This window comes from Stylophora pistillata, chromosome 13, assembly GCF_964205215.1.
Source record: "Stylophora pistillata chromosome 13, jaStyPist1.2, whole genome shotgun sequence".
In the NCBI taxonomy this organism is placed as follows: Eukaryota; Metazoa; Cnidaria; class Anthozoa; order Scleractinia; family Pocilloporidae; genus Stylophora; species Stylophora pistillata.
In genome coordinates, this window is record NC_142531.1 from 6,152,890 (window position 1) to 6,293,597 (window position 140,708).

The following is a 140,708-nucleotide window of genomic DNA, read 5'->3' on the forward strand; positions in this document are numbered from 1 at the left end:
TTTGCTTTGACAAGCTTAGTTCTTACATGCTCATCAAATTTTCCGTCACTCTGTAAAGTTACTCCTAGTAAAACGAAGCTATTACATTGGGGAATATTATTAATTGGAGAGTAGAGTACATTATGATTTTTCTTTCTAACAACCAGCTCTTTACATTTGCAAGGGTTGCAGACCATTCTATTGTCTTTACACCATGTTAAGAACTGTCCTACTAAGTCGGCAGACGGGTCACTATTCCTAGTGATAGGCGAAAGAATAGTGGAATCATCGGCATATTTAAAAAGCACAGGGCAACCATTAAAAAAAATCTCCAAATCGTTCAAAAATATATTAAAAAGATACGGTCCGCTTACACTACCTTGTGTGGTTCCTCTGTTGACAGATTTCCACCGTCCTAAAAAATTATAGCTAACAACACGTTGTTGTCATGCATAGAGGAAACTATGATACCAATTGATAATGTACAGATTTAGAGGTAGCTGTTTCAGTTTGGCAGACAAAATAGCATGGTTCACAAAATCGCAAGCCTTACTGAAGTCCATGGTAAAAATTCGCACTGCGGTACAGTCACTACTATCCAAATACTTGTATGTTTGGAGCTGGATAGCGAGCAAGGCATTTGTGCAACTACCTGCCTGTCTATATGCAAATTGGGTGTGGCTCAGGTTGTTCTCAATGACTGACTGTGCTTGTGTGCGATACACGACCTTCTCAAACAACCGGGCAATAACGGGAGTAACATTAATACCACGGTAGTCTGAGTCCTCTATAGGCATGTTCACTTTGGGGAGAGGATTAACATTTGCCCTTTTCCAGGAGTCTGGCCACGTATGAGTAGACAGCGACAGATTCCAAACGTGAGTGAGGATTGGTGTGAGTAGCTCAGCACAGTCTTTCCAGATCCAGTACGGGAGGTCGTCTGGTCCCGCTGCCGTTTTCTTTACATGAACTAAGGTATTCCAAACACACCGCTCAGATATTTTCGGGGGCTTTACACTGTCCGGGATATCCATATCAATAGGTCTAACGTAAATGTCATCATAGCACAGGTTGGCGAAGTAGTCGTTCAGACGAACTAGAGAGTTCTTGTCCAAATTTATCAACGATGACCTACGACGCCGCGATAGGGCGTCCTCGCCCTTCCACCACTCACCGCTACCAATGGCAGCCAGTTTTCTTATGTTCTCGGTTATCAGCTCAGAAATGCGCTTATTAAATAAAGATAGATGTTCCTTGTTGTTTAAAGATATATGGGACTTAGTCCTCAGCATACACTTGACTAATGGGGACATCCAAACTTGGTCACGCGATGACATGTGTACAGATTTTTGCGGCATAAACTTATTCATCACTGCACGAATTTTTACCTCAAGCACCTCGACCGCCTTGTTTATGTCCACTCATTGAGGACGTCACTCCAGTCCAGCGTAGTGAGTGCCATATAAAATGACTGTTTCCGATGTTCCCTACAGTCCCGCACAAGAACTTTGCGGCGCACAGGTTTAAGTTTTAATCCCGCCGGTAACACAAATTAATTAGCCTGTGTACTGCTGTGCCCATCCAGTCAAATAATCATCAGGGATGGGATATTCCCAAACGTAAACAATGATAGCACCATACAAATGTCCTTTTCCCAACTTATTACTGGGGAGGGGAGCACTGTTATGACTACACTAGTTGTAGTCAATAAGAAATTCTTACTAATTTCGGCAATATACTTATATTTTGCCACCTTGAAAGAAAATGGCTACAAGTCAAATGGGAATGTTTCATAACAATGTTCTGTAGGGATATGATGTAATATTACTGATGGGGATCATAATTATCCTTACAGTGGCAGTGCATGTGATGTGTATGTAAAGCAAAGCAAAGCTAAGCTAATCTTAAAAAAAATGAATGGAAGAAGAGTAGTTGATTGTTTGCATAAATTAATGCATAGTGGAATATACTTTAGGTAAACATACATGTGCCTGTAAAAGTTTCAAATGACTGAGTTATAAAAATATAATAATAATAATAAAGTGGGTTTCATTGAAAATGCTTCCGTGTAAAACAATTAGAGCTGTTTGGGAAATTAAAGTAGCTGTTGTTGCAACAGAATAACGCTTGTTTAGTGATGTTTACAAAAGAAGTGGAAATCGAAGAAATTGTGAATTGTTTGCTGCGCTAAGGCTCGACAAAGATTATTACATAGGCGATTGATTGAGGGCGCGGAAAATATGCAATATTTGAGACCGTCCAACATGATCGATTCATTTATAATTTATCTTGAATTAAGCCTTTATTGACAGCAGTTGATAGTAGATCTCTATTACATGTCTTTAGTACGTTTGGTTGTGCCTGTTCACGAGATAACTTGTTGATAAAACTGCAAGTATATGAAATGAACAAATGTTTTCATGTTTTGATTACGGACACCCGTTCTTAAAGGCACAGAAAATCAGAAGGGTGGAATGGCGAAAAATCAGTCTTTAAAGGTAAAATTCTCATTCAAGCGAATAATTACCAAAGTGAAAAGGCACCGCACGTCGGCGCAAAGTGAGTGTATGAATATTTTCAAAACACAATAATTACCTGTATCGCTTCATGCTAATAACACTTAAAAATCCAACCAGTCTTCAGACTCGCTGGTAAAGTATCTTACAGAACTAATCTCCTGCTTTGTCTGGATAACTATCGCTGTTTTTGACAATTCTGAAGGCGAGGGCGACTGAAGAACCAAGATCGCGCTTCGTAACTGGACGGCTAGCCCAAGTCAGCAAACAGCACACAACTCCAAACAAAATGACTTCCCTATACCGCTAGTTGTTAAGACGTGGTTTTAGTATTAAAAGCTAATTCAAAGGATCAAATATAACAAAAAAAAGTATCATGCATATTTTCCGACTTAAAACCACGCAAAAGGCCGATGTCTTCATATGTAACATATGGAACATATGGAAGCGCTTGGCAGCCTAAAGTTGATGACCACTGACCAGTTACTGTGGCGTCACGAAAACGTATTTCCGCGGTGTCACGTAACAGAGTGGGCCATTGATTTGCGAGAGTGGCACTGGAGGGAGAGAAGACTATCTCACAGGCTCTTAATGACAGTTGTGAGCTGGTGAGCACTAAGATCTTCCTAGGGAACAAAAACACCACTCCTGAAAAAAGGGCAGATATCAGAGGAAGAGGTTGTGCACCTCTCGCCCAACATGTTTTTGCTATTTTTGCCGCGCAATTTCGCGTGTAGCGTGACACGTTTGCATCGTCAGACGGAAAACACTGGAAACTAGGTGAAGTAGCACAACATGGCGGCGCCAAATTTGAGATTTTATGTGACTGCCTATTTCGATACCAAAGAGTGTGGTACAACGAAATCCTAAACTCCAACTGGCTTTCGGTATCTATTGCCTCTTGTTTGATGGTGTTTGGATGGGAAAAAATGACCTAATTGTGGCTGGAAAACCTAAAAATAGAGAACACGTGCGACATTAAGATCAACTGCAAGACGTAAATAGGAAACAAAATTGATACAATATGTTGTATTGCGAATGAGTGAAGCACTGCCGGAAGATTTTTGCAGAAAAAAATTGGTGTAGTAATTGAGGGGGTGAGTATATGAGCTTGTGAACCTCTCTTAGCCGTATTTGGTTGTTAAAAAGCCTATTAAGTTCAACAAAATAGGAAGGTGACTTTGATATTTCATTGTTTCCTTATTACGATTAAATGAAATCAACGATTTGTTCACTTGTGGATGAAATGCAAGTAAAGAAACTATCTTCACAGGTGGACTGCAGTTAGAGAAATAATAATAATATATAGTATTAAAAATTATATAATAATATTGATAATGTTAATATGGATGATAATTTTATTAAACTTTAAAAATATGTACATAATTTACAGAAAAAATTCGAAACAAGAATTAAGCACTGTAGAACAATAAGAATCATATAAATCATAAAAAATACACTTACTATATTCCAAATACACTCCTTGTGGCTCATTTGAGGTCTGAAACTCTTGCAAGTAGTCTGGTATTTTAAATTAAATAATGGCAAAAGAAAATTATCTGTCTTTGGTATTAAGAGAAACAATTTAAAAAGAAATAATGATAGTGATAGTGACAGTAATAATAGTAATAATAATATTGAGACTTTGATCGTTGAGGGTACGGACTGATCTACTTGTGGCCTACAAATTAAAACAAATTGGATATAAACAGAGTAAATAAACATGAATGTGGTGTTTAAAAGCCTCAGCTGGCAGGAGGTAAACTAGAACAGCATGGCCAAGTACCTAATAGAGGTTTTGCACAGCAGCCATGTTGGATGGCAGGAACAATGAAAATATTTTGCATAAGAAAGAAATTTTTTTTCCTGTGGGTAAAATAATCTATTGTTCCTGCCATCCAACATGGCTGCTGTGCAAAACCTCTATTGTGTGTGAAATAAACTTGAGTCAGCATCATGTTTTCGTGCCGCTTTGTGGCACTCTTAATACAATACAATTCATTTGAGAGGTAGAAACGCAGGTAGGTGAGAACTTTTTTCAATTCAACTGCCAGTAGATTTCAAAATTGTCACATAACTTGCACCTCCCTATTACCTGCAGTGGCATGTGTTTAAGGCAAAATCAACAGATTATCCACAGGTTAATGGCAGAAATTACGGTAGTTGAACTTGGGGCAATGGAGAAAAATTTCAGGGCTTAGCAGGGTGGAAGGCTTTAACCGAGGAAAACCAGATTATAAGATCAGCACCCATACCACCTGGCCACACTGCCCTTCTCAAATTATAGAGAAAGAGAAAAAATTAAATTGCAGCTCACTTGCAATGCTCATTTCTGTTCTTGGATCATCCATTATATAAGACATGATTTAAAGTAAGCAAATTGAATGCCTCATAAATTAGTAAACAATGTTATACTTATCTCGTCTCGACATTATTGATTTTACATGTAAGTGAAATAAGAATTGTTCACATAACTTCTTGCCTGGCACCCCTAATGAAATCTGCCCTGATGTTTCTCATTAAGAAATTGTAAAAAATTCTTATTTACAATAAATAGACTGTGCTAAGAATATTGGGCAACAACAGCATGTCAAAAAACTTATTTCAAACTAAGAGTCAGCTGGGGATTTTCTTAATATGTTATTATCATATGTTGGGAGCTTGTGGCCTATATACCTCACACTCTAATTGGCTAAGAGCTGGGATGTTACTAATAACTTGATAACCAAGAGTAAGGTGTTTATGGGAAAATCTCAGACCTTGGCCATGCCATAATGACCTAGCTATCACTATTTTTTTTTTATACAGTGAGGCCACAGTTTGATATAATTTTTCCCCTTGAAATAGAACAACCAAGGTTGTTAAGTTGTTTATTATATGACTCGCGATCATTTCTGAAGAAACACAATCTTGATTAAAGCGGAGGTCATTGCTTTACAGTACATCCAGCAGTTACTTATTAATTCACCTATTCAAGCTCTCAGTCTGCACTGCACATTGAGTAATTGAATTTTTTAAGTGTTAAAAGTCAAAAAAATTTTGTATATTCTTGATATGATGTGTAGGACATGTAAAATATGCATATCTGTTGGCCTCCAGAATTTTTTTCTGCATTTGTTGACCTTCAGTAACCAGCTTAGTCTATTTGTGATGTTCCCTGCCAAAGTGTCTCAATGATGAATTTGATATTGATCATAGTAGCAATTTTATTTTCATCTTGCTTTCAGCTTCCTGTATCAGCAATAACATGCTACAAGGTGGGAACTGTTCTGTTGGTGGCCTGTGGAAAAGACGTAGTATGGTGGGTGGTCTGTGGACAAGCCTAATGGTTCTTGACCCATAGAAAATTTCCTGTACATGTTCTATGGACAAGCTCTGGTGTGTGACCTGTGAACAACCCATAGATGTGGCCTGTGATCAAACCTTTACAATTTACTTGTGAACAGGCCTGGGTATTTCTTAAGCCAGGCAAGTGGGCTTGGGGACAAGGCTTCAGAAATAGCCTGTGGACAAGCCTTGCTACATGTCTATGGCCTTTATAAGAGCCTTGGTACACATGTGGCCTTTAGACAAGCCCAGTGGTATTTGGACTCACAGTGGGCAACTCTGGCATAGACTCTGGCACATGGCCTCTGGACAAGCATTGGTTTATTTTCTGTATCTGTGCACAAGCCCTAGTTTATGGCCTATTGACAGGCCTTGGTACATGGTTTTTGGACTAGCCCTGATAGTTGGCCTGTGGACAGGGTGTGGAAGGTGGTCATTGGATAAGCCTTGGTAGGTGGTCTGTGGACAAGCCCTGGTTTGTGACTTGTGGACAAGCCTCCATATGTGGCCTGTGGACAAGGAGTGGTAGGGGGCCTGTGGACAAGCTTTGGTAGATGACTTGTGGAAAACTTGGGTACGTACCTTTGGACAAGTGTTGGCTCATCACCTGATACATGGTCTGTGGACAAGCCTTTGTTATGACCAAACTGCAACAGGTAAAATTTTAAAATGTTTCTGTGAGGTACCCCTTAAGCTTTCAGATTAGACGTAACTTACAGAAGGAAAGGCAATAAGAGCTTCAAAGGAATTGTTGTGGCTTATCACACTTCTCCTTACGCCAGCTGAACTACAAACTTAAGAGCCCCTAATTGTCAGAGTTTATTGTGGTTCTCTTGGTATGAAGCAACTAGGAGCATTATTACTCTTCTTGGATGGAATGTTGGTCATCCAAAGTGATCCCCAGCAATTTGTAAAGTTTCTTTCAGCTGACAATTTGCTGGCACACATTTATTTAATAAATAAACAGGGCTTAATTGTTCTTTGTTCAGTTGTAAAGAACACAGGAAAGAAGTAGAGGGTGCTAGAAGAGTAGGCAGAAAAAGGTTAACTTTGTAGTCTTATGTTTCTACCTATTTCTTGAGTTCTCTGATGCTTTACATCCTGACAGCGCAGTTGAGGCTGCATTATTTGTTTTTTGGTAAAGAATCCATTATTTCTCAATGGATTTAACTAGTATTCTCAAAACAACCTTTATTCCCAAACAAGTTAAGGTGGCATAAGGGTGCATTAAGCACGCTGAAATATGCCACTCACAATCCTTGTTGGAATGGTTCAAATAATTTGATTGTCTTACAAGATAACAGCTGTTGATCACAATTTGGACATAATGTGTTCAGTTGCAAGTGTTTTTTTGAGTGAAGAACAATTGCTTCAACATTCAATTTTTGATTTAATTTGTAAATAAGGAACTAAAAGTCTCTTGTGGGTTGAAATCTGGTCAAGGTACGGCTTATGAAAATCTGCACCTCTCCAGCAGACAATGGAACTAAGAGCTCCAAGCTTGGGAATGACAACACAAGGATACCAAAGTGCTGAGCAGAATCTAAAAGGGGCAACTTTTATTTGTCTGACCATTTTTTTTAAAATAAGATTGTCTGAACTAGTGACAAGCTTGGAGAAACTAAACTTCTTCTACCGCTTCTCTTCTAAATACTTAATAAGAGAATATCAGAACAAGCTTTCAGCTGATCACCTATCAGGTGAGAAGTATGATTGTTGAGGTTGACTTTCATGGTGTGGATAGATTTGCAATCTAGTGAATTAAAGAAACTTAAACCTCCATGTAAGTGTTCTTTGAACATTTTTGCCAAATGAAGTTTTTATCATGAATACCAAGAGCTCAGTTGGTGAATACAGATGCTATTTTACTGTGTATAGTGTAAGTTCTGCCTATGTGGTTAATATTGGGTTCAAAGCAGTTCTCTGAGTCTTGGAGACACCTATCATAGGTTATATTTTTTTTTACGTCCTCATAATAAGTAAAATTTAGAAATTCAGCTCGCTGGAGCATTTTTGGAGCATATTTGAAAACTTTTTTAGAAACTGAGCCATTATCCACAATTACAGTGACACACGTTTACACTTTTTTTTTATTGACACTTTTGATACTTTGACACTTTATAATGACGCACTACCCACAAATAGCAGAGCTAGTCTTGGTGGGCAGTGTGTGGACGCTAAAACATCTTATTAAATAAAATTCGGCTCAACAAACGATTCAATAAATATGCAAGAAACAGAAATTAAATATTAAATCAGTAAAGCAGAAATGACAGTATGAGATAAAAATACAGAAACAGAAACACATGACAATAAATAGAAGAATACATAAGTTATACAGGTCTCTATATCTTTGGTATGGATAGACAGTAAGTTAGATCTGTTTCCAGTAGTTGAATTTAGGAAGGTTGACAAAGGTAAATAATTTTACAGCCATTTAATGCATTATAGTAGGGACATAACATGTCTTCCAAGCAATCTCTTTAAGCTGGTATGGCTTAACCCTTTACCTCTCAAGTTCTGATTGTTAATTCTCCCCTCTAGTTGCTACATGAAGGGGGCTTTGGGATTTTCAGTTTTGTGGTTTTGATTGTTTTTTGGATCGGTTTTTGGGTTTTTGGGCCAAAAAGGTTCAGTTTTTCGGTTTTGATGTTCAGAGCGGTTTACGGATTTTACGTATTTTTGCATTTGGTTTTTGGTTTTCACGAAGACTCTAATGCGGTTTTCGGTTTTTCCTTTTTGACCCCTTCAAAGGTGAAAATGTAGTGGTTTTGTCAGGTTTGCATGCAGTTTTCAGTTTTGCTGCCTTTTTTCATTGGTTTGGAGGTTTTGGAGGTTTTTTTCTTCGGTTTTGTGGTTTCTCAGAGGCCCCAATGCCCCCCTCCTACACATTTCCTTGTAAATTAGAAACAAGAATTTGGTGTTAGATCAGGATAACAACTTCTATCTGATGAAATAATTTGGATATATCAACAAAGTTGAAATGGTAAATTAGCCACCGTAATGATTACAAAAGCTGACGTTCAAGCGTTAGCCCTTCGTCGGAGCGAAACGTCAGCTGTTGTAATCGTTACGGTGGCTAATTTACCATTTCAACTTTGTTGATATATCCAAATTATTTCGTTACTCCCACCGACGCAGCCCCAAACAGTTTCTTTCGAAACTATCAGCCTTTATTCTATCTGATGAGTTTGAATATTCTAGTTACCTGATTGCTGGATAGTCATGGATATTATAGATAGAAGTCACATGTTAATCACTTTTGGGAGTTAAAGCTTTGCACTTGTCAGTTTGGGTTAATTCTGTAGATAATAGTTATTCTTAATATCAATTTGATGGGTACTTGTTTACCAGTCTTTGACAGTATAGTGGGGTATTTGGAAATCTGGCCAACAATAATTGCCCAATTTATTCACAAATTTCTTTGGAATTAAAACCCAGTCCATGATCTGATTTAGAATTGGTATCTAATGACCAGTCAGGTCCCATACATACATAGAAAAGCATAGTGCAAGCTGATGTGTGTCGGGTTGAACAGGTTGATGTGAGCACTCACACAGCTTTGTTGCTTAAACTTGAAGGGAAACAGAAATGAGAAAAAAAGCCTTGTTTATCAATTGGATGAATTGCAAGGTTCTTGTTCTGACTTAAAAAAAAGATAAAGGAAAAGTTTTTATTGTAGGACCTTTTTTGTGGTTGTACCAATTGTGTCCATCTATCTGGTCCTTTTTTCAGGTTAAACAAAGCTTTCAAACTTTTCAACTCTTAGTGATCATAGAAATAATGTCATGAATATTGCGATACTTTTCTCAAAGGATGCAATTTCGGAGAATTAATTAACTTCGTTACTCTTTGTTTTAAATTGTTACTTACTGACAATTGCACTTTTAGTCAATCATCAAGTTCTTATGAGAAAGATTCCTTTGAGTTACCAAGAGGTTCACATCAGCAAGGGTACATGTTTTTTGGGAGTGGACTGTTCTAGAGAACTGACTTGGATAAGTATCTCATCCAGGAAGAGTGGTTATAATTTTGATTGCTTCTTGCCAAGGAAACTGGGATAGGCTTTATAGGAGTGGGCCTTTTAGGCTTGCAAAGATTAAAACATACATGAAAACAGAAACTGCTTTAATTTGTAATTCAAATTAATTAATTTTAATTTTTTTTATAACTTTCTATAACAGATCTATCATCCAAAAGCATCAGATGTTGACAGCGCAAGCCTTCTATTGGAGTTGAAGAGTACCGAGATCAGCAATACAAGCTCATCTTGGTAGAGGAATGTAACAATGGCATACAAAGACAAGAGTTCAAGATGATTTATCTTTTACAGCTTTGGTATTTTTAATTAGCTTATTTAATTGGCCCAGCCTGGGAGGCCTTTGATTGTGAGGTGCAGCTGGCCTGGGGTTTTCCTCCTAGGGGCAAGTGGATGTACAGGGAAGTTTTTCACCCAGCTGTTGTTCCACAACCTCTATTCATTAATTGTTAACAACTCTATAGCTTTTTTTCTTTTAATAGTTATGTGTGTGTGCCACAATTGTTCAAACAAGTGTTTCCTGGACCTTTGGGTCTTTGATTTTTGGTCTAAGGTTTCCTGGGTCTTGAGTTTTTTGGGTAGTCAGGTTTTTTTGGGAGTTTTGTGGATTTTTTAGGTCCCAGGTTTTGGTAGGTCTTAGACTTTTTTTTGGGTCTTTTATTTTTGTCCAGATGGTTCATCTTAGATTTTAGGGGATATTAGGTGTAAGATTTGTATGTTTTTTTGGATCCTAGGGTTTTAATTCTTAGTTTTTTGGGTCTTAGGTCTTTTTGAGTTATTGACATTTCCAGGCTTAGGTGTTTTTGGGTCTTCAGTGTCTGGGTCATAGGATCTTTGAGTTTTCACAGCAAGGTTTTTGGGGTCAAAGGGTTTTTGAGCTAATTTTTTTGTTTGGGTGTTGTGTTCTTGGTGTCCTTGATTTTCTGGGCCAAAGGGTTTATTAGGTCTAAAGTTTTCAAGGGGGTAGGTTATTTGAGGTGCTAGGTTTCCAGTCTCAGAGTTGTGGAGTCTGAAGTTTTTTGGGTTGTGAGCATTAGATGTTTTGGTTCTGAAGTTTTTTGGGTCCTAAGGTTTTCTGTGTCTGAACCTTAGGTAAACTCATGGGTGGCAATTGTAGGGGTCTTAAGGGGCAGAGATCCTAGGTTTTCCACCTTTTTAGGCTGCGTCTTAAGCCAAAATTCTTGCTGTTGGTGGTGTCTTTATTATCCTTATTTGAATTTTTCTCTTGCCTACATGATCCAGTTCCAGTTTGTACAAATAATTATCATAGAAACTATTAAGATTGGGACACAAGATTCCTTTGAGCAGCTTTAACCTAGATTTAGCTGGAGTTAATTCCTCTAGATAGCTTTGATTAATTTGTTAATTTATCATAAAATTCAAATTTACAAAGTGTCAGACTTAGGGGGATTACAAAGGCTGATAGGGGGATTATGTCTTATTGAACATCATTTACTTGGCATGCCAAATTCATTTTCAAAATGATAGGTATTGAACACCTACTCTAATCAGGGTAAAGCCAGTGCAGATAAGATTGATAGCTGAGCTGGCTATTTTCATAGTTAGGTAAGGGGGTGCTAAATTTTTAATGCAAGGATTGTCCCTACAAGAAAGAAAAGAAAAGAAATTTAAAACCATGGTACTTTCACATCTGGAATCTTTAGGGAGACTAAGGAGCAGCATATGGCAATGAAATTTCTGGTTAAGTGTGGGGTATTAACTGATTTAAGACACAATTGGATAAAGGTGACCACTGACCAATCATAGCTCTCAGGAAAAAGGGAGCATGCGGTAACTGCTTTTTTTCTTGGTTTATTTTTACATGGTCAGGTTTAAAGATAGACTGATATAGTGTAAGCTTCATGTAACTGTATGACTGTACAAAGGAAAACTTGTAAAACAATTAGATGTTCAGAATATCTTAAGTACCAGTAGTTATTTTTCCATCATCATGCCACCAGGGTGTTAAATTTTTCAGACCTTAGGTTCCAGGGTTTTGTGCTTTTAATTCTTAAGGCTCTCAGGTTCTTATGGGTTTTCAGGGCTTAAGTATTCCAGGTATGGGGCCTCCAGGTAGCAGATAGCCTGTTCTTGGGTATAATCATTGGTTAAGGATTTGCAGGTCTTCTGTCTTTTTTTTGTTTTTAATGAACATCTGAAGGTTTTTTAGGTCTCATTTCTCTGGGGCATAGGATTTGCTGGTCTTTGGTTTCGGGGTTTTAGGTTTTCTGGATCTTGGGTTTCCTAATCTTAGATTTCTAGGTCTCTGGTTAATATTTTCTGTTTTGGGGGCTTTAGAATCTCAAGTTCTGCATGTCAGGTTGTAGGATCTTAGGCTGATAGTTTCGAAAGAAACTGTTTGGGGTTGCGTCGGTGGGAGTAAGGAAATAATTTGGATATATCAACAAGGTTGAAATGGTAAATTGGCCACCGTAACGATTACAAAAGCTGTCGTTTCGAGCATTAGCCCTTCGTCAGAGCGAATAGAGGAATTGTGGGTTGTGTGTGCTTTTAAAGGCAGAAAATGGAGCTACGTTATTGGTGGCTCCATTTTCTGCCTTTAAAAGCACACACAACCCACAATTCCTCTATTCGCTCCGACGAAGGGCTAACGCTCGAAACGTCAGCTTTTGTAATCGTTACGGTGGCCAATTTACCATTTCAACTTTGTAGGATCTTAGATTTTGGATCAAGGCTTCTGGATCTTAGATGTTCGGATATTGCTGTTATATATTCAGTGTCAAGGTTAGCTTTTGGGGTATAAGGTTCTATATCTTCAGTTTCTGGGTCTCAGATCTCAAGGAATCTTGTCACTCTAATGGCTTCATAAGTCAGTCTAAGGTCTTCCAGGTGTTAGGGTTTGGGGTGTAAAGTTGTGGATCAAAGGTTTCTGGGATTCATATTTCCAGGTTTTAGGTTTATTTTAGGTTTCCAGGTTTCAGAGTCTCCAGATTTTCACAATTTTATAAGTTTCAAATTCTTAAATTTTAGGTTGGCATGATGTTGGTTGTAGTACATAAGTAAGCTCATAAGCACAAACCACTCTTAGCAATCAGTATAAATAATTTAGTTTGATTATTGGGAGCTTGTCATCTGGTCTTTTAGGCTGCTTTCATGCTGCTGAAATATTAAGAAGTTAGTTGTTACAGAGTATGGAAATCTGAATTTAAGGTGATGGCTACATTGAAGGCAAATTGCTTTATTTCCAAAAGTATGATTCCAATGGTAAGCAATACCAGGGCTAATTTGCAACATTACGCACATTCTTTATAATGTTCTCTATAATTTCCTAAGATGCTGACATGGAGAATTTGTCTAACAAGCAACAGCTTGTTTAGTTGGTGATCATTTCCTTTAATCTTGTGACCTTAATGTGGTTCAGGATGTAATATTTTTTAAGGAGAAGTTAAAAGCCAGTCACTCTTAGGGATCTCATAAGGTACCTTACTGCAAAAGGTAAAAATCACAAGCTATATTTTAATTTCAGTATTGGTATTGTTTTGCACAGCCACTTGGTTTTGCAAAAGTGTCTGATAGGTTTCTTAAGGTTTTTTTTCTTTTTCTTTTTTTGCCAGCTTGTGGTTTATGTAGGCTCATTAGTCTTAGGAAATCCTTTGACTTACCAGCGAGGTTAAGGCATAGTGCCATGAACTTGCATCACCTATAAATATTGTTAATACCATTATTTATTAGTTTCTAGTTTATCTACAGTGCTAATGAGCTTGCATATCTATTTAAGTTGTTAGAATTTTATTTAATTGCAGATTGCTGGTGGCACACACACAAAGACCAAAGATAAAAAAAAAAGTCAAAATCTAGCCAATCACATCCTTGCGGGGTTGTGGAAGCTCTGCCTGCTCTGAAAAGGTGTGTTTCTTGATGTCCTAAAGTATTCCAACTGAGAAATCCTGGAATGCTCTGTCTGATCCTTAAATTCATGCTGAGAAGAGTTGAACACTTGGATGAGTTGGCTACTTGCTCTCAAGTTGGGAGGACAGCATGGAGGAAGGTGAGAGTTTGCTCTTTATGTCTTTAGGGTTTCACTCAATTTGTCACAGAACCACGCCACCAACTGAGCGAATTTCGGCTTTAGATGGTGCTTTTTTGTAGTCAATGTACCTAAAAATGCTCCACAGCCAAGGATCATTAAAACAGGGGTGCTAAATTGTAGGGCTCAAGGAAGGTCCATCTTAGTGACAGCAAGGTTTGGTGACAATTTCACTGAGTTTTGTTGGTCTGGGTTAGACTGGATTCTCATGATGACTTCAAATTGAGCTAATAGTTACTTGAGTCTCTCTGATGGGTTGATTCTGTATCTGGTCTCTCTCTTCCTTAATTTTTGATTAAACATAACTTGAATGTAGACAAATATTAACCATAGGGCTAGTCAAAGACATAAAAATTATTACCTGGTTTTCATGACAAAATAATTTTAGGATCAGCATATTTCTTCACATACAAATAATCAAAACATGATAAAAGTAGCTAACTTTAGGATTTTTCTTATCTTTAAGTAAACTATTAAAAGCTTTCCTTACCACCTTTTTCTTTTCCTTTTTTTTGATTTGACAATTGTTGCAGTTTTTCTATTTGAAAACACATTACTATAAAAACTATAATTCTAGGATAACCATAATTTTTTTCATAAAAAAATATATATAAAAAAATTTTTTTTAACGCAAGGGTTTGTCATGAATTGGTTAATTTAATTCACCTTAGACAGAAGTAGCATTTTCATTAGGAAAATAGTACTTGTATAGTTAAGGATTATAAATAAATATATATGTAGGTTATTATTGAATCTCATATTAATTTAATCATACAATAGGTTAGTTATGAACATGCAAAATTTATATAGTCCTTGATAAAAGTAGCTTTCACTGAAAAAAATTGAATTTTTAATTTAGGATTTTTCTCTTTTTCCTATCAGTACATAAGTATTTTGGTTATTATTATATTTCATCATAATTTGATTATAAAAATTAATTTTAAATAGCTGTCACATAGGTGTTGTTAGGGCATGTCAAGCAATTGTCCAATTATGAATAACTTTGTGACTGGACCAGGCTAAAAACATTAACATATCAATAAGCCATTCTTTACCTGAAATTGAAAACATTTAAGCAAATTAAGTTAAAGGAGTTGTAAATCACACAGATTTACAAGGGGTAATTAAAAAAGGGGTAATTAAGAAACTTAAGAAATTAAGAGTTGTAAATCACACAGATTTACAAGGGGTAATTACAAAAGGGGTAATTAAGAAACGAATACTTTTTGAATGCTCGCTTTTTGTCGTTAAATTTTTATTTCGTAAGCTTAGAACTTAGTTCAAGATTCGTTCGGCTTTGTTTGTTGATTGGCTGTTTCAGATCAGACGTCCTCTGGTGAATTATTCTTTTGTTTTCTAATTCAATTATTCCTTTGCATGCATGAATATATTAAAATTTAGAATGAACAATTCCTTGAAGACTTCTTGTGATTTGAAAAAGTCAGTAAACAAAGCAAGCTGAATGTAAGTATTTAAATAAAACCTTTCGCATAATTTTTTTCACTCTTAAAATCAGTTAAAACTTTTCCCTCAGCTCATACAAATGAAAAAAGCATTAATTTAAATAAGAGAGAGTCCTGATATTGGTATCTTCTATGATGAGAGACCTTTGTGACTTGTGCTCTTTGTTGTCTTTGTGATGTGTGTGGTTAACTCGGACTGGTGAACTTGGCATCTTTCCTCACTTTCACTGGCAATGAACTGAAATTGGGCACTGCAGGCTAGCACCTCGGTTTTTTTTTGTCCAGGTTGGGAACATTTTTAAATCAAATAGGTTTTTACCAAATTTATAACTGGATGGTGAACATGATTTTTTTTAATGGCGCTTAGCAAATCAATTTAGCTTTTTGGTACGTTGACTTGCAGTTCAGCACCTTCATTAAAATTCCATTTGGCTTTTTTTTTCCCTTGTGAATATTCAAAATTGATTGGCTGTGGTACTGTGACAAATCAGGACTGAGACCCTGGAGGCAAGGAAGCAAAGTCTCAATTTCCTGTACCCTGTCCCCCCTACTTGAGAACAAATGGCTATCTCTACCAAGTGCACAACTGTCTCCAGCGTGAAGTAAGGGATCAGACAAAACAGACCCAGAATTTAAAGTTGGAATAATAAATGAAGACTGAAGAAACAACAATGAGAAAGAGAAGCAGAGTGGATGCAACCAGAGAGCAGGGAAAAGATTGGCTAGATTCTTTTTTTTTTTATTCCAAAATGATTTAGACAGATACATTATTATTTCCTCAATAAAATACTTTTGACTAACTTTGAAGGCTAACTGTTTGAGTAAACAAAGTAAACACCTTAAGATTAATTTGAATATATCAACAAAGTTGAAATGGTAAATTGGCCACTGTTACGGTTATAAAAGCTGACATTTCGAGTGTTAGCCCTTCATCAGAGCAAATAGAGGAATTGTGGGTTGTGTGTGCTTTTAAAGGCAGAACAAGGAGCTACATGATTGGTGGGAACATGGTTTTTCTCGTTGCCATGTTCCCACCAATCACGTAGCTCCATGTTCTGCCTTTAAAAGCACACACAACCCACAATTCCTCTATTCGCTCCGACAAAGGGCTAACGCTCAAAATGTCAGCTTTTATAACTGTAACAGTGGCCAATTTACCGTTTCAACATTGTTGATATATTCAAATTATTTTGTTACCCCCACCGACACAGCGCCAAACAGTTTCATTAGAAACTATCAGCCTTCATTCACTTATACCTTAAGATTAAGCCAAGTTCAGTTTAAGTCTCAACAAAACTTGTGGTACATGACATAAGATGCTGTGAGTAGAAACTTTTCAGCCAATACTTTTACGAAGTTGAACATTTGTAGTTACACGATCAGGCAAGTTTTGAGACAATCTCTGAAACCAGTTTTAAATCGTACCACTAAGTGTTATTAAGACCTCAAGAATTACTTACTGTGAACATAACTTCAGTCCTCTCTTTAAAACACTTTCCCTTAGTGCCTTATTGTCTGTAACTGTAGGGCACTTCAATTGCCAAAATATTATCGCAAAAATTTTTGGCATAATCAATCTTAAAAGACTTAAACTTGTTAAGGACTGAAGGACTCATATTACATGATCTTAAAAGCTTCTACAGTTCCTCAGTGAAAACAGGAGAGTCAAAATATATATTTGTGTGAATCTGGAGTTTTAGTCCATCCACCACAAATGAATTCAAAGCAAATTTTGATCAAAATTAACAGAAAAATGAAATATTTTTAAATTTGTTTATTTCACAAAGAAGCATTATAACAGTGGAAAATAAAATTGTTATCATAGTGCTGCAAAGTCTGGTTTCTTGTTGGTTTACATGCTTTGTATCAAAGTTTGTATTTCTAAGTGAAATTGTCCATTTTTGGTTGTGTCCAACTGTGGCCAATATATTTCAGTTCTTGGGGTCTTTTCCTTTCCTTTAGTTTTGAAAGAGGGAATGAAAGACAAAAAAACATTGAAAATGAAACAATTCTTACATGTAAACTGATTCAGGTGACATGTGACATTGTTTTGGTAATTCCTGGTACAATCAGTTGTGCAGTGGAAAGCTTGTTATTTTTTTGTTAACAAAGGACCCACTACTTAATTTCATCCCTCCAAATTCCAAAAATATCAAAATTTATATATTACAATTTAGCTCACTGAGGAAAATGCAGAAAGATTTTAAGAAAACAGCCATGACGTTTCAAAGCAAATGAAATACAGTCAAACCATCCATGAGTGATAAGCAATGAAATACTATTCTGTATCTTAAAGTAGAGTAAGTGATCTGGTTTCAATTTTGCCGAATGAGAAAACATTTTGGAAATTAAAAAATTAGCTATGGAAAATTTATATCCTTTATGTGGCATAACTAAGAAACGAAGATATAATTTGTAGTTTTGAGCTATGAAGAAATGAAGGAGAAACTCTTGCATCACGTCGTCTAAATACGAATATCAGCCTTCATTATCCAACTAAACTCCCTAAGTACAAATATCACGCGGTATTTGTACTCTAGAAAACCAATTAGACAGGTTATCTCACATCATGCAAGCGAAGAATTGGATTAAAGTTACGAAAAAAAATAATGGTGGACAATTTGAATCATATTTCAGATGACGAAGAGTTGGAATAGCTGGCAAATGTAGATCCAAGTTTATTAGATGAATCAAACGAAGAAAAACAGCTAGACGAACTAGAAATTTCTTCATTTATTGAAGAAAATAGAAACAGCAACATGACAAGTGCCAATTCTGTTCTGCTTCGCATACTTCTGTTGCGCACTCTCTGTTAATAAATATCCATCAAATTCACACGTACTGAAATAACAATTTGGTGTGTTGGATAATAAATAACTTATAAGACATTTTGTTGTATAATATCACCGAGTATTTTTACTTGCTATTTGTATTTGACTCACCCTATGGGCCCGTCAAAATACGGCACAACTCATAAAAATACTCAGTGATACTACATATCAAAACATCTAAGATATATGTATTAAATCAACCCTTGTAGTCATTATTCCTCATAGCAGTGATCAGTTAGTCTCATCCACCTATACGAACTACATGAATCTTTGTTGTTGTAATCGAAGGCATTGCTCAGAAAAAATCTCCATTGGCAATGAGGTATTTTCAGTTAACAACAGCTAGCTCTCATCAAGAAACTCGCCATTTGGACAAAAAGATTTGTTCTTGCAGTTCTTTTTCCAGTTTAGTTGACTTAAATGTTTCTCAGGTTCAAGTCTAAGCCACACATTAATGTTTTAGGATTTGCAAATGGCCAATTGTGTGCACTACAAATATCAAATATAATGCCCTAATTCCTTTAGTTTCTGTAAGATTGTCACCAAGAAGGTTTGACTGTATCAAACAACCTAGACATGCAATTTTTCATTGAACCATGCATAGATTCTACTGATTTTAAAGATGGCTCTAAAAATGTGGGACCAAAAAAAAAAATCAGTACCCAGCCTTCCTATTATATTGTTCTTATTCAGGCTTATTCTCCCACCTTTTGGACACTGAATAAACTCAGGGGGGAAAAAACAGACTCAAGAGAGGGAGAAAAGGGGTTTGTTGGGAAAAGGATGTACTGGATAGAGTTACTAATACCCCATTCACACCAAAGCTTTGAACAGCTGTTTTGTTAAACATGGTTTGAAATTGTTGGCTTCATAGAAACTGCTTACATCATCCAATGTTTGTCAACTTCAAATTTAGCACCATGGAAAAATGTAAATAAAAAATGTTAAAAAAACAAAAGTTACGGTGAATTCTTGAGACCCATGGAAAATTCAGTTCTTTTTTTCTGATTTTCATTTGTTTAAACCCTGTTTAATTGAACATGTATGGTTGGTGTGAATGGGCTGTTACATTATTTTTGTATCTTTTTCTGTGTTCTGAATGGTTACTTCTTGTCTAAGATGGCTACTTTTATTAGTAACTTCTTTTTTCTTTTTTCAAAGTAAATTACACAATGTTGATCTTCACAAGTTCTCTAACCATTAGAATTTAACATGAATAGGAATTATTTTGAATTTGTAATTATCTCTTTGCTTTCCTTTACAATAGTGATGAAAAAATTGAACTATGTTCATAGTGTTGAGAAAAAATAAACAAAACATTTCGCTGAAGAATTCAAACATTCCTCAAGAGAGGATTTGGCCCCTCATCTGTATGTCAGTCAAAGTTTAAACTCATGTTTAGCTTCACAGCTTAGAAAGTAGAGCATCACTCTAGTATTACAAGGGTCTTGGGTTTTAAATTCTCTTAAATTGTGTCTGTTAAATCTTGATTGGTTTCCTCCCCCAATTCCACAAATTTAAGATTTAACACTGAAGACCTCTCCGCTACTTTAAGTCAACTGAGGGTATTTTTAACCACAATCCTATTGTACAATGTTATGCGTAGATTACTTAAGATTTTCTTTATGCAAAAAATGACAAAGCCAACTGATAGACAGTATCTTGAGAAGTCAGATAATTTTCGTTTTGACAGTGCATTGAAAATTTTATGTGGAAAAGTGAATCACTACTGACTGGCTGATGGAAAACCAATCTCAAAAAACAACTTAAGGGGTACAGAGATGACGAACTCCATAACTAAATCCTTGGAATGCGATAGGAATGGGGTGGAGAGGAGGTAGAGAAGGCAGGACAGGGGAAGAGGGAAGGGTCCCAGTAAATGATTTTTGCTCTAAGGTAGGGGAGGAAGGGGAATGAAGAAGACTTAATTGAATCTTGCACATAAAGAAAAATGCAAAGCATTTATGATAGATTGCATGTCTGAGTTGAATCCAGAACTAAACTTGGCTTATACAAGAACTTAGTTTACCTGTTTAACCCAGAGGTTGAATTGTAAAGTAAAAGAAACATGACATTACGGCCACAATCTGATCCCTGGAGCTCTATGGTCTGCTTCCTGCTGCCTGATCTACCTCATCCATCCCTCCATCTTTCAGCATTTATCCTGTGACATGAAATGTCCCTCCATTACTTATATTTGTTGAGGTTCAAAAGTGGTGCTTATGTTAACAACTACAACATCATTACAAAACATTGAGAGAGGGAGAGTAAAATCATTAAATCAAATCTGCCTTTCTGACATATTGTTTATGAGAATTATGTGTAATGTCAATTTCAGCACAGTTTAACTGTAGAGTCCTGCTAACCCCATTTAAATCAGGCTTTTGAAACTGTTGCTTTCAGCCAGACCATCATTCATTCTGTCTTCATGTCATTTGATCATTATGTTTGCATGGTAGTCAGTAATTTCAACAGTCGGACAGTCTACCAGTCCTGTTAGATGTTCTAGTAAAACCTAACAGGCTCAGTTAGGGGTGGAGATTAGGGGAGATCATATGTTGTTTTGGTTTAAGATCTTTTACCTGCATGGTAGTTGATTGTCTTCCCAAAATTGTTGATCACACAACAAAACCAAGCTGATTTCTTAAATTTAACAATGACCCAGTAGAAAAAAAATAGCAGTTCCAAGTTTTAATATACATGAGTACAAATCTTACCTGTTCAAATGCAAATAAATATTTCTGTTTCAGGTCAGTATTGACCCACCGTCTGTAATTAATGTTTTCCAACTCGAGACTTCAACCAAAATAAATTAATTTTAGAAATACTCAGCCCAAAGTGCAAACATTGAGAACAAACTTTAAAGAAAACGCATAACTAGGTCCATTGATAAGTCTTTCAAACTTCTCTGGCCGCAAAGCCACCTATATGACTGTCAAACTAAACACTTGCATAGAGTGACGAGTAGTGTTAACTGCACTACAAAACCGTTCTTGATAGTAATAATGGAAAAGGCCATACAATGAAGAATGACTGAGATACTCTTCTTACTTTCCATAAGCAGAAAATGTTAATTCATTAGCTCAAATAGCAACATCAAAAGCATAAAACTTAATTCATATACACCAAAGATAACTCTACTCATTGACGCAAAGAAACATTAACTCTTTAAGTAGGAGTGATACTTTCAATGACTGCCCGAATTTCTCAAAGTTTAAAACATTTTTCTTAAATATATCCAGGGAATATTTTTAGGTTGAAAATAATCTACCAGTTACAGTTGAAGCTCGCGTAATTTTAGCTATGTGTTACAAAAATCACAAGAGCGTCGTTTACATCATGTCAGAGCGATGTCCATTTCGAGAATAACTCTCATAACAGAAGCTAAACTCTTTTAAGAGAAACAAAGAGAATTAAGTTAAATACCTCTCAATAAGAAGAAGTACAAAAACTATTTAAAGCGTTAAAGAACGAGTAACAAACCTCCAGGAAAAGCAAACTTGCGCCCAACATAATGTCTTCGTCCGTTTTAAACAACGTCTACTTTGTGCCCACCGAAGTACACACTCGCAAAGGGTCATGGGACAGGTTAAAAAAACAAAGACAGAAATAGACGAAAACTCTGCTATCACATTCAAATAAAGTCGTGTTTTAATGCATGTATGGTAAACCTAAATTTTAAAAAGTTAGAAAAGTATACACTTGCCAATAGTGAAAAAGAAACAAAATAAAGATTAAAAAAAGAGGTCAAACAAAACAAAGAAGCGGCAACTTCCCCGTGAACAGAGTCAACGCCTGCATGGGACCGTTAGCGCGGTGGAATGTTTAACCCACTGCGCTGCGGGGAACTTGCCAAGAGTGAGGAATCAAATTTAAGAGTATCTGTAACAAGTAGAGAACGTGCCACTAGGAACAAGTGCAAAACTGTTCAAAACTGAATGGTTTTTTTTTCTCTAAAATGACGTAACTATATATACGCAAACTTTGCTGTTTCACTTAAAATTGTCTAAATTCAGCAGCGTTCTAATGCATGACCTCAATTTGAGACTCTGGTAAAAGTATTAACTCACCCATAAGTGAAAAAAAAAATACCCTGACTAATGTATAAAAATTTAAAACAAAAAGTGCATGTAAAGACATTCCAGAGTATTTAGAAGCTGACTATCAAACGGGAAAGGAACAAATCATCAGAAAAAAGGTTAAAAAAAAGGAATCAGACAATGTTAATTAAATCAAACTGATGTTAATCTAAAATTGAAGAATGCGGGCAAAGAGTAAACTTGTCACTAGGTAATAAAAATAGTTAACCGATGCATCAAAATAAAGAGACCAGTACACATGGAAATTCCATTGTATGTAAAAGGTGGGTTTAAGATGGGAAGCGCAACAAGGCATCCAGAAAAATAATTAAAAAAGAAATCAAACAAAATAGCGGCAAGTTCCGTGAACAGGATCAGCGCCTGCATGGGGAACTTGCCTTGAGTGAAGAGCAAATTTTAAGTTTATATGTAGCAAGTGGTGTACATACTGCAAGAATCAATGACTATCAACCGCACAAATTCTGATAAAAAAGGTGTTGTGAGTAAAATGACATTTAAAGAAAAACTCTGCTATTAGCTAGTTTTAATATGATTACATACAGTAATGTTCAGATGTATGGCCTCAATTTCAGAGCGCGGAAAAGTGTTAACTTACCCATAAATTCCATAAAAAAAAACCCTGGCTTAAGTAAAAAACAGAAAGAAAAGTATACAAAGACATTCCATACTATGCAAAAGCTGGGTTCAAAATGGGAAACGGAACGAATCATCCTTAATAAAAATTGAAAAGAAAATTAAACAAAATAGCGGCAAGTTCCCCGAGAACGGGATCAGTGCCTGCCTGGGACCGCTGTGGCGGTAGGATGTACAACCCACTGCGCTGCAGGGAACTTTTAAGTTTATATGCAAATTTTAAGTTTATATGCAACAAGTGGTGTACGTACTGCAAGGAACAAGTGCACAAATATTCTGGAAAAATGAGTGTTTTATAGGCAAGGGTTTCTTAAAACTTTTGACGATAGAAATGAACGGTAAAACACGACGTTTCGATCGTGCTTCGGTCATTGTCAAGTGAATGGAATGAAATACAGTAAATATATGTATATATACACGTAAGAAATATGAAAAATTTTTTGCAGGTGTAAACAAACAATAAAACTACAAAGAAAGTGCTAGTAAAAAGCTAATTAAAAACCTTTGCACGAATTGAATCAGACTGTACATTGAGAGCAGGTCTTAGCTTGTGAATAAAAAACATCCCATAGACGAGACAGTCAAATTTGTTCGTGCACTTTATTAAGGTGCTAAAGTTCTTTGTGAGATCCTTTGGAGTCAAAGAATGTTTGTCGCGAAAATGTTTGAAGGGAAAGAATTTTTGGGAAAAGAAAGAAAAGATTAAAAGAGAAGTCCAAGATCAAAACGGCAATTTCCCCCGAACAGGATCTCCATCCTGACTGGGACCGAAAGTTGGAAAAAGTAAACTCGCCAAAAAGTGGAAGGAAACCTTCTCTAATGTAGTGAAGTAAACCCACGGTTCACTATGACATTCCAGACTTTTTTTATAGACTGGGTATAAAATGGGAAAAGAACTGATATATCATCAAAACTAACTAAATAGATAAATAATAATGAAAGGAAATGAAAAAAAAAATAGCAGTTAATTTCCCTGGATAAAGGGTAAACTTGTCAAAAAGGTGGAAAGAAAAACGCTGGCTAAAGTCCGAACTTGAAAAATGAAGCTACAACAAAAATTGTACTTCTTTATTTAATCATGCCCACATTTTATCATATCCGTGTTTAATCGTGTTTTGATGCATGTCCTCAGTTTTTGGGTGTGGGAAAAGTGAAAATTGTTACTTCCTTCCCCAATAAACTTGTCGCTGTTGAGGGTGGGGGGGGGGGGGGGTTTGCAGAAAAGTGAGGTACACAAAAACTTTCCGCGGTTGCACTTGTCTCTTTGGGAACGAATTTTGTCTTAACATGTCTTAGTAGAAGGTGACATACAATATATTGAATGAAACATTATAATTACGACACTGTATTAGCTCTAATTTTCGTTCGCATTACCAGGGGGTAGAGTGAGTTTTCCAGACCAATCAGAGTCTGTGAAGGAAAACCAATGCAATCATGAAATACCCTCGATACTCAGTGGAAAATTGTACAATTTCTTAGTTTTATTACCCTTCGCAGACGTACCATTTTAAACAATTGGCTTAAGGAATCAAAAAGCCCGGCTCGCAGTAAAACACGAAACTACGGTGGCCCACAACTGTCACGGCGAAAAGAAATTGCTCATGGTGAAAAGAAATTGCTCACGGCAAAAAGAAATTTACCCTGGTCCCAGAAGTTCTCTTCTCTCTAAAACAATTAGGATAAATCGCTTCTCCCTAAAAAAAATCGGCGCCAAGCGCCGACAACAAGCTGCGAAGCAGCGAGCAGTCGAGAGAACCTCTGGTAGAGACCGTTGAGAACCTCACTTTGGTGCATTCAGCTGATGATCGTCGCGATCTGATTGGCTATCATTTTTCGATACCTGTGATTGGCCAGTGAAAAAATATGTAGGGGAGGGTGTAGTATTCCGATATCGTACCGAGGGACAGGACAGTCACTGCGATTTAAATTTGACAGGCAACATTTTAGTTGTAATTTTTCGATTAAAAACTCAACTCAACTTAGAGAGAAGAGAACCTCTGGGACCAGGGTAAAACCAGTTACAAGAGTGTCGACAATATAACAGAAATCATTGAGTTTACTTCGAATGTTCTCACCACTGTTCGTGCACGACTACGTTTTCGATCCCTCGAATCGCAGAAATAATCAACATCCAAAGCTGAAAAAGGATCTTCTATATCATTGTTATTTTGCACACAAAGTTTTTTTTTGCTCTTTGGAGCTGCGGGAAAGATACACGCTTTTTTCCTTGCATTCTTTATGTCATGATTATCAACCGGGTAGTCTTTGGCGCACCTCTTCTCGCGCTGTATGTCAATGCTTTCCCATACAGATTCCTTATAGTCTAGTCGAAGTCTTTCAAGTTCTTGGAGTTGTTCTAGGAGTTTGTAATATTTCAAAACAGTTCTATAGCATTTCTGACATAACACCTGAGATAAATCCTTCGTGTCTTGAACGTCTGAAGCAACCACAGTCCGAAAGATGTCGAGAAATTCTTTATTCTTGTCGGAGAAAATGTTATACTGTGAACGGCCAGTGATCTTAATAATTTCTCTACAGACTCTGCAAAAATCGTTTGGTCGATTGCTGAAGCGCTTGACAGTGGAAATGTAAAGGTCAAAGTTAATTTCTTTGTCGATACACGGTGGAGAACTGTCGCACGTGTAGCAGTATTTTGACAGATAGTAATTTCAAAGCATTGGCGCTCCCATCCCTCCAGAGTAGTTTCATATCTAACGACACATTCACGAAACCCCCCAGACCCTAAGTTTTTTTTGTTTGATACTGACGTTTCCTATTGGCTGTTGAAAAGTGATAGATTTGATCAGCTGTCAAAACAGCTGAATGCACCAAAGTGAGGTTCTCAACGGTCTCCACCAGAGGTTCTCTCGACTGCTCGCTGCTTTGCAGCTTGTTGTCGACGCTTGGCGCCGAATTTTTCAGGGAGAAGAGATTTATCCTATTTTTTTTTTTAGAGAGAAGAGAACCTCTGGGACCAGGGTAAAAGAAATTGCTCCCGGCAAAAAGAAATTGCTCACGGCAAAAAGAAAAATACTCGCGGCAAAAAGAAATTACTCACGGCAAAAAGAAATTGCTCACGGCCAAAAGAAATTACTCACGGTGAAAAAGAAAATTAAAAAACGCCTGGGTGAGGATTAGTTCGAGTTGGCTCGGATTGCATCATGGGTTAAGGTGCAGCACGCCATCTTGGAGCACGATGTTTTGCAGCACCTGCGAGCAGTGTTTACGGAATGAAGACAAGTTTTGCTCTCAATGCGGCAAAGGTATGGGATTTGAACTTACTTAACCACTTGTTACTGAAAATCTGGTGTTGGCTTAAGTTTAGAAAGCCCGGCCTCATTTACATAGGAATGGACAGTGCATAAGCAAACATCCGTCTTTAAAGACCATCGTGTAAAAGTCTGTCTTTACAATTAGTAAGTTCAAATCCCATACCTTTGCGGCATTGAGAGCAAAAGTTGTCTTCATTCCGTAAACACTGCCCACAGGTGCTGCAAAACATCGTGCTCCAAGATGGCGCGCTGCACCTCAACCCATGATGCAATCCGAGCCAACTCGAACCAATCCCCACCCAGGCGTTTTTTAGTTTTCTTTTTCGCCGCATAGTTAATAGAGGGGACTGCGATGACAACTACAGCTACATAACAAACTAGGTTAAAAATTCGAGCCGACATTTTCCAAGAAATTTGTCTTATTTCGCTCTACTTTTTACTCCACCATCCAGTCTTGACTTACCGGACGTGCCTACTCTTCTACTTTATGTATAGCGTCTCTTTCAGAAAAAAGTTTGTTTCTAAGGAGAGAAAACTTGGAAAAAAAGAAAACATGTGCCAAAAGAAAAATAATTGAGATTACGGTTTAAGGAAGTGTTTCCCTCGTTTATCTTTTCTATGGCACCTGCCTCGACCTGTTCGTTTTTATCTTGTCTCTCCTTTTCGTCTCTTTTCAATTCAATTCGATCGTTTTGCTTCTCCCGCGTCACTCCCCTGGTTTGCTTTGCTCTCTCTGTCTCTCTCTGTCGCTCGCTATTTTCTGTTTTCTTTGGTGCTTTTTTCTATGTTTTTCTATGTTCACCTTTCCTGAATCATCAAACAGTAGGTTTATGGATTCTTGAACTGCTCTGTTGTGTTCAGCCACTATTGGCAACTTTTAATATAAGAAACAAAGAAAATCAAAGCTTAGCAAACGGAGCGCTAATCAGTTAAAATGAGCATAAAGTAGGAAAACCACAGCTAAAGGAACTGGAGTAAGTGGAAATTAGATAAATCTTATTGAACTCGTCAATCATATGTTGACTGTGGAATTAAAAAAAAGAACATGCCAATTATGGTCTACATTCTATACCCTTATATCAATGTGTAAATACTCCACACAGCTCCTTGTTCATTTTCTATGGTACCAACAAGGAGAGTTTGTTCGTTAGTCAAGAGAATCTTTAATTTGCGATCATTTTCCTTTTTCCCATACATCCACTTAATTTCAGCAAGATGTTAGTTAAAGCTAGTGCTTATGGGATCGTGCATTTAAGTCTAAAGTACAATCACACATAATAAAATGATAAGTTTACAATAATTTACAGTTAAGACTAAGTGCTAAAAATCCTCAAAGTATATAAAATCGTTATTACTGAAGTTGACAGTTGAGGCAGATGTTGCTTTGAAATGGAAATCTCTTAGTACTTGTACTTTACTCAGTCTGGAGTCTAAAGACCAACGTTCAGCGTGAGTTTTGTCCGGATGCCTGGATGTAATTGCATTCCAGAGAATGGCGCCCCTGTAACTGACAGACTGTTCTACTGAATAACTTTCATGTTCTCATGACCTTAATGTTTGAGTCAGCGGTCGTATTGTAAGGAGAAATTAGATCCCAGTCTCCTTTAGGGGTCAGCGAAAGGATTTAGCTACCGTCAGGCGGCTGCAAACGATTCTGTCCTATGTTGCAGTTTAGATGTCCATCATTGTCCATTACGGTAACACGAAATACATTTTAAAATTTGTCTTTGATCATAGGAGTTTGCACTTTGTTGACAAGCGGCACCAAAAGACTTAATCCGGGCGCTAAATATCACGTGACCCAAAAGAGAGAGGGAGAGAGAGAGAGAGAGAGAAAAAAAAAAACAACCAGAGCAGGTATCGTTTCCAATTCTCCGCGGCTATGTAACTAGGAAATGTAAGTCCTATCCAAGTAAATAAACATTTCATCTCGCCACAAAAGCATGATCGCCTTAATTCGAATTGGCATCATTTTCTTCATCTTTGTTTCGTGCGTCCATCTACGAGACCTCTGTTCTTCGTACTTTACATTTTCACACTGGCTGCAAAAACAGTCGATTAAAGATGCAAGAAAAACTGATGAATTCACCTCAGCGACTGTGATAGCGTGTGCATTAAGGTGTAACACGAAAAGCCACTGCGATATTGTGACCTTCAACAGAGACTCTAAGCGATGTTCTCTTTATCAAAACAAGGGAAAAGACTGCACTGATATCCATGCCAGCGACGTAGATGCAAATCTAAGAATTGTGACCCTGAGAAAGGTGAGAAATTATAGCTGACAGATACCTTTTTCATGCGGCAATAAGCTTTGTAAGTTGTGAAAATACTCGAGGAAGTTCTTAACAGATTATTATAAATCCTAAGTGCTGGTGAATGTCCCTTTGTAAAGTATATTTTCGACTGAATCTAACTGACATCTAGTTTCGATGTTTGTAATCTGAATGTGGTTAGCAAATCAATAAAAAAGAGAAGCGTTTTCCTCGTGGAAGATTCAGATTTCTTCTTTGCCTCATATTTGTAACAAGACAAGTCACATCTGTCTTCATTTCACGACCGAGCTCAAACTCTAAAATATTTCTCACTCGGTTCATTTGCGCGATTTTTTCGATATTACTAATCCCAACAGTGTATAGGATGGTTGCCTTAAATCAACATAGTTATGGCCCAGTTTATCATTTAGATCTCTACAGCATAGTGAGAGAGCATCAAAGTGCTTAATTTCACGGTCTGGGAGTTTATTTCCTTAAAGGGGACGTGCTCGTGAAAGAATAGGTGTCATCTTTCTTTCCCTCAAAGATTGGCTCTGACAGGCAAATGCACCTTTAACAGCGATGATTTAGGGTCAACTTCTCATTTCTTTAGTATTTTAAACATCTTTTTAGCACTGACATGTGTATAAGGCAAGCTGCTTCATCTTAACCTCAGCAAGCCGTCATTTATTAATAATTAAATAGTTTCAGAACAGAAGTTCATTTCGTAGTTAAAGCTTTGCACGCTCACTATAAAAACTACAATCTCTTTTTTTTTCCTTTTCTGCTGCGTTGTGAACGTATTTCACAAAGAAAACAAAGAAAATTCATGCTAATTTTCTTTAATCAACCATACTCGTTGAAATGACCATGAAGATGTTTGAATAAAGAACAATTTGCCTTCTTGTGTTTGCACAGCCCAACGAAGCTGTCACTTCAAAACACTCAGACCCGCTATCGTATGACGAAAACTACTCAAGGGCAGGCAAAACCTAAACAATACATACTAAAAATTGAAATCTTTCATGTATTCGTCAAATTTGTCAACTGACTGTGTCCAAATAGTATAAAAGTCTGATTCATTGAGCAAGAGATTTGTTGTAACTTACCGCGAGAGTGTATCAGTCATTTTGAAATCGATCTTCTACTGGCCTCGAAAATTTGGCATTCATAAAGTTATCAAATGATTGCAATGGCAAAAAAATCATATCACACGCATACTGGTTGGATTCTTATATAAGTGAAAGATTTCCATTTTAACTCCACTCAAGAACTTCAATTCTTTAAGCAAGCAGCTTGTAAGTTTCAATGAAGACGTCTCTTTGATCGTGAGAACAGGTCATAAATTTCAAATTCATTTGCCAAATCTTATTTCAAAACAAACATCAGCCTGAGTAGATATTTCTAAGATTTATCTTTCGATCTTTTTTTAAACTGGACTCAGCTAGTCTGCTGCTGTTGTTGGACAATGAGTTCCCGGTAGTTTAAAATTTTTTTCTAATTCCTGTAAACTTTTCTTGTTGTAAGCCTTCCATGTTACACTTCCTTCCTTCCCTAAAAGCTAGCATGGCAGTTTTTGCGCGAAGACACTTCACAAGACAAGTTCTGGCAACTTTTCCGGACGTTAAAAAGCATACATGAACAAAATGACACAAAAACATGTCAAAATACATGCCAAACCACTTAAAACACATGAAATAAAAAAATTCTTTTTCATCTCCCAACAGGTTTCAATTCTTTCCGTGAGCGAAAATCTAAAGGGAAGCTGTGCTTCTGGTATTAATAACGATGATGATAACGATTTTCATTCAAATTCTGGCTCACGTGGTTTCGCCTTTTCATCAACAACAGACGATCAAACAATGGGGGCTTCATGTGCTGATATCCTACGACAAAATAGGTGGGTGTATTCGTAGTTTTGAATTCTGAAAACCGTGGTAAACGTATTTTATGACTAGTTTTGTTTTATCTGAGTCCAAAGTTAGCTTTCTTGCCTCACTATCATGAGCGATGTTAACTATAAAGGTTTCCCAGATCGTCTATGAATATAAAAATACTAGTTTGCCATTTTTACGCTCATCTAAGTTGCTCCGTCTTAAAAATTTTTGGGCACTTATTATCAACCTGTCCTACTTTCGGCTTTGAGGATCATTTTCCTAATGATGAATGTTCAGCGTCGCTCTTCATTTACTAGAACAAAAGTTTGAACATGTTTGGTTTTTGAAATAAAAGGGAGAAACAACGAAAATTAGTCGAAAGTGCATTGAATTATTTTTCAAAAAATCGAACACCTTTTCATGAAATGAGATATGTTTTGTAAATATTATTGCACGAATCCGTCTAGTATCATCTTTTTAATTTTGAATGGTTCTACAGGGCGTAAAAGTTGTCTAATTTGTCAAAAAATCATACAAAAAATATCTAAAAAGAAATGACAAAAAATTGTCGAATAACAAAAGCATCACCATCAAATACAGATTTGTGGAATCAAAAGAAAAGAACATCGTATGCAAAAGACTATGTAAGAGTCGCTTATAATTGCGTTGTCGTCGGTGGTAAAATTCATTACTAAACTAAGCAATAAACCACACTTCTATTGGTGAGAGCCTTCTTTAAAATTCAATTATTTTCACCAAAGCTCAAGCCCAAGTGGTTTTTACAACATAACAACGAATGAAAATACGTGGAGAACATATTGCAGCATGAGGAGACTTCCCGGATGTGGCGATGGAGCCTGGACACTTGTTATGCGAATCAATGGATCAAAGGTTTATCATTAATTTAATGGTTGGCTAAACATTGACAGACTAACCGACTGGATCAGTTATTTTAAGTTGAGTTTTGAAAAAACGAAAAAAAACCAAAACCCAAACCAAAACCAAAACCAAAGTAATCACAAGAACCAATCGTTAGCCTCAGTTTTGAATCTGATTGGTTGAGGTGGCACGAATTTTCTGGACCAATCACAGAGCGAAGCTAAGAAAAACCAGAGCAATCATGACATTTTTTCGACACCAAATTGGAAACTGCTCTAATTGACCGACTTATTCACAAAAGGTGATCAGTTAGGTTCTTATAAATATAGCCCCTGTCAGCCATTTAATTGTTGAGAACAAAACTGACATAAAGAACCCTACACAGGCTTGTACAAGGACCTCTTTCTAAAGAGAAAAACAGTAAGTCTATTTGAATAAGACTTCTAATAGAAAACTTCTCACCTTCTAGAACACCTTTGCGCATGATTCCCCCCGGTGGGCCAGTAAATCCTCTTACCAAACAGTAGACAGAGTGGTAGAAGCCAAACTCCCTGGTTACTGGCTTAGTTCGTTCAACAAAATCTGCGTCATCATGAAATTTTCATCCAACGTTAAGGTCGCCACACTCTTAAACCACAACGCCAGCTCACTTCATGCAGCTTTAAACGCGGGAAAGAAAAAGAGATGGAGGGGAGAACTGTCCAACATAACGCAGCCTTTCTGGTTCTCACCCAGCATAAATACCAACTGTTTGGAACAGGGATTCAGCCTATTTTCTCTCCTTCCAATAACAGGAGTTAAAACACGTGTTGGAATACAGTCCCAGACAAGCATCTGTCCCCTGCCATATTTGGTGCGAGGTTTTGGTTTTGGATATCAGCACCCTAATCAGCTAAATAAGGAGATTAGTTGTGGGGATATTATTAGCGAGCCATTCGGTACAAATACGTATCCTGCTTTCTGTAGTATCTACGTTCAGTAGTGATGTGAGGTAAATAGCTCTTTGATGTTGTAAAAGCAAAATCGTTGAAAAATCAAAACTAATTGTAGCGAAGGTTAAATATTACAAGGAGCCGATGAGAACTCAAAGTAAAATGAATGCTACCAGTCCTTATCTGATTAGTTTAAATGGTGGCATGAGCTTCAAGATCTATTCAAAAGCGGAGAAAGTTAAAACCCAAGCGAACCGTATTACGCTAAATTGATAATTGATTTACTAACGGCGGAAGTCGCAATGAAGTCAGCTCCATTTCCTCTCCCAACTATCCTAACCAATTTAAAGATGTCATAAACGCCTGCATGAGCTTCATGCTGGCTCTTTTAATTGCTATCGCGTCTAACGGGTTTATCACGTCATCCATGTTTAAAGACAGCGAGACACAAGTGAAAACCATGCAAGTAGATCTAGGTTTATATAGCCGCTTTGATTACTTTAGAACAATGATAAACCAAATTAAGGATTTGTCAGAAACCACAGACATGAAAATAAACCAAAGAGGCATTTCTTTCTTGAGATCAAATGACGGGATAGGTCACAGGGAGCCCAGACAAGCGACGAGTCTGGTTATTTATTCGAAATATAAAGGAATGTATGGGAGAATATGGAAGAGTCTTATCATTTTATCGTTATCGTAAACTTATATCATGAAATGTCTGAGTTAAAGCTCAAAATAAATGTAAACCTACCTCACTTGCTGTGTATTGTCGTTTCTGTGGCTCTAAATGGCGAATTTGAGCGATTTGGTGGGTTTTGCGTCCACTGTTACTATACGTTATAAGTAACAGTAGATAATAAGACTCTTCAATATTCTCCCATACATTCCTTTATATTTCGAATAAACAACCAGACTCGTCGCCTGGGCTCCCTGTGGATAGGTGAACAAAGCTTTGACGTTGGGAAGAATTAGTCGATTGTTCGAGTTGGTTCTCAGTGCTATCTAAATCAGAGAAATAGGGAAAATTTTGAAACTCGACTTATCAATAACATCCCAATCTGTGATATCAAAGACTTTCTTCTATCAATTCCTCTTCGTGAACTAAAAAACAAGAGACGCACGAGCAATTTGCGACACTTGCAAGTCATACGATAAGTATTGAGATAAGCCACAACGTTCTCGTAGCCAATCAAACGTATGCGTGATTGTGAGGCAAGCTTCTCGTTCAATTAAGCATTTGCACATGTTGAAGAAAAAAGAAAGTAATGGTCATGATCTCTCGTTTTGCCATCATTCTGTTCAGTTTCGCCTGCTGTTGCCATCTAAAGGAGCAGTTCTCTTCATATTTCACCTTTTCGCATGGAGAAAAACTACGTAAATATTCTCATAACATTGTTGAGCTCCACGCTGATAGTGAGCTAGCTTGTGCCTTACGATGCAGCCGCGTGGAAAAATGCGACGAAGCGATATTTCACAAAGCCTCCAAGAAATGTTCTTGGTATCAAAACGATCCATCTTCCGAAGTTCCCCACCTAGGTGAAAACATTGAAGTGAAGAAAACAAGAGCTCTAACTATAACAAAGGTGAGATGTGACTTTCACCCTAGATTTGACATTTAAAGCAATTAAGAAAATCTGGAGTTTTAGGAATTTTTTTTTCAAAGACTTCCACGCTACGAAACTCTTCTACTTGAAGAGCAGACCCATACTGAAATAAAGAATAATGCCAGCTGGCAGCCCTAACTACCTCGCAAATGAATGAAATATTTCAAGTGATTTTTTTTTTGGCCTGGAACAAAAGAAAATGACCCGAAAAGACAATCTCGATTTGCTGTCCAAAGCTTCAGTTGATTTAAGATTGTTACAGATACTGCAACTAATTTGTATTCCTCACAGCAAATTTAAATAACAAAGATTATGTTTCACCTTAACACCTCTTTGGATAAATTGAGCTGTGAGAACATTTATGAACAACTTCACATAAATAAAGACAGGTGAAGACTAACAAAGAAACAAATACATTTTGTAACAAATTGAACTTCGATGCTGAAAATGCTCCAATTTAGCAATAAAATAACAAATCAATCGAGGCAGCGATTCATAACGAATATCACAAAATACAAAATTACTTAAGAAAGATCTCTGTAAATTCATATTGACAGTATACACTTCTAGTTTGTTGAGGTGTAGTTGTCTTTGACGATTATATTTGGTTTAAACGATGACAACAATGATAACAGAACAAAGTAAATTAATTTCAAAGAGAAATGTCTCCTCAAATTAAAGTAAATAGTAACTCTATTATTTAAAAATAATTTTAAATTTATATCTAAGTGTCAACAGTATTAAAACAGTGAGGTGACAGAACACCTTCAGTTCACACAAAGTAAAACAAAAACAAAAAGCTTTTGATTGTTATCAATACTTCAGTAAAGTAAGAAGCAGTCCGTTGTATTCTTCGTAAACTGTCAGGCTATATTAAAATATAAATGTAATTTGAAAACTGTTCAAATGTTATCTTTATATTGAGGTTGAAAATTCATTCTACAGCAAACTTTGCGAACGATAATAAAAAACACCCAGATCGATCTTACGAGGCCTTTTAACTAGCTGTTTTTCTCAACAGGAAGTTGCTTTCAAAGCTGCACCTACGTACTTCATTTCTAATTCATAGCATGCGTCCTTTACAGCGTTTTTTAAATTCTTCTTTTCACAGGGTTTTAAAGCATGTTATATAACTTTCATGTTTTAAGAGTGGTATACAGGGTCCTGTCCTATAAGAATGTTGCAGAGTTGTCGTAGGCAAGAAATATTATTCCTTTGAAATCAGACAATTTATCCCAAATGTAAAATAAGTTTTGGAATAAAGTAACCATTAATTAAAGAAATTTCGCGACTTCAGTGAAATCACTGACGAATTTTAGAAATTTGAAAACTTGTTACCACGCGAATTTTTGAAAAATCTAGCATATTCTATTGTTTTTCCAATTTAGCCTCTGTTAATGATTTTGTAAATTTCAATAAGATTCGTTATCTTAGAATATTTGAGTAATTCCGCCCAAAAATAATAGCAAGGTATGTAATTTTCATAATTTCGTTCAATGTTAGAGTTAACGAGCCTCATCAGATCGCCAAGATCGAAAAGAGAATGTCTGTCATTTATTTTGTGCATATAGGTGTTCATTTCAGCAAAAAAAAGGAGAAAGTATGGCTGTGAGAACAAAGGCAACAAGAATACAGGTAAGAAGGAAAAAAAGAAGGGCACCAAGATGACCCCGACAAGGACAAGGAGTTGTGGTAGAGGAAAAGAAGGAAAGGAAATATGCTAAGTTGTAATCAGTAATAAGTTTTATGAATTTTTGGTTCACCCTCGTCTCCTGAGTCTCAATGCGATTGGTGATCTCATAAGAAATAACGCCCAAAATGTTTTAGGAGTTCAATGTCCAGAAATAATCCAAGCCAAATGTCACTGCAAAATATAACAGGGACAATCACTTCCATGATCAACGGCCTATTTAAGGCTAACTCCGAAAATTCCTTCTTCGCACAGTGCTTGTTTTGAACTTTAAAGGTCCATAAACTGCATTGATTAGATAAGCCAAAAAATATACATCGCTCTGAAAAGACGATTTCCGTTCCGTCTACACGCTCTACTCTTATTGTGACATTTTAAATGCGACGATTTTGGAACGGCAGTACCATTATATATACCGAAACACAATCTTACACTACCCAAGAGGGTATAGAAAAGACTAAAAGTAACCCTCAGGTATACACTACCCAAGAGGGTATAGAAAAGATTAAAAGTAACCCTCAGGTATACACTACCCAAGAGGGTATAGAAAAGATTTAAAGTAACCATCAGGTATACTCTACCCAAGAAGGTAGAGAAAAGTTTAAAAGTAAACCTCAGGTATACACTACCCAAAATGGTATAAAAAAGATTAAAAGAAACCCTCAGGTATACACTACCCAGGAGGGTATAGATGAAATTAAAAATAACCCTCAGGTACAGGTATACAATACCCAAACCTTGAGGACCATTCAATACTTTTTCAATAACACTGCTGTTGGTGCAATACTCATTTAAAGAAGGAGGCGGAGACGAAGCTGCAAAAGGAGGGTAGCAAGACACAATTAACTTATACGACCATTATTCTTTCCAAATTCCCAAATCTTGGTATCAAGCTCGGCTACACTTGAATAAATTTTGGCAATTCCTCGTAATCATTCGCCGGTCGGACTGTTGGCATTTCCCGCCAAATCTGTCTGGTATTTTACAGTCAAAAGAGACTTGATTTACCGCATCAACAACAGGAATAAAAATGCAGTTGAGTACTCACAAATACATCTGCTGGAAATCCTCGCCGTTTAAGTAGTGCGACTCAGAGACCAAATGAAGATGCAACGTAGTTGCCTGGCGTTGAATGAACAGCCTTGTTGGCGGGCTTGAGACCGCTGGCGTGACACTACGTATTTGACTGATCGAGGAATCGACGAAACGCTTCGTTATTTGAAGAAGCATTCGGCCCGATTCCACATCAATTTTTCGTTGGCACACACTAGAGCTTCTTTGGGTCGAGATTGGATCCTGTAACTCTTGAAAATTCAGCCCATCGATCGAAAACCACGGCCTCCATGATGAGATCGCTCTAAGTGATTCCGATCCAAGATTCATTGTGAATTGTTAATTAATAGGTAAACCTTTAACCCACATGCCCTGAGCTCACCCTGCACTACCCCACGCTCCGTACGGATATATTAACTATCAACCCAAGAAAGGCAACAGGCCCTGACTGCGTCTTTCCCAGAGATCTCAAGCTGTGTGGTGAATCCATCATTTGAGGCCTCCAACCTTCATTTAAACTTTGCCTTGAGCATTCCAGGGTGCCCTCCCTGTGGAAGACATCACGAATGCACACTGCTTTTAAGAAAGGCGATTCTATAGATAGAAGTAGCTACAGGCCACTTCAAATGTTAAGCATTCCCAGTAAAATCTTGGAGGCCACCGTATGCCGAAACATCGACAACTTTATCAATGAAAATGGCCTTACCAATGAAAATCAATGGGGATTCATAAAAGGACGATCGACGGAAGGGCAGCTGACATACTTAACAGAGAAATGGAAAATAGCCCTAGATAATGGAGACGTAGTGGGTGTTGTATTTATCGACTTTAAAAAAGCATTTGACTGTCTCACACGCGGTACTCGATTTAAAGCTCCAAGCCCTGGGCTTCAGTGGCTCTGCACTGGAGTGGATAAGAGACTATCTTAAAGACCGGAAACAGTTCGCTGTTGTTAATGGATGTAAATCACAACTTAATGCTGTGAAGTGTGGCATCCCACAGGGATCTGTGCTGGCCCCAAGACTTTTCTCATTTTATGTAAATGACTTGCCTGATCAGATTAGGGAAGGGGAAATAGATATGTATGCGGACGACACAACATTATTTTACATAGGCCCCTCAGTCGATGTAGTGTGTGATGCACCAAACCGTACAGTGGGGGATGTATATAACTGGTGCAGAAATAATAAGTTAACTATTCATAGTGGGAAATCGGAGGTCATGGTACTCAATATAAACCGATTTTGTGGCCCCCTGAAACCAGTTATACTTGGAGACAAGATCCTAAATAATGTTAATTCAAGTGTCTGCATGGGGGTAGTAATTGACTCTAAATTATCATGGCAACCCCAGATCACCGCTGTCTGTAAGAGCTTTAGTTGAAAAGTTAAACATCTAAAGCGATTGAGGGTCCTTCCTAAGAAGGTACTGGAGGCCATTTACTTTAGAAGCATTGTCCCTGATGTTACTTAGGGAATGCTAGTTTGGGGAACTTGTTCCCCCCCTAGCTATATGACATTGAACTGATCCACTTAAGAGCAGCTAAGATCATACACGGTCTTGCAGAAGTTAACCTGGAAACCTTGAAACGCATTCACTGGCAACCCTTAACTAATTTTTACAAACTAAAGTTGATCTCATTCATGTACTCAGCTTATCACGGTTTAGTACCTAAACCAATGCGTAATTTATTCCAAAAAACTGATCAGCGACCCTATAATCTAAGAAGAAGGGATGGATTTAAGGTACCAAAGTACAATTACTCCATAGGAAGAACAACCTTATCCTATAGAGGGCCTTCCGTGTGGAATACCCTGCCTGAATCATTTAAACTTTCTGTTAGCTACGCAAGTTTTAAGAAAAACATAAAAAAGATAAGACACTACTAGATAAATTAAGTTTCGCGAAGGAATCATGCCTGATTACAAACAAGGATGATGACTTTTATTATTTTTGAACAATTTATTCAATTTATTTAATTCAATTTATCTATTTATCCTTTCAGTTAATAGATTACAATGGACATAGTAATTTTTCCATACTCTTAATTTCTTATATACCTCACACCTGTATTTATCCCAGTTAATGCAATTAGACCTTAATGTTTTAGATAGGCAGGTCCACATCAGCCATTGGCTGACTTTTACCAACCTGCATTAACAAATAAACTATCTAAGTATGTAAGTATGTATGTATGTATGTATGTATGTATGTATTTATGTATGTATGTATTTATGTATGTATGTATTTATGTATGTATGTATTTATGTATGTATGTATTTATGTATGTATGTATGTATGTATTTATGTATGTATGTATGTATGTATGTATGTGTGTATGTATGTATGTCTGTATGTATGTATTTATGTATGTATGTATGTATGTATGTATGTATGTATGTATGTATGTATAAAATAACAATCACAATAGACGGAAGGTTCCTCGCCGAGCTGTCCGTAACGCACAAGTACAACACCTGATGTCATGCATTATACGAAACAACTGATCTGTGGATTCTAGACGCTAACGCGCGCGTTGTTCTTAAATACAACAGACATGGATAACTGAAACTTTCTATTCTCAGTAACTCCTTATTTATTATGAGGCAAGGTTACAAAATGTCAAGAAATGTATTTTTGAAAATGCAGCAATGTTTTGCCATGAATTTTAAATCCCAGCTGAGGAAGCTACACGCAGTTGTATCTTTTTTTCGGCATTCTTCATCGCCTCAAATCTTTTTAATGTAATATTCATATAATTCAAGGGCTCGTTTAATTTGTCGTGAGCTGTTGGTTTATCTTCATGGCATGCCCAGTTTTGATTAATTCACCGCATAGACACCTACCGACTGCAAGTGTTAATTGGTTCTCTACGTTGATGACAGAAATGATAGCGCCTCTTTAGAATACATGCTGCGAATTTTTTCCGGGTCCAAAGCTCGTCATCAAACTCACTGTTGAAACATTGCCGGGAAACAAATAAAAACGTCGCACGAAAGGATGATTTATCGAAATAAAATAGAAAAAGTACCATATATACCTAATGAAAAGTTGAAATAAACCCAGCCATTCTAATTGTTGAATTTCTTAAAGTCTTCAGTCTGCCAACCGAAATATCATCAATTTAAGCTTTAGATCGGTTCTCTGTCATTTTAAACCTCAGCGTCTGTAAAACGGTTAAGCGTTTAAAGGGCGGTAAAAACATTTGCATGACAACCAATATATCCATAATCTTACTCTTTTTGCCTGTTATTCCTCTCTATTCATTTTCTTACTTTAAATTTTCGTTCCTGGAGGATCCGCGTGAAGGCTCACACGGCGCTGAAGATTTCCGCGTTGATTCTGAGCTGGCTTGTGCCTTACGATGTGACAGAGATAACTGCTGTGATGAAGCGATATTTGACAGGGCCTCCAAAAAATGCTCATTATATCACAAGAGGGACAAATATACCGGAGATTCTGACGTGGGCTAAAAAAAGGAAAAGTCAAGAATTTGGAAAATGATAAAAGTAAGAAACTTCATAAAAATACAACTTCTCCACTTTCTCCATTTCTCCCGAAATGGGGAAATGCAGTGTTGGTAAATTTTGATTCAAGTTGGTACAGAAATAATCATTAGACACTTACATTACTTAAAAAAAAAAACTGTATTTGTCACTTTTGTTAAGGTGAGTTCCATGTAGTTTTAGTTTAGGAAAACGTTAATTTGCTCAGACGACTGTTTATATCAAAATGATTAGATGGCGGGTATAATTGACGGCGCACAATGAATTTTGCAATAAAAAAAAAATTATTTAATTTAATCAAGAAACCCTCGGAGAGATAAACATAACAGAAACGGAAATTAGAAGTTGTGTAATTTAAAGATAACGAATCTACTGTGCAAAATGGTGTTAGCAGATAGGGTAAAAAAAAAAAAAAATTGGAGTTCTATGGTCAGGCTTCATGATGCCATAAAATTATCATTTGTTAACTGCCGTACGCATTGGTAATGAAGTTTGCTGAAACGAAGAAATGGGGAAATAAAGCAAGGGAGAAATGAAAATTAGAAATGAAATCTTGGTAAATTTTATTCGAGTTGATACAGCAATAACCATCAGATACTTCCTTTACTGAAAAAAAAATTCTATCTGTCACGTCTGTTGAGGAGAATTTCATTTAGTTTTGGTAAAAGACGTTAATTTGTTCAGACAACTGTTGATATCAATTAGATGAGATGGCGCGTATGATTGCAAAATGAAACAAACACGTTGATCACGTTTGCAATAAAAAAATTGATTCAATTTAAACAAGAAACCTTTGGAGAGATAATGTTTTGCACGACGTTGAAAAATGCTTAATTTTAGATACTTGTGGCTAAGACAGCACACGCGCGTCTGTTTTCCTTTTTTCAAATATAATCCTTTAACCACATTAGCGCTGGGCCAATGAGACGAGAGCGAGCCTTTTAGCTACGTGTCGGGGGAAATAAATCAAATATTCATTTTTCGGACAATCTCTCAGCCAAGGACATTATCAGCCGACCTACCAGCAAGCCAGAACGGGGTTTATTTATTTTATAACCCTCCCATTAATTTTCACATCGCAATTAAACTGCGTGTAAACACAGTAAAAAAGCCATTGGTGATGATCTGATGGCGAATGCGCGTGATTGACGCAAGCAAGCAAAAAAAAACCAGTTTGGTTTCCTTCTATGTAATTAGGCGAACGGAAAAGTTGAAACTCTTGTGTTGACTATGTTTCTTTTTCACGGAAAAAATCGGAGGACAAATATCGACGCGGATGGGGGTTATTGCGTGATAATTGTCATGTGATTTTGCACCACGTGACGTAAAGTAACCAATAAAATCGCGCCAAAATTAATGGGTGGGTTATAACCTCTGATATCCGGCCAGTTATAAGTTGGGGATACTCGGTCACGAGATGCGTTTTGACCAATCTCGCACGAGAAAACATATTTGTTGGATTATAAATTGCTTTATGTGCCTTTCTGGTTTGTTTTTATAATAATATTAAAGAAATTACATGTTAAGGAAAAGTCGCGAAAAATTTACCTAGAATATTATGGAAAACCTTCCGTTAAGCTCATCTTTTATTGTGAATAGCTTTCGGCTGCAGATATTAGCGTCACTAGATACAGATCACAGTTTCTATGGTTTGGATGTTTGTTATCTGACATTCACGGATGACAGTAATATCAACGCTGTTTTTCATTTGTTAATTTTACTGGATATAGATTCTGCAGATAGCTGGAAAGGATTGTGGTCTTGAACTGTTGATGATCTCACCACAACTCATTTGAGATTCCTTCTGAGAGCCAATACCGACACCGCGCACCAAATATGGTATGCGGCATGGCGGGAACGGCTTGGACACTATTCCAACACGTGATCTGATCTCCCATGAATTTGGCCCTTTAATGTTCAGGCCTTTTTCCAAACAGTTTATGTTAATACCGAAAGGAACTGTGATCTTGGGTGATTCCACCGGCAAAGCCATCCTTATCCCCTTGTGCAGAGCGGAGTAAAGTGACTGAGCAGAGTAATTTAGCAGAATAGTTGTGTAGTTTGTTGAAGCGTTTGCTGTAAAATTCATGGTGACGCATATTCTGGTGAAATTTCTGAGCCAATATCCAGGAAGTTTGAATTCACCGCACTCCTCTACTGATCCAAAAGAAGCTCGGCTTGTCCAGTGGCTTGAATCATAACGCAAGATGCTCTAAAAGGTGAGACAGATCCTGTTACTTACAACTTAAGCGAAGATCTTAACCCTTTTTGCCACAATTTTTTTCCAGATTTAAACTCTCAAAAGCACAAACGAAGTGGAAAATATTGAATCACTGCCGTGGGATCTTATCTAACGTTACGGATATCTTAATCGTCTTGTTCCCTGAAGAGTGGAACTCGTTATTTCATCATACACAGTTAATATTATTGACGCATAGATTTCATGCTATCAAAAACTACTATATCTAGTCACTAGTCACAGTTTAGAAACAATTAATATGAGCCACGCTTCGATTAGACGCCCTTCTGGAATAAGCAAAATAAAGTTTTTACTGCATAAAGGGTAATGGTACCGAAACATATCCTAACCCTAAACCATGAAATAAACAATTAAAATGTCACATAGCAAGGATTGAAAATCTCAATTTGCAGAGTCAAGCCAGCTGGAAGTTTCAAGCCTGATTGAGGCTTCGAATTGTAGGTTCCAGATGGCGGGTTCAGCGCTGATACTTCTCTTGTCGTGCAGATCACTCATTTCTTTTAAACTGATATAAATAATTACCTTTGAGCTTTTCACTTTCATTATCAGTTCCCATACTTCCGGACCGCATCCGGATATTCCTCTCATTCTACACTTTGTCATCCACGTGAAGTTGCCAATGCTTATGTTGTAGGAGCCGGTTGGGCTTGAACTGCATATAAACACAGGAAACTATGGAGATATTTCATTCTACGAAACGTTTGAAATTTAAGGCGCACCTTTAAAACATGTAGCAAGGTTCTTCATTAGCAAATACTGAGATACCCACAGTAGTTGTTATAATTTTTTTTCAATTTTTGGCATACCTATTTCTTTGTAGAATGTCATGACAAGACGTCCCCGCGGTGTGGTTTTGATCTTTCATACAACAAAGGGAAGGGTATGTTAGTAATACGTTTTGACAGAAAATCAATCAAATTAAGATACTGAAGTGTAGCTTACGTCAAGAAGACTGTTAAAAAGACTAAAAAGACTTTGATGACGCGGCCAATGTCACATTTTTTCAAGTTTAAAGGATGATATTCGACAGTCGAAACAACGTAAGTCATCGTACGTTGTTCATCAGTACTTGCAGGTGTCTTCTGGACATAAGTTAAATATTTTATTATTACTTTTAACTGAAAGGCCAGAGGGCAGTGCTTAAGCCAGCTAAGACTGAGCTAAAAAAGCAAGGAACTTGTCGATTATAATTTCCATATCTTCATGATTTGAGCATATTATCTATATGTTTTGCAAAGTCCTCATCGTTCTGTTAACAGTCTCACTTCGGGGAGTGGAGATGAAACGAGATGTGTTACTAAAGCGATAACAGACACCGCCCATAACGGCATTCTGTTTCATTGTTTTGTAGCCCCATGAAGCCTTCCTTACCCTCCTCAGCGTTTGTGTTTCCACTATCCTCATTGACAGCTGAATTATAGGATGAGTTCAGCTTTTTATTCGTCAAATCGATCACCTACAGGTGCACAGAGACGGGTTTTAATTAATTTAACGTTTGGGGGTGACCCGTCATCTTTAGGTAAGACAACTTCTAATTCCCGTCATAGTTAATAGTAATGCTTATCTGTTTCGCACCGCGGGTTAGCGTGCTACTGTAGTAGAAGATACACCAAGAAAAATAGCGTCCACGGGATCTACCAGTTGTTTTGAACTAGTTTTAATGAGTAATTCCACAAAGCTAGCTAGTCAACTAAAAGCAAACAAATACACGTGAGTCGACTAAGCACTATTCTTTCAAAAATCACAATTCTTTAGGAAAAGATACTCGATTGAAAACTTCCTCTATATATTTTAGATAAATTTACAATTCTGTAAGGCGCAATCCCGTTTAAGACAGGCTATTTTCTATTTGTAGGGACACGATCACACTGCTTATCTTTTCGTCATCAGTATTCGTCTGAATAAACTTAAAATGTTTTCCTTTATTTCTGCTGTATGTAATTCATCAGACGTGCCAATTATCCAAAACCTTTTCATGCAATACTATGGGCTTGGTGTTTATTTATATTTCAGTCGAGGTAAAAAAATGAAAACTAAATTTCATAAAAAAACAGATGACTTATCTGGGATCACGTATTTGAGGTTAGGACAAGTAGGCAACTATTACAACTCGATCATTATATTAGAAAAATAGTATTTTAACGTTATTTCTCACTTTCTCGTTTCCCAAAATCTTGGTTTTTCGTCTTTTTCGTCTTCTCCAGTTTCCCTGAAACAATTTTCCTATGATACATCGAGCACCTCTTTAGAGCCCGGTGAAATGGATAAACACGGGTCGTCAACTTTACAAGCCTTTATGCTTTGAGCTTACCTTTTCCAGAGCTATCTTTCCGGTATCACAAGAGTCATCTGTACTAGGACGTTGCAGGGTTCTTTTGGCTTTCAGTAACGAACATTTTTTTGAATCTTTGTCAAACAGTGCAGCTTGACAGTAGATATTCGCGTTGCAGGTCGTGGCGCAACTTAATTCATCGTGAACAGTTTTCGTGAGGAAGAAATCCTCTTCTGTATACGGATCACACTGCGAGGAAATTTTAAAATAGGAAGATCGAAACATGTACATTTGAACAGAGCAAAGGATTGCTATAAAAATGATAGGGACTCGGATTGATAACGAAACCGCTGTCATTTTTTGAACCTCCAGGAGGAGAGACATCAAATGGATCGCCCCTTTTTTTACAGCTGGGCCTAAAAGTTTTCTCTTTGAGGTCAGCGATTTAATGGAACACCTATAAGGAGTAAGTACTCTTAAGAGCTTTCGGCGGGACGTCATTTGTAAGTGACATTCTCCAATTTCCCCATTTTAATGACTTGAAGCTTAAAAGGCCTTAAGTAAAGATTGTGGAAACTAGCAAGTGCAATCACGCATCGATACCAAAAGGCTTTGTTACTCCTAATGTAATATCGAACCGGAACAACGGGATCCGGATGAAAACAAATACATTCCAACCCATGCGCTAAGAAGTCTTTATTTGGTCTACCCAAAGAAAATTAGGTGCCACGGAAATAATTCTTATAATTCTTATAGTTTTTCTCTTTTTACAAGTATAGATGGCTGTCTGTTGAAGGAAACAATTCCACTGTTATTTGTCATTTCTGATGTGCCCAAAATGGCAAGCTTTCGTAACTTTTTTTTTTCAAAAAATCCCATCGTCGAACCAATCTTCATTTGAAAATTGATTGCTGCACTTATTGCTTATCTTGATGGAGTTCTATTTGCTTTTTATTACATTTTTTAATTGAGTGAGGGTTATTTGCAACGGTAAATTACTTGTAACCAATTGCAATTAAGGTTGTTGACAAGTGCCGTTATGTAACTTAAATTACAACACCGTGACTCGAGGATATGGTAAAAGCAATCATTTTTCATTCAATTATATATTCAGTATAAGGGTCTCTAGTAACTCACAAACATCAGCTTTTTAGTCAGAGCACTCCAACCTAAACTTCACTAGACTCAACAGGAGTTAATATTTTAGAAATTTACCGAACGCTTTTTTAACTTCAAACCTTCTTTTGTTACCTTTAGTGAGTGTAGATTTTACAAAGACCTGGATTGGGTTGTGTCAAATTTGGCGAATTGATGATTACGCCACCACAGCTGATTTCTTTTGATAGGTTTGAGTCACTACCAACTCCGCGCACCAAATATGGGAAAGTGGGACACTTAGGAGGCGACTGGGTTTGTACTGCAATACGAGACCTCATCACCAATGGGAATGACCCAGGCATATTGAGGCCTTTCACCAAGAGCCCTTGTTGATACTGGTTGGAGTCTTGATTGTGGATAAATCCATTGGCCGTGTCTTGTTGAATTCTTCAGTCATGACGGAGTAGAGTGACTGAGCAGCGTGGCTTACCACTACAGTTTTGCTGCCAGTTGAGGCATGTATCTTGACACATATCTTAGTTAAGTTTCTGAACCAATATCCAGGAAGTTTGTATTCACTTGTCGCCAGTGATTGTTAAAAGCTTGGCTGATCCAGTTGTGTGAATCGTAAGTAAAATTTATCTGAGGTGAGACGATTCATTTCCTCACAATTTCAGGCACATGTCTTCGACAAACTTTTACTGCCCTACAAACCTTTTTTACTACTCTTGTTTGCGTGGTAATGGGTGAATTTAAGAAATAGCGACTGGGTATTGAATATGGAGACATGCTCTTTTTTTGACGCCTCGATTTAATCGGCTCAAAGACACAAAGGGTGACTTTTTCCTTTTTCTTGAATAGCAAGAATTATTGGTGTATGTCCATCGTGAACAGTTTTGTTGCATTAGACAAGCAGGGAAACTTGACTGTAGAACCTCGGATTAATGAGTCATCTGAGGGTTTAAATGTCAAGTCCAAATAACTAACAAAGAGACATTTTTGAAAAGCCGCGTTTTAATTGTGTCCCTGTTTTACCAAACGGGAGCGATTGATCCAAAAAAGCAAGTAGAACCCGTGTTTGAAGTAAATGAGATCTCGGCAAGTTCAAATCGTAAATCTGTAGGAAAAATTAAGAAAAACAACAACAACAACAAAACAACAGATAAACAACTGAAAAACAAAAACGAAGCGAGTAAGAATGGTACACTTAAAAATAATGCATGGACATGTTGATTAATTAACGAACAACGGATGACGTCGTTTCTTGTCACTACAGTTCAAATGTAACTGGTTACTACCATATAAGAGCTGGAAACGTCACGTGGAAGACTCGCTGTAGAATGAATGGCATTCCCGGATGTGGAAACGGAGTCTGGGCACTAGTAATGAGAATCAATGGCTCCAGGGTATGTTATCATCAATCTTTGTCTACGTATGAGATCACAGTCCTTGGCAGCATTGTTGCGTCAGTGCCGACGTTGGATTTAAACAGAATCGGCAGTAAAGTGATGGTGAATTTAATTTAATGCAGAAATTCAGTCAGATATTTTATTTTTAACTGTTTTATTTCTCAGAAAAATTTTCTTTATGATTCGAACCACTGGACCAGCCAAGCTTCTGCTGAAAAGGGAACAGAGGTCAAGAATCCTGGGTACTGGCTCAGTAATTTTACCAAGATATGCATTACCATGGAGTTTACGGCTCGTTCTTATTCCAAGAATGCAGCGATACTAATGAACTACAAAGAACAGTCACTTTACACCGCCCTTGATAAGGGACTAAAGATGACATGGCATGTAGGGCATAACGCCACCACAAACACCCCACATGGTATCAATAAAAACTGTCTGATCCACGGCTTCAACATGATTGGGCCACACCCATGGAACATAAAGGCACGGATTGGAGTAGAGTCACAGCCAGTGCACTGGTGCCATTTACCTTATTTGGTACGTGGTGTTGGTATTAGTTTCAGTTTCAGGAGTAAATCACAAATAAGTTGTGGCGATGTCATTATTAGAGGCCAATCAAAGACAGATACTCGTCCAGCATTCTGTAGAATATACATTCAGTAGCGATTGAGAGAGAAGGTCCACTACATTTTATGAAGCATGAGGAGCTTTACGCATGAAAAAAAATTTATGCGAATGAACTGGCTGCACACTCAATGTGCAGCCAGCTCATTTGCATAAGTAATTCAAACCAAGGTTTGACACCCCTCAGTAGCATGTGTTCGCTGAACACTCCAGGACATTTGATAATCGCCACAAAAATGTAATTAAAGCTCTCCTCGACTAAAATGAAAAAAACTGCAGCTTCCGATAATTACATTTTAAATAATTTTCTAGACACAACACTAATTTAGTTACACATTGTCCAGATAAGATAGTCAAGGGAAATTTCGTAAGAAACCTTTACGGACCTAATTCGAAATAGCCCGAAGAGCGGTTCACTAAGCTTATTCTCTCTGTAGAAAAAACGTCCTAAGCGAAACAAACAGTAATTTGTTAACACGATGTCCAGAAATAATCCAAGCCAAATGTCACTGCAAAATATAACAGGGACAATCACTTCCATGATCAACGGCCTATTTAAGGCTAACTCCGAAAATTCCTTCTTCGCACAGTGCTTATTTTGAACTTTAAAGGTCCATAAACTGCATTGATTAGATAAGCCAAAAAATACACATCGCTTTGAACGGACGATTTCCGTTCCGTCTACACGCTCTACTCTTATTGTGACCTTTTAAATGCGACGATTTTGGAACGGCAGTACCATTATATATACCAAAACACAATCTTATATTTCGTAAAAAAATACATCTACGGATTTGCGCTCACAAACCACGCGATAAAGCGTCCAGGAACCAGGCAGAAAAATATGCAAAGCGAGAAATATTTCATGCGTGACATAACTATTTTGAAATGGGATTATGTCACGCATAAATACGTTCATATTCCGACTATTTTCCTTCGACATTGATAACCTGTACCTCAACCCATTTATGATCCCTAATCAATGCACCATGTCGTTTGGCTTTTTCTCCGTCTACTATGGAAGAAAAAGTAACTCAGCGGTGTACACTACCCAAGAGGGTACAGAAAAGATTAAAAGTAACCCTCAGGTATACACTACCCAAGAGGGTAGAGAAGAGATTAAAAGTCACCCTCAGGTATACACTACCCTAGAGGGTATAGAAAAGATTAAAAGTAACCCTCAGGTATACACTACCCAAGATGGTATAGAAGAGATTAAAAGTAACCCTCAGGTATACACTACCCAAGAGGGTATAAAAAAGATTAAAAGTAACCCTCAGGTATACACCGTATACACTACCCAAGAGGGTAAAGAAAAGATTAAAAGTAACCCTCAGGTATACACTACCCAAGAAGGTAGAGAAAAGATTAAAAGTAACCCTCAGGTATACACTACCCAAGATGGTATAAAAGAGATTAAAAGTAACTCTCAGGTATACACTACCCAAGAGGGTATAGAAAAGATTAAAAGTAACCCTCAGGTATACACTACCTAGGAGGGTATAGATGAAATTAAAAATAACCCTCAGGTACATGTATACAATACCCAAACCTTGAGGACCATTCAATACTTTTTCAATAACACTGCTGTTGGTGCAATACTCACTTAAAGAAGGAGGCGGAGACAAAGCTGCAAAAGGAGGGTAGCAAGACACAATTAACTTATACAACCCTTATTCTTTCCAAATTCCCAAATCTTGGTATCAAGCTCGGCTATACGTGAATGAATTTTTGCAATTCCTCGTAATCATTCGCCGGTCGGACTGTTGGCATTTCCTGCCAAATCTGTCTGGTATTTTACAGTCAAAAGAGACTTGATTTACCGCATCAAGAACAGGAATAATAATGCAGTTGAGTACTCACAAATACATCTGCTGGAAATCCTCGCCATTTAAGTAATGCGACTCAGAGACCAAATGAAGATGCAACATCGTAGCCTGGCGTTGAACGAACAGCCTTGTTGGCGGGCTTGAGACCGCTGGCGTGACAATCGACGAAACGTTTCGTTATTTGAAGAAGCATACGGCCCGATTCCACATCAATTTTGCGTTGGTACACACTAGAGCTTCTTTGGGTCGAGATTGGATCCTGTAACTCTTGAAAATTCAGCCCATCGATCGAAAACCACGGCCTCCATGATGAGATCGCTCTAAGTGATTCCGATCCAAGATTCATTGTCAATGCCCTGAACTCACCCTGCACTACCCCACGCTCCGTACGGATATATTAACTATCAACCCAAGAAAGGCAACAGGCCCTGACTGCGTCTTTCCCAGAGATCTCAGGTTGTGTGGTGAATCCATCATTAGAGGCCTCCAACCTTTATTTAAACTTTGCCTTGAGCATTCCAGGGTGCCCTCCCTGTGGAAGACATCACGAATGCACAATGTTTTAAGAAGGGCGATTCTACAGATAGAAGTAACTACAGGCGACTTCAATTGCTAAGCATTCCCAGTAAAATCTTGGAGGCCACCGTATGCCGAAACATCGACAACTTTATCAATGAAAATGGCCTTACCAATGAAAACTTAACAGAGAAATGGAAAATAGCCCTAGATAATGGAGACGTAGTGGGTGTTGTATTCATCGACTTTAAAGAGGCATTTGACTGTCTCACACGCGGTACTCGATTTAAAGCTCCAAGCCCTGGGCTTCAGTGGCTCTGCACTGGAGTGGATAAGAGACTATCTTAAAGACCGGAAACAGTTCGCTGTTGTTAATGGATGTAAATCACAACTTAATGCTGTGAAATGTGGCATCCCACAGGGATCTCTGCTGGGCCCAAGACTTTTCTCCTTTTATGCAAATGACTTGCCTGATCAGATTAGGGAAGGGGAAATAGATATGTATGCAGACGACACAACATTATTTTACATAGGCCCCTCAGTCGATGTAGTGTGTGCTGCACTAAACCGTACAGTGGGGGATGTATATAACTGGTGCAGAAATAATAAGTTAACTATTCATAGTGGGAAATCGGAGGTCATGGCACTCAATAGAAACAGCTTTTGTGGCCCCCCCTGAAACCAGTTATACTCGGAGACAAGATCCTAAATAATGTTAATTCAAGTGTCTGCTTGGGGGTAGTAATTGACTCTAAATTATCATGGCAGCCCCAGATCACCCCTGTCTGTAAGAGCTTTAGTCGAAGAGTCAAACATCTAAAGCAATTGAGGGTCCTTCCTAAGAAGGTACTGGAGGCCATTTACTTTAGAAGCATTGTCCCTGGTGTTACTTATGGTATGCTAGTCTGGGGAACTTGTCCCCCCCCCCCCCCCCTAGCTATATGACATTGAACTGATTCACTTAAGAGCAGCTAAGATCATACACGGTCTTGCAGAAGTTAACCTGGAAACCTTGAAACGCATTCACTGGCAGCCCTTAACTAATTTTTACAAACTAAAGTTAATCTCATTCATGTACTCAGCTTATCACGGTTTAGTACTTAAACCAATACGTGATTTATTCCACAAAACTGAGCAGCGACCCTATAATCTAAGAAGAAGGGATGGATTTAAGATACCAAAGTACAATTACTCCATAGGAAGAACAACCTTATCCTATAGAGGGCCTTCCGTGTGGAATACCCTGCCTGAATCATTTAAACTTTCTGTTAGCTACGCAAGTTTTAAGAAAAACATAAAAAAGATAAGACACTACTAGATAAATTAAGTTTCGCGAAGGAATCATGCCTGATTACAAACAAGGATGATGACTTTTATTATTTTTGAACAATTTATTCAATTTATTTAATTCAATTTATCTATTTATCCTTTCAGTTAATAGATTACAATGGACATAGTAATTTTTCCATACTCTTAATTTCTTATATACCTCACACCTGTATTTATCCCAGTTAATGCAATTAGACCTTAATGTTTTAGATAGGCAGGTCCACATCAGCCATTGGCTGACTTTTACCAACCTGCATTAACAAATAAACTATGTAAGTATGTATGTATGTATGTATGTATGTATGTATGTATGTATGATGTATGTATGTATGTATGTATGTATGTATAAAATAACAATCACAATAGACGGAAGGTTCCTTGCCGAGCTGTCCGTAACGCACAAGTACAACACCTGACGTCATGCATTATACATGCGAACGAAACAACTGATCTGTGGATTCTAGACGCTAACGCGCGCGTTGTTCTTAATTACAAGACATGGATAACTGAAACTTTCTATTCTCAGTAACTCCTTATTTGTTATGAGGAAAGGTTACAAAATGTCAAGAAATGTATTTTTGAAAATGCAGCAATGTTTTGCCACGAATTTTAAATCCCAGCTGAGGAAGCTACACGCAGTTATATCTTTTTTTCGGCATTCTTCATCGCCTCAAATCTTTTTAATATACTATTCATATAATTCAAGGGCTCGTTTAATTTGTCGTGAGCTGTTGGTTTATCTTCATGGCATGCCCAGTTTTGATTAATTCACCGCATAGACACCTACCGACTGCAAGTGTTAATTGGTTCTCTACGTTGATGAAAGAAATGATAGCGCCTCTTTAGAATACATGCTGCGAATTTTTCCCGGGCCCAAAGCTCGTCATGAAACTCACTGTTGAAGCATTGCTGTGAAACAAATAAAAACGTCGCACAAAAGGATGATTTATCGAAATAAAATAGAAAAAGTAGCATATATACCTAATGAAAAGTTGAAATAAACCCAGCCATTCTAATTGTTAAATTTCTTGAAGTCTTCAGTCTGCCAACCGAAATATCATCAATTCAAGCTTTAGATCGGTTGTCTGTCATTTTAAAACAATGGCTACGGAGGAATATGATAAAAGGAAAATTTTCATAAGAGAATAAAGTCACCACCTTACAATTAAATTACAGGCAGTGTGCTAATGAAGAATCTCTACACAGATGTGGGTCCTCGAGTAGAGAACTCTGATGACTTTACAATTTACCTATATGTTATCTTATCTTCGTTCACCCGGCCTATTATCGACGCTGTTTACAGTGAACACATAACAAGAAATTTTTAATCAAGTTGACGAAAAAACATTTGAAGATTTTTGGCTTAAAATAATGCTTTCATTGGAAGAAGGCGACAACAAATTCACGGTAAAAAATCCAACTATAACAATTTTCCAGGCGTTCGATAGCTGTTAATCGTAGTAATGGGACAAAAGACAACCTTTGAGTCATACAGCCAATCAGATTTAGGCGTCAAATCGAGGCCACCCACAAGTTTAATTTCCTCCCGCTTTTGCTCACATTTCTCCATTACCACGCAAACCTCAGGGTCTGTAAAACTGTTGAGCGTTTAAAGGGCGGTAAAAACATGTGCATGACAACCAGTATACCCATAATCTTACTCTTTTTGCCTGTTGTTCCTCTCCATTCATCTTCTTACTTTAAACTTTCGTTCCCGGAAGATCCGCGTGAAGGCTCAGACGGCGCTCAAGATTTCCGCGCTGATTCTGAGCTGGCTTGTGCCTTACGATGTGACAGAGATAACTGCTGTGATGAAGCGATATTTGACAGGGCCTCGAAGAAATGCTCATTGCATTACAAGAGGGACAAATATACTGGAGATTCTGACGTGGGCAAAAAAAAGGAAAAGTCAAGAATTTGGAAGATGATAAAAGTAAGAAATTTCATAAAAATACAACTTCTCCATTTTCTTGTTTCTCCCGAAATGGGGAAATACAGTCTTGGTAAATTTTGATTCAAGTTGGTACAGTAATAATCACCAGACACTTAAATTACTTAAAAAAATTGTATTTGTCACGTTTGTCAAGGTGAGTTTAATGTACTTTTAGTTTAGGAAAACGTTAATTTGCTCAGACGGCTGTTGATATCAAAATGATGAGATGACGGGTGTAATCAACGGCACACAAAGTGAAACAAACACATCGATGGATATTGCAATAAAAAAAATTAATTCAATTTAAACAAGAAACCTTTGAAGAGATAAACATTACAGAAACGGAAATTAGAATTTGTGTAACTTAAAGATGACGAATTTATTGTGAAAAACGGTGAGCAGATAGGGTAAAACAAAAATTGAGTGTTACGATCAGGCTTCATGATTTGTTAACTGCCATACGCATTGGTAATGAAGTCTGTTGAAACGAAGAAATGGGGAAATAAAGCAAGGGAGAAATGAAAATTAGAAATGGAATCTTAGTAAATTTTTACTGGAGTTGATACAGCAATAACCATCACACTTACATTACTGGAAAAAATTGTATCTGTCGCGTCTGTTGAGGTGTAGTTTTAGTTAAAGAAAACGTTAATTTTTTCAGACGATTCTTGATATCAATGAGATGAGTTGGCACGTATAATCAACTGCGCGCAAAATGAAACAAACACAATGATGAATTTTTCAATAAAAAAATTAATTCAATTTAAACAAGAAACCTTTGGAGAGATAAGCATTGCTGAAACGGAAATTAAAAGTTGTCTCATTTAAAGACGACAAATCACCCCCCCCAACATTAAATTAATAAAAACCCGTCTCTGTGCACCTGTAGGTGATCGATTTGACGAATAAAAAGCTAAACTCATCCTGTAGTTCAGCTGTTAACGAGGATAATGGAAACACAAATGCTGTTGAAGGTAAGGGGGGCTAAATGGGGCTACAAAGCAATGAAATAGAATGCCGTTATGAGCGGTGTTTGTTATCGCTTGAGTAACACACCTCGTTTCATCTCCACTCTTAGGGGCGTAGCCAGGATTTTTCAAAGGGGGGGGGGGGGTCACAGAGGCTACTCACCATTTACACCGCTGCTCTCCCGCGTGTATCAGCGGGCTCAGTCGTATTATCGCGGCATCAAGGCCCATATCAATGGCTTTTACGGCTAAGATATTGTCATGGCGTTTTCGCCATCTGAATATTGTAGGTTGTTTGCTCTAAAGAAGACCTACCAAGGGGGGGTCACGGGCACCCCAGGACCCCCCTGGCTACGCCTTTGACTCTCTGAAGTGAGACTATTAACAGGAAGATGAGGACTTTGCAAAACCTAGAGATAATATGCTCAAATTACGAGGATATGGAAATTATAATCGACAAGTTCCTTGCTTTTTAGCTCAGTCTTAGCTGGCTTAAGCACTACCCTCTCCTTTCATTAAAAAGTAATCACGATAATAAAATATTTAAATTATGTCCTGAAGACTCCTGCAAGTACAGATGAACAACGTACGATGACTTACGATGTTTCGACTGTCGAATATCGTCCTTTAAACTTGAAGAGTGACATTGGCTACGCAGTAGAAATATCGTCATCAAAGTCTTTTTAGTCTTTGTAGCAGTCTTCTTGACATAAGCTACACTTCAGTTTCTTCATTTGATTGATTTCCTGTCAAAACGTATTACTAACATACCTTTCCCTTTGTTGTATGAAAGATCAAAACCACACCACGGGGACGTCTTGTCATGACATTCTACAAAGAAATAGGTATGCCAAAAATTGAAAAAAAATTCATAACAACTACTGTGGGTATCTCAGTGTTTGCTAATGAAGAACATTGCTACATGTTTTAAGGGTGCGCCTTAGATTTCAAACGTTTCGTAGAATGAAATATCTCCATAGTTTCCTGTGTTTATATGCAGTTCAAGCCCAACCGGCCCCTACAACATAAGCATTGGCAACTTCACGTGGATGACAAAGTGCAGAATGAAAGGAATATCCAGATGCGGGCTGGGAGTATTGGAACTGATAATGAAAGTGAAAAGCTCAAAGGTAATTATTTACATCAGTTTAAAAGAAATGAGTGATCTGCACGACAAGAGAAGTATCAGCGCTGAACCCGCTATCAGGAATATACAATTCGAAGCCTCGATCAGGGTTGAAACTGCCAGCTGGCTTGACTCTGCAAATTGAGATTTTTAATCCTTGCTGTGTGTCATTTTAATTGTTTATTTCATAGTTTAGGGTTAGGGTATGTTTCGGTACCATTAGCCTTTATGCAGTAAAAACCATACTTTGCCTATTCCAGAAGGGCGTCTAATCAAAGCGTGGTTCATATTTAATTGTTTCCGAACTGTGACTAGTGACTAGATTTAATAGTTTTTTGTGCCATGAAATCTATGCGTGAACAATAATATTAACTGTGTATGATGAAATAACGAGTTCCACTCCTCCGGGAACAAGACGATTAAGATATCCATACACAACGAATATATGAAATTCATATATTTGAACTGCGGTTATAGAAACGTATTTGTGCACGATCCTCGCAGTAAAGAGCTCAATTGGTAGAGCGCTGCACTAGTATCGCAGAGGTCACTGGTTCGAATCCCGTACAGGCCTGAATTTTTTCAGGTCTGATTTTCACTATTGCTTAAATAGTGCTCTTTACTGCGAGGATCGTGCACCATAACGTTAGATAAGATCCCACGGCTGTGATTCAATGTTTTCCATTTCGTTTGTGCCTTTGAGAGTTTAAATCTAGAAAAAAATTGTGGCAAAAGGAGTCAAGATTTTTGCTAAGATTGTAAGTAACAGGATCTGTCTCACCTTTAAGAGCATCTTGCGTTATGATTCAAGCCACTGGACCAGCCGAGCTTCTTATGGATCAGCAGAGGAGGGCGGTGAATTCAAACTTCCTGGATATTGGCTCAGAAATTTCACCAGAGTATGCGTAACCATGAATTTTACAGCAAACGCTTCAACGAACTACACAACTATTCTGCTGAATTACTCTGCTCAGTCACTTTACTCCGCTCTGCACGAGGGGAAAAGGATGGCTTTGCCGGTGGAATCACCCAAGATCACAGTTTCATTCCGTATTGACATAGGCTGTTTGGAAAAAGGCCTGAACATTCAAGGGTCAAATCCATGGGAGATCAAATCACGTGTTGGAATAGTGTCCTACATAACCCGGCAACGGCGCTCCCCAAATTTGGTGCGCGGTGTTGGGATTGGCTCTCAGCAAAAACCTGAAATGAGTTGTGGTGAGATCATCACATGTTCAGCATCAACACATATCCAATACTTTCCAGCTATCTGCAGAATCTATATCCAGTAACAATAACCAATGAAAACAGCGTTGATATTACTTTCATCCGTGAATGTTATATATGAAACACCCAAACCTTAGAAACTGCGATCTGTATCTAGTAAAGCTAACACCTGCAGCCGAAAGCTATTCACAATAAAAGATGAGCTTAACTCAAGGTTTTCCTTAATATTCTAGGTAAATTTTTCGCAACTCTTCCCTAACAAGTAATTTCTTTAATATTATTTAAAAAACAAACCAGAAAGGTACATATAACAAATTATAATCTAACAATTATTTTTGCTCGTACGAAGTTGGTCAAAACGCATCTCGTGACCGAGTATCCCCGACTTAAAACTGGGGGATATCGGAGGATATACCCCAAGCGATATTTCCTAATTTTGAAACCTTATGCCCAACATGGAAACCCTGTGCTCAAAATCATCTTGAGTCAAGATGATAAATGTTATGTGGTTGAAGAAGAAGGAACATGTTTTTTTGTTCATAAATCCCACGCCGTAAACGGTAAGCTGTTCGTAAACATTTTTCCCGCGCCTTTGAAGGATAATATGCACTATAGCCTCCATTTGGTACGAAAATATACTCGAACATTCGTCCTTGGACATTATCTGTTCCTCGCAACTTATAATTTTCCTCGAGCTTCGCTCTCGGAAAGCTGTTCGCATCTCGGAACAGATAATCTCCACGGACAAATATCCGAGAATATTTTCAAGCCAAATAGAGGCTATATACGTGATTTCTTTACCGATTTGTTCACTTCATAGCCCTTAATCAAACAGTTGTATTCTGTGCACTGTGGGGCGATGGTTTGGGTGCAGATACTGATACTGCCTCACGAGAAAGAAGAGGCAGTGCGAGCACAGTGTGCATGCAAATCTCTTTTCCAATTTATCCTTTACAAATATATTCTCTTATTTAACGCGGCGGCTTTTATCAAGTTTTCCCGCTTGCGTAGTGACGACACAGTTTACATTCAACAAGGGACCAATAATCCTTTCAGTTCACGAAAAAGGTAAAAGGCACCCTTTGAGTCTTTGGGCTAATCACATAAAGGCTTGAAATTGAGAAAGTCTATAACTTTAATAGGTGTCGCTTAAACTCGCCCATTACCGCGTACACGAGAGCGTCTGTGAATCGGGAAAAAGGTGTGCAAAGTGGTAAATGGTGTAGAACATGTACAAAACGATCAGTATTACCATTATTCTGCTCAGTTGTACCTGGCGTTGCCATCCACAAGAGCGTTCATCTTCCTATTTCACATTTTCGTCTCTGAAAGAACTAAAAGAATGCTCTCATGGGATCGGAAAGTTTCCAGCTGAATCTGAGCTAGCTTGCGCCTTACGATGTGACAGAGATAACAGCTGCAGCGAAGCGCTATTTCACCAGGCCTCAAATAGGTGCTCTATGTATCAAAAGAAAGAAAAATGCTTCAGTGATACTAAAGAAGACGAAAAAGACGGAAGGGACGAAAAACCAAGAATTGGGGCGATGATAAGAGTAAGAAATGTTGTTAAACATAGATGAGTCACTCGTTTCTTCGGGAATTTTCTTTTCTACATTTTTCCTCAACTGAAATATTACTCAGTTCTTCTCCTGCAGATAAAGCAATAGCTATCAGGCTCATAGTATTGCGTGAAAACCGTTTCTGATATTTGCCACGTCTGATGAGTTACATACGGTAGAAATTAGGGAAAACATTTTTAGTTTGTTCAGACTAATACTGGTGACAAAAAGACAAATGACGCATATTTCATTAATGAACGGTGGCGTAAACTTAAACAAACCCATGGATGACTTTTGCAATAAAAAAGAAATTTTAGTTTAATTTTAACAACAAAACTTCAGATACGTAATTAAAAAGGAAGGGAAATACGAAGTCTATTGATTTCAAGATAACAGGGTTCTTGTAATAAGTGAGGTTTTTACAGATCATGACACACATTGGGAAGATGAAAATTACGAGTGACGCTAACAGGAATTTTTATTCAAGGTTCACGAGGCAGAACTGACTATCGATGAATACCGAACTTATTTCAGCTCTGCTTGGTATTGGTGCAAAAGTAAGTACGAGGGGGGGGGGGGCGATTAGTCAAAACGTTGTCGCCTCAAGGCACTATATAATGACCTGTTCCATTATATGTAGATGGCAAAGTTAATGTACAACGAGCAAGAATCCCGCATTTCATCTCGTAACAAGAGTGACGAAAGCACGGGAGCTTTAGAGGGTAAGGAGTCAGTTATAGGAAGAACAAAAGAATAAATGACAAAAGCTCAATTGAGGGCCGTAGTTTTTAAAGCTTGCTTTCAGCAGCTCCAGTAGTTTTTTTTTTCTCGTCAAGAATCCGTTGGGACAAAATTTTGCCCAAAATCTTTCTCAACTATCTTTTCAACAGGAAGACCATACGTTAAAAAAACTGAAAATTTAATGTAAAAAGATACATTGCTGAGATTTGGGAGGAATTCGTTAACGCTTTGTTCCTTCCATTTAATCTCCCCTACTCCCTCTTCCTCCGAAATTCCAACCTAAAATTGACCAACTGATTTCTTAAAAATCGATGTATTTTATGCCTAAACAATTCACTCACATGAATTTCCTTTGTTTCCGTAAAGGTCAACACAACACAACAGGAACTTCTTGTCATGACATTCTACAGAGAAATAGTTATGCAGTCGAAAAATATAACAATTTAGCGGCGGTTTAACCACAAGTGTTGATATTTTGGTGAATAATGAACACAAGTTTATTCGTCCCATCTTAGTGGTACCAGGTGCCCATGATCTCGCCCTTCTGGCCACCCCGTCACTTCAGTTCCTCTTCCACGAGTGCATTTAGATAAAAATGCCGGAGTGGGTTATTCTAATATTCTTTTAAAACAAACCAGCATTGACATGCAACTTGACGATGCTTTCCTATTCTTACAGCTCAAGCCAGACTGGTATGTTCGAGGTGAACATCGGCATCATCACGTGGAGGACAAAGTGTATGATGAATGACGTATCCAAGTGCGGGATGGGGGCATGGGAGCTAGTTATGAGAATCGGAAGTTCACAGGTATCTATCGATAGCATTATAATTGAGTAAAGAAAAGGAACACGACAGAATGATTAGAATGCTAGACTGGCGACTCTAGATGCCACACCTGTGATATTTTATGTCAATCATATGTTTTATTGGTATCCTTAGCTCCAATAGTCGTATAACCACACGCGCATTTACTTGAGAATCTGCTTATCTCGAGCTCTATAGGACTTTAGCAAAAATGGCTCCAGTGGTAACAAACAGGTACGGGTGAGCATATTGTGGATAACACTATAGTAACACACTGACAAAGTGTACTCCGAGATAAAAGCCGCAATCCCGTGATTACGGTAAGATTGATTTTTTCCAAATGAAGAGACCCCCCCGAATCAAAAACATTCTTACTTTTACTGGCTTATTCAGAAGTATTAGATGCCTTCTCGGAGGTTGTGACAATCAAAATCTGACAAAATGTAACGTGGCGAGTATATTTCACGACTAACAGAACACATCTCACCTCTTCTTTAGAACAATTTTTCTTATGCTTCCCATCACTGGACAACGCAAGCTTCTTATGGATCCCTCAAGAAAAGAAAGGATTGCAAACGTCCCTCATACTGGCTCCGGAATTTCACCAAGATATGTGTCACCATGCACTTCATAGGAAATCACTCTAAACTCACAACTATATTGGTTAACTACTCTGCAAAGTCTCTTTATTCCGTCATGCATAAGGGTGTTCACATAACCTGGCCTGTGAATTTGTCCAACTTCAAGACACCACCCGGTATCAATGAAAGCTGCTTAGTGCAAGGCCTTAACATACCTGAGCAAACCCTATGGAAGATTAAGTCACGTGTTGGAGTGGAGTCCCAGTCCTCTCAGTGTAGGTCACCATATTTGGTGCGGGGCGTTGGTATCGGCTTTGAAGAAAAACCTGGCACGAGTTGTGGTGATATTATAATAAAAAATAACATTACTTACCCACATTTAGAAGCTTTTCCAGCATCTGTAGAGTCTACATTCAGTAAAAGTATTAAGTAAATGTTTCAAAGGTAGAGACCTAACGAAACAATACTCTAGTATAAAACAAGAAGTTACGTGTACATAGCGGCATTTAACAAACACCCTTTTGGGAATTACTTGAAATTTAATTTTGTCATTTTAATGAAATAATCCTAGGATAGTAGGGAACTTTAAGAGAATCTACATTCAGTTACATCTACAGAATGGAAATATTGTTGAAGCCAAGCCGTTCTCAGAGTTAATAAGTCTTTTAGGGACCACACAGATAACATTCCACACTTTTCTATTAAGGTTCACTGCGCAAACGAAGATCTAAGTCCCAATTTGTCTTTTTAGATGTATCTTCAAGAGTTACAAAATCTTAAAGGACTATACTGTGACCCTTAAATAAAGTTTTCTCGGTTTTTAGCAAACCTTAGGTCACCTGGCCCAATAATAAAACTCTTACAACGAAAACAATGAGTGCCCTTGCGAGTCCTGAAAAATAAAATCCATGGTGTAAGCATCTAATGGAAGGAGAAAAGATATCAGTGATAGAAAATGACATCAAAACAACTTGCCAGGTGTTATCCGATGTGTCAATCATGGTAAAGCGACAAAAGGAGTCCTTTGTGTTATTAGGCCAAACAATTGAAGGCACCATACAGTCCCTCCATGACTCACATTCAGGGAGCAGACCAGAGTGTGTGTATGGCGGTGAGGACAAGACGGTAAAAGCATGTCGAAGAAAATCAGCATTATCATTATTTTGCTAGGATATGCCTGTTGTTTTCATCTTCGAGAGGTTACAAATTCTTATTTTACGTTTTCGTTACTAAAACATCCACGCGAAAGATTTCCTAGCCTTGGAGAGTTCCACGCCGGTACTGAGCTGGCTTGCGCCTTGCGTTGTAACAGATATAACACCTGTGAAGAAGCGATATTTCATAGGGCCTTGAAGAAATGCTCTTTGTATCGAAAGAGGGACAATTGTTCAAGTGGTTACAACGTGGAGGAAAAAGAGGAAAAATCAAGAATTTGGACGATGAAAAAAGTAAGAAATTTTGTAAACATAAATTTTTCCTATCAAAATTTGGAACTTTTCTTACTTAAAATGGACGTTATTTCGTTAGAATTTCATTTACATATTTCTCTTGAACTGAAATACTTCTGATTTTTTATTCTCTGGGAAATAGTAATGAGCTTCATTCACATATAATATTGGTTGAAAACAATTTCTGCCACTGATTTACTTGGTCTGTTCAATCACAGGCGGCAGTGAATGAGGAGGAAATTTAAGTTTGTTTAAACAACTTCTGATCACAAAAGAATAAAATGACGCGCATTTCATTGATAAACTTAGGCACAGACTTAAACAAACACTTCTATGACTTTTGAAACAAAAAAAATATTAATCTAATTTTGAGAGTAAACGTTGAAAGAAAAACTAAAAAAAAAAACAACGGAAATTAAAGATTAAACTCAAGATAACAGGTTCTTTCTGTAAAACGAAGGTTTGCAGTTGAAGACACAGTGGCAAAGGAAATGTCAAGTGCTTCTAAAAGGAATCGTTATTCAGGCTCGACAAGGCAGTGTTAACTAGATTGTGATGAATATAAACCCATACAGGCAACAGCATTAGTGGGATCTACCACCCGCTTCGCGTGTTCTAAATGGGCTAAGCCCCTACTTCTAAATTTTAGAACTACGGGCTCGGTCCATTAGAAATTACTGCGTGCACTGCTCCACAGCAAAGATCGCTGCTATTGGCTAAAACTAGCCAATCAAATTTCCCCGCAATTTATCCAGCACAATTCAAGATGTCGCGTCGGAAGCGAAGGAAGATTCATCATAAACAACTGTATTTTAAAGCAAACTTGCATTCGAAAAACTTTAATTAATAGAAGAAAATTACGCTATCTGCTTCTGGGATTGCGGTTCTAGGGCCCACAGTTGACTCTGGCGAGTTTGAAGGCAACAGTAGTGTTGGAAATGTTGTTTTTGATCCCCCTGAAGATCAAAAGGAAGAAACATATGCCAAAAGAAAGATATCTTCAAAACTAGGCTGGAGAGATGTGCAGGCCGCGTCACTCTCTCCAAGCAAAAACTAATTAACACTCCTTACATACTTTCAGATCGCAATATTGACAAAGAAAGGCCAGGAGCCGCTCTGTACTTCCAGTGAGAGTAGCGTGAAAGGTATGAGGGGCAATGACAAGAGAAATAAACTAATCTCAGAAAAATCAAGGTAGCACTAAGCATGCTGGTCTGCAATTCCTCATGAGCAAGCCCTGTATTGATACCTCGTCCCTTCCTTCCCAACGGAAAACACTATGGCGATATTTGAGCGACGAGCACAATCAAATGCGTTGAAATTAAGCGTCATGGCTTGGATCGAATGATAAAACTGCCGAAATGATTGCTACGTCTCAGCCGAACAGCAGAGGTTCAGAAATATTGTAAAAGACAAATTAAAAACATTTGCTGAAGAATTTCTCCTACACTTTCTTGGTATTTGTAATGGAAGTAAACTCTCTTTCATTCATCCCCTTTTCTTCTAAAACCCACTTTGAAGTCTATTGTCTAATTCAACGTAATAGATAGATAAGTTTTACTGCAGAAGAAACAAACAGTGATTACTAACCTGTTTTTTTCCTTGTTTCCTTGAAAGGTCAAAAGTATACCACAGGGGAGTCGTGTCGCGAAATATTCAAAAGAGATAGGTAGGCTATTCAAGGATATGAAGATTTCTGCTGAAAGTAAAGAGGAGGGGTATTTAAATGAATAACCACAAAGTAAGGCCCTATTTTTATCGCCTCGGTTACCCTCGATAACCCACGTCGCACAAAATCTAGTTTACCGAGTCTTTTTTAATACAAAGATTATAGAACATCTTCCCTGGGTCAATAATTCCCACTACTGCTTAACACACTAAAATATACATTGGGAAAAAGGGTGACGTTTTGAAGTCAGTTTCTTTAATCACAGTTCAAGCCCGGGTGGCATCTACACGATCAACATTGGTAACATCACGTGGAAAACAAGATGTATGATGAGAGGCTTTTCTGCATGAGGGAATGGAGTATGGGAACTGGTAATGAAAGTCAGAAATCGGGAGGTATTTGTTTGCATTCGAAATGGCAATAAGCAATGAGGTCGAGTGGTTTGAAGCTCGACTTACTGAAAGGAAGTCTCGAATTCGAGCTTTAGTCTACGCTTATAGATAGCCGACTTGTTTGCCACATGCCAGTCGTTTTTTCTTTAAGTCTGTAAAGTTTCATGTACAGAGATATACAGAATCCATCGGAAAAGTGTTTGAAAATTTCGCAATCTCAGACCATTAGATTCCAATGAGGTTGTACAATTTTTCTTCTCCCATAGTATTTCTCACCTTTAGCTTCGCTTTGATAATTTGTTTTAACACCAAACAACAACAAAAAAAGTTGTTTTTACAAGAGTGCATAATTTCCCTCAGCGATTGCAAACTTTCGTACAGCCCTAAGATATATAAGTATAAACAAAACACCTAAAAAAAAAAAAAAAAAGCACGTGTCGTCAGTGGAAGTGAGCCAGTGAAATTTTCATTTGTGAAGAAGTTTTTAGTTTTTCTACGTAAAATGGTGATTAACAGAACATTTTCTCACCTCTTAGCAACTTTTCCACTATGATTCACCTCTCTGGACCAGCCAAGCTTCTAATAAATCAGTCAAGGAGGTAGGTGGAATCAAACTTCCTTCATATTGGCTCAGAAATTTCACAAGAATATGTGTCACCATGACCTTTGGACCAAACGCCCCAACCAACTACACAACTATGGTGGTCAACTACACTGGACAGTCTCTGTACTACGTCATGAACGAGGATCTTAAGAAGACATGGCCAGTAGATGCGTCCATCATCACAACTCCACCTAGTATCAACACAAAGTGTTTGGTAAAAGGTCTCAACATGCCAGGGCTCTTCCCATGGCTAATCAAGGCACGCATTGGAATCCAGTCCACTGAGGGGTGCCTCAATTTGCCATATTTGGTCCGTGGTGTTGGTATCGGCTCGAGACAACGACCTAGAATGAGTTGTGGTGATATCATCATTAGTCGTAACAATAGTAATAGTCCACCATATTTGATACAAACATTTCCAGCATTTTGCAGAATTTACATTCAGTAACTGTAACAGCTAAAGGCAAAGTAAAAGACGGGCAGTAAAGTTTTGTATGTATTGCTCCAAAGTTTAAGAGAGTTGTTTCCTTTAGATTAAGTAGCTGTAACAACTGAGAGTTACTTACGGCCCTTCAACTATACAGACTGAGGTTTTGTAAAATATTATGACGTGGTATCCTCGTGGAATTAAAACGAATGTAACACAATTAAAACGCGGCTTTTCAAAAATGTCTCTTTGTTAGTTATTTGGACTTGACATTTAAACCCTCAGATGACTCATTAATCCGAGGTTCTACAGTCAAGTTTCCCTGCTTGTCTAATTCAACAAAACTGTTCACGATGGACATGTCACCAATAATTCTAGCTATTCAAGAAAAAGGAAAAAGTCGCCCTTTGTGTCTTTGAGCCAATTAAATCGAGGCGTCAAAAAAAGAGCATGTCTCCATATTCAATATCCAGTCGCTATTTCTTAAATTCACCCATTACCACGCAAACAAGAGTAGTAAAAAAGGTTTGTAGGCCAGTAGAAGTATGTCAAAGACATGTGCCTGAAATTGTGAGCAAATGAATCGTCTCACCTCAGATAAATTTTACTTACGATTCACACAACTGGATCAGCCAAGCTTTTAACAATCACTGGCGACAAGTGAATACAAACTTCCTGGATATTGGTTCAGAAACTTAACTAAGATATGTGTCAAGATGCACGCCTCAACTGGCAGCACAACTGTAATGGTAAGCCACGCTGCTCAGTCACTCTATTCCGTCATGACTGAAGAATTCAACAAGACATGGCCAATGGATTTATCCACAATCAAGATTCCAACCAGTATCAACAAGGACTCTTGGTAAAAGGCCTCAATATGCCTGGGTCATTCCCATGGGTGATGGGGTCACGTATTGCAGTACAAACCCAGCCGCCTCCTAAGTGTCCCACTTTTCCTCGAGTCACGGTGTTGTAATTTAAGTTACATAACGGCACTTGTCAACAACCTTAATTGCAATTGGTTATAAGTAATTTACCGTAAGTAAGTTGCTGTAAGTAGAGAATAGTGTAGCAAATAACCCCCACTCAATTAAAAAAATGTTATAAAAAGCAAATAGAACTCCATCAAGATAAGCAATAAGTGTAGCAATCAATTTTCAAATGAAGATTGGTTCGACGATGGGATTTTTTGAAAAAAATATTATGGAAGCTTGCCATTTTGGGCACATCAGAAATGACAAATAACAGTGGAATTGTTGCCTTCAACAGACAGCCATCTACACTCTTGTAAGAACAGAAAAATTATAAGAAGGAGAAACATTATTTCCGTGGCACCTAATTTTCTTTGAGTAGACCAAATAAAGACTTCTTAGCGCATGGGTTGGAATTGCACTTGCTAAATTCCACAATCTTTACTAAAGGTCTTTTAAGCTTCAAGTCATTAAAATGGCAAAATTGGAGAATGTCACTTAGAAATAACGTCGCGCCGAAAGCTCTTAAGAGTACATACTCCTTATAGGTGTTCCATTAAATCGCTGACGTCAAAGAGAATACTTTTAGGCCCAGCTGTAAAAATACTGAGGATACATCCATTTGATGTCTCTCCTCCTACAGCTTCAAAAGATGACAGCGGTGTCGTTATCAGTCCGAATCCCTATCATTTTTATGGCAATCCTTTCCTCTATTCAAATGCACATATTTCGATCTTCCTATTTTAAAGTTTCATCGCAGTCGGATCCCTAGGCAGAGGAGGATTTCTTCCCAACGAAAACTACTCATGATAAATTAAGTTGCGCCACGACCTGCAACACGACTAAACATCCACTCTCATTCTGCCCTGTTTGACAAAAATTCAAAGGAGTGCTGTTTGCTGAAAGCCAAAAGAACCCTGCAACGTCATGGTACAGATGAATCTGGCAATACCGGAAAGGTAGTTCTGGAAAAGGTAAGCTCAAAGCATAAGGGCTTGTAAAGTTGACGATCCGTGTTTATCCATTTCACCGGGCTCTAAACAGGTGCTCGATGTATCATAAGAAAAATGTTTCAGTGAAACTAGAGAAGACGAAAAACCAAGATTTTGGGAAATGAGAAAGTGAGAAATAACATTAAAATACAATTTTTTTAATAGAACGATCGAGTTGTAATAGTTGCCTAGTTGTCCTAACCTCAAATACGTGATTCCAGATAAACACCAGGCCCATAGTATTGCGTGAAAAGGTTTTTGATATTTGCCACGTCTGATGAATTACATACGTCAGAAATGAAGGAAAACATTTTTAGTTTATTCAGGCGAATACTGATGACGAAAAGATAAAATTACGTATATTTTAATGAACGGAAGCATAAACTTAAACAAACTCGTGGATGACTTTTACAATAAAAAATAAATTTCAGTTAAATCTCAACAACAAAACTTCAGTTTAATAATTAAAAAAAGAACTGACATAAGAAGCCCATCAATTTCAAGATAACGGGGTCCTTGTAATACAAAGTGATGCTAACGGGAATTGTTATTCAGGGTTCACGAGGTAGAACTGACTATCATGTGATGAATACCGAACTCATTTCAGCTCTGCATGGTATTGGTGCAAAAGTAGGAACGGGGGAGGGGAGAGTAATCAGAACGGTATCGCCTCAAAGTACTATATAATGACCTTTTCCAATATACGTAGATGGTAAAATTGACGAACAACGACCAAGAGTCCCCTTTTTCTACCGGTAGCAAGAGTGACGGAAGCACGAAAGCTCTAGAGGGTAAGGAGGCAGTTATAGCAAGAATAAAAGTATAAAATGGCAAAGGCTCAATTAAGGGCCTTGGATTTTGAAGCTCACTTCCAGTAAGAATCCGTTGGGACAAAATTTTACCTAAAATGTTTCCTAGTTATCTCTACAACAGGAACACCATCCGTTAAAAAAGCTAAAAATTTAAGGAAAAGACTCATTGCTGAGTTTTGAGGATGAATTCGTCGACACTTTGTACCTTCTTTTCATTCTCCCCTTCCACCATAAATCCAACCTAAAGTTTACCGACAGATTTCTTAGAAATTGATGTATTTTACGCCTAAACAATTTACTCACCATGAATTTCCTTTATTTCTGTGAAGGTCAACACAAAACACGGACTTCTTTCCATGACAAATCTACAGAGAAATAGGTATGCAGTCGAATAAAATCAAATAACGGTGATTTAAACACGTATTGATATTTTAGTGAATAATGGTGGATCCCATCTAAATGGTATCAAGTGGCCTAGATCTCCCCCCTCACTTCGTCACTTAAATTCCCCATCCACGATTGTATTTAGAGTGATTTATTCTAAAATTCTTTTAAAAGGAAACAAGCATTGAAATATGACTCGAAAATGATTTCTTATTATTACAGCTCTAGCCCAACTGGTTTCTACAAGGTGAACCATCGATAACATCACGTGGAAGACAAGGTGTAAGATGAATGACGTATTCAATTGCGGGATGGGAACATGGGAACTTGCTATGAGAATCAGAAAGTCACAGGTATCTATCGATAGCATTATAACTGAATAAAGATAAGGAGCATGACAGAATGATAACAATGCTGGACTGGTGACCTTAGTTGCCACTCTTGTTATGTTCATGTGAATCATACGTGGGTAACACAGGGATACAATGACAACGCGTATTTTTCCCAAATTTTGAGACCCCCACGAATCAAAAGCATTCTTACCCTTACCGGCTTTTTAAGAAGTATTATATGTCTTCTCGGAGGATGTGACAATCAAAATCTGACAAATGTAACGTGGCGAGTAGATTTCATGACTCACAGAACGCATCTTACCTCTTCATTACAGCAATTTTTCTTATGCCTCCCACCACTGGACAACGCAAACTTCTTACGGATCCCTTAAAGAAGGAAATGAGTACAAACTTACCGGATACTGGCTCCGAAATTTCACCAAGATATGTGTCGCCATGCAATTCACTGGAAATCACTCTAAACTCACAACTATATTGACGAACTATTCTGCAAAGTCTCTTTATTCCGTCATGCATGAGGGTACTCACATGACCTGGCCTATGAATTTGCTCAACTTCAAGACACCAACCGGCAGCAATGAAAGCTGCTTGGTCGAAGGCCTACACATGCCTGGGCAGCACCCATGAGAGATCAAGTCACGTGTTGGAGTCCAGTCCCAGTCCTCAAAGTGTGCTTTACCATATTTGGTGCTTGGTGTTGGTATCCGCTTTTGGAATAAACCTGGAATGAGTTGTGGTGATGTTATCATTAACAATGCTAACCTGTCGTATACAGATGTTTTTCCAGCTATCTGTAGAATCTACATTCAGTAGATGTATCATGAAAAAGTTCAAAGCCAAAAAGGTATTCAAACAATCCTCTCGTGTAAAATTTGAGGTAAAGTGTACATGACAGCATTCAACAATTCCGCTTTTGGGAATTACTTGAAATTCAATTTTGTCAACTTTATGTAATAATCCTAGAATAATATGTGGTTTAAAGAGAATAATCAGGGACATCTACGAGGAGAACAAATTCTTGAAGTCCAATCTTTTTGGCTGTTAAAAATACTTTTAGAGACCATTCAGATAAAATTCTTCACTTAAACATTGTATGATTTCATTATCTGAACGCTACACTGACTGACGGAGATCATATCACTGCGATTCGTGATTCGTTATTGTTATATATTAATCACCCAGACCGTAAAAAAAAAAACTCATCGCACTTTCTGTTGAGAGTCTACCTTGAGATGTGTCCCCATGAATTAATTTCTATTGAAGTTCACTGCCCGTACAAAGATCTAAGCTCCAGTTTTTCTTTTATAACGTATCTTCAAGAGTTACAAAATCTCATGTCTGTACCGTGGTCCTTATGATGGAGTTTTCTCGTTTAAATTGCTTGACAAAAAGGGGTTAAACAACAACAAACATATGAAACATATGTATGAACTGCGGTTATGAAACGTATATGTGCACGATCCTTCGCAGTAAAGCACTATTTGAGCAATAGTGAAAATCAGACCTGAAAAAAAAAAAATTTCAGGCCTGTACGGGATTCGAACCACTGACCTCTGCGATACTAGTGCAGCGCTCTACCAATTGAGCTAACAAGCCAACTGGGAGCAGGCCATCAAATTAATTCGACATAAACCCGTAGAAGATAAATCAAACAACAACAAACATATGAAACATATGTATGAACTGCGGTTATGAAACGTATATGTGCACGATCCTTCGCAGTAAAGCACTATTTGAGCAATAGTGAAAATCAGACCTGAAAAAAAAAAAAAAAAAAAAAAAAAAAAAAAAAAAATTTCAGGCCTGTACGGGATTCGAACCACTGACCTCTGCGATACTAGTGCAGCGCTCTACCAATTGAGCTAACAAGCCAACTGGGAGCAGGCCATCAAATTAATTCGACATAAACCCGTAGAAGATAAATCAAACAACAACAAACATATGAAACATATGTATGAACTGCGGTTATGAAACGTATATGTGCACGATCCTTCGCAGTAAAGCACTATTTGAGCAATAGTGAAAATCAGACCTGAAAAAAAAAAAAAAAAAAAAAAAAAAAAAAAAATTTCAGGCCTGTACGGGATTCGAACCACTGACCTCTGCGATACTAGTGCAGCGCTCTACCAATTGAGCTAACAAGCCAACTGGGAGCAGGCCATCAAATTAATTCGACATAAACCCGTAGAAGATAAATCAAACAACAACAAACATATGAAACATATGTATGAACTGCGGTTATGAAACGTATATGTGCACGATCCTTCGCAGTAAAGCACTATTTGAGCAATAGTGAAAATCAGACCTGAAAAAAAAAATTTCAGGCCTGTACGGGATTCGAACCACTGGAAAAGAGGGAAAATCAAGAATTTGGACGATGAAAAAAGTAAGAAATTTTGTACATATATAATTTTTACATTATCACAATCTATAAATTCTCTCACTTTTAATGAAAGTTATTTTGTTAAAGAAGTCTTTCGTTCCTACGCGAATTTTCATTTACATATTTCTCATGAATTGAAATACTGCTGAAGTTGATTCTGAGTGAAGTAACAATGAGCTTCAGTCACATTCAATGTTAGTCTAAAACAATTTCTGCCAATTACTTGGTCTGTTGAATCAAAGGTGGTAGTGAATGAGGAGGAACTTTTACTTTGTTTGGACAACTTCTAATCACAAAAGGATAAAATGACATGTATCTCATTAATAAGCTAAGGCACAAACTTAAACAAACAAACCGATGACTTTTGCAAAAAAAAAAATATTAATTTAGTTTAGAAAGTAAACCTCGAGACAAGTCTAAAAAAAGGGAGATTAGAAGCTCATTAAACTAAAGATAACAGGTTCATTCTGTAAAATAATTTTTTTCAGTTGAAGACACACATCGGCAAAAGGAAAATTTTAAGTGCCTCTAAAATAAGTCGTTCAGACTTCACAAAGAAGTATCAACGAGATTGTGATAGATATAAAATGTTGACAGGCAACGGTACTGGGGGGGGGGGACTACGATCCAGGGGGGTGGGGAGGAGTTATCATGACGTCACCATGTCCAGACTTTAACTAATAGCTGCTCCTTACGTACATGCAGATAGCAATATGGCCGAACAAAGACAAGGAGCCATCCTGTACTTCGACTGCTAGCACTAGTAGCATGGGAGGTATGAAGGGCAATGATCGCAAGAATAAAAGGCCTTTTAAAAATATTAAGACAGAAGTAAGCATGTTAGTCTGCAATCCCTGATGAGTAAGCCTGGTCTTGACACCACATCCCCCCTTATTCCCCTTTCCTCTCTAAAGAAAACAACGACTATGACGATATTTGGGGAACGAGCCCAATCTGTGATATTTGGATATACTGCAATAAAAACCTTCGATGTTCTTTGATTTCAATACTTTAATCCACACACTATCCACATAGCAGCCAACAAGTACCACAACAACAACTTTCGCTAGGCATCACGGGATGCCTATAAACACAACCTTTTCACACTTCCGGTACAATACACTACACAATTCAGTGCGGTGAAGTTCAGCGTCATGGCTTAGGGCGAATGAAAAACAATTCTGAAATGATGGTTCAGAAAAATTGAAAAAGATAAATTACAATTATTTGCTTAATATTTTCGTCGACTCTTGGTATTTATAATGGGAGTGAACTCTCTCTCTCATCCATCCCCTTTTCTACTGAAATCCGCCTGTAACTCTATTGAGTAATTCAACGTAATAAATGGATAAGTTTTACTACATAAGAAAAAAATGGTGACTAACCTGTCATTTTCTTTCTTTCCTTGAAAGGTCAAAAGTATACCACGAGGAAGTCGTGTCACGACATATTTAAAAGTGATAGGTAGGCTGTTCAAGGATATGAACATTTCCGGTGAAAGTACAGAATAGGGGAATTTGATTGACTCATCACAAAGTTAGGTCCACTTTTCGTCGCCACAGTTTCCCTCGATCACCCCCCGTCACTTAAAATCCAGTTTATTGAGTCTTTTTGTATATAGAGATTATCAAATATCTCCGGTTCTCGTTAACTTACTAAAACCAGTGGCTGATCCAGGGGGAGGGTCCGGGGGGGGTCCGGACCCCCCCTATCAGACCTGACGCTTACAACTTTGAGACTGAAATTCTTACATTCGCAGCATCGTATATCTCTTTTTAACTGGCTGATTTTTCAAATTAATTAATCCAAGTAAACGGTAAGCGGTCAAGGAATTATAACGTGCAAACGCGACTGGTGGGAGGGGGTGTGGGGGGTGTGGGGGAGAAGTAATTTGCCTCAAAAGAATCCAACAGTCCTTTCTGAACCAAAGTCTGGACCCCCCCCCCAATCAAAAATTCCTGGATCCGCCCCTGAAAACGTACATCGACAAAACGGGTAAAATATTGAAGTTATTTTACTATCACAGCTTAAGCCCAGGTGGCATCTACAAGGTGAACGCCGGTAACCTTACGTGGAAAACAACATGTAAGATGAGAGGCTTTTCTCGATGCGGGGATGGAGTATGGGAACTGGTCATGAAAGTCAAAAATTGGAAGGTATTTGTTTGCATTCGCTTTGATGAAATAGCAATAACCAACCAGGCCAACTGGTCGTTAGCTGAAACAGTTGACGAAACGGAACTACGAATTCTAGTCCACGCTAGCCGACATGTTTTCTCACCCGCCGATTACGTAAAATTTCGTTTACAGTTATACATTGTCACGGTTCCCAGAACAAATGGCCCTAATATCGGGAAAAAGATTGAGAAATCCGGAACGCGAGAAAATCAAACTTCGTTTATGATGCAGTTTTCTATCTGGCTTAGAAATCTTACTGCCAGCTTATTTATGCAGAAGTTTTTCGGCGCCGAACGACGAAGAAAAATACTTTGTTTTACACAGGTGCACGACCCGTATAATAACAACAAACCCGTATAACAGCAACAACAAAAAATCTTACGTAGCTTGTGGTGAAGTGTAAAAGGGGTAAGTTTCTAAAGAAACTGTGTGGCTGCGTCTGTGGGGAAAAAAAAGGTAATTTGGTTTTATTAACTGAGTTGATAATGTAAATTGGCCACCGTAAAGGATTTAAAAGCCGATGTTTCGAGTTTTAGCCCTTCATCAGAACGAATGGAGGGAGGGCTAACGCTAGGAACGTCAGCTTTGAAATCATTGATGGTGGCCAATTTACATAAAACCAAATTACCATGTGGTTAATAGCTCGTTAAATCTGACAAAATGTCGTTTAGCTAGCAGTTTTGAGTTTTAATGCTAAACTTGTGACTAACGGAAAGTGTCTCACTTCTCAGCAAACGTTCCACTATGATTCACCTCACTGGACCAGCCAAGCTTCTTATGTATCAGCAGAGAAGGAAGGAGCGTTCAAGCTTCCCGGATATTGGCTCAGAAATTTCACCAGAATATGTGTCATCATGAACTTTGGTGCAAACCCGTCGATTAACCACACAGCCATAGTGGTGGACTACATTGGGCAGTCTCTGTATTCCGTCATGAACATGGGAATTCAGAAAACATGGCCCGAAGACATGTCCAGCATCACGACTCCAATCAATATTGATAAGAGCTGCTTGGAAAAAGGTCTCAACATGCATGGGTCATCCCCATGGATGATCAAGTCACGTGTTGGAGTCGCGTCTCGACCAAAAAAGTGTGCTTTGCCATATATGGTACGAGGCGTTGGTATTGGCTCACTACAAAGACCTAATATGAATTGTGGAGAAATCATCATTAGTTACAAAGATAATCCAACCCAAAACTATTCGATACAATCCTTTCCAGCATTCTGTAAAATCTACATTCAGTAACTGAAGGTAAAGCGAAAGATTAGTGGTAAAATTTGATGTCGGTTGCTGTGAAGTTTAATAGAGCACATTTCTTATCTAGATTTAGTGGCTAAGCTAATTGCGTTCCACTTTGGACTCTAGCGCTAACCAGAGTTTGAAAAAGGTGACGTTATATCCCTGGGGTGTTAACAAGAATAAAAGACGCATTCAAAGTACAAAACAGCATTTAAAAAAGTCATTTTCATTTAGGTACTCGTAATACACTATATAGCATGTGATTTGCTTAAAAGTGTAACTTGCTTAGAATGTACCCGCAGTGACAGTTAAGGGCAGAATAAATTTTTAACTTCCACTCTTTCGTGATGCATTAATGTCTCAGGGAATATTGAGTACTTTAAAATCTTCAACTTATTCGCCTCTTTGCACTAACGCTGCACAAGGTAGTGGTGGTATCACATTTATCTGTAATTAGTATAAATATTGTAATACGTCCTTGCATATCTTAGTCGTGGTAAGTAATAATAAACTCTTTTAACGACTAGTCCTTCGGGAAACAGTTCAATTTGTTTCCCTCGGAAACATTGACATTCAAGGTAATCAAATTTAACCGATTCCCCAGGAAATACATCGCTGAGTCTGCTTTAGCTTTAGCTTACCAAAATTCGGGTTAAAGAATAAACTTAGGGCATCCATCATTTTCTATACCAAGTCTCCAAAACCAATTTCCACGTTGTTACAAGCGCCTTACGAACCCGAAGCTATGCATTTACACTTGCTACCAAATGTATTGAGTGTAATTCGTTACTCAAGTTTCATTAAAAAGGCACACCCTTTGTGTCTTTCAGCGAATCAAATCGAGGCATCGAAAAAGAGAATATCTACATATTGAATACCCAAGCTCAGTACTGCTAATATTCACCATTACTACACAAACAAGAGCAGCAGTAAGAAAGGTTTGTAGGGAAGTAAAAGTATGTCAAAGACAATTAGCATCACCATTTTTCTACTCAATTGTGCCTGGTGTTGCCATCTTCAAGAACGTTTATCTTCTTATTTTACATTTTCGTTCATAAACCATTTGCGAGAAGGAACTCACGACGTTACAGAGTTCCACACTGATTCCGAGCTGGCTTGCGCCTTACGATGTAACAGATATAACAATTGTGAAGAAGCGACATTTCATAAGCCCTTGAGGAGTTGCTCTTTGCATCAAAAGATTCAAAAAGGTTCCCGAGTTTTCAACACGGACGAAAGAGACGAAAAGTCAAGAATTTGGACGATGGCAAAAGTAAGAAATTTATAAACATACAATTTTCATCTAATCTTTTTTTACGCAGTAAATGGATATGTCATTTCAGTAGAATAAGTATCCGTTTCTTTATGAATTTCATTCTATACATTTTCCTAATCTAAAATACTGCAATATTATGACTCTGTAGAAATAAAGCAATCATACACGTCTAATATCACTTTGCCTCTCCAGCTAAATTAAGTGCAGGCGAAATTGAGGGGATTAATTTTACTTTGTTTATACGACTACTGATAACAAAAAGATAAAATTGTGCGAATTTCAGTACTAAAAGTGAACACAAACTTAAACATACACATCCATGACTTTCGAAATGAAAGATAAGTTTTAATTTAAAATCGACCACAAACATGTAACTAAAAAACGGAAACTATATGCTCTTTCAATTCAAAATCAGGTTTTGTTGTGAAAAAAATTTATTTTAGGAAACGCAATGACAATGAATGACAATAATTACTATGAACAAGGGGGTACTTATTAAGACGCCGCTACCTACAAAAAGTAAATTTTGACAGGTTCCTCTATTCATGTAGATATCAATATTGATGACCAAAGGGCAGGAGCCATCCTATCTTCCGGGTGCTGAGAGAAGTAAAGGAAGCAAGAATGGTAGTGGAGATAAGAAGGGTAAAAACTGGAAGAATTAATCATGGAGCTTCATCGTTCGACTAAGTGCATTACAAAGAGTAACTAGAGACCCTTATACTGAATAGATACTTTGATTAAAAAAAATAATTGCTTTTACCATATCCTCGAGTCATGTTGTATTGGATTTGACACGTAACTAAAGTGACAAAAAAAGCAATGCTATTTGTGAGTAACTAAAAGACCCTTACACTGAATAGATAATTTAATTAAAAAATGATTGCTTATACCGTATCCTAGAGTTGTGGTGTTGTATTAGATTTGACACGTTATTAAAGTTACATAACAGCACTTATTAACAACCCTCATTGATTACAAATAATTTACTGTAAGTCTCTATAAGTAAAGAATGGTGTTGCAAATAAACCTTAATCACTTTAAAAAAAAATGTAATGGAAAGCAAATAGAGCTTCATTAAGATAGTTTACAGGTGAAGCAATCTATAAAAAACACCTATCAAATGAAGATTGGTTCGGCGATAAGATTTTTTGAAACAAAAATATCAATGAAAGCTTGTCATTTTAGGGAAATCAGAGATGGCGAGTAGCCGTAAACTGTGTCCTGCTTTCCTTCAACAGATACAGCCCCCTACGCTCTTTTTGAAAACAGAAAAAATCCTGAGAAGGAAAAACATAATTTTCGTGGCACTTAATTTTCTTTGAGAAGGACAAACTTTGAAAGAAATTCTTAGCAAATGCCGGGGATGGAATGTACTTGTTTTCAGGCGGATTTCAGAGTTACAGATCAATACTGCATTAGGAGTAACCCTTTTAGTTACATTAAGTCTTACATGAAAGCCTTTTAGCGTCAACGCATGATTGCACTTCTAATTTTTAAAAATTTTTACTTACGCCCTTTCAATCCTCAAATCATTTAAATACAGAAATTGGGATCAAACTTTTGTCGAAAGCTTCTAAGAGTAGTTGCTCCAGTGCTGTTCAATTAAATCACTGACGTCAAAATTTTAGAAAATACTTCTATGCCTTGCCATGTAGATGAAAAATTTTTTTCTAGCTTCAAAAGATGAGAGCACTGTCGTTATCAATCCGAGTCTCAATCATTATTATGGCAAGCCTTTGCTCTGTTCAATTGCACACGTTTCGATCTTCCTGGGGATCACCAGAACGCTTCTATTCTTTATTTGGGATCAGTACGACGATTAACGACCGATTTCTACATCCTTGTAGGTTGCCACTTCGACGAGCCATTAGCGGGAGTCATTTAGTAATTCTTCTGCTGACAAAGGTTAGGTAACAGTGGAACTGTTTCCTGCTGCCTTCACTGACAGAGACAGCCATATCCACTCTTGTAAAAGCAGAAAAATCAATGGGTTGCAATGCATTTCTTTTCATCCGGATTTCGGAGTTGCAGATCGAGACTACGTCAGAAGTAACGACGCCTTTAGCGTTAATCCATGATTGCAATTGTTAATTTTCACAATTTACTTAAGCCTTTTTAAGCCTTTAGTCATTAAAATGGCGAAATTGGGGAATGTCACTTATAAATAACGTTTCGTCGAAGGCTCTTAGGAGAAGAAACTCCGTAGATGTCCCATTAAATCACTGACCTCAAAACTTCAGAAGATACTTTAAGGCCCAGATGTAACAATGTAAGTAAGTAAAGTCTGTTTACGAGCCTAGTGGCCCATTAGGCCGGTGCTTAACTCCGGTTTCTGTAGCATGAAGCGACTAGGAGTATTTCTACTCCCCCCTGGATGGGATGCCAGTTCATCGCAGGCTTACCCCCAGCATTAAATTGCCGGTACCCATTTATACACCCGGGTGAAGAGAGGCACTGTGAGAGTAAAGTGTCTTGCCTAAGAACACAACACAATGTCCCGGCCGGGGCTCGAACCCGGACCACTCGATCCGGAGTCGAGCGCTCTAACCATGAGGCCACCACGCCTCCACAGATGTAACAATAGGATCTTTCCATTTCATGTCTCTCGTCCTGTAGATAAAAGAATTACTCTCTAGCTTCAAAAGATGAGTGCACTGTCGTTATTAATCCGAGTCCCAGTCATTTTTATGGCAAGCCTTTGCTGTGTTCAAGCGCACATGTTTCGATCTTCCTATTTTAAAATTTCATCGCAGACTGATCCGTATACAGAGGAGGATTTCTTCCTCACGAAAATTGTTCACGATGAACTAAGTTGCGCCTCGACCTGCAACGCCGCGCTGCAGGTCGGAATATCCACTGTCATTCTGCAATGTTTGAGAAAAATTCAAAGTGTTCTTTACTAAAAGCCAAAAGAGCCTTGCAACGTCATGGTACAGATGAATCTGGTGATACTAGAAAGATAGTTCTGGAAAAGGTAAGTTCAAGGCATGCAGGCTTGTGAAGTTGACGAATCGTGTTCATCCCCTAAAATGGTCACAGCTTGCAGTACAAGCAAAATATTTTCAACAATAGTATCTCAGTCCCATGGTAAAATATTTCAAATTAGTATAGAAAACGATATTTCATAGGAACTGACTCAGTTTAAAGAAAGGTTCCATTGGTAAGAGTCGCCGGTCAAGAATTGTACAGTGAGGTCTACAAAGGTAAATGAACACTCTAGACAATTTTCTCTTTATTTTGACCACGGTTCGCTGACGTTCTTTTAACATTTACCGCCCAGAGCGCAATTTAAGGTCCCGGACACGAGAAGACACACAGGACTTGCACTGTAAGTACCTCGCAGAGCTTCATACAACTCCTTACAATAAAATTATATGGAATTGTATGGAGCTTTTTCAGCATTAGTCGAGTGTTGTCACGTATGATCCTCGTAAGGATCATACGTGACAACACTGACCCGCTGCGCCACGACTAACGCTAAAAAAGCTCCATACAATTCCTTATAATAAAATTATAAGGAATCGTATGAAGCTTTCCGGGATACTTACAGTGCAAGCCCTGTGTGTTTTCTCATGATGTCGCGTCATTCTGGGCGATGCAGAAGTTGAGGAATTTCTGTACTCTGAAAGAAGTCTGCCCTTCCCGGTAGTAGATAAAAACAAAAAACAAAACAAAACAAAAAACAAAACGTATGTACAGTTGCATGAAAGCGGGCGGTATCCTCTCCAACTAGCGAAGGGATCATCAAAACACTTCATATGGGATCAGTACAACAATTAACGACCGATTCCTGCACTCGTGTAGGTGCCCATTTTGACGAACCAAGAGCTTAGTAGTTCTTCTGCCGAGAAAGGTAAGATTCTATAAAGTGCTGCAGAAAGTAAGGATGTTCTAGGAACGAAAGCATTGCCCTATATAGTTGGTAGTGCACTATACAAGATAAATTCAGTTTTAGGCCCCATACACATTTGCGAGTTCTCGTTTGAAAATTTCATAATTGATGTTTTTTCTCTCATGGTCCACTCTGATATGCCCTAAAATAGCCCGATGAAAAAGGAGACGTTCGAGAACGATTTTAACGTGGAAACTTTCCAAAACCTTGCCTTTGAAAAGCGCCTAGTTTCTTGAAAAGGGGGGTGAAAACCCACTGAAAATATGTTTTTTTTAAAGAATGAGAAACGCATTGCTTTGAAAAAGCACGAAAACCAACACGAAAACCGTACACTTTGAAAGGTTAGATAAGTGCGGTCGGAGCTTAATTGAAAATAGAGCACGCTGAAAAGTGAATAGAGACCGCCAGTTTTCCCCTCATTTTTTTTTTTCACTTTCATCCATCCCCAGTTCAAATGAAATTTAACCTCGACGACATTGTTTTAGTTGATAAAAAATATTCAGTAAATATTGCAGCAAACCAAGTTACAAACCTACTCTTTTCCTTCTTTGCTTTAAAGGTCAAACCTTCTCCAAGGATACGTCTTGTCGCGACATTCTGAAAAGAGATAGGTATGCAGTTACATTAATGCAATGATTTAACAAAAATAGCGCGTTCCTTTAGGAGAGTCTGGATCAGGATTTCTGATTTGTAGCGGAAACGCTTTTAGATCATTGATCCATTCTGGAAAGGGATTCATCAGATCACTGGTCTGGGTAATATTAACACGGACATATTTTCCTACCAAACCCCGGTAAATCCCGAGTGGACTTACGTTTGAATCAATGTGTGACTTTAGCAAACCCATCACGTTTGATCATGGTTTCCTCACAGTTCAAGGTTGAAAGTGCATCAAAGATGTTTGTATTCAAACTTTTAATATGAAGTTCGAATTTGACTACTTTCTAACCACACGGTGAATGAGCTGTAGCTCACCGATCATTAAAAATTTTTCGAGTTGCGCAGGCCTGCATCGCGATCGTGACAGTCTACTGAGTTAGAAAGATCTCCAAAATATATAAGTTAATTCAAAACTCCTTTGAAAACATAACAAGACGCGCGAAAATAAAACATTGAATTCATACCCATCTGCTATCCCAGCTCCAGCTCCAGCTCCAATGGCTTCTACAACGTAACCACAGTGAATATTACGTGGAAGACAAGATGTGGAATGCAAAGCATTCCCAGATGCGGAATAGGAGCACGGGGACTGATAATGAAAGTCACACGTGGACAGGTATAACGTCTATCTATGGCTTTTTTTTGGCTAACAGCTGGACTACAAAACCACTTTTAAGTTTTCTTTCTTCCTTAGTATCTCTCATCTCTTTCATAGTTTTCATGAAGCAACATTTTGAAAAGATATAAAAGTACGATAAAGTGATGCATTCTCCCTTATGACCCAACACATTAACTAAAGGTACAACTACAACAGGTGTTGCTTGTGAGACAAATCTGACCAGAGGTCACGTGGTAATTAGAGTCGGTTGTCTTAACCAAAAATGTGACTTACAAAAAAATGTCTCGCTCCTTAGTGTGCTTTCCACTATAATTCAACCCACTGGACCAACCAAGCTTCTTCTGGATCAGTAGAGGAGGGAGGTGAATATAAACTTCCCGGATATTGGCTCAGAAATTTCACCAGAATAGGTGTCCCCATGACTTTTGCACCACACGCCCCGAGCAACTTCTCCAACAACTACACAACTATTAGCGGTAGACTACCCTGCACAGTTCCTGTACTCTGTCATGAACGAGGGGTTTAAGAAGACATGGCCGGTAGCTTCGTCCAGTATCGTGACTCCACCTAGTATTAACAAAATGTGTTTGGTAAAAGGCTTCAACATAATGCATGGGGTGATCAAGGCACGTATTGGAGTACAGTCCATATCGTCTCTTAAGTGCCCTCTCATGGGGTGATCAAGGCACGTATTGGAGTACAGTCCATATCGTCTCTTAAGTGCCCTCTCATGGGGTGATCAAGGCACGTATTGGAGTACAGTCCATATCGTCTCTTAAGTGCCCTAGTTTGCCATATTTGTTGGTACGTGGTGTTGGTATCAGCAGGTGCTTCCCCCCCTTTAGTATGGGGGGGGAATCACCATATGTGGTGATTCTATGTTTCATTCTAACGACGACTCCGTCACGTTTATTACAGCTTTCTGCGAAATCTACATTCAGTAACCGTAACAACTAAAGGTTTAAAAGCCAGATAGGTAATGTGAAGTTTAATACTACTGCTGCAAAGTTTCTAAAATAGAGGTGATGTTTTACGTAAGAAATCTCTTCTTGCGACCTCGATGTATAATAAATTAATAAAATTACTGAAAGTAGGGGTTCCACACCATCCCTCTAAATCTGTTCCCATCATGCTATGGTAGCCTCTCATGATTATTAGGGACCTTAAGCAACCACGACGGCGACGGCAACGAGGACGTGGAAAAACAAGAGATCTAATTGGCAGAACAGTAGCTCAGCACGTGCATTTTGAAACTTTGTACATTTCTTAGCCGTCCTATGCAAAAAAACAACGTGAAATCGTCAAAATTTGCGTCGTCTGCGAACCGAAACCGCGACGGCAAATTATTTTAATTTCCATTTGGAACTCAACGCTGCTTTTATACGTCATGCTGAAGTTGAACTGTGGCGCCGTATGAGACAGTAAGCTCATGCAGCCATTTTTAAAATTCTTACTAAGAGTAGAAATTCATTTTTTAATCGAAGTCTTCCGATCCTTGGCCTCGCCGTCGTGGTTTCTCAAGGTCCCTAATAACAACCCACCCACTCCCTCATTATGAGATGCAGTCCTAGGAGATGGGAATCGCAAATACAATGGTAAAAAAGTACCCAGCAACACTTGGCTAATCAGAATTGGAAATCAAAGCCAGTTACCCTTCCTGAACTACAGAAAAAGATATATAATTTTTGTGGAACCTTAAGTCATCTGAGATGTGCTTATGATACAGCATTTTGAAAAAGGCTAGAAATATGTATGGGTATATTTCACGCTGGGTGTGGTTGGAGATTGATACCAAAAAAAGTAAATTATCTCAAATAAAATTTGAGGACACATCATTGCGATATAACATTGTAAATTATCGAACTTGCGACCTCTCTGAGGTCTGTCACCGAGGGCGGTCACTCTGAGGTCTGGTGCTGAGTTTCATATGCGAGGTGCACATTGATGTTCAAGGAGTGGCTTGAAACTTATTTGTTTAAATACATTTCCTCGGTCATCGGGGCTAAAGATTGACGCTTAAAATAGAATAGAACTTTTCAACTCCGGTTAAGTGCTACATAATAACGCCTGCTAGTATTGTTTGAGAAGGTCTTGAAGCGTAATTGCAATTTTTCACAACGTGTTACCCAGATTTGTCAGCTTCAAGTCATTAAAATGGCAAACGTGGGGATCATTAATTAAGAAGAATAGGTAATTTGACAGCCCTCAGGAAGATTCTCGAGAGAACTTTCATTAAGATCACTGACATTATGAACACACGAGATACTTTAAGGTACAGGTGCAGCAATCCAATCCAAATGTACTGTATCACTCCCCTGGTGGATCAAAGAAAAAAAATGTCGATCGTAATCCGACTCCAAGTCACTTTCCTGGCGAGCCTTTGTTCTGTTCATATGCACAACTTTCGGTCTTCTTATTTGAAAATCTTATCAACGTCTGATATGAAAACAGAGGAAGATTTCCTCCTCAAAAAAACCGTTCAAGATGAGATAAGTTGCGCTTCGACCTGCAACATTAATATCCATTGTCATACTGCGCTGTTTGACAAAGGGTTAAAGAAGTGTTCTTTACTGAAAGCAAAAGAGAATGTGCAGCGCCTAAAAATTGTTGGGCCTGGTAATGGAAAGCGAATACGTTTGGAAAAGGTAAGTGAAAAGTTTACTTTGCTGTCGAGTCTAAAATCTGTATGCATCTCAAACAAAATACGCCTAACAGTTACAACTAGCCAGTTTAATACTGAATTGGACGAAATGGCAGATCGCTATCATTTCTGGACAAATCATAGCTTTTAAGCAGTAATTACATTATCTACGGTATAAAAAAAAAACAACTTATCTGCATGGGAGTCAAGAAGGATAATTAAGACAAAAACTACTGGATTTTTGTATTTTGCTGAAATTGATGTTTAAGGCAGATTTCGCTCGTGAATTAAACACAAAAAATCTGTGGCGTGGTTGTAAGTATTAAGATACGCACCGCCTACCACTAGCTTGGACAAAAGCTGCTACAAGCACTGGCGCAATGGAAACTCGACATCTACATTTCACGAGAAGCGATTCGATTAATATTATAAAACAATATCATCCACTTTTCTCAAGTAAAAACTACTGACTTATATTCATGTAGGTGGCCATTGTGGCGAACAACAGGCATGATTCATCCGATAGTACCACTACCAATGGGGACAATGGATCACGACTGGTGTTGGAGGTAGGAGAGGTTATTGGACGGCTAAAGGTAACTAGGCCAATAACGATCGCGACGCTGTTTGTCCGCATCAGAAAACCTCTTTTCGGCCTCCCCTCAAGTCAGGTTAAGGGGAAGAGTCAGAGAAAATAATGCTGATCAGTCTCGATCAAGGAGGAAACCTAGAGGTTACAATTGGGGGGGGGGGGGGGTACAGTTAAGTGGCTCACTTTTCGGTTGAGATTTAGCGTTTGATGATTACAATACAAAAAAATATATATTTTAATGGGTACTTTGGGTTGGGATTAGTTTTCCACTTTTTTGTTTCATACTCGGGGTTGGGCTTGGGTGTTCATATTTTACAGGGGACCTAGAGTCCTATTAGATTATCACCTGCCCTCGGGCGAATCATTAAATAAATAAATAAATAAATAAATAAATAAACACAAAAGAAAGGCGTAACTGACTCTTGAATAACCATTTTACCTCATTACATTCACTCTCATCCATCTCCTTGTCCAGAAAAAAATCAACTTCAATCTCATTTCTGCCTTTAAAAGCACACACAACCCACAATTCCTCTATTCGCTCCGACGAAGGGGTAACGCTCGAAACGTCAGCTTTTGTAATCGTTACGGTGGCCAATTTACCATTTCAACTTTGTTGATATATCCAAATTATTTCGTTACTCCCACCGACGCAGCCCCAAACAGTTTCTTTCGAAACTATCAGCCTTTATTCAACCTCATCAGTTGATTGATAAAAATTATTCTTTAGATTTACATGTGCAGCGAAAGAAAACACTAACCTTCCCTTCTTCTTTGTTTCCAAAAAAGGTCAAAGTTTCAATACGGGGACATCTTGGAGAGAAACAGGTACTTGTTCTTGAAAAATTACAAAAAAAAAAAAAAAGTCCCGTGTCTCTTTTAAATGGTCTCAGTTACCCGAAACAGTTCAATCTCTCCCCTCTCACCCCCTTTTCGATTTACGAAAGGAGTTGTTGGGAAGGTGCCTTATTTAGCACTCTGTGAACTCATACCCTGACCTTTTCCGTTATTTCAGGTCCACTGAGTTTCAGGGGTATATTTGGAGCGAGCAAAGGTCTCCGTGGGTTATATTAAGAATACATTTTAACAGAAACAAATAACAAAATTTGTCATCTTCTGTCATCACGTACAGCTCGAGCCCAAGTGAGCGTTACAACTTAACAGTCGGCAACCTCACGTGGGAGACAAACTGCATAATGAGAGGCATTCCCGGATGCGGAAATGGAACTTGGGAATTACTTATGAGAATCGAAGGTCCAAAGGTAATTAATTCATGAATTAAGTACTTTTTAAGAAGTGTTGGGGCATTTACTGCGGAATCATTGTAATGATGACAGTTTGGTTTTCTTAAATTTTTCTACCGATAATCATCTCCTAAATGAAAACTGTCTTACCTCATAGAGTACATTCAGTTTTGATTCCTCCCACTGGAACAGCCAAGCCTCTTATGGATCAATAGAAACCGGATATGAATTCAAAACTCCCGGATATTGGCTAAGAAATTTCACCAAGATATGTGTCACCATTACCGGCTTTGGGGAAAAACCAGACAATTTTATTCTGGTGAACTACAATGGACAGTCACTTTACTCCGCTCTGCGCGAGGGGATTTAGATGACTTGGCCGACGGATTCCTCTCGCATCGCGACACCATCTGGTACCGACTAAAGTTGCATAATTTCAGGCCTAAACATGCAAGAGCCACCTCCATGGCTGACCAAGTCACGTGTTGGATTGGAGTCCAAATCGTCTCCGAACTGCTCCTTGCCATATTTGGTGCGTGGTGTTGGTACTGATTCTGGAATTAGTTGTGGTGATATTGTTATTAGTAAAAACAGTAATCCACCCATAAAATACTGGATGCTACATTCTCCTAGTCTTTGTAGAGTCTAGATTCAGTAAAGGCAATGTCTCAAGCCATAAAAGCTACAGTAGTGCTGCAAAGTTAAATTCGATCGTAGTGTTAGATCGAATGTGGTATGCAATAAAAACAATCAACAGCACATCATTGCGTATTCCATTGCATTACCTGCAATACGGTGATCTTAATAGAATATGTCATTCCAAACGGTCAAAAAAAAAAAAATCCATCACCGATAACAAGATCTAGGAACAGTGACATTGTTTCTTTAGTTAATCTCATGGCAGGTCGTCTTTTTTAAAACAGCTAACTTTGTGACCGACTCATTCAGTTCCTTTCCCTGCTCGAGATGAGTGCGAAATGGAATTTCATCCAATTACGTCGCTTAGAGGAGATCTACATATCATTAGCAAATTAAGTTCTGTGGTTTGAAAATTGTCCACAAATGGCTCTGCGACTTGTGCGTTTCTGGTATTTCCTGGTGGCTAAAGACGGTACTCAAAAAATTTAACTCAATTAGATTTATTATTAGATAAAGGCTGATAGTTTCTAAAGAAACTGTTTGGGGCTGCGTCGGTGGGGGTAACGAAATAATTTGAATATATCAGCAAAGTTGAAATGGTAAATTGGCCACCGCTACGATTATAAAAGTTGACGTTTCGAGCGTTAGCACTTCGTCGGAGCAAATAGAGGAATTGTGGGTTGTGGGTTATTATTAGATAGTTGGCAGCGCCCGTAGGAAATATTCAAGAAACATTCCTTCGACTTCCTTCCGGTCTATTAAAACGCTAAAAAAGAACTCGGCCAATATCCAGCCATCTTCACCTCACGCTTGGTCAGTAACGCATATATATGGACCTTTTGTCTTTGCTTGTCTCCAAACTATTGACCGGTTTACCTCTAATGAGCTAAAAAAGTGGGTCTGCTTTAAGTTAAAATTTCAACGCTCAAATTTGCGCTCTGAAAACGTTAAGAAAAACTTATTGATATGGGGTTACAGAACGTATACCCCGGGAAAAGATCATTATGGTTTTGAATTCAATTTAGAGTGAAGAAGAAAGGTCTCCGTTTGCGCAAACAACTGATTTCGTTTTCAAGGAGAAATAACCAAAATAACTTATTGAGTTCCCATAGAAAATTCGAGTATAACATACAAACTAAGTCGTGAGCCCAACTGTAAAATAAAAAGTTCTAACGAGGCTGCTCCTTTCCTGGATCGACCTGTTTCGGCTGATCAGGCAAAGTCTTTTTCTCTTCTAGGTACTAAAAAATCCAGCTGCTTTTTACGCAACTGCGGAACTACACGTTTACAGAATATTGTTCTGAACAATTTTGGGTATTAGAATACAAGAAATGGTTCATCAATTAACAGTTCTCTTTATTCCAAAACGGGCTAAGTCCAGCTTTTGAGTGGTGCTTTAGAGTTGATTCATGAGTTTGAAAAACATCACAAACGACCTAATGTCTAAGGTTTGTAAAAAGCGTCGTGATAATTTTTGTACTGTGTCATTCAACCAGTTCTGTGATTATTAAAATGTAAATTCGCGCTAAACACATGCTAATCTAGCCGCTTTGACAGCTCTTCAATCGATTCCTAAATGATATCTTAGGAGCGGCGGGCTGAAAAACTTTCAAAACCTATTCGTGCTCCGCCGCTGATCGATCTACAAAGATCATTTTCAAACTCGGGTTATCATGTTTCCGCTCATCTGTATCCATATTGTCGTCTTCGCGGGGCTTCATTTTGTTCATACGCACATGACTCGGTCATCTTTCTTCAAAATTTCGCTTAAAAAAGATTGGCACATCGACAAAGATGTCTTCATCACAAAAAGAGTTCGCGATGAGTTTCATTGCGCTTTAACTTGTAACACTCATATTGACTGTCATTTTGTGGTGTATGACAAAGATTTGAAGAAATGTTCCCTACTTAAGGAGAACGAAAAATTGAACCACCAAATCAGTGAAGAATCCGAGACCGAGACCAAGAAAAAAGTAATTCTGGAAAAGGTACGTTTTTTGTTTATCTCATGGTGACAAAAGAGGCTAAACATTGCTAAGAATTCTCGTGTACACGACTATAAGGTAGAAATTGTCGATATTATTTGAAAAAGGTGTATGATTTCCAAAAAAAAGAGATTATCGTTACATCAATTTTAGTGGTGGAAACAAACACCCATGAGTATAACAGCCAGCTTGGCCCCACATTTAATAACTACATAGAGTAACAAAGGTAGTTTAATCTATCATGCAAGAAACGTTGTCAAATATTTCTGCAGAATGTAATCTTCTTTCAAAATGGAAAGTTTTTGTTCGCAAGCAAACGTCTTGATGAAAACTTATTGGTAATATACCTAAGCAAACAAACTTTAACGAAAATTGTGGAAAAAAACAAACTGGAAAAAGATTCATCTCAAACCCTTCCCAATTTCCTTTAGAAAGTATCCGCCTTCTCAAGGGACTCTATTCAGGTTTCGTCTTTGAGTAGTTCTTCCATGACAAGTCTTATTATCCAAACACCGGCACGCCACCATTTAGATACAGGGAAAGGAAAAGTTCTTTTTCCGTCGACACCGCAATCACCAGCTAGTGGTTGATAAAGGTAAAAAGACTGCCGTAACGAATCAAAAAGAAAACAAAGGTTTCGTGCTCAATTTTCGACATCAGGCCCGAAGCCTTAGTTTTTCAAAAAATTTGTAACGATGGTTTATCTACTGTTTTGTCAACCTCTGACTGATAGTAAACAAAGATTTATAAAAGGAAAACTCGCACAAGCACCTGTCATTTAGTTAGCGACAGGATTTGAGAATCGAAGTTTCGATCGACTTCAACAACAAAACAAACGGCGGAAAATTAGAGCGTAGATAGCATAACCCATTCCAATATCAATGGTTGAAATAGAAAAAAACATTTTTGCAAGAGATGGAAAATAGTATTCGGCTTTTCTTTGAAATAGGTTGCCATTCTAACAAAAAGCAAGTCTAGTTTACACACTGAGTCGAACGGAAATAGGGCCGAAAAGGATAAAAAAGGTAAGGAAGAGAATTTAGACACAAGAGCAAGAACAATAGCAGCGATAGATTCGATTAATAAATGCTGATCTCTTGAAAAAGAAATTGACAGCATCGATTTAGTTAGGCAAACGAGGAAATGTAGCCATTTTAATCAATACTCATTATCCATATCCAATTCCATTATCCACTTTGATCGGAAGGGGAGCCGAGAAACTGAACTATTTATCAAGGCGGCATGACCCAAACGGCAACATGCATTCTTAAAAGTCATATTGTCATCTAGTTCAAAGAAAAGATTCATTCACTGAGCTGAGACGTGTTTTCACCAATCGTATATTGAGTTACTTACCAACTCTTGTGTCGCAGTAGGTCAAATCAACACCGCTCCAACATCCTGTGCTGACATCCTACGAAGAAATGGGTAAGTGTTAAGGAGCAATGCTTCCTGAGCCCAGCGCTACTCACAGTAACATCTAGTCAATAGACGCTAATGAAAATGCTCTTCTCAAAATAAGGTGATGGTTGCATTACTTGAGTGGACGCAATACATGGTCAAACGGCTGTCATCAAAGAGAGTGGATACGACCAACTTCCAATTACGATAGCGATCCCCAGTCTCGTCTATGTAGTTTATCAAATATGTCGGCTTTTTGATGTCCAGATAAAAGGAAAATGGGCAGAATCATTTTATCTTCGTTTACATTTGGCGGAGTTGTTCTTTAAACATAACGCAACTGGCCTCACTCTTTGTCCGTGTATAGTAAATTGATTCCTTGTTCGTTGATGTCATCTTGAGTGTTTGCTCAGCAGATCGCGAACTGAAAAATTGATGTTAATTCGAAGGTCCGTTCCTATTACATTTAACTGAAAATAACAACGATCTATCTTTATTTGAAGGTTTTTGTAGAATAATAATGAAACCCTCTAAAGTGGAATCTGTAGAGAAATATGACATTAACGTCATTTCCCGTCATCGTCATCATTATAGCTCAAGCCGCGGCCCTTACAATTTGACAATTGGTAACGTCACGTGGAGGACAAAATGTATCATGAAAGGCATTTCTGGATGCGGAAGGGGACCGTGGGAATTAATAATGCGGATCAAAGGCAGAAAGGTGTGCAGGATTTTCTTTTCAGCTTTGATGAAACAGTTAACTAAGTAACCCTTAAGCGTTTCATGAAATCCAAATGAGGCAATAATGACGGAATCGCAATATCTCGAATTGTCAGAGATTCAACAAAAATGGATTATCTGGTAACAGCAGCGCCAAGAAGTTGCCTCAACTTAGAGATATCCGGCGTTAAATTATATCGCAGGGGGGGGGGGGGGACCCTGAACCGCCTTAAATCTAAGAGATTCGCTTTCGTGGAGCGGTTTTTTTCTCGCATATTTCGGATAATTATTTGTCTTTGTTTAAGAATTAGGGTTAGACAAGTGCAATGTTTTGACAAAATCTGTCAAAATTTCAAATGATGCACAGAGTTTCACTCTAGTGGGGCACTTTTTTTTTTTGCTTAAATATTCCGACTCATCAAAAACATGTCAGTGTGTCTTTGTGTGAAAGTTCAATTGAGTAAGGCACCAGCAATTATTTGGTCAAATTTGTCCTAGTGTGGAATACTTTAGTTATCTTTTTCCAGTTTTCCAAGCAGAGGTTATTTCTTCTTCCATCTCACCTCTTAGAGCAAGTTTGCTTATGATTCCAACGAGTGGACAAGCCAAGCTCCTTATGGGAAAGTGGACGTTAAAGGTGACCTCAAACTCCCCGGATATTGGCTCAGTAATTCCACCAAGACATGTGTAACCATCACCGGGAACCCGTATGCCCCAAACTACACAGCTATACTGTTGAATTACACTGCACGACCTCTTTACTCCGCCCTTCACGAGGGAATTAATTTGACATGGCCAGTAGATTTGTTCAATTTCACGGCTCACCCCAATATCAACGAACATTGCTTCGTAAAAGGCCTTAACATTGTTGGGCCACAGCCATGGCAGATCAAGTCACGTGTTGGATTGGTATCCTTGTCCTCTTCTGAGTGCTCCTTACCATATTTGGTGCGTGGTGTTGGTATCAGCAATACGGACAAAAAGCCAATAACATGCGGTGACATCATTATTAAAGATCAAGTAACCTTAGAAACACATCCAGGTTTCTGCAGAATATACATACAGTAGCGACAAACGTTCTCGACCTAAACTTGGCTTTTGTGGAGAAGTTATAATGTTCGTCGATCAAGTATCTTTGATTATTTTCATATCGCACGCTTTCAAACAGCATATTCTCTTTAATACGGAGCCAACCGCAATTTAAACACCCTGGTCATCCATTAACAAAAAAAAAAAGAAAAAAAACAGACCATGGAACTTCTTTTCAAAGCTTTTGGATGTATTTGAATAAATATCGTGGTTTTTTATTGATGTCTACACAACAAAGCTTTAAACACGATGTTCAGCGTATTGCAAGGGCCCGTGAGCAATCAAGAGCGCCCTGTGTGGCGGAAAAGAAAGTTGGTCTCTATGAATACGCTCAACTGTTGACAATGAAAAAATTTAAATGCAATTACTAATTGCATATATTGCTTTATTCCAAAAAGTCAAATAAAAATTTAATTTTTGTACTGACACAACAGCTGCTTCGACATTTCATTACTCTAAAATCCATTGGCGGAGCTTTCATGAAAGGCACTGACATTTCAAAACTAATTTCAAATATAACTAAGACTCATCTGAAGCAGCCTGTTGCTGACCAAACATGGCTGACAGCACAGAAATGTTCCTTCTAATTTCCTTTGCAAGTTTCTACTATGTTCAGACGCACATGTTTCGATCTTCATATTTCCAAATTTTACAGGCTCCAGGAGGTTCCCACTCAGAGAAAGAACCCTCTTTCGCTGCAAATGTTTATGATGAATTCAGTTGTGCTTTATTGTGTAGTTCCTCTGACGAATGTCAATATGGCCTGTTTGAGAAAGACTCAAAGAGCTGCTCTCTGATAAATGCGAAACCAGACCTATCTCAACGACGCTCAGACGAACGCGAGAGCAGAAAGATGCAGTTAGAAAAGGTGGGCAATGATATTTCCCCATACAATTCAAAATTGATGAATATTTTCTAGCAAATCACAACTTGAGGCGGATGAATCTGTTTGCTTTAACTCTTGTACTTGGAGAGTAAACAACAATTTACTTAAGTCCCTTTCTAGAATGAAAATATTATTTGAGTTTTTTTCCGCAAGTTTATTTCTTCTGTTCCAGTTTCCAAATTATCTGAAAAATGGCATTTCTTAAGCGCTTGTCTACAGGCCGTAAAGACGCATTAGTCACGCCTCTGTATTGCTATAAGTATATCGTTCGTTTTCGCACAATCTACACGAGCCAATGTTGAAGATTAAAATTCGAGTCCTTTAAACAGTAAAAATTCATCATATTGACTTCGTGCTGTGCGTTTCATCAAGTGAAAAACTGCCTTCACTTAAGTTAAGGTAAATTCGGCAGTTTTGTATTTACCAAAATATCATCAAATTTATTACTCATGCTACCATAGGCCCCGTATCTTAAAAAGGGTGTATATACGGGTGAAATTCTGACTGACTAATAGATGTTGCAGAATTCTCCGCTGCGTTAAGGAAAATCTCTGCGCTCCGCTGGTTTAGCAATCAATAGGACTGTATCTTTCTGGTTTATCAAGTTTACGATCGATCCGCATATGCCTCTACAATCTCCGTACAATCTACATTCAGTCGATCTCAATGTCTATTCCGAATGCCCTCAATTACAACATGTTATCTCTATTTATCACAACGGAAATACACACCTAGTTACGTAAATCCGAGATTCACAATGCTTATTTGCGCTTTACTAAGCCATTTTCCTGTCACACAGCTTGACTTGCGTCCTTACCCAGACCAATCCAATTAGCCCCTAGCAATTAAACCCACACCCACTATTTGCGGAGCACGTGTCACATATTTCTGTGTCACAGGATGTTCTAGCCTAAACGTACGCCCTAAATTCCTCTAGATAATTCACTTGCGTGTATAAGCTAACATTCTACCGATTATTTATTTTATCTATTTGTTTTTTTTTTGGCTTTTATTGATTGTGCAATAACACGTTTCACAACACATAGACACACACATTCGAGGCTCAGATACACAGACAGACGCCTAGAAAACCAGACAAACAAAAAAAACAAACAAACAAACAAAACAAATTACACTCTATTTGGCTAGATAAACGACTGAGCTGATTTATTATTACACAGCTTTTTTAATTGCAAACCTAGGCAATTAAAGGGGACATTCAGCATCAATCTACTTATATTTTCTTTCTTCAGCTTCTCGCTTGAGCTTGCATGGCTCACTACTTACATGTACTATGCCATTCACATGCCCCTAGTAAAGAAATATATGCTAACTCCAAATTTATATGGGTTACATTTTGGCAAAAGAATGAGTGTATGACGTCATTTCGCCGCGTCTTCTTCCGATAATGGTTCTGTAACAGAAACAAGTTTTAGAAAGGAAGCCAAACCTAATTTAACAGTCATTATTTGCAATCGTTGCATTAAGAGTTCTCTTTCATTAGTCACCTCGTTTAATCTAAGTGTGAGCACATGTGTAAGTAAACATATGGCTTCTATACTCCTTGAAGCATACTAATCTTGAGAATCATTTGCTAAAAATATGAAAGATTAAGAAAATAGCCATTGTGTTTACATTTCCTAGCCCAAACACTAGGGAAAGTTTTTGATGAGATAAGGGCTCAGAGAGGTTTTTCAAATTTTCCTTAACCTTTTCAATTGCTTGCATCAGGCCTTACGTAAACAAGCATTAAGCGTTGCCAATCTCTTCGTAAAATGAAGTCAACAATATGCAATGATACGTCAAGTTTCTATTTGTATAGCTGGTGAGTAGTTGACATGGTCAGTTGATTTGCCCTTTAATGAATATTCCGGCATAAAGAACTCAGTTTCAGCATCGCTCCAAGCTCATTTTGAAAGTTCCATTTATAAAGAATGTCACTTTTGATCCGAATTCAAGTTGTTCTTGTGATAGGAGTTCCGTGCGTTGAAATGCGCTTGTTTCGATCGTCCTATTTCAAAATTTCACCTCAAAGAGATACGCTTACAGAGCAAGATATTTCGACTGTTAAACACGTACATGATGAATACGGTTGCGCTTCATTGTGCGGCTCAACTAAAAGATGTCGTTACGCAGTGTTTGATGATAACTCTAAAAAGTGTTCATTAGTGAGAAAAAATGCCAAACCGAACAGCCTACAGGAGCAAAAACCTGAGACCACATCAGTAATTCTGGAAAAGGTAGAGTGAATATTTCCTACTATGTAATCACCTGTGAAATATGAATCTTTTGCTGAGTATGTGACAGTCCATTGCTGAAAAAGTTTTTGAGGTGTAATATACCAACGCCACCGACACCATTTCGCGTACGCTTTACTGACATACCGGCATTTAAATCTTTGTAGAATACATTCACTCTTGAACTTGAACTTTATTTTTTATTTAGATACGGTAAATCTATCAGATAAAATAATAATATTATTACAATCTATTATTACAATTACATTCTACTTTAATCTCTATAAACATGATCTAAAATTTAAAAGTGAAATAGAAAAAATAAAGAAATTCTGCTTTACATAGATGCCGTGTGCGTTTGGTCGATTCAGACGAAGAAGTCGCGACAACCATTTAAAAAAAGGCTGACGCCTCGAAACGCCAGCATTGGAAACTCTTATCGTTGGCCAAATAACGTTATCAACTCAGTTGATAAAAACAAATTCTCTTGAAGGACACAGAGTATTTGTCCTCGTTAAATGGCTTGGCTACCAAATGTAGGAGTCTCCACTCGTACTGAACAACTAAGTTATAACCGTAAACACACCCAAACTGACGATAACGTACTTGTTCAAATTGGCCTGACTTCTAGTTTCTAGATACATTCTTCATTTTGCCGGAGTTTCTCACATAAATATTACGTACGCTTGATCACTGATACGAAATCGCGTTTTGTTTTTTCAGCTTCGCAGTCCGCACTGTACTTCACTAAACAAGTGCAATTCCGAAGGTAAGCTTTCAGCAACAGAGGAATCTTTTTCCACAGTGTGCAAAAAACTAGTTATTTTAAAGTAGAAAACGTCGAGCTTTTAGTTCTAAGCCTCATGTAACCAATAAGTTATTGCCTGTGCACTTCTGGTCAATCATCTAGTTTTTTAACTTTTTGGTATTTTTAAAGTGCTACTGCGACGAAATGTTTGCATTTTATTTTCCCAATTTTCTGGTGTTAACTTCACATTTAGATCCTAAACTATAAGAATAAGCGTAAGTTTCTCAAATATGACAAGGTTATTCTTTGAAAACAGCGCCGCGAAGACATTAAAAATTCTTCCGCCATTGCTCGAATAACCACACTGGAGAGCCCGCGAAAATAACTACAGCGGTTTTAGTTGTGACGTCATCGACTCACTTCGACAACGTCGCGAAGGCATGCCTTTACAAGAAATACGCAAAAGAAAGCTGGGGAACAATTCTTTCGAATTTTATTCCTTCTTTCTAGCGGAACCAGAAAAACAACTCTCTCTCGGCATACCAAATTAGCCACGTTTGTTGAGTCGTTGACGTCACTTCCGTTCTCGATCCAGTTTCTTCTTCTTCGCGCGGAGTTCTGTAGTTCGAAGAATGGCGGCCGTTTAGATCGCGAACTTACAGGGAAAATATTACTTCTCGATGGAGTTTTGCCTTAAGATTTGGCAAATTTGTTACTTAGGGTAAGTACTTTCAACCTCCGAGGAGAAAAGAAAAGGTGCATTTTTTGGTCGCAGTAGCACTTTAAGTAATAAGAGCGATAGAAAAACCGAAAACTAAGATGATGATGCTAATAGTAGCTATTGTAACTCATAAGTGAAGTGTTTTCAGTCCAGCAAGGCGACACGAACAAGTCACTATCGTTAATTCGTGATCATTGTGAGAAACCTCTTCTAATTTTTTTTTTCTGAATTTAAAGGTCATCAAGGAAATTATTCTACAAATCAGCGTCTTGTAGCGACATTCAGCTTACGAACAGGTACGTGACTGACTACTGTGCGAGATACAATATTTTTTATAAGTTTTGGGCCTTAATTCTCAGTTTTCCAAAGTCCATCTTGGTAAGCAACAAACCCGCGGCCGTCAGGCATAAAGGGAACATGGAGGCTTGCGTAATTCCTAAGCTGCTCAACGCACCATAACGGCGGTAAAAGTTGATAGTTGGGTTTTGTGGTCTAGCAGGGAATAGACAGCCTAATCAATTTACCTTTTAGCGCCAGTTTACAAATGTGGTGTTTAACAAGTGGCCTTTTAGGAGAGATAAGTACTGTAACTAGAGCAAGTTAGAATTTTTTTCGAAAAATAAGCAATGCAGTACAAAACTGTACTCTAGTTGCAGGAGGGTTCTGGACTCAGAAATTCAGTGTGCCCAACTTTTTAAGGCTTCCTAAAAGGAAAGTTACCGCAGTTTCCAAAATGTTTAAGTGAGTCGCGTGTGGCACCTAAGCTCCGCTAGAGCACAGCCCAGCAATGCAAACTGTGTTCTTATTTGATAAGCGTGACATCCAGGACACGCCCAAAAGATAAGATGGTCAGACTGAAGCAAGAACTGTTATTATAATCTTCTTTATAGTCAAGCCCCTAACGGATTCTACGACATAACTGTTGGTAATGACACGTGGACAACAAGATGTAGGATGACCGGAATACATAACTGCGGAGAAAGAGCCTGGACAATGGTAATGAGAGTGCGCAGGACTAAGGTGCGTCAGTTTCCTTAAGAAATCGCATAGGTCATAAGGAATTAAGAACATTTTTAAGAGTAACTCATACTTAACGTGTAAAACAAGCGATGAAAATTTATCACCGTTTTACCCATCACTTATTTGCCATAACAATCAGTACTTCCTTGTTCCTAATAAAAGAAGAAGCACGTTGGTAGGATACATTTAAATACGACAAATACTGTAAGAAATAATTCGACGGTAAAAAGCTATTTAAAAACTATATTTGTTCAAATGACATAAACAATGCTTTAAACGGAAAGTACGGTCTAGAAAAAGTTTATCTCAATTGGAAGAATTTTTCCTTAGGAGTTCGAAAATAACTGCCATTTTGTCTAGTTTGCTTTGCATTAACGACAAGAGCGCTTCGAAGTTGCCCATTTTTACAACTTTCGTGGTTAGAATTACGCCATCTTGGATATACGTCACTGTGACGTAGCAATAGTCAAACTTACCCCTCGGTCACAATTGCGCTAGGATCATGCTTACTTGGTCAATTTTTGTTTATCTAGCAAATTCCTAGCTTGTTATAAATGTGACCGATCAAACTTGGCAATGCTTGCTTGCTCAAGAAAGAAGGCGGAGCTGCTTAAACTTCAAAAGAACAGCAGCTTAACCCAAGAGCACTACGGAGTGCTCTTGAGCTGAGCTAGATAAATAATTGACCAATCAGGTGAAGCATTGTTCGACATCTCGATCTTTCCCAGATTTTTTGGCGCTTAAGCAATTTCTGTGTTGAGCGTCGTTAAATATGTTTAATATGTTTGAAAAAATACCATGTGCCAACCTGGTGTTCAGTGAAAGAAAAAGTGTTGGCCGTTTTTCTTCTCTCCCGTTCGCGGAAAGTGCGAAGAAAGGTAAACAAAAACAGGAGCATTGAGAATTGGTCCATATCGAACCGCGACAAAAATAAGCAGATTGTTGTTCTTTCAATGTGACCAGATCCCGCTTGCTCCAATCTGTAGCACGTGCTTGGGTTTGCTTGTCTGACGTCACGAGCAAGCATGCTTCAGAGTGAATTCAAGCGCGAGTGTAACCGAGGAGTTAGTTCGGCACTTTGTCCTTGTTGACTAGTTTGACCTTTTGTGAAAACAATTTCTAAAACTCCCAATAGTTGAAATGAGGTGAACTGTCCTGTTGTTGAAAGTCAAAATACATACTAAAATTCAAAAGGAAAAGGTGTAAGCCTCTACAAGCTACCGGAAAGTGAAATATTAAAGAAAAGTTAGTCGGCAAAAATGACCCGCGACGACGGCTTGCCGAACCCTGTAACACCTTAGAACTTCCAGAACCGACGAAGACTTCCAGCGAGATATACAGGCATGTAAGTTTTCCTTGTTGACCTTCGCTTCGAACTGAAAGCTATGCTTACCTTTTCCATATTCAACACAGCTCACAGTTATTTATTCTACGAGTTTTTTCAAACTATTTTATTGTAAGCGAATAAATTGAAGCTCGTAATGGTGGTACACCGTGTATGGTAAATTTTCTGTCGCCACCCTTGACCAAAGCCCATTTACAACATCATGCACCTTTCCAAGCGGTGTACAAATATATCTAAGACTGATATGAATCCATCGAGTAAATTTTCTTTACCCCAACAGTCACATTCTCCTGCGGAGGAAAAACTACATGACATTTGATACATCCGCGCTAGCAAATTATCAAGACAAACACGTTTGCGACTGAAATACAAATTATCCTTCGTCAGGCAGGCGCCCATATTTCACTATATCATATCGATTGGACAAGATAAAAATAATATGAAAATATTTATGTCTTCGAACCAACTACTTGACGTAATTATGCAGTGCTTATGCTTTCAAAAGAAATCGAAAGTTTCATTGAGGTAATTTTTAATGTAAACACTGTATGACAGAGGCGATTTTCCGGCGCGCGTCGAAAATAACAAAGCTCTACTTCTCACAAGTCGCGACATTTCAAACATTTTAGAACGAAAAATAACTGCGTTGAAGCTAATTCTAAGCAATAAAGATGAAAAACAACTTTGCAAATTAAAGGTAAATGCTGAAACAAACAAAATTTAATTCGTAACAATTAACTTCTGCCTTTTGTCAGCGTTAATTTTGGCAGCTAAAGTGTTTCATTTGTAATCAATTTTGTCAGTGTTAACGCATACGAAGAATGATCTTCAAGTCTCTCATTTCTAACTTTTTGCATGCCAACTGGGGCTGATCTTAGTTCCAAATGGCTCGTGTTCCGTTATACACCGAAGGTGGGTTCCTGTAACTGCAAAAATAGTTCGTCTCATTCCGAGGTAGCAGTGTAAAATGAATCCGTAGCGGGCACTACGGTCCTCTTTAGAAAAGTAACTATCACTCCACAGCTTGGATTTGTTTGAGGAAAAAACCTTTGCCTTTCGAATTGAGTCGGTGTCCTAGTACATTAAATTCTTAGGAGGATACATTCTCGTTTTCCGTAGGTTTCTCTTGACAGTTGCCGCAAGAGAACCATTCGCGATTTCCAAGACGTGAGCGACTGAGCGGGTCGACGTTTCTTCTTGAAATTCATTTTCTTGACTTTCTCTCTGTCTTTCTCCCCAACAGAAGTATCTCCTTCCCCTGAAGATGTGCCATGTTTCGTTTGAAACAAAAATGGATGTACTACATCCTCTCGCTAGATTAAAATCTGAGTCGAGAATTCAATAGGTGGCGCCCCCATCGCCGCACTTTCCTTTTTTACATCCACTTCAGCAAAGGATATAATTTAGCATGTTTGACTATTGCTACGTCATAACAAAGATGGCGGATCTCAATTTGAAAATGCCGATTTTTGGAACGTAATTGTTCGCAACTAAAACGCTTTTAGCTCAAATGAATAGCCAGTTAGGACAATTCAAGCAAGGAACTTTTCATCTAAGTAAACTTTTTCTAGACCGTACTTTCCCTTTAAGAACATGCTAAAAAGATAGGGCGAAAAATCATCACCACAACGAAATGGGCTTGGAATGGTCGTGTAATGTTCTTAAGTCCCCATGACGAGGTAGCAGCTCCCATAGAAAAACAACTTTATGCAAGAAATTATGTCATCAATTTCCTTTCTGGTCGGGATATGAATGTAAACTCGTGTGAGTTTCACCCGCGGCCTACAGTCAACTGACACTCTATTATACATATGAGAACTGGCTCTCACGGTAACAAGTTGACATCTTAAGAACATGTTGAGGATCAAGTTGACTCGACTTAAGATTTTCTTCCCTCACCCTCAGAACACGTTTATCTACGATTCTCCTCAATGGGACAGCAAAATGCCTTACCAAGGGATTGGAGGTGGAGTAGAAAACAAACTTCCGGGATATTGGCTCAATCCTTTCAGAAAACTCTGCGTTTCCATGAATTTTCAAAGAGGAGCGACGATAAACATGCTCATGAAAGTCAACAGTGCAAATTCCCTTTACTCGCTGCTGGACATGGGTGTTAGAACAACGCTGTCAGAAAGTACTTTTGTCATCCAACCTTGGACCCCACAGAACATCAGCACAAGTTGTTTGGTCCGCGGCTTCAACATCCGGGGCACTAAACAGTGGGCTATGAAATCACGTGTTGGAGTGCAGTCCCAAACCACGAATTGCAACCCGCCATATATAGTGCGAGGCGTTGGTATTGGTCTGCACGGGTCTGATGTGAGTTGTGGTGAAATACATGTCAATAAGGACCTTAGCACAAAAGTATTTCCAGCTACCTGTGGAGTCTATGTTCAGTAACTGATGATCTTTACACAATTAACTGCGTCAACTACAAAGAAGCTTCAGACAAACAGTATAAATTGTCTTCGAACAACATAATTAAACCTGAAAACCCCGAGTGAAACAGTTTTTTAGCATAGGTATGTAATACTTGAACTGTAACACGAAAATTTTTGAAGTTGACAGTTTCCTTTGAATCATAGTCTTTGCTTTCCTTAGGAGTCATACTTTTATTCACATTGTTAATTTAGACCGCTTAGCGGGCCATTGTATGACTGAGTATATCACAGATAATTATATATTTCTGAATGAACGAGTCTCGTTATAAATCTTTTATCGAGTGACGCCTAAAAATCGAGTGGTTTCCCAGGAAACGTGAGTGATCCTATTTCTCTTTTCATTTTAACTGCATTTCTTTGAAGTTATTCTAGTAACAGCATAGCTTTTAGCAAAGTGGTCCTGCGATACGATAGAGCTCGCGCAAGAAAGTTTCTTTGAAATCAAGAGATTATACTTTCTTGTTCGAGATATAACTACCGGGTACAAGAAGTGATTTTGAATAATTTCTTAGTGATCGCAACTCTGATGTAAATATGGTTAAAATATCATGGCTAACTTAACAAATAGCTAATAACTGTGAAAGTTCGTTGGTAACCATAATAATCCACCGGGGAACAAATAAGTAAATGTACGAGTTCCTACATTTCTTGAGACTCGCACTGAAAGAGCCATTTACACTTGTCAAAAGTAAATCATCGTCTCTGGAGTTTTGCAGCGTATTCTAATTAATCAGCACTTCACTGTTGCTCTTTCGCAGTATCTGCACACGATTATTGCAATAATCAGTCACGAATAGTCTGCCATCGGATGTGACAACAACGTCTTGAGGCTTATCAAACTGACCCGCGTCTTTCCCCTGATTTCCAAACGCAAAAGCTCTTCCGTCTGTGGTGAATAGCTGGAGACGATGATTCCCACTGTCACAGACGACAAGATTCTCTTTGCTGTCAATCGCCATTCCTCTCGGGTCCCTTAGCTGTCCTTCACCGGAACCCCTCTCGCCAATTTTATACAAGAAGTTCCCTCCGTTGTCGAACACTTCAATGCAGTGTGTATCGAAGGTTACGAAATATTTTTCGTTGTGATGAATGATGTAGTAAGGTTTGGCCGAGGATCGACTGGCGAACTCTTTGAGAAGTTTTCCTTGTTGGGAAAATTCTTTAACGGAAGCGCTCCCCCAGTCACACACGGTGATTCTGCCCTCCCGCGTCACGCAAACTCCCCACGGGCATTCGAGAACGTCACTTCCGAATGTCTTAATAGTCACGCCACATCGATCGATTACGTGAATCATCTGGTTGTCACTGTCGGATACTACAATGTTTCCTTCTGAATCGAACCCAACTCCCACTGGATTCGTCAAATCCACGCTACCCTCCAAAACTCTACTCTCAAACTGCAATTTCTCTTTACCCCGTTGATGAAAGATCAGAAGCCGACGATTCCAAGAGTCTGCGACCACGACCTCTCCCGAAGAACCAATTGTAAGACCACATGGACGTTTGATCTGGAACTTGTCTTGAGCAGCGCAGCCGAAATATGAGACAGGTTTGTATTGGTCAGGTTTAGAAGCATTTTCCAGGCTTATCCGGCTCGCCTTAAGATACTCGGCACGAGTCGTCACGTGTACTGTGAACGGGCTTCCATTGATTGGCTCGCCACGAACCCTTGCGTCGATTTGGTACACACCCGGTTTCAACGGCGTATAGGAGACGACGTAACTTCCGTCTTTCTTGTCTTCGATTCTCGTGGGAATTGCCGTACCTTTAGTTGACTGGATATGGACCGAAACACGATCATTCTCTGAGTAACTCGGTTTCTGATCGGAATCTTTCGTTTGAATCGTGAATTCGATTCGTTCTCCGGTTCCAGTGAGGAGTTGGGTCATTTGTTTTCCCTCGGCGATCGAAGTCGCGGGGTCTGTGTGGCTCACAAAAACTCGCCCGAGGCCTGACTGCAACAGAGTTTTTTGTACCTCTGGATCAGGAATATAATCAACGTTTATACTTTTCTGTGCATGTGGCACTAGTTTGGGTTTCATGGCCATAAGCTGTTGAAATCGTCTTTTCATCGACCTTTCCATATCTAAAATCTCGCCCCCAATACCTCTCTGTAGCATTTCATTAGCAAATTCATGAGTTTTTTGCAATTGACCCATTTGTAATTCAAGCTCCTTCCGCTGTTTAATAATGGAAAGCTGTTGATCTTTGTAAACACTCTCTAGTTCAGCTAACATTTCATCTCCGTGCTTTCTCAATAAAGTGATCAAGTCTTCAATTTTCTTCAGGACTTCTTGCCGAGCTGTAATTACCCTCCTTTCTACAGTTTTGTAGCTTTGATCGACTCGCTTTATCTCTTCTCGACACGACAGCATCTTGTCCTGCAAACCATCCATGGCATGTAAAATACGCTTTTTACTTTCTCTACTCGCTTGGCTGATCGGCAGTAAGTTGTGGCCCTTATGTGAGGAATTAACGCACTTCTCACAAACTTGCCTCTCACAATCCTTGCAGAATTGATCAAGCGCTTCATGCTTGTGGCCATCTTCAAGGCACGACAACGGGGCTTGAATTAACACAGGGAGATCTTTCGATGAGATCTCCTTCAGCTCGGCAATACGGTGTGACTTCATCACTTTTATTCGCGCATGTACTTCAACACAACCGACACACACGAGGCATCTACAATCGAAACAATAGGACACAGCAGCTGCTTTTCGATCACAGCTTCCACAAGCTAACTCGAGGTTGTTGTTTCGAATTCTGATCATTTCTTGTAGTCGATTCATGTAGAGCGGAGAAGGAAGATTGTCGATATTAGAGCCTTCCGGCAGGTCAATTAAGGCTCTGCATGAAGGACATCTGGCTCGTTCCACGCCAAGGCTTTCCATCTCGAGCCGTCGGAGGCAACCGCAGCAGAGAGAGTGTAGACATGGTAAAATCTTGGGATTGTTAAGCGCCCCCTTGCAATAATTACATGTGAACTTTCCTCTGAGATTAAAGAGGAAATCGTTTAATGTCGCACAGGCCATTATAAGCAATCTACATGTAGTGTTATGTAAATAGTGTAGTGAAAAGTTATCACAAATGGTTCATTTGAATAAAGCGCTATTGGGGGGTTTTGCATACTTTAAGTGGTCTGTTTTCGACATTCTGGCACCAGTCAAGGTGGTTTTGTTGATAACAATGGAAACTGTCTTCTTGGAAAAATAATATTCCATTGAACGACTTTTTACATAATGTGACAAAACAAACCGAAAATTTCAATTCTTATCACGCCCACCTCCATTAGGACAAACGCTCGATATAAGTTAATCAGCCGCGACGTATTTCACAGTTCCAACATTATAGATATTTTACTATCTGGAGGAGATGCTTTAGCTGGCTGTATAGTGCTCAATACGTAAAATAGAGCGTAAATAGAAATAGAAAAATCAACAACGAAACAAAGTTTCCGTGACTCGTAGTTTCATGCTTTCGCAATCATCAGACGGTGGCTATTCCAATGGAAGACATACGGTCTGTCTTCCATTGGAATAACCACCGTCTGATAATTGCGAAAGCAGGAAACTACGAGTCACGGAAACTTTGTTTCGTTGTTGATTTTTCTATTTCTAGATATTTTACTATATTCTTCGCATACACTATTGATTACTCGGTGTTTTAAGTCAGTCAATTCTGATGATTAAATCGTGAAGAAGAATCGTAAGAAGCAAACCGTATTTTGAAAACATTTTGTTGAAATATCTCAAATGCCAAGAACGTCCTGTGCGGTCAGCTAACAAGAAACTCTGTATTGCACTCGAATTTAACCATAAACAGTTTCTTAATGTTTACAAAAATAATCTATTGTTGGCAGAGTTGAAATTGCGTTTTCTAAAAAGTGCGGCGCCGTGTTGTCATTTAACAAATAATTCCCATGCTTAGTCATCTCGTGATTAATTTCATTAAATTGCGCTCACGATTAATCCCAGACAAAACAAAATGGACTTAAATAGCTACCTTACTCAAGTGTTAAGTGAAAACAATGAGAAGTGCACAAAAGAAGCGCAATTTTTCTCACCGTAAAGATATCGATCAGAAAACGATAAAAGAGTGAGATATTAGACGAGTATTTCACGTCACGAACAGTCATAAACAAGAAATCACGCGAGGTAAACCAACCTTGAAACATTTTTTTTCTTAAAATGAGAAAACAACATTCCAAGGTTGAATGATTCTGACTATAAATAAACATTTTTTTTTAATGTTTACAGAATTTTAATTTTCACGACTTATTATTATGCAGAGTGAACCGTAAGAAAACTGGTTGGGACTGGTTGTGAAAAGAGCGCAACTAGTGGTGTGCAAGGGGGGTACGGAAGGGGAAAGAAATTTGTTCATCAGCACCTTAGCCACAGGTATTTTATGGAGTTCACCAGTTGAACTCAAGCTAAACTTGCTTGACAGTGAATGGGCATATGTTCAAGGTTGTTTCCAGAAAAATAGTTTAAACAACACAAGCAAATACGACCCAGATTATTTTCTTTCATTTATAAAACTTGAGGTCAAGCCATTGGACCAGGGCTACATTACAATGCTAAAAAAGTTTAAATCTTTGACATAACTTACAACTGGAAATTATCCACAGAATTCTTTCAACATTGTGTCTAAAAACAGTGACTTTTTTTTTTTGGAACAGTTCCCGTACTATGTTGCAATATGGAGGCACTCTCTATTAGCACTTGCCTCTAGGTAAGCATACACAAAATAATTTAAGAAAAAAATGATGTTGTAGAAATAATTAAAAAAAAAAAAAAAAAACACCCACACATGTCCAAAATAAAATTGTAACATTGTACTGCTACCAGAAGTTTCTGCATAATATGCCATACACATCTTTACACATATTTAACTCAGATAATTTAGTATTAAATCTGTCTTCTAACCACCTTCTGCTTGAAAATGTATATTTGTTGTAAGGAGAAATTTATTTCTGGTCACCCCTGGAAGTGATGAGGTGAATCACATCTCAAAACCAATATCCAAATTAGTAAATGAAATCAATTTGTCATAAACCAGTGCAAAATTCCATCAATAACTTTATTTGTGACTTAACTCATGCATATGTGGGCAGACATAAATGTATTATACTGCATAGCTACCTCTGCCATCCAGCTACTGTATGAGTAAAATAGCTCATTAATATGCTGTAATATGTATAAACTGCACTGTGTCATCTTTCCCATGACACACTTATTTCTTTTGTGAGATTCTCAAATTTTATGTTGGCAACAGTCACTCAAGAGACTCAACTTCCTAAAATAAGCTACAGTCAGCCACAGCAACTAGGCCTTGAGAGAGGGTTTTACAGGCAAGCATAAAGCACCAACCATGTGCACAGCAGACAAGATCACCTACACTTGCCAGCCTTTTTCCTGTACTTTTGATTTACATGGATGAAATTACCAGGGAGATAAAAATATCCCTACGGTCAGTTTTTTGCCTGAACTTACTGTGGTTAGTTTCACCTATGGGGAATTTTGGGACCAAATGTACATTCAGTATGTATACACCTTTAAAATCAAATACAATGAATATATGAAGGTCATATATTTTGAACTGCAGTATTAGATACATATGATGCACGATCCTCACAGTCGAGCGTGCTATTTATGCAATAGTGAAAATCAGACCTGAAAAAAATCAGGCCTGTACGGGATTCAAACCACTGACCTCTGCAATACTAGTGCAGCGCTCTACCAATTGAGCTAACAAGCCAACTGGGAGCAGGCAGTTAAGTTGATTTGTAATAAACCTGTGATGATAAATCAGTGGTTTGAATCCCGTAAAGGCCTGATTTTTTTCAGGTCTGATTTTTGCTATTGCATAAATAGCGCGCTCTACTGCGAGGATCGTGCATCATACGTCTTTAAAATCAAAGTTGCTAAAATTAAGTCAACAAAAACAAATAATCTTATAAAACGCGCATGTAACACTCCATCTTAATAGCATCATTAGAGACAGCAGAATCAAATTCCCAAAGCATAGATGCCTACTATAAAATAGCACTAAGGCCAATCAGTGACAAAACAGACCTATGGAGGAATAATTATGACTAATTATGACCCAGTGCACCAAAAAACAACTATAACATAACACCAAGGTGCTATATAAAGCAACACCTGTAATTGACCACTTTCATAAATGGCTGCCGGATTAATATTCTTTTGTTTAAATTTAAATTAGCCTTTCTGGTCTCGCTTGAGATAATGTATTCTTTTGAATTTTGTACTGGAGAGCGAGGCCAGAAAGGCTAATTTAAATTTAAACAAAAGAATATTAATCCGGCAGCCATTTATGAAAGTGGTCTATTAACTTTCAACCTCATTGCCTGATGAAGCAGTACAGCAGATGAAACCTCCTGATCAATATAAATGATAGCCTGACTCTACATCATGAGGAAAATGATTAAAACGTCGATATATCTATATAATCAGAATTAACAACATTTCTATAAAAACATTTTCCCTACCTACAGAAATCTTGAACTCCTTATAGCTATGATAATTGTGAACTCCTGAGATATTACAAGGTGCTCTGAATAGTTATTAAATCAACGGTAGATGATATTGTGTGTACTCCTTAAATTTATCGACCATTTATCATTAAAACCATTAGAAAGGTGAACAAAACTGTTTCAAGACTTAATTTTGAAAAATTAATTAGCAAAGAAATGACCTCTCACTCCCCTAATTTTAATGTATAGATCAAGCCACTGAGAACATGCAGTAACAGCTAGGCAAGAGAGAATACTAATGACTCTGTCATTACCATATATTCCTAAGTTGCAGTAAGTTTCACAATAAGATATTCTCTGATATTTTTATTGCTTAAGATCACATGTGTATATATTACAGACATTCTATGTGTATACCCATGTGTAAACCACATGGCCATCATAATTGTGTATTATTCTAGATGACTCTAATGTGGGATTTTTGCAGACATGCCTAATTTGTGACTTAATTACTGAGGCTAACAAAAGATCACTCAAAAGTCTTAACACAATTCATTATATGCTTGCTATTCATGCTTATTACGCATTTAATCGGCATTCAGTATATTATTTGTATGCTTATTTTTTTCTTTGTCATTTCTTTAGCTGACTTTTTTGGCATTGAGATCTTGTAACCAGCCATACAAATGAGATCCATGAAACAAAAAAGGACATAATTTTTTACTTAAGCTCTTACTAGATTTAACGGGTAAGTTATGAGTACATGACAGTAATCTTTAGCTGAGCATCAATGTGTTTGAAACAGATAGAGCCGTCACGCCATGTTCCAAACACATTTCGTTGTGCCAGTCAACAAAATTACTGTTTTAAAAATACGAGGTGCTGTGTGAGGAATACACAGAGATCTGATACAAAAAAAGGACGTCTTACCTATACGAAATAATCATCACTGGCTTGTCTTTTCAGCTCTTGGGGATTATATGAAACCCAAGCATGTTCTCCATTGCGATACATAAGCGCCATTTTTCAAATAAAGAAGAATGCGATAGGTCAGCGAAATGTTGTCGGACCTAGTGCCTTACGTATATCCCATGTACAGAGGGACTGGAATCAGGGTTACGCAAAAAGGTTACAGTATCCTATTTTGCAATAAGTAGATACCAAATTTGATGGCAATAATTGCAAAATAATTATGTCACATGTCAACGTGTGAGACTGTGACAATAATACGCTAATAAATGTTCGAAAATGGTACCGGACTCCTTTGTAATAAAGGAGAGAATTAGCAGCACGTTTAGTTGACTTCTGCTTTTATTTTAATCAGTAAATAAAGGATATCTGATCTGAATACACTGTTCTTTCTCCAAACTCTGACTGTTAGATGGTCTGAGTCACTCACTGTTAAGGAAGAGCGTGTGACCAGAGTGACCAAAGAGTTTCTTAGAATACAGGGGTGTACAACGGTACAGGGGTGTGCAACGCAACACTGATAACTTTTATTAAGGAATTCTTATAATAGCGTCTAACTGGAATTTTAGGAGCATGCCAGGATGTTCTGAAATTGGCAATAACTACTTTCCCATACTGGCAATGCGCATGCACCTTTGGCCACACCCCACTCGTTCTCGACTACACCCTTGTTTTACTGCACAAGGATATAACCGAATGCTGAAAGGTGTTTCATTCCAGGTACAATATCTCCATTATAATTTCCACATGTGTAGTTTCTCAGCGGAACCAAAACCGATCAGACTTGCACGCAGCGATATACCTGAGCTTCTACCCTTCACTCCGATCCTTACTTCTTGGTTTCCTACGCTAGCATGAACCCTTGTTTTGGACTAAGATCTCCCAGATATGAATTCGGCATCAACGACCGCCACACCTCTAGGGTAAGGTTTGTGGGCCTGTATTGCCCATCAGCGGTCAAGCTGCGGAGGCTATGCGCATGCCCCATATGAACTAAGATCCAGTTTATTGTGTTTCCTGTCATCATGCCCAAACACAACTTGTTCAGCGGAGTGGTCCAATAAGTCGAGGATAAAGCTTCATTGGTATTTAGTCCTTGGAGAGCTGAGGACCGTTCGTATGACTTTGAACCACTCCAGTAAGGAGAGTTATAACGGAAAGTGTCCTGTGTAGAATGACCGTTTTTGAATAGTTAACACAATACATAAATAACCATTGATCATGATTTTGTTGCCTTCAAGATCGTTCAGAAGATCAGAGAAGGAAAGTCTAGATGAAGGATCAATGTCACTGCTATGATGCATGATCCTTTTTAATAATGACACAGCCGTAAGAGAATTTCTTCTTTTCGTAAACTGGGTGACGGGTCTGTTATTCTTTTTAGCTCTATCCGAGGGCTTAATGTTGCGTAGGTATATAGCAAAAATCCACCTCAAGGACATTCGAGAAAACGGAAATCGAGTTCTCCTTGCCTCTTTGTCTGTTTTTTTTTTCTTTTTTACTTGTCTATTTTTCTGTTTATTCGCGTGTTTTTATACTTCTGTATCACCTTAGTGCCATCAATCTTTACTACTAGTGTCCAGCCTCTTTCTCCACAAGCAGGAATTTCAGACATATAGCAGTACACCTCCTCTTTAGCTCCAGTCTCTCCCAAAGGAAAAATGGAGTAACGGCCATTTTTCGTCAACCTACGGTATAGGATAGGTACTGATCAACACAGTTGATCTGATAATAAGCTAATTACTTTAAATGCTTAATACACAGGTCAAACTCTTACCTGCAGGTGGCATGTATATTGCAATCTTTAATAAATATTCCACAAAAATTATCAGACTTTGTGTGTATCGTGTTACCTTCTAGTGTCGTAGATTTCTTTGCAAGAAAAAGGAGGTGAATAATAAAATGTGCCTGAAATTAAAATTTCTAATACGTATAAACATTAAGAGCTTCTATGAAACACACTACTCATTTCATAATCAGTTGAGTTAACACTGTTTTTAAATGAATTTTTACAAGACCGTCTAGGCGAATTTTTGTCAGAAAAGGGCGTCTATCAAAAAGAAAAAAAATGGGGTATAAAAGTGTTCATACCATTTAAAGTATCACATCAATATCAATTCCCATTTTACTGTATATGTTTCACTTTAATTATTATTTCTAAAATTTCTCTCCATTAAATAAAATTCGTATTAGGTTAGTAGTTTTGGAGACAAATAGATAAAATTCTGGTGAGGCATACGATGGTTGAAATAGGGGAGGCACTTTCCAGCCTCGGTGTCGCTCCCCTTTCAAACAGCTCATGCTTACCAGCGGGTTCCTCTTCACATTTTCGTTTGTTGAAATCAGAATTGCGACCAAGCTGAATCATCACGAAAACGCAACAAGATGTTGGCTGTTTAACTATTGTAAGAAAAAAGATCGAGGCGAGAAGTATTCCTAACTGGGGGACATGACGTACGTTTCTTTACGAGCTGATCAAAGTACTTGCAGTTGCATACGGCATTAGGGCGTAAGTAAAAGGAGTGAGTCACGAGGCGGGGGGGGGAGGCACCTTCACGTGCTCCTTTTAAAAGCACAATGCTACCATAGAGTCATGATCTTTTTATGGGAGAAAAAAAGGTTACGTTACCTTTGGTAAACGGATCCTAGCTAGAAAGTCACAGTAATTAAATATGAAATGAATCTCTCACAGTCCTCATATTATAATTTGAGTTTGGCGGGAGACGGCGTAGACGGCCCAGTCTCTTTCGTTTGCATCAGCCGTACCAGAGCCTCGCCGTACTGGATCTTAAAGTCCTTAATAACTAAGCTGCTGCAGAGCTTAGATGTTTTCGTCTTGTGGGAATGTCCGGCTCTCAAAAACTTATGACCAAACGAAAACTGAACCCCCAAAGAAAGCTCATACATGATATGACATGCATTACAGACTTTTACGGTATACCTTAGTGAAAAAGACAGAATTTTCAACTCCTGGGATAACATGTTCTTGGTGTTTGTTAACTTTGCCATTACCGCGATCTTTAATCTCTAAAAGGCAAGATCCCCTCTGTTGGCTATAAGTACCTTGCAAGCAGCCCTTTCGTCTGTTGCAGAGAGCCATACATTCCGTCTCGTCCAGAGAACTATGTACTTCGAATGGCCTGTCTACTTTAGAAGCTTCTTTGGTGATCAAGAAAGACGAAGACGTTCCCTCCACGGTACTTTCAAAAGCAATCGAAATAGTTCCCATGATGAAAACGGAAACGAAAAGAAAGGAAAAGACCATTGTTTTCGGAGGATTTCCAGACGTCTTAACCAAAATGAAAATACAGGTTTAATATTATTATTCCCACTTGAATCATTCCTTAAACCGACGGGTTTCAGTTTGCCTGAGAAAACCTACTAACACCTGCAATGGCTAGAATGCATTTCCCCTTCCTACTTTAACTGTCAAACGGGTTTAACCTAACTTGATTTAGTTGGAGACACAAACTTATCAGAGACTGGATTTTTCTCGACGTATGGCAATTGAAGCAGGCAGTACGTCGAAATCGTAGCATCTAAAAAACCAATTATTTGACAACCAATTACCCACATTTGATTCAAATTTGTATAAGTTATATTTCAGTCTGTTGGTGTCGTGTCAGAATAGAAATGTCCAGTAAGCGTTTTCACTAAAGTTAAGTAAATAATGAGGGCTAGATTTACTCGAGGATGCAAAAATTGCAACAGTTTGTTTATTCAACCAAATGGATTATAGAAGTCCCTCTTTTAAAAATTTACAAAGAGATCTCCTATAAATGGTTCCTCCTAGGGAAGTTCTCGCCTAAAGTAAATCGTTTATCGTGCAATCGATCCCAATATGCCGGCCACGGGAGCATATGATGGCACACCTTCTTTAACTGCTTTTCATTTCTTCACTTTTCTTTCCTTTTTAGCTCAAGAGGGGTGAGGAGGGTGAACCTGGGCAACCTTCAAAGATAATTTGAAAGCTAAACACTGATATCAGAGTTTCGTTTAAAAACATTAAGAGACACCTCATTTAGTGATTTGCGCATGCGTGTCTAAGAAAAATGACGACAAGACGACGCGAGCATCCTTATCATTTTATAGGCGAGTCCTTCATTGAGACATGGATGTCTCTGATGATAAGAGTGTGTATAAAACACCGAATCTTTATCAGCCTGATGCCTTATGGACTATTTACTATCACGTTACAGAATGTAGAGGTTATATAAACCACTATATCTTTATCAGCATGATGCCTTGTAGACTGCATATTATAGTGTTACAGAATATAGGGGCTGATAACAACCATTATTACTATTATACCTGTTTAATTGCTTTTATGCAAGGTTCCTCAACCCAGTTCTCTTCTTCTGGGGGAGAACAAGTATTTCTTTGTAGTTACAACTCTGGTGCCTTTTTTTTTTTTTTTTTTTTTTTTTTTAGAGACTAATCACAATCCTTTCAAGAAATATATTTTAATTGCGTGCAGGAAATGAACAAGAGATAAAGCCGGAAAGGAAAGGGTAAAATAAGATAACTACTTCTAAGTAGACGAATATATGATATTCTATCATACAGCACAACGAAGAGATAGACATTCACTTCCTTGGCTAAAATTGCGTTCCATTCTCACCCTTTCTGTTCAAAGTCATTTCGTATTGAAATTTCCGACAGTCTATTTTGAGTCAAAGCATTATTGTACCATTTCCTCCAATTTGAATGGGTTTTAGACATTCTGCTGGATTTATGCGAACAAGTGAAGATTATCGTCAAGCATTTTCCGAGAAATTGGAAACTCAAAGCTTTCAAAGTAATTAATCGTTTGTCACTCAAGGTGAAAGAAGCTTTCGACCTTTGCTCCACCAAAGATCATTGTTATCACGTGTAAAGATACCCCGCGAACCGAAAAATGAGCTCGGTCGGTGCACAAAATACCAGTCGCGGTAGATTGTGCACGTGCTATACTTTTTGGGATTACGACTGTGTCATTCAGTGTTTCTTGGTCTTACGAAAGAGTACTTACATACTTGTAGGCGCGCAGCAGCAAATCACTGAGCAAGAAAAAGCACAATTCTCTATGTAATATATTTACACAAAAATAACTTACAGTAAATTTCGCTAAGCAGTTTTCATGATTACAATTCTTTTCATTTAAATCAACATAAACAATAAATAATTTGTTGGATCCGAGATTTCCTGTTTTTTTTGGGCCTCCCGCTATTCTGGAAAATGTTCGAAAGAAAAAAAAATTATTATTAGATTCACAACTATGAGCATAAAATTGTGTCAGGAAATTGATAAACAGAGCGTGGGTTATATGCCTTTTGACAAAATCAAACAAAGATTTTAATTTCGTCAAGATTTTAGATTCAGGCTTATTAATCTCTTTTCTGGGGTGAGATACGATATTGTGAATCGAATTGCGACAAGAGAACAAGAAGTTTATGGTCTCTTGAATTCAGTTTCCTAACCCTGTACAATAATTGGACATTCCCTGATTTGAAAAGCCACTTGCATTTTTCGTTTTATTTCTTTTTAATTAGTTACTCGATAACAGAAAGTTTTACCTGCCAAACTGACCTTTCGATCTTTGTTTGTAAATACCTTGTACAAATGCTAATCACCAATCCTTGTAAACAAACGAAAATCTCGATTTTTTCATTAACTTTTTCTAAACACCAATGAAATGTTGTATTAGGCGATAAATTATCGGCGGTTCCGCGGAAGCGCAAGTTTGTTGGTTGTTCTGAACATGAAAAAGTGTAATGTCATGCATACGAAGCATTCGGGAACTAAACGACGTCGCACTGAAAATTCTGTATCAGTCAGCCATCATGCCTAATCCAACGAACCTTCCAACATTTAAAAAAATAAAACTCTGTGACATACTTAATCTTCGATTACGGTTAAAATGTCCGCCCAAACTTGTATGACGTGAGCTTCTATTATTCCATCGTCATCAAATTAACCCTCGATTAGAATTAAAAAAAGAGGGGGAGGTTTAACACCTGCCGGCGACTAATCTCTTTGGCAGGAACATCGCGCATTAAAACATTGGCTGGTACTTTATGCCCACGTAATAAACATGTTTATTTTCCGTGGAATATATGAGTGCAATTTGTGTTCATTGGCTAGATCGTTTGACAACTGACGTGAGATGGCAGATCAGGTTTCCCAAAATGAATATTTTTTCAAGTGTTGATCAGCCCTCACTCAAAAACTCAATCTTTTCCTTGCGCGATTATGATTGAAAAATAACTGACGTCGGTCTATAAAGGGGAGAAGAGATCATGAGAAAGAGAAGTCGATTTGGTTAATTTTTACCGGTGTGAAGGAGTGTGTAGATGCGATTCTATTGTGGTAACGCCAACCAGCCTTAATTGCTACCAGATATCTAGCAATGGAAATACAGCCCAAAACTTATATTAGACTGGCAGTCTATGCAGCCATTTTCATTGTGGGGTTTTTGGGTAACCTGCTAACCATTATCGTAATCTGTCGTCGGAGACAGAACATGTCCGCATACCAGATGTTAGTCCTTAACTTGGCAATATCAGACTTTCTTTTTCTTATCTCCGTTCTACCTTTGACATCCTACGAATTATTTGTGGTCATCGGGAAGTCTGAGGTTTTCTGCAGGTTTATTTGGCCGATGTTCACGATCTTCTATCTTCTGAGCATATTTACTATTACCTCCATGGCACTTCAACGATGCCGTTCGATTGTTTTCCCTCACCGACCGAAACTGAGCCGACGAAAGGCTTTTGCTTGGGTGGCCGCCATTTGGTTCGCAGCGTTCATCATCGTCTTACCTCTTGCCATCGTGACAAAGTCTGTCCCGCCTGGTGGGTGCGTTGAGTATTGGCCCAGCTTTCGCTACAGACAGGCATATACTCTGGCACTTTTCCTCTTACAGTATTTGATACCCTTAGTAATCATAACCATCGTGTATGCTAGAATCTCACATTTCCTACTTCACATTGGCGACTTTAGGCGGCGGAACGATAGTTTTTCAACCGAGGAACAGAGCGCAGCGGAGGCAAGAAGGATTAAGCGAAGAAATCAGGCCATTCGGACATTAGCAGCCGTTGTCATTTTGTTCGCCATTTGCCTTTTTCCTGGGCAAATAGCCTGGCTTTTGTCAGACTTTGGAAATGGTGGAAAAAGTCAGAAAAACGCTATTGATGTTCTACTCAATTTCTCATACGTGCTGGATAACTTCCACGCCTGCATCAATCCCGTTATTTATTGCCTGTTAAGCACGCGGTATCGCAAGGAATATTTTGCATGTTTACTTTATTTATTTCGTAAAAGTAGGCGAAATTAGCTGCGAAATGTAGACCTCCTATTAACGAACAACTAAAACATTAAAAAAAAGTAGATAAATTATTGACAGAGTGCTACACAGCTGAAAAAAAACCCTCTATTTTAAAGAACAACTGCGTGTCGTAATGCTTTTACATGTCGTGATGCTGTTTTGATAATTATCATTCAAGGAGGCGTACAGATACTTAGAATAAAGGTCCTCAAAAAATACTGAATAAGTTCATCAACTAAAAAGGCATGTTCCACTTGATCTAACCAGCTGAAAAATGCAACTTTGAATTAACGAAGAACGCAGATAATGCGTTTTTGACAGATCATCTTGCACACAGATTGTTGAAATTAAACTTTTACCTAGCTATAGCTTTAATAAACGCAATTTTGACGCGCCGGTAAAATTTGATTGCACCCTAAGCGTCTATGTAGGTGCTTGTCCAACCTCTATAAGGTCTTTTCAAATAAAAATACCGCTGAAAGTTAGCCATTTACAAAAGCAATTCGTTATCAAGCTGTCTTCAGTAGGAGAAGCTGTGTACACATGTAGCAGGTATATTTTTCATAAATGTTCACAGGTAAAAGATGCATTTTTTTTAAGCGAAAACAACAATCTTCCATTAGTAGTATCTGCTGTATCTGTTTTTTTTTCCGGAAACTTTCCACCCACACCACCAAAGGTAAATAAACAACCCTTGAAGATTTAAAGAGCTGCTATGTTCTTATCGAGAAATTCTCATGTTTCCTCTAATTATTGGGGATTGATTAATCCATTAGCACAGGAGTACAGCTTTTTTTGTTTGTTGCTCTCAACAAGTCGAGTTAAGGACTAAGCAAGGTAAATGAACGGATCTTTATTCCATGATTTGAGCGTCAACAAAATATGGAAATTCAAAAGGAAAATTATCCAAGCACACTGACAGGCAGGAAAGCTTGTTCTTCTTCTGACAAGAAGGGGAATTCATAAAGATTTTCCAGCTAGAGTTTTTATGTATCAAATCTTACATACAACTCCAACTGAAAGCCTGGAGGTCAACTTAAATTTTTACTGTTTGAAAACAAATTCTTTTCGCCCGGGAAGAAGAAGACGAAGTAGAAAAGAGGAGTGGAATCGAAGGCGAGCTCATTCGAATCCGCTGCTTGTTGAGTTGTGTACTTATATTGTTCTCTCTTTGATATCTGTAAAGATGAAAATAAACAATTTTTAAAAATCGAGTTTCCAGATGGGATTTGAACCCACGACCCTCCGTGATCTAGTCGGATGCTCTAACCACTGAGCTACAGGAGACTCTATGGTGACTAATTGACCCTTGCTCACCATAGAGTCTCCTGTAGCTCAGTGGTTAGAGCATCCGACTAGATCACGGAGGGTCGTGGGTTCAAATCCCATCTGGAAACTCGATTTTTAAAAATTGTTTATTTTCATCTTTACATGCTCATTTTGGAGACTGGTTGGCTGCATGTGATGCTTTAATGCATGTGATGCTTTAATGTGACAGCGTGATGCTGTTAGTGAGCTTCTATGCGCTAGCTGATGTTCGGCTGTGTAGCCGCGTGATGCGGTTCCAGTCAATACCCACTAATTGACCCTTGCTTACCATAGAGTCTCCTGTAGCTCAGTGGTTAGAGCATCCGACTAGATCACGGAGGGTCGTGGGTTCAAATCCCATCTGGAAACTCGATTTTTAAAAATTGTTTATTTTCATCTTTACATGCTCATTTTGGAGGCTGGTTGGCTGCATGTGATGCTTTAATGCATGTGATGCTTTAATGTGACAGCGTGATGCTGTTAGTGAGCTTCTATGCGCTAGCTGATGTTCGGCTGTGTAGCCGCGTGATGCGGTTCCAGTCAATACCCACTAATTGACCCTTGCTTACCATAGAGTCTCCTGTAGCTCAGTGGTTAGAGCATCCGACTAGATCACGGAGGGTGGTGGGTTCAAATCCCATCTGGAAACTCTTTGATATCGTCGTGGAAATTATAGTAAATAAATAAAGGCATGGAAAAATATAAACGGTGTTGAAGGGAGAACGCTTAAAAAACGACAGCGAGAAAACACGAACATTTCTTAAAAGCTTCCTGACGAGTTGCTCGCAATAAGTGCTGTTCTTCCAAACTATGTCTCTATCGAAGGAAAAGAGCTTGCGCAGGAAATATCGCTAAAAAAATTCATGCAAAGAGAAACTGGGGCAAAGTATGATGTTGTGCGGTTTTAGCACTTAGCCATAGTCTTTTTTTGAGGAGTTTCATGTCATAGCTCCCTCTAAAGACCAAATTTCGTGGAGTAACACATGGACGCTCCTTCACCTTTTTAGCACATAGGCGACGACTAAAAACCTAACTGTCCGACTGTTACTAACTGTACAAACTTTGACCTTGTTTAGTAAGAGGTATGTGGTGCTTAAGTATCACTGTTGCTCCAGGAGGTTGATGAAGTTTTCGCCCCATTTCAGGTTTGTTCCTCTCTAACTCTATTGTGAATTCTTCCCTTGAAGAACTATTTCCCTTACCTCCTACAGTTCGCGCCTAAATCTCTCAATTCGTTTCGTTACGGTAGAACATTCCTTTTCTGTCGAAATCATAGTGTATAACGATCACCATGCGATTTTTTTTTTGAGAGAGAGAGAGAGAGAGAGAGAGAGAGAGTTTGCTAACTTTAACAATACAGGCTTTTCTAACCAATATTTTATATGAAAGAAAAGCTTTGCTTCATTTGTTATAGTATAAAAACAAAACACAACCAGCATATATTCTAAAGTGGATTATTGGCTATTACATGCAAATATACAACCATGTGGCACGTTTCAATAAAGCGGAAGATAAAAAAAAACATTTCATAAAAATAACGGACATTTGGTCGCTTCAACGAGGCATTTCAATGTCACATTTTCGCAATTTTCAAATGTGTATTTCCTCAATTTTAATCGTGATTTGTATTTTCTGACTGGAGAAAAATTCCTGGAAATTTTTCCCGTATGAAGTTTGCTTTTGGAGGCAAACACTGCGTGCGAATCGACGATAACAGAAACTTTGTGACAACTGATCAGACAACCGCATTGCAGTGAAAAGGTATTGAGCAAATAATTTACGATATATACTTCGTACCGAATACCCTTTATTAAAGACCTTGAAAGATTCTGTACAAAAACAACAAAAGTTGGCTTAAGGTGCCCGACTGCGCTGACGTTTATTAATTTATCATGTAAGACTACACGTAAATGTCTCCAGAACCGGGCTCCTCTGTAGGTGGAGGACGGATGCACTTGAAGCGCCCGCGGTGATGAGGATGCCTTTCATCTGCAGGGGTGGGACGACGGACACGTTTACACGCCAGTCCATCGCGACAACCGTGGTGACAGAAATACTAATTAAAAAAAGAAAATACAATGTCCCAACAAGTTGTAAACAATGAAACAGGAAGTTATTGCTGTATAGTTGATCGCTGTTGCCAATTCCATGTTTCATTTGTTTTGGCGAACTCTCGTAACGGAGATCTCAAAGGCTAATATTAAATTCGACTCATGTATCAAAAAACCTAGATGAAAATGTCAATTTCTTTTCTTTTTTTTTTTTAGACGAAAATGTCCATATATCTTTTGCCCCCATCCTGTAACCATTCAAAGCCACCCGCGGCGTGTACACTAGCGTAATAAATAGTTTCGTTCCTCTCTCTCAGACCCTCTATCTTTCATCATATGCTTGTTCGTTTCTTTCATTGAAATGATCAGTAATTTGCAGACAAAAGACAGGAGGACACTGGTATGAGACGGGGAAGGCAAGAAAGTTATAGTACAACTCTAAGGTTAAGATAAGTGTAGCTACTCTTTTGACCGTCGTGCGCATCAAAGTTCAAATTCACATTTAAAGAAAACCGGTACCGGTTAAACTGAAAATTGCCCCCGGGAGCAGAAGCGAGATACAACTCGGGCAGGCCGGCGCAGTTTCCTTAATCGTACCCACTTAGTAGTGGGAATATTTATTTTTGTTTTTCAACTCGTGAGGATAGTTGAGGGAATATAAAACAGGAGCACGGATACGTAGACTCACAGTAGGCGGCTTCTTGCGACAAGGCTGTCCCAGTCCTCTCTGTTGAAAGCATTCATATCAATAGCAGACTATCCTGCAGCATTCCCCAACTTTACACTTCTTCTTACACTGTAATACAGAGCATTGCTTCGTTAGTGAAGATTCTGGGAGATTTCAGCTTACAGCAGAGGATCTTCCGACACCCTTCTCTTTCATTTTAGAAATCTTTATTTAAAGAAACGTTTTCGGTTTTCCTCACATAGGGCTCAGGTGTACATTTAAGTTTCTTTATTTTACCTCGACCAAATGACTTTTCGACTTTTACTACATTATCGTGGACAAAACCCTGTTTAAGACAATGATTAAAAAAACGATCAAAGAATACCTTGCGTATGCGATGGTCATTTTCTTCTCCAAAAAATTCTGCAACCAAAGCGACCACCAGACAAAAAGCAAATAACATTGCTGGCTTCATTTTGCTTTTGAAAACTGCAAGATACGTCGCTGATGTTTTTGTCGAGGATAGTACATTTGTGAATAAGTCTTTCCTATTTAAGTCCAGATTTTTACCCTTTCAAAAAAAGTGATGGAAAGAAAAGAATTGCTTTGGAGGGTTGCTTTGGTGTGATTCAAAATATCTGCCATGATTTGAATCATTTGATCCATTTTAAAACTACAATAATGTTGGCAGTTCCAACAAGAAGTTTACTAAGGCAAAATTAAGACAAAGAAAAAATGATATTGTTGACTTACAACAATTATTTGTTTCTCCCTTTCTCTTTCTACAGCTTACCAAGGTTCATTCAATGGTCTCTAAAGGTCTTTAAACAGCTGATTATTGATAACAAAAGTTCATTGTGAAGCAATTTAGTGTCTGTGTAGGTTTAATTGCCATCCCACTTCCCCTCAGTCGTCATTGGCTTATCATTAAAGCATGATTTTCTTAGATTTTTGTTTCAATAAGCCTTCACAAGTCTGATTTGACATCCAAACAAGCCTTCTCCTTTATTCATAGGCAAACTGGCGCCTAAAGCAGGGGTGGATGTAAGCTTGTTTTCGATTTCTGGCTGTTGATTAGCTGATGACGCTATTATATCCATCGAACACATTCTATTTCCCAATAGTAATAAATCTCGCCATCGTGCTTCTCGACTAAGACAGTGAAAAGCGTCCTCTTCACTTCATGCTATTGTTTCACGAGTGACTGATGCAAACATGTCCCCAAAGTTTTCTCTTTGAATTGCATCCCTCAAACAGCTAATAATGTTACAATGGATCTAGCATAAATAGATCGATTCGATCACGGAGCGGACGAGCTTTCTTTAATAACTCTGATGCGTGTAATCGGAATCGTACTTTTTTTTTAGGGCCTCCAGTTTTCAGGAATCAAATTCCAGAACCAATTCCTTAAAAGTGCAATCAAAAGCCAAAGGCACACTTTACACATTTCACACATCACGTGCTGCAAATCGAATCACGCATCGAAATCATGACAAGCACCATGCATCACGTATCAGTTCACACACTTTTTATTAATCATCTGAACAGTTCACTAATCTACACGTTCAATCGTAATTATATCATTTCGACTTGTGAAACATGTGTCACGTGTTACATCTGGTATCCTCCCCTCAGTCGTCTATGTCCCCAGAGCCCGGTTCCTCAGTGGGTGGGAGAGGACGAACACACTTAAAATAATGATGAGGATGACGAAAATCATCAGGTTTCCCACGCCTTACGCACTCCAGGCCATCTGCACAATCGAGATGACAGGTTTTGATTGACTGTAGAAAACAGAAAATACGATACCGGCTATCAATTGGAATACAAGATTTTCAGTCAGTTGTCCCTATGAAACTTAAATGAGTTTCTATGATTTATTTTGCTGCAAGTGCAATGGAAAATCATTTCAAATTGTTTTGTTGCTGTTGTTGCCTTGGATTTCTTTTAGGCTAAGCGTTTTCATCGACTGTTGGTAGAATTTGGAAGTGTAAGCAATAGCTTTCCACCCAAACAAAAATGAAACACACTTACAGTTGATTTTTTACATCGTTGATTTTCCGTCTTCTGTTTAAAGCAACTGCGCCTTCGCCAAAACCAGTAACGGTGTAGCCGGCAACATTCTCCATCTCTGCAGTCCTCTTTTGTTTGGCACTGAATAGAGAGAGAGGGAGGGCATCAGGCCATCAGTGATACCTATTCTAAATGTTCTTATTGAAAACGCTAAATTGAACGGTTTAATTACAACTGTTGAACCTGGACCCTACTTTGTAAATTGGAGAACGCAGGTATCAGCCTTAAGTAACCTTAATTTTAAACTGGGACTATCCCTACTTAATATGATATAAAAGAAAAATGGTGTTCAAAAAGCATTGGAGGCAAGGAGATATGTGCGACTAAAAAAAAATTGAGGCAGAAAACAAATCTCTCAGTTTTTTCATGGTCTTGTTTTCAAAGATTTAGTATAGCTTGTCTTATTAGGCACGTAACAAATCTCGTGTATTTTTGCGATTGGTGCATTAAAAGTGATAACCTACTTTGCGCAAATGATGACGTGCATCATTTTTCTCTGCGTCTTCTAAATATTCATCCTCTACAAAACTGGGTTCAGCTGCAACGAGGACGAAAGCAAGGCAAAGCACTATTAACAACAAGAACCTCATGTTGTCGGTGATGCGATGATTACAATTACCCTAAAACTAAGCTGAGCCTTTTATTCCTCCGAACAATGCTGGTTTTTCACAAATGCGAACGCAAAGAAAAGAAACGTCTTGGCTCGCAAAGAAAGAGCAAGGTGTTATAACAGTGGGGTGTCAAACTTGTTCAAACAGTATCAAACATCAATTTAATCTAATTGGAGTTAAGCAAAACGGAATACTTAAAAAAGGTAATATACAAGACGAGTACAGGCGTTTTAAGCTGTGCAAAGCGTTTCATTATGTTTAGAATTTGAGATTGTAGTCCAGAATAGTGATATATCATGTCATCGGTTGCGTCACAAACATCTCGCTATCCGCTTAAATTCATCTTCAATTTCATATTCAATGAAAGACCGTTAATCAGCTGACTTGCAGGGCACAAAAGTGTGTTTGTTCAAGCTTATAGAATATTTAAAAAAATGCATGAACATCTGAGCCAGGTGAGGACTTTTTTCTTTTCTTCGAAATATCATTTGTGGATGACGTTGCAGTTGCCCTAGTGATGCAATATGCAATGGTACATTCAAAGCCAAAAGGGGGTAAGTGGCGTCGGAATATCTTCCTTTACCAGTCTTAAATTTATCGTTGGGTCTTACGGAGCACGGCTATTGTTTTCAAAATAAGATCGTCTGATTACAGTTTGATTCCCAGAGCTGATAGCACAACGAGCCGATTTCAGTTTGCTTTGTTCCAGGTCTTCTAAGACAGTTTATAGCTCCCATTCTCATGACTAAACAAGTGCCTTACATTTACAGCTGCAAGCATGCACACTCTGTTATTGTCCATTTCCCTTTGTTTATCCGGTGCACATAATGCAAGGGGTAAGATCAAAGTCATTTCGGCTAAAATAGTTCTGGGATTATCAGGCGTGACGAGTTTTCCTCTACTCAGTGAGGTCATGGGGTTTTAAGCCATCGACAACTGCTTTTAAATAGGACACCTTAAAACACTTGTTTGCTAATGAAAATAAAAACAAGAGAACGAAGATGGTTAACCCTTTATACCCTTATATCAGAATGCAACAGAATGCATATGAGAATGCAACAGAATGCATATGAGAATGCAACAGAATGCATATGAGAATGCAACAGAATGCATATGAGAATGCAACATAATGCATATGAGAATGCAACATAATGCATATAAGAATGCAACAGAATGCATATGAGAATGCAACAGAATGCATATGAGAATGCAACAGAATGCATATGAGAATGCAACAGAATGCATATCAGAATGCAACAGAATGTATATCAGAATGCAACAGAATACATATCAGAATGCAACAGAATGCATATCAGAATGCAACAGAATGTATATCAGAATACATAAGGAAAGAGGAAGGTTAACTCTTTTTACACCCTTCTATCAGTATGCATATCATCCAAACTGTTCTCCGCGCATTTCCAAGGGTGCGGACAAGCAGAATTCTTGAGGGCATATTAGGTTGGAGATGAATTTATCAATTTCTCTGCTCTCTTGACCACGATGTGTAATTCAGGAGTGATTCCGTGAAGAGAAATTAGATGCTAGTCACTTTTAAAGGGCTAAAGGATTGATATTAGAGTAGATTAACAAGGGTTGAAACTGACGAACTTGTTAATTTTTACAATATTCACAAACTTTAACGTGTGACAGCGTAAGTTAGAAACTACAACACGTATTATACGGCACGCTCACATAGTTCAGACGTTAAAAGGGCATTGGGTTCACCCTTTCACTCCCAAGATCTCATTAGCAATTCTCATCACTGTCTGCCATACAATTTTTAAGATGTTAGTTTGGAGAATTTGGTATTGGATCAACTGATAATCCCCTGATTTTCTTTTTTCCTTATTCTCATTACTTGTCTGCTTGATATTGCGTCGATATTGTAAGGAAAAATTCTGTCTTGGTCATTCAGGGGAGTTAAAGTGTTAAGGGGCGAGAAGTAAAAAAACACGCTCAAACTCTCCTCGACACGTGTTTCCCGCAATTTATTATAACAGTTGCATTTTCCAGTGAAAAGAGAATGCCTGATTGATATTGTTATAACTGTTTATCTAATAATCAACAAGTTATCGAGCACCAGTGCAGGGGCCATAAACCATTTATCTATTCATCGACGGACGTATTCAGCCATCTGGTTACACTGCAATTTCTCCAGAACCTGATTCCTCCGGCGGTAGATGGGTTGGCAGTCTTGGCTTGACGCATTTGTAGGAGAGGAATCCGGATTTCTTACACTCTAGTCCCTCCTTGCATTTCAAAAAGCAGGTCTATTTAAAAGAAAAACACATGTACCACATTTTTAGTCAACTTCAATTTGCAGGAGAATTAAAAAAAATAAAACGTTCACTCTTCGATTGATTATTTTGCAAGTTTGCAAGAGTTTTGTTGCACTTACAGAACGAGGGTGACAGAAGCTGCCCTCTTTCTTCTTCTCTCTGCACCAGGAGAAACCTAACTTTTTAAAACAGCAGCCCTGCTCACAGTCTGCATCGCTGGAACATCGCTGAAAAAAATGAAACAGCAGAATAGAGTCAATGACATATTAAGTCCTGGATGATGTTTATGCAATGAGCTAAAGCAGCTGGTGATACACTAGCCACAATATAGACCATGTGATGAAATCGCTTTCGTGAACAGCGCATATTTATCTAGAGCAAGATTGAATATAACTGACTTCTTTAGAAGCACTGTGTTTGTTGATTAGAATCTAGCCGAATGTAGTGAGACAGTTTCACTGTTTAAATTCTGTGGTAAATAAAAATTCGGTCTCGAAGTTTTGGGACAATTCATTAATTGTATCAACATCAAATCTTTGAAGTCAACTGGATGGAGGTAAACATGACAGTTTACTATTGCACTAAGAAGTGATTCCTTCTTAAGAGGACATGTTACCTTGTCTTTGAAATATAACTATAGTTACAAAAAATATTTGTCATCTCGATACCAAGCCGAAGCGAACCCTTTGAGTTATTTGCTAATGAAGTTAAATTTTGCTAGCAGAAAAGGCTTACCTTCTTTTTAAAAGACCAAAAGCGCTTGTAACTTTGAACCTCATCTTCCAGAAATTCTTCTTCCTCAGAGGAATGAGCTAAGAAGGCAAACGCCAGGCAAAGAAGCAGAAATAACTCAAACTTCATTTTGCTGCTACTGAGACGAAATATCACCAGAGATGAAGAGATCATGCGATGCCGCTCTCCAAATGTACTCGGATTGCATGACGGCTATTTACTAGAAAACTTATTATCATTGTTGACAAATGACGCACTCGCGACGAATCACCAACGAACACAAAAAGCGTGCATTTCGTTAATTACAAGACGCCCAATCAAAGAACAGCTATTTATGAGATAGCAAACGTGACATTGAGCTTGAATTGATCGGGAGTTCATGCGATTTGGGTCGATATTTTGGATGCTAAGTCTGTTACTTTCAGTTCTTTTAAATATTTTATGGTCTTTTCTTGCCTTGATTTAAAAAAATCCATGCCAAGTTCCTTAGATCTTTAAAGTATTTCATGGCCTTCCCACCTGGGTAACCCCTAAGATCTGACCACTGATACTCCTCTCTCGGTTATACACAAAGCCCTGTTAGTTGGTAAAGAGAATTTGAAGTTATATCAAGATAAATTTGTCGTATTGAAATTGTGAAGAGGAGTTCATTTTTAATCACTTCTGAAAACAAGAGCAGCAAACAAACAGCTGCAGCTGCTGATGAAGTCTCAGTTAATTTGGATGGATGACGCGTTTAGTAGTAAGGAACTTTCTCAAGGTATTTGGAATTTTAACTGAATAAAAGAAAAACAATTAATTTTGTCTTTTCATTTTCGTTTCTACACTTCAAAAGGATAAAATGTATAATTTATCTCCCCCATAAAGACTCAAGGCTAAGAAGAACAAAAGGTTTATATTGTATGCTAAACATTGTGTTTTACATTTAGAAAGGGAACAAATTACAGCTCGTTTGAGGTTTCAGGTGAACAAACACTTGGTATTGCGCACGTGTTGTGAATGTCTCTTTATCAGCTTATAGATTTACCAAGCGAGACCTTCGAATTGAATAGGCCATTAAAAAAAAATTCACCAGTAGATATCAAGATATCAAGGCGAAATAAAGAGTAGTGGCCTCTGGAAAACGTTCATAAGTCATTATTTCATGTATTCTTCATGGATCATATTCCTTTTGCAAAGACCGATCATGTGAAAAATGTATACACAAAACCTCAGTGTTATGGTAAAATTACGTTGATAAGACGGACATTACACAGATCTATACAGTCGAGCATATTCTGACAAATAGTACTTAGAATTGCGTGTAACATTTGAAATAGCCTTAGCAACCGTATATATAGATTCTACACCTTCAGATTTCACACACTATTCAAGACTGTTAGTCCTTCCTGGTGCGAACTAAGAGATTGCCTAAACAGAGAAATCCTCTCAAAGTTTTATTGATCGATTTAAATTCGCACATAACACTTATTTTTAAAAGAAGGATAGATACACTGAGTGATATGCTGTTCTGTTTGGGTGGAGCATTATATCTTTCCCATTCCTATCGCAGCTCGGGCGTTCAAATCTACTTCACCTGCTGCTGTGCAGGTCGGAATCAGTCTCACCTTAGGCACCCCGGAAACCTACATATCCTTGAGTATTATATAATAGCATTTTCTTGTTTAAATCCTTCGTAGAGATGATGATGATTTCTCTTACCACAGAGGAGCACACATAAGCTGTTTAACTGAAGCGTTTGTGGCCTAGCTCTAATTAGATCGTTAGTGTTGGAGGGAGGTGGAGCCAACAAAACTAATTTTTCCCAGAGTCTATTTTCTTCAGATCCAATATTTGCCTTGTATCTAATCTTTAAAGGCAGAATCATGTGCTTCCTTCACTAAGGTATGATTTTTGTATATTAATTACCATCCACGCTGTTCCATTCCACGAGAACAAAATTGAAATTTGCCGTTTATCCGGGTGACTGTTTGGTGTAAGTACAGAAATCGTACGCCAAGAAAGCCTCAAGTCTTTTTTAAGGACCAGGAGAAATGACACGAGAAAATGCTCGCTTACATTTGTTTTTAATTTTTTTTTTCGTTAAGTGTGTGGTGTTTTAAATGAAGAGGAGATACACAATTCATGTTTTCATTGCTATTTATTCAACACTGGACAATTTATAAATAATTTGAACAGCCACAAACCTGTGTTTATTCTATACGGTAATTTACATATAAACATGCATTGTCAGGATCGGAGCCTGCCCCCTCTGGTTGAGCGCATTTGTAGACATCGAACTGACCAATTCCAAAACTCCTTTTACACTCTAATCCTTTCTGGCATTTCCAAAAGCAGTTCTGTCTAGGGTAAAACACAATACGTTAAATAGTATATTTTAGCTGTGTCATTCAAAACTTCCTCAGGCATATGGCATAAGTTCTGGTTTTATTACTGCTAACTGGTTTATGATGATTATTTGAACCTATTAGCACTGACAGGATAAGAAAATATGTTTTGCGAAGGTAGTATAGTTATATACGTATCTTCTAGAGTGCATTTCGATGTAGTGTCGTAAAAGTGCTATAAGTGGAGTGTTACCAGCAGTCTGTTACTAGTTACACTGTGGTGGCGCGAAATTCAAGAACTGATGAACTTCAAACTCATTTATTGTTAAACTACTTAGGCTTGCAGGAGTCGAGTTCTACTCAAAGAGGATGGGTGACAAATTCTGCCCACTCCTTTTCTTGTCAAGCATTTGGTGTAACCGAATTTTTGGAAACAGCAGTGACCAGCTGAACAGTCTGCATCAGTTGAACAATAAAAATGAAAAAAAAGTCAAGGGCTTTATTAGGCTTGATAAAATTAGGACTCAGCACAGTACTTAGAAATACCGAGACATATTTTTGGAAACAGCACTTACCAGCTGAACAGTCTGCATCAGTTGAACAATAAAAGTGAAAAAAAAAGTCAAGGGCTTTATTAGGCTTGATAAAATTAGGACTCAGCACAGTACTCAGAAATACCGAGACATATTTTTGGAAACAGCACTTACCAGCTGAACAGTCTGCATCAGTTGAACAATAAAAATGATAAAAAAGGCAAGGGCTTTATTAGGCTTGATAAAATTAGGACTCAGCACAGTACTCAGAAATACCGAGACATATTTTTGGAAACAGCACTTACCAGCTGAACAGTCTGCATCAGTTGAACAATAAAAATGATAAAAAAGGCAAGGGCTTTATTAGGCTTGAGAAAATTAGGACTCAGCACAGTACTGAGAAATACCGAGACATATTTTTGGAAACAGCACTTACCAGCTGAACAGTCTGCATCAGTTGAACAATAAAAGTGAAAAAAAAAGTCAAGGGCTTTATTAGGCTTGATAAAATTAGGACTCAGCACAGTACTCAGAAATACCGAGACATATTTTTGGAAACAGCACTTACCAGCTGAACAGTCTGCATCAGTTGAACAATAAAAATGATAAAAAAGGCAAGGGCTTTATTAGGCTTGATAAAATTAGGACTCAGCACAGTACTCAGAAATACCGAGACATATTTTTGGAAACAGCACTTACCAGCTGAACAGTCTGCATCAGTTGAACAATAAAAATGATAAAAAAGGCAAGGGCTTTATTAGGCTTGAGAAAATTAGGACTCAGCACAGTACTGAGAAATACCGAGACATATTTTTGGAAACAGCACTTACCAGCTGAACAGTCTGCATCAGTTGAACAATAAAAATGAAAAAAAAGTCAAGGGCTTTATTAGGCTTGAGAAAATTAGGACTCAGCACAGTACTTAGAAATACCGAGACATGTTTTGGCAGTGGGAGGAAAAAAGCTGAGTGTGAGTTGTCGTACTTTCGTGGGTGTTCTGTTGTTCGACAAGAATCAGCAGAAACAACACGCAGACTTTCGTTAGAGAGAGAATTAAGTAAATACTTGAAATAAGACCCATCGAGAAAATTGAGCGTGTTATTTCATTCCAGCTATTAGAAGTAATATTTTGTCTTCATTTAAGAGCTCCCTTAATTTTTCGTTGTTTCATTTTGACGGTAGTATCTCGTGTCTTAACAGCAACAACAGCAAAAAAATACCAAAAAAGCAGTTTTGCTGGATTCACAAAGGTGATTCTGAATCCGACGAAGGGCTAACGCTCGAAACGTCAGCTTTTGTAATCGTTGCGGTGGCCAATTTACCATTTCAACTTTGTAGATATATCCAAATTATTTCGTTACTCCCACCGACGCAGCCCCAAACAGTTTCTTTCGAAACTATCAGCCTTTAATTATTAATACCTTTAATTATTAATACATGCGGTTTCATATTGCCTAATTTAAAATGGCCGTGAATATAAAGAATTTTTTATGGGATTTCAGGTAAACGGTTCAAGTTGATAAATACTCACTAGAATTATCAATAAAATACAGCTTACCGTATCTACTTTCCTTGTTTTTTTTTTTACTTTCTGTTTGGTTATTTTCCCGATCCATTGCGATTTAAGCGATTTCCTTTAACCCCGATCGCTTAAATCGCAATGGATTAGGAAAATAACCAAACAGAAAGTAAAAGCAAGCAAAGTAGATACGGTAAGCTGTATTTTATTAATAATTCTAGTGAGTATTTATCAAACTCACTAACGCCCGGAAAAGTCACAAATTAAACAACACCGTTAAGTAACCATGTTTTTTTTTTACCTTTAAAACAGAAATGCTTTCGGAAATGCCAAGACGGACTGGAGTGTCGACGGAGTTTTGGAATCGGTAGTTTTGCTGTCAACATATGCGCTCAACCAACGGAGCCTGGCTCGAGTGATGTCGATATATAGATTGACATATTTAAATGGACTTAGTAGTTCTGGTAGTTAGACTTGTCAACGACTTATTCAGTGTTCAATAAACAGTCTTGAAAACAAGAATCGCGTATCTTCTCATTATTAAACGCAACAGTGCACGGTAGAAAAGTACGCATTATTCTGCACGTGATATATTTTTTGTTGTTGTCGCGGCTGGGTTTCGACCTGGTATTGACGTCCAGAAACATGTTATTTTGTATTTGAAAATGTGGTCCAATTTGGAGTACATGACTTCTTGATCACAAAAATGTGGAATGAGATACCTAATGAATAAAAAAAATTGTCACAGAAATCCTTTAAAAAGGAAACAAAAAGAACTCCTCTCATTATTCTAGAGACTGAAAATTCTTATATTGGGCCTTATGAGATTATGTTAAAATTCAAACACAGCAAGATTGAACCGAATTGAACCAGTTCTACAATATGTTTGGAACTCTAGGACTTTTCTCCTTTACAATGAATGTATTTCATTTTCCATTTTTTTCTTTCTTCGGTATCTTCTTTCTTTTTGTCTTTTTATGCTCTATTTCTTCATTCCCGTTTTATTTTCAGTGTAATTAGATTAAGTTAGTTAAAAATAAATTGACCTGCCTCGATAAGCATTTACTATCTGCCAGTCAAAGGAATATCTTGGAAATACATAAGAAAATAAAATAATTAAAAATACAAGTGTGAAAGTGAAAAGTAAAATAAATTTTAATCCTTTATTTAAATGAAAGGAGATAAACGAGACAGAAGTATTAGTAAATACAAGATGCTACTTATACTAGATCACGGCAACGGCCCTCATTAAATATATCTTATTAACCAAGCGCAAGGGCCGTACCGGGAGAATATCGGTCCGAGGTCTTGACAGTACGGACCGAGCGCAGCGAGGTTCGTACAAAAAAGACCGAGGGCCGATATTCTTCCAGTACGGTCCCGAGCAAGCTTGGTTAATAAGAGATTTATCATACGACTGAAGTTCAAAGGGACACAAGTGCTGATTCGGGACCATTCGGTCTATTGCTAGAGCAATAGAGCAATAGAACAATAGAGCAATAGAGCAATAGAGCAATAGAGCATTTTGATTTATTTATTTTAATTATTGGCCTTCTGACTGCCCGAGTCGTGTAATAAACCGATTTATTATCCAACTACACCTAGACGAGTACGATTAACGCCATAGACGAGTACAAATATCACGCGGTATTTGTACTCGTCTATTGTAGTAACGGTTAAACTGGTTTTCTCGTATCGCGCAAGCGAAGAATTGGATTGTAGTTACGGAAAAAAAAAAGTGGCGGACAATTTCAATCATATTTCCGACAACGAAAAGTCAGAATGGCTGGCAAATATAGATCCAAGTTCATTCGATGAATCGAACGAAGAAAAACAGCTTGACGACCAGAAAATTTCTTCATTTAATGAAGAAAATAGAAACAGCAACACAACAACGCGCCAATTCCGTTCCGCTTCGCATACTGCTGTCATGCACTCCCGTAAATAAATATCCGCGAAATTCGCCCGCAGAAACAACAGTTTGGCGTGTTGGATAATAAATAACTTATTAGACGTTTCGTTGTGTAGTATCCGCGCTGAGTATTTTTACTCGTTATTTGTATTTTGACTCGCCCTACGGGCTTGTCAAAATACGACACAACTCGTAAAAATACTCAGCGATACTACACAACAAAACGTCTAATAAGATATATTTATTCGCTGGAGATGAAGCATGGGCTTTTCTCAAGGTTTATTCAGGGTTAAGATTAGGGTAGAAGAAGTTCGAAACATGCAGGTATTTTAATTTTTTTTTCGTACAGGCCGAGACACATTTGACTGCAGTACTATGATGTTGAATATTCCAACTGGGTTTTTACATTTTACCTCTCCTCTTCTTTTTGATGCTAAGTTTAATATGTGGAATTAAGTGATAATAATGTCAAAAGAACTTTAGTTAGGTAGCCCCTAGAATATTTCAGCACAGCCTTCAACTCATAGAATGATTAAGCCCAGTTTTTCAAAAATCTTCGTAGGACTCAAAAGAAGCGTACCAGCCAAGTGTGGCAGTTTTTTTTTTAAGCGAAGGTGAAAAGAAATTAACAAAAGGTAGGGAACAAGAATGTTTATTCCTGTCCTTTGTTCGGGTTGCCATCATACAGTGAGCTGAGAACGCGCATGTTCTAAATTGGATATTCATGCAACTCAACTCAAGCACTCAACCCCGTAACACTCCTAATCCAGAATCCAGCATAAAAAACGAAGGCCACATACAAGTATTCTGGTGCCGCTAAACAGGCAAATCAATATTTCTATTCTCAATCACTGTGAAACGTTGTTCATTTCCATGTGGTTGACGGGCGGCCTTGTTCCCATTATTTCACGAAAGCCTCGAAAGCCTCGGTATATAACACTTCCTGCGCTGCAAAGAAGTCTTTTAAAGGGATTAGATGCCTGGCCTGTTTCTTGAATAACCGTCTTGGCGACTTCCTCTTTCTGCATGATTGTGCAACGACACATCGGACATGCGCCACTAAAAGCGAGACACAAGTTTGGTCAGTATTGCGACTGTCTGCGTCTTTTTCCCATTTTGGATAGATTGATCGCAAAAAATGAGCTTGTTATGTCCTACAAATTCACGTCATTAGCAACCACTTGGTCATGCAGATAATTTGCTCCATTCATAACCTATTTCATCGTATTCATTTTTATTACAGAGACAATCAGATATTTTGAAATTTCTCCTCAGGTGAGGCTTTCAACAGGTTGTTTACACTTTTTAAGAGGAAAAGTTTCCCTTTATTAATATCGCTAAAGTTGACCTCAACTCTTTCGTTAAAGAAAATCATTCCTGTAAGGAAAACTGAAATAGAATATCCGCGAGTTGAATTTACGACCTAATAATCAATTTTTTTCGGTTTAAGGTGGCTCGTACCGGTTTTCATCTTTTTGATGGTTTGTAATTTTGAAAGAAGACAACAGAAAGACTGACCATGGCCAGTTGAACACTCTTACGGGGTTGAATTATATAATTATTTGTTATCCAAAAATAGGTGTCATTTCGTCACTAGCAGTTTCCATGGCAACGCTTTCATAGGCTTATTCAGACGTATTTTTTTAGCTTATGGCTTAAATAATTCGAAAACTAACCCGGTGACCCCGTGATTTTTTTCAGTGATTGCTTTTGGCACTTGAAAAGGAAAATGCACAAAGATTTTTAAAAAATTCTGCGGAGCGGAATTTCAGAAAATCTAGAAAAAAGGCAATTTTCACGCATCGCAAATTTCCTTCCGTAGAATTTTCTAGTTTTTTTCTCTGATGATTCCTTTCGACGCTGTTATCATATTGGAACAATAAAAAGAAAGGGTCACTGGACTTGTTTTCATGCAATAGCTTTCGTGAGTTTAGCAATTTCCACGCGCGTTCTCGCACATTTAAAAATCTGGATTCTATAAGATCGACCTTTGCTCATGATCTGTTATAGCTACCGCTGAAAATTACGTGTGCTCGCGCGAGTGCCTACGATCTGATGTTTACAGACGTTTACTGCTAAGAAAATCATTAAACAGCTGTCAAATACAGCCTCCCGGGTTCATCTTAAAAATCCTACATACGACTTCTGGCTATATCATATTATTTTCCTTTAAGTTTCAAAGTCTTCTTCCCCTTCAGGTAGAGTATCCTTCACTTGAGTTCTTCTTTTTCCGCCGTCGCAAGATTTCATTTCGGTTGAATATTTCTTTTAGATGTGAAGTAAAGCAACCTTTACTTCTCCGAAAATCGTCTTCTTTATTTTAGTTTCTATCTCCTGCATTCACAGTGGCCGCTCAACACATCAAATACACACTCTTAGGTGAACTTCTCACAAAAGTAGAAAAAAATCCTCGCGCCGCCATCTTTGTTTTAAATTTTCGTCTTTTAACCCTTAGCGCTTCTTTCGCACGTTTCTCTCGCGCGTGACGTAAGAGTTATATGTTCTCCGCGCGAGGAAACTAGTACGAGCCACCTTAAGTAGTTCGATAATATCTCAATGATAAACTGAATGTTGCATTTATGGGAGACCGTCTTCTCGTTTCCATGACGAGACTCTTTATCGTGTAGCTGTTGAAAGATACTGATAATTTAAGTGTGCTGTAATTTTTTTGTATGCCCCTTTGTATTCAGTTTCAGGCCCAGTCCACACGTACCCTGAGATTTTGTATCCGCAAATTTTTTTATACAGATACACCTAGCGTCCACACGTGTCCGCCGTATACGCTCGGTGTATCCGGAGATTTCTGTATACGCTCTCCAGAGTGGAAATTTCTGTATACGCTGTGTATCCGGATACGTGTGGACGCTCGTATCCGTATATTTTTGTATACGCTGACGTCACAATATCAGAACCAGTCTTTTTCCGCGCGAGATTTTCCAAAATGGCGGCGAGCAGAAACGTCGTGTGTTCAATGCTACTAGGACTACTTTCAAGCCTAATAGCGTGTCTCGAACTAATATTTGGTTTGGCACGACTCCCAATCGATATTTTCCATAGTCTTTGCTGTTTTGTAAATCCAATGTCACTTTAAGAAGCAGCAATACTTCATCGTCCGTCCAAACAAATGAGTTGTCTTTGGTTTTTTTCTGTTTTTCTCTTAGTTGAGACATTTTTTATGGTGTTTTTTAACAGGAATTTTTTTCGCTCTTCAAGCTCACACGTGTTCAAACCTCAAGTAAACAAACAAGAAAGCCGCGAATTTGGTTCCAAAATTATCGCAGGCTCAGCTTTCTTTGTAATGCGCATGCTCTGTTGACTAATCCTTTGAGATATCCGGACACGAATCGGATACGTGTGGACGGTCGTATACGATTCGTATACGCTACGTGTGGACGCAGATATTTTTGTATCCGCATAAAAAAATTTGCGGATACAAAAATCTCCGGATACGTGTGGACGGGGCTTCAATGAATAAAATAAGTTAATTTAATGGAACCTAGCAAGCCGACAAACATTTTTTTATTAAAGCAGGCGAGCATAAGAACATATTTATGCCAGCATATTGCCTCGACGTGGTATATACCATATCATTACTTACCTTCCTGAGAGAACGAGTTTTACAGCACAATCCTTATGAATCATATGAAAACAAGGAAGTATAACAGCGCCTGAAAAAACTTCCTGAAAGGAATAAACCATGACCCGAGTTTAAATTAAGACACGTCTACTATGGGAAACGATTTGGAAGGGACAGGTGATAATTCTAGATGGATTTAGTCGGATGTACTATGAATTTGACACCCAGTGATATAGTGATTATCATGCTCTGCAAGCCCTTCTTGAAAATGAATTTTGAATTTTTTGGAGTAAAGTAAAACTAAAATCATTTTCCAGCTGAAAATTTCGAGGTTTATTCTTCACGTAATCTACTTTACAACACTTCCGCGATTTTGTAACTAGCGAAATATAACCCACCTCCCAACATATTGCACATGGATCATGACCTCTATTGTCAAAACACTTATGATCCCTCAGAGACAGTGGCATACAAACATTACACTTGTCACAATGGAAGTTTTCTTCCTTGTTTGACCTTCAAAAAATATAGAAACAGGAAACATCATTGATTCAAATAATATTTCGTACCTAAAAGAAACTTGAGAACAAGTCTCTGTAAGAATCAAACATCTTGGGAAATGAAAATTTTCAACCCCTCTTCAAATTTTGCATGCAGCTTGGCACTCAGGAAGGATGCACAAAAATGCCCTTTTTAAAGGTTGCAACACTCTTGTTGCAATTTTCAATTTTGCAATTTTCATTTCTCAAGATGTTTGATTCTTGCAGACTTGTTCTTAAAGCGGGACTGTGACGAAAAACGTCAGTTTCTCCGATCACAATGAAAATTTTGTGTTTGGGATCTTAAAACGTTAAGGAATGACTAAATCGATTTTTTAGTTTAAATTCCTACGGTAAGTAGTATTTTTTGGACGATCTTTTTCGAGGCTGTTGAATCCGATTGGAATGTACTGAATCTGGCCGTGGAGGTATGGGGAGACCGGTAGTGACGTCATCCAATCAACCAAGTCATAAAGTTGTCAAAGCCATGAGTGTTATTTCCATGGTTTATAAAAGTAAGAAACGCGAAAAGTTCGAATCTTGCGATAATAATTTTAAAGCTGGCATATCACAATGCCTTTGCCTCGATATGTTTTGTAGGGATGCAGCAATAGATCATATCCACAAGATGGAATCTCTCTACACGACTCCCCTGTTAACAAACTTGCCGCGAAGTGGAAGAACTTTGTCAGACTTCACAGAAAAAACTTCGATCCCGAAGGCCGGTTTGTTGTTTCTGAGCATTTTTTAGAATCGTGTTTTTCAAGGACATGCCATCTAAAAGGGGCATTGAGAATATTGTTACCTGCAGGATCAGTACCAACTAACTGGAAAAGTTTGAGAGAAAGCCGGGGTAATCACGAGAAAACCTCAAGTACTTCATCGAAGGATCATCGCATGGTGAGTCGACTTTTCTAATCAATTTTTCTCAACTATTCCACACCTGTAGGAAATATCTAAAAAACACAAAAACTACACAATTTTCCAAGCTTTCATTCACTATTCGTTATTCGTTGGTTTATTGTAACTTGTAGTAAAGTATTCTGGAAATCTTTCTAAATAGTTCTTCGACAGTTTGTCGAAGTGGAGGTGTTAGTCACATTCATTAGAATGCAAAGACGTGACCGTCCAGGAAAATTCAAACTTCGTATTTATCAAATGTTTATAATATTTATAATATTAATTGATCTATATAGGCTATGAAAGAGATATTTCATTCGAATACAGCGATGGCACTCTGCCCGGCAAATCCTGTAATAGAGATAAACCATGAACGCGAAGTGCGTCCACAGCGGAACACGGCAAAAACGTCACTGATGGTATCCACAGTGAACTTGATAAAAAGGTTATTGTGATGTTCAACAGTTTGATTTTAACTCATTATATGTACACAGCTGTATGTTGCTTCTCTACTATAAGTTGTCTTCTATAAAACAATACCAGTTTCTATCAATATTGATTTTATGTGATCTCTGCATGCAGCTACCGACATCTACATCGTCAGATTTCGCGAACGGGTCCGAAATCATTGCCGATTCTGGTTCTTTGAATAACGATGCTTCTGGGCATCAAGAAGTATCTTCGGGGTTAACGGGAAATTCCGCCGATGAGATTGCCGTTTCTCATTTCGAAGCAGATGAGCTTGCGGCTTCGTTTCCCGCCAAGGAAACAATAGATTACCAGGTGAACACACTTATGCGAACACACGCGATTGTCAGTACATATACACAACACATGGCCAGGTCAAGGAATTCCAACGTATTAGAGTCAAATTATATCTTTAAATGCTCCAATTCGTCATTTTAGGAAGAGACTCCCTTATACCTCCACCAGAGTTGCGACGCGTGCAAGTTTGTGAGAGACGAAATTAAAACCGAAGTCGGAAGAAAATAATCAAAAGGCTGACAACTAAAATAAATAGAGTTAAAGATCGCCTACAGGAAAAGGAAATCAAATTCCTCATTTACATTGGTTCTTTCATCAGGAAAAGTACTGTTCACATCACTTTCAAGGGAAGCTATCGAGGGAATGGAGCAATAACTAGATGATCGGTCACTTTCGCTTGAAGACATAGCGATTTTGCCCTACAAGCTCTCTTGCTTTCGGGTTGTCTCGATTGGATGACGTCACTACGTTTTGATGCGTTACAGATGTCCTGCCGCTCATTTATTCAACAGCAATATGGTGGAAGGGCGATTTCGCAACGCAAAAGTTTCATTTTCTCGGCGGTCGTTGGCTAGCTTTTTCTAATATTTAATACATATGTTATTCAAAGTGCATAAATTCGAGATATTGTTGTGAAAAGGTTTTACGGAATGATACGTTTTTCGTCACAGTCCCGCTTCAAATGGTTAGCCCTCATTACATGCGACGAAAGATTCTGTATGAAAAGGGGGATATTAAGGAAAAGGAAGATGGGAGGGAGAAGATGATGAAAGCAATAACGATGATCACGATAACAAAACAAAAATATTGAGTATGATGATGCTAATCATAATGATCATGATATAATTGGCCGTCGTGGTAATATTGTTATGATGATGATAATGTTCATGAAATAACGTAAGGGATGCATAAATATGTCAAAGGAGACTTAAGGAATTTTTTTACCTGCACACTCCACATGGGCCACAGTGATAAGGGTCTAGTTTTGCATTTCCTGTAGTTTCAATCAAAAGTTTGCATTCTGGACAGAAGTAACTGGAAAATGTATTTCCACACGACTCATTTTCACACTTCTGACAAAACTATAAGAAAATTGTGCATATATTAATACCTTAAAAACAGAAAATACCCATAACATATAGTGCTGTAGATACCAAGAGGAATGATGATATCAGAGACATGGTCTCACAAACATTATCAAAATAAAAATGTAGAAAATTTGTGCCCCGCCCGAATAACAAGAGGAGCACTATTTTACTTTATACACCACTTAAATAGTTCACGAAAATATAAAATTGGGCTATGACAATTGAGGATTAATATGGTAGATTACAGAAATCACCTTTGACTGTATGTGGTCACATGCTGCACACTTAAGGCGATCTCCGTCCTGTGCTTTGGCCAGTGTATGTTCCTTTGTAACAACCGAAGAGAGTTGTAAATTTATTTTCGTTACTTTCCTGTGACATACTTTTGATACTGTGAATATCCTCATCGTTGCTCAATTGATCTGATATCCCCCACCCTACGTATGCATGTGAGCAAAAAAAATATGATAACGTATTTTTCTTCTTGAAACAACTAATTACAACAGCGCACAAGTCAAACCAGAAGGTACTCTTTGTTGATCGAAAAGTTCACATCAGGCTTATTCAGTATTTGCCACTCGAACTGGATATGTGCAATTAATGTACATAAAAGATGCAAAAATCCCAGAGACTTCTCAAGACGAGAAAGGTAAAAAGGTTGATCATAGCGGTAGTTGATAGAATCTGTTTACGTCCGGTCTGTTCTGATTTCGACTTTGCAGCCAGGATTGGATCTCTTTTGGAGGGGGAAGGATTTAAGCCAGTTGAGAGGATGGAGTGGGGGGAAAGCAGGTGGCGAGGGATAGGGACACCCAATGTAAATTAAGAAATTTGGAGTGTTACTTTTGACAGCAAACACTATCGTAAAACATTGGTATTATACTCAGCAACCCACACATTATTGGTCAAACACATAAAAGAGTGTTCAGTTTTAGCTCTTGTTCACGATCAACAAAGAATCAGGGGTGTGCTCTGATCATAAACATGAATTGTGCTTAGCTGTACACTGAATATACAGGAGACAATGGATAACCTGAACATCCTTAAGTAGCTTAGGTATCTCATGTACTTGTCCACATTCACCATCCACCGCATTTTCCATCTCATTTCCCAAAGGTGACAAATGTGTGTCATTCTTGGTATGCAAGTCCTGGTTAGCAGTGGTTGGTTTACCAGGTGCCTCAGAGGTCATAGCAGTTGCTCCCACTTCATCATCATTTAATGCATCTACTTGTGCACCTGTATTAATTGTAATGTCATTAGTCGATGATTTCCTGCAGTGTGGTATGCCACTTTCTATGTCGTCGAAAATTGGCTGGGATATTTAGTGTAAAAGTAGAGGAGAACTTCTAATTTTCTCGGAGATTAAAACTGAACTTTTTTCCTGATAGTTTCAAAGTAGAGACTAATAACTAATACGGACCAACCTCCGGCCTCACTGCACGTTTCTGCCATATTTGGTCTGCCTTCCTCCAAAGAATCCAGTTCTTCTGAGCCATTACGCCCCATGTCATAATTCTCTGAATTATTACCTGATGTTTTGTTTATTTCTTGCCTTTTCACGTTAACGGCATCATTGTGGCATTTGTGGCAAGGATACCAATCTTTCTCATCGCAGCATGCGAAATGTATCAGGCAGGTATTTCGCTCGAAATGTTGACAAAATGACTCGCTGGAGAAACAGGAGATAAAAAAGGTGGGTTACGTGGATGATAATATGAGTTTGATAACTCTGGCAATTAATGCTTTACGAGAAAGACAGAACGAGTAAAAGAAATATTGCGCAAAAATTGAAAAGATTCACCCAGTGTGGGTTCTGAAGTGTGGCTTGGTCGACAGACTAGTCGAATTCCATCGGTTCGTGTATTCAACAAATAATAAATGAGCTCGATGGCATCATTCTTTAACTTCTTCATCTAAATATACACCTAGCTCAGTAAAGCGATAAAATATGCAAAATCGTACGATGAACGGCTCTGTGCATAGTCAGGTTTATCATGATTTATTCTTGCAGGACTGAATTTTCAACCGTCAATTGAGCATGCAAGAGCAAACTTAGATTACCTTTTACACGACCCATGCTCTTCATGTATTTCCATTATCGACCACTTTTCTTTACCATTCTCCAACACGATTTGTAGAATACTTCGGTAAGCTAAGAGAGGCATGTGGTGGTGATCAAAGAACGACAATCATCTTTATTCCAACTGAATAGTTGGGACTTTCCCGTGAGGGACTTTCCCTGATCACTCTACTCGTTTACAGAATTCCATCTTTTTTGGGAAGACCATCCAGAATCTAGACATGGCTATTTCTGTGTATCGACAGTTTTCTTCATTGTCCAAGCAATTTCGTTCTTATTTGATCTTTAGCGTTCTTGGGACAGTGCGGATTAGAGTCACACGTTAAAAGCTTTCGGGCTGAGGAAATAAAGGATCATATGGGAAAACCCCCTCATCGAGGTCAACAATGGCGTTCTTAATAATCTATTTATGCAAATACACGGTAGCCTATAGATATTGCCGCAGAAGATCCAGACTAATCAACTCAGTCTCTCTTTCCTCTCGATTCCCATGATTAAATTGGGGAATATATTTGTATGCTAAAGAAAGCGGGGAACTGGATTCTTCGACGGCAACAGGAATATGAAGACTAATCGGGACTTTCCCATAAGAAGGGACATTTTCCAATTGCAAATGAAGTCTTCTTTGTTGATGTAATGTTTCAGTACCATGGAAACACCACGGGGAAACA

At 38.1% G+C, this 140,708-nt stretch overlaps 14 protein-coding genes, 4 long non-coding RNA genes and 3 pseudogenes across 21 annotated transcripts; 11 read left to right on the forward strand and 10 right to left on the reverse strand.

Moving 5' to 3' along the window:
* Positions 1–2,255: 2,255 nt before the first annotated feature.
* On the reverse strand, positions 2,256–2,936 carry LOC148717381 (uncharacterized). The gene is made up of 2 exons (XR_015994999.1): positions 2,575–2,936; positions 2,256–2,368 (listed from the first exon to the last, which is right to left on the reverse strand). It is a non-coding gene; the product is annotated as an uncharacterized LOC148717381 (long non-coding RNA).
* Positions 2,937–3,071: 135 nt separating this feature from the next.
* Positions 3,072–12,299, forward strand: LOC111326989 (uncharacterized). The gene is made up of 3 exons (XR_002694485.2): positions 3,072–3,592; positions 5,723–6,478; positions 10,007–12,299. It is a non-coding gene; the product is annotated as an uncharacterized LOC111326989 (long non-coding RNA).
* Positions 12,300–16,388: 4,089 nt separating this feature from the next.
* On the reverse strand, positions 16,389–21,770 carry LOC148717382 (uncharacterized). Of its 2 annotated transcripts, XR_015994905.1 has the most exons (4): positions 21,687–21,770; positions 20,921–20,999; positions 20,233–20,367; positions 16,389–18,213 (listed from the first exon to the last, which is right to left on the reverse strand). It is a non-coding gene; the product is annotated as an uncharacterized LOC148717382 (long non-coding RNA). The 2 variants fall into 2 exon arrangements; XR_015994904.1 differs by having other exon boundaries at positions 16,389–20,367.
* Positions 21,771–28,121: 6,351 nt separating this feature from the next.
* LOC111326982 (uncharacterized) lies at positions 28,122–32,330 on the forward strand. Its single transcript, XM_022931085.2, has 4 exons — positions 28,122–28,472; positions 30,188–30,360; positions 31,099–31,228; positions 31,686–32,330. The coding sequence occupies exons 1-4, from the start codon at positions 28,152–28,154 to the stop codon at positions 32,196–32,198; spliced, it is 1,137 nt and encodes a 378-aa protein (XP_022786820.1). The 5' UTR covers positions 28,122–28,151; the 3' UTR covers positions 32,199–32,330.
* An 8,798-nt stretch (positions 32,331–41,128) lies between these two features.
* Positions 41,129–45,292, reverse strand: LOC148717383 (uncharacterized). The gene is made up of 5 exons (XM_088743670.1): positions 44,576–45,292; positions 43,636–43,720; positions 43,071–43,122; positions 42,787–42,916; positions 41,129–42,216 (listed from the first exon to the last, which is right to left on the reverse strand). The coding sequence occupies exons 1-5, from the start codon at positions 45,035–45,037 to the stop codon at positions 41,722–41,724; spliced, it is 1,224 nt and encodes a 407-aa protein (XP_088599796.1). The 5' UTR covers positions 45,038–45,292; the 3' UTR covers positions 41,129–41,721.
* A 1,608-nt stretch (positions 45,293–46,900) lies between these two features.
* On the forward strand, positions 46,901–48,339 carry LOC148717384 (uncharacterized). Its single transcript, XM_088743861.1, has 2 exons — positions 46,901–47,040; positions 47,209–48,339. The coding sequence occupies exons 1-2, from the start codon at positions 46,975–46,977 to the stop codon at positions 47,707–47,709; spliced, it is 567 nt and encodes a 188-aa protein (XP_088599987.1). The 5' UTR covers positions 46,901–46,974; the 3' UTR covers positions 47,710–48,339.
* A 3,324-nt stretch (positions 48,340–51,663) lies between these two features.
* On the forward strand, positions 51,664–56,996 carry LOC148717385 (uncharacterized). The gene is made up of 5 exons (XM_088744162.1): positions 51,664–53,277; positions 54,167–54,251; positions 55,039–55,090; positions 55,246–55,375; positions 56,160–56,996. Exons 1-5 carry the CDS (start codon positions 52,972–52,974, stop codon positions 56,661–56,663), a joined length of 1,077 nt encoding a protein of 358 aa, XP_088600288.1. The 5' UTR covers positions 51,664–52,971; the 3' UTR covers positions 56,664–56,996.
* Positions 56,997–60,713: 3,717 nt separating this feature from the next.
* LOC148717386 (uncharacterized) lies at positions 60,714–66,209 on the forward strand (annotated as a pseudogene). The gene is made up of 5 exons (XR_015994939.1): positions 60,714–61,732; positions 62,814–62,877; positions 63,350–63,401; positions 63,667–63,796; positions 64,330–66,209. The product of XR_015994939.1 is annotated as an uncharacterized LOC148717386 (transcript).
* Positions 66,210–70,689: 4,480 nt separating this feature from the next.
* LOC111326932 (putative skeletal organic matrix protein 5) lies at positions 70,690–74,768 on the forward strand. The gene is made up of 5 exons (XM_088743373.1): positions 70,690–70,722; positions 71,425–71,494; positions 72,132–72,183; positions 72,746–72,875; positions 73,628–74,768. The coding sequence occupies exons 1-5, from the start codon at positions 70,714–70,716 to the stop codon at positions 74,141–74,143; spliced, it is 777 nt and encodes a 258-aa protein (XP_088599499.1). The 5' UTR covers positions 70,690–70,713; the 3' UTR covers positions 74,144–74,768.
* Positions 74,769–75,286: 518 nt separating this feature from the next.
* Positions 75,287–76,367, forward strand: LOC148717387 (uncharacterized). Its single transcript, XR_015994711.1, has 2 exons — positions 75,287–75,410; positions 75,965–76,367. It is a non-coding gene; the product is annotated as an uncharacterized LOC148717387 (long non-coding RNA).
* A 6,250-nt stretch (positions 76,368–82,617) lies between these two features.
* Positions 82,618–85,713, forward strand: LOC148717388 (uncharacterized). The gene is made up of 5 exons (XM_088743671.1): positions 82,618–83,340; positions 83,714–83,853; positions 84,953–85,082; positions 85,222–85,400; positions 85,491–85,713. The coding sequence occupies exons 1-5, from the start codon at positions 82,837–82,839 to the stop codon at positions 85,711–85,713; spliced, it is 1,176 nt and encodes a 391-aa protein (XP_088599797.1). The 5' UTR covers positions 82,618–82,836.
* A 2,936-nt stretch (positions 85,714–88,649) lies between these two features.
* LOC148717389 (uncharacterized) lies at positions 88,650–91,329 on the forward strand. The gene is made up of 4 exons (XM_088743374.1): positions 88,650–88,713; positions 89,062–89,116; positions 89,684–89,810; positions 90,380–91,329. The coding sequence occupies exons 3-4, from the start codon at positions 89,745–89,747 to the stop codon at positions 90,875–90,877; spliced, it is 564 nt and encodes a 187-aa protein (XP_088599500.1). The 5' UTR covers positions 88,650–88,713; positions 89,062–89,116; positions 89,684–89,744; the 3' UTR covers positions 90,878–91,329.
* A 2,735-nt stretch (positions 91,330–94,064) lies between these two features.
* LOC148717390 (uncharacterized) lies at positions 94,065–100,550 on the forward strand. The gene is made up of 5 exons (XM_088743673.1): positions 94,065–94,080; positions 94,745–94,790; positions 95,727–95,786; positions 96,381–96,510; positions 99,761–100,550. The coding sequence occupies exons 1-5, from the start codon at positions 94,065–94,067 to the stop codon at positions 100,253–100,255; spliced, it is 747 nt and encodes a 248-aa protein (XP_088599799.1). The 3' UTR covers positions 100,256–100,550.
* LOC111326981 (E3 ubiquitin-protein ligase TRIM45) lies at positions 98,227–103,459 on the reverse strand. Its single transcript, XM_022931084.2, has one exon. It carries the CDS (start codon positions 103,326–103,328, stop codon positions 101,019–101,021), a length of 2,310 nt encoding a protein of 769 aa, XP_022786819.2. The 5' UTR covers positions 103,329–103,459; the 3' UTR covers positions 98,227–101,018.
* Positions 103,460–106,179: 2,720 nt separating this feature from the next.
* On the reverse strand, positions 106,180–111,068 carry LOC148717391 (uncharacterized; annotated as a pseudogene).
* Positions 111,069–113,871: 2,803 nt separating this feature from the next.
* Positions 113,872–115,807, forward strand: LOC111326983 (neuropeptide FF receptor 1-like). The gene has a single exon (XM_022931086.2). It carries the CDS (start codon positions 114,153–114,155, stop codon positions 115,077–115,079), a length of 927 nt encoding a protein of 308 aa, XP_022786821.2. The 5' UTR covers positions 113,872–114,152; the 3' UTR covers positions 115,080–115,807.
* A 2,358-nt stretch (positions 115,808–118,165) lies between these two features.
* On the reverse strand, positions 118,166–119,853 carry LOC111326939 (uncharacterized; annotated as a pseudogene). Its single transcript, XR_002694483.2, has 3 exons — positions 119,482–119,853; positions 119,118–119,225; positions 118,166–118,434 (listed from the first exon to the last, which is right to left on the reverse strand). The product of XR_002694483.2 is annotated as an uncharacterized LOC111326939 (transcript).
* Positions 119,854–120,609: 756 nt separating this feature from the next.
* Positions 120,610–121,794, reverse strand: LOC111326938 (uncharacterized). Its single transcript, XM_022931022.2, has 3 exons — positions 121,634–121,794; positions 121,131–121,250; positions 120,610–120,880 (listed from the first exon to the last, which is right to left on the reverse strand). Exons 1-3 carry the CDS (start codon positions 121,757–121,759, stop codon positions 120,728–120,730), a joined length of 399 nt encoding a protein of 132 aa, XP_022786757.2. The 5' UTR covers positions 121,760–121,794; the 3' UTR covers positions 120,610–120,727.
* Positions 121,795–123,745: 1,951 nt separating this feature from the next.
* Positions 123,746–125,004, reverse strand: LOC148717392 (uncharacterized). The gene is made up of 3 exons (XM_088743542.1): positions 124,798–125,004; positions 124,182–124,289; positions 123,746–124,053 (listed from the first exon to the last, which is right to left on the reverse strand). The coding sequence occupies exons 1-3, from the start codon at positions 124,966–124,968 to the stop codon at positions 123,922–123,924; spliced, it is 411 nt and encodes a 136-aa protein (XP_088599668.1). The 5' UTR covers positions 124,969–125,004; the 3' UTR covers positions 123,746–123,921.
* Positions 125,005–126,915: 1,911 nt separating this feature from the next.
* Positions 126,916–128,502, reverse strand: LOC148717393 (uncharacterized). The gene is made up of 9 exons (XM_088743675.1): positions 128,485–128,502; positions 128,354–128,365; positions 128,223–128,234; positions 128,091–128,102; positions 127,960–127,971; positions 127,829–127,840; positions 127,697–127,708; positions 127,487–127,599; positions 126,916–127,134 (listed from the first exon to the last, which is right to left on the reverse strand). The coding sequence occupies exons 1-9, from the start codon at positions 128,500–128,502 to the stop codon at positions 126,987–126,989; spliced, it is 351 nt and encodes a 116-aa protein (XP_088599801.1). The 3' UTR covers positions 126,916–126,986.
* A 1,802-nt stretch (positions 128,503–130,304) lies between these two features.
* Positions 130,305–140,262, reverse strand: LOC111346740 (uncharacterized). The gene is made up of 8 exons (XM_022954011.2): positions 140,019–140,262; positions 139,382–139,626; positions 138,988–139,193; positions 138,209–138,280; positions 137,812–137,948; positions 135,061–135,178; positions 134,684–134,766; positions 130,305–132,144 (listed from the first exon to the last, which is right to left on the reverse strand). The coding sequence occupies exons 1-8, from the start codon at positions 140,120–140,122 to the stop codon at positions 131,934–131,936; spliced, it is 1,176 nt and encodes a 391-aa protein (XP_022809746.1). The 5' UTR covers positions 140,123–140,262; the 3' UTR covers positions 130,305–131,933.
* Positions 140,263–140,708: the final 446 nt, after the last annotated feature.

Bases quoted from the DNA above. Each gene is read 5' to 3' on its own strand.
- LOC111326982 (XM_022931085.2), top strand. From the start codon at position 28,152: ATGATCGCCTTAATTCGAATTGGCATCATTTTCTTCATCTTTGTTTCG. The intron at 28,473-30,187 runs GTGAGAAATTAT...ATCTCCCAACAG, and splicing joins GAATTGTGACCCTGAGAAAG to GTTTCAATTCTTTCCGTGAG. The intron at 31,229-31,685 runs GTTTATCATTAA...CTCACCTTCTAG, and splicing joins TGCGAATCAATGGATCAAAG to AACACCTTTGCGCATGATTC.
- LOC148717383 (XM_088743670.1), bottom strand. From the start codon at position 45,037: ATGACGTCCCGCCGAAAGCTCTTAAGAGTACTTACTCCTTATAGGTGT. The intron at 43,721-44,575 runs GTAAGCTCAAAG...GTGCACCTGTAG, and splicing joins GAAAGATAGCTCTGGAAAAG to GTGATCGATTTGACGAATAA. The intron at 42,917-43,070 runs GTATGCCAAAAA...GTTTATATGCAG, and splicing joins GACATTCTACAAAGAAATAG to TTCAAGCCCAACCGGCTCCT.
- LOC148717384 (XM_088743861.1), top strand. From the start codon at position 46,975: ATGAATGGCATTCCCGGATGTGGAAACGGAGTCTGGGCACTAGTAATG. The intron at 47,041-47,208 runs GTATGTTATCAT...TTTATTTCTCAG, and splicing joins TGAGAATCAATGGCTCCAGG to AAAAATTTTCTTTATGATTC.
- LOC148717385 (XM_088744162.1), top strand. From the start codon at position 52,972: ATGTGCATGACAACCAGTATACCCATAATCTTACTCTTTTTGCCTGTT. The intron at 53,278-54,166 runs GTAAGAAATTTC...GTGCACCTGTAG, and splicing joins GAATTTGGAAGATGATAAAA to GTGATCGATTTGACGAATAA. The intron at 54,252-55,038 runs GTAAGGGGGGCT...GTTGTATGAAAG, and splicing joins AAACACAAATGCTGTTGAAG to ATCAAAACCACACCACGGGG.
- LOC111326932 (XM_088743373.1), top strand. The intron at 72,184-72,745 runs GTAGGCTGTTCA...TTACTATCACAG, and splicing joins GACATATTTAAAAGTGATAG to CTTAAGCCCAGGTGGCATCT. The intron at 72,876-73,627 runs GTATTTGTTTGC...CTCACTTCTCAG, and splicing joins TGAAAGTCAAAAATTGGAAG to CAAACGTTCCACTATGATTC.
- LOC148717388 (XM_088743671.1), top strand. From the start codon at position 82,837: ATGAACACACGAGATACTTTAAGGTACAGGTGCAGCAATCCAATCCAA. The intron at 83,341-83,713 runs GCAGATCGCTAT...ATATTCATGTAG, and splicing joins ATACTGAATTGGACGAAATG to GTGGCCATTGTGGCGAACAA. The intron at 83,854-84,952 runs GTTTGTCCGCAT...CATCACGTACAG, and splicing joins CCAATAACGATCGCGACGCT to CTCGAGCCCAAGTGAGCGTT.
- LOC148717389 (XM_088743374.1), top strand. From the start codon at position 89,745: ATGAAAGGCATTTCTGGATGCGGAAGGGGACCGTGGGAATTAATAATG. The intron at 89,811-90,379 runs GTGTGCAGGATT...CTCACCTCTTAG, and splicing joins TGCGGATCAAAGGCAGAAAG to AGCAAGTTTGCTTATGATTC.
- LOC148717390 (XM_088743673.1), top strand. The intron at 95,787-96,380 runs GTACGTGACTGA...TCTTCTTTATAG, and splicing joins GACATTCAGCTTACGAACAG to TCAAGCCCCTAACGGATTCT. The intron at 96,511-99,760 runs GTGCGTCAGTTT...CCTCACCCTCAG, and splicing joins TGAGAGTGCGCAGGACTAAG to AACACGTTTATCTACGATTC.
- LOC111326981 (XM_022931084.2), bottom strand. From the start codon at position 103,328: ATGGCCTGTGCGACATTAAACGATTTCCTCTTTAATCTCAGAGGAAAG.
- LOC111326983 (XM_022931086.2), top strand. From the start codon at position 114,153: ATGGAAATACAGCCCAAAACTTATATTAGACTGGCAGTCTATGCAGCC.
- LOC111326938 (XM_022931022.2), bottom strand. From the start codon at position 121,759: ATGAGGTTCTTGTTGTTAATAGTGCTTTGCCTTGCTTTCGTCCTCGTT. The intron at 121,251-121,633 runs GTAGGTTATCAC...CTCTCTATTCAG, and splicing joins CACGTCATCATTTGCGCAAA to TGCCAAACAAAAGAGGACTG. The intron at 120,881-121,130 runs GTAAGTGTGTTT...TGTTTTCTACAG, and splicing joins AACGATGTAAAAAATCAACT to TCAATCAAAACCTGTCATCT.
- LOC148717392 (XM_088743542.1), bottom strand. From the start codon at position 124,968: ATGATCTCTTCATCTCTGGTGATATTTCGTCTCAGTAGCAGCAAAATG. The intron at 124,290-124,797 runs GTAAGCCTTTTC...CATTTTTTTCAG, and splicing joins TTTGGTCTTTTAAAAAGAAG to CGATGTTCCAGCGATGCAGA. The intron at 124,054-124,181 runs GTAAGTGCAACA...TCTTTTAAATAG, and splicing joins GCTTCTGTCACCCTCGTTCT to ACCTGCTTTTTGAAATGCAA.
- LOC148717393 (XM_088743675.1), bottom strand. The intron at 127,135-127,486 runs TTTGAGTAGAAC...TTACCCTAGACA, and splicing joins AGAATTTGTCACCCATCCTC to GAACTGCTTTTGGAAATGCC.
- LOC111346740 (XM_022954011.2), bottom strand. From the start codon at position 140,122: ATGCCTCTCTTAGCTTACCGAAGTATTCTACAAATCGTGTTGGAGAAT. The intron at 137,949-138,208 runs GTGATTTCTGTA...ATTTTCTTATAG, and splicing joins GTGACCACATACAGTCAAAG to TTTTGTCAGAAGTGTGAAAA. The intron at 132,145-134,683 runs GTAAGTAATGAT...TCTCGCTTTTAG, and splicing joins AAACTCGTTCTCTCAGGAAG to TGGCGCATGTCCGATGTGTC.